Here is a 127463-nt window from a genome sequence, read left to right on the forward strand (position 1 = left end):
CAATTAGCAAATCTGGTGTTAATTTATCAACGACATATCATTGTAAGTACATTTTAAAAAGTTATGGAATGGGCAGGAAGCGGCTAATATTCTGAGGTATTCTGGGAAAAAAACGTGGATATTTTCTGAGATAGAATTAGTAAATTCATCATGATGTTGAGCTTCAGGCGACCTCGTGCATTTTTAAATGATTCTCTCCGTGTTTTGACTGCAGTCTGCATCCAGTTAGACCCTCATCTCATCTTTTCACTCTAGTTTACTCATCTCCGTGGTAACGCTCTACAACAGCTAACATTAACCACAACATGACATAATACTTTTTATTTATTTTTCTTTTTTTTTAATTAGAAATGACTTTCTGAGCCGGGTTATGTTGTCAATCAAGTCAATATAGTTTTTAGAATTCAAATAAAAACTGTGGGTTTAAATGTTCTTCCGTGTTATTATTGTAATTATTATTATTATTACGACAATTTTTGATTATTATTACTAGTATCGCTATATTGTCATTATAATATATTATTACTACTAGTGTTTTTTTATTAATACATTGTCATTATTATTACTACTCTTATTAATATATTGTCATTACTATTTTTTATTACTATATTGTCATTATTTATATATTGTCATTATTATTACTACCATTTTATTATATTATCGTCATTACTATTTTGTATTACTATATTGTCATTATAAATATATTATTTTATATTATATAACATATTTTACATTTATATTATTATTATTATTATTATTATTATTATTATTATTATTATTATTATGTCGTAGCCATTCCAGTGAGCTAGCGTGGCTCGTGGCCATAATTGCTGTGATTAAATACACCTGCAAGGACCTGAAGAGGCTCGCTGTGGGACTCCTGGTTGGTAGTTGTGCCCCATGTGACCAGCCTTGGCGTCGACTTGATTGGTCAAACGGGTTAATAGCGTCGTCAGTACCGTCGGCTGCTTCGGGACGCCGAGACCCGAAGTCGTTTACATTTATTTTTTTGTTTTTTACAAAGTGAAAGTTAATCTTTTATTTTTAAACCAGTTTTTGGTTGTTTTATATCGTAGTTTTAGCGCGCGCGCACGGGCGTTGCTCGTCGCTTCATCAACCGGAAACCAGAACCGTGAGTACCGTTACTTTAATAACACGAACAAAATGCTAGCTCATTGGAATCTAAAAAATGAATATTAATGTATCGATTAATTAATATCGATTAAAAGAAAAAGATGAAGACGAGGCGGTTTGTGATGTATAGCTAGCTTGTCGTTTAGCACGTTAGCTAAAGAGGCGCACGCATCCGAAAGCGGAAACTCGTCATAATCATAAAAACCGCTTTTAAATAAACAATACGAGCAACGCTGGCGAAGTTAACGTGCTAAAGGTTATTAAAAATAACCTCTTTTATATTTTAGACAAACTGTGTACAAACCGCCGGAAGTCATCATCAGTCGGTACCGGAACGGTACAGTACCGGGAGCTGTTTTTATTATTATTATTATTATTATTATTATTGGGGTTATAATTGTACATAATTATTATCACAATAATACAAATAATTTAAAATAATTAATACAATAAATATGTAAAAGTCATCCTGGTGTTGAATGATGGACAGCCAATCACGGTTGGGTTGAGGGTCTGTAATGCTAATAAGTTATAAAGTGAAGTTCATAGTAAAGATGCTAAAATAAAGGCAGTTTAATAATAAAACATCCACGTTATCTTCGCAGGATGCTAAGCTCGGTGTCGGCGTCCGGTTCTCCAGCGGCGGACTCGTGAGTTGTGGGAGTCGCTGCTGTACTTTGGGAGTAGAAGGTGAGAGGGTATGATGAGGTTGTCTTCATGACGTAGAGGCTAAGTCCCGCCCCTTCCTGTGTTCACCACCGGGGGAAAAACGTGTACGGTAGTCAACGTCGAGAATTACACGTACGTTTGTTAAAATAAAATAAAATGCAGCTTGTGAAAGACAAAATGAAGGCAAAATAAATGATTTAATTGTAACGCACGGATAAAAATGATGCCGAAGTTTCGCCATAATAACGACTATTTGTAAAAAGTCTTAAGTCATGGTTTGTTAGGTCTGTCTGTAAGACCACAAGCGAAGGACTCTTAAAAAGCTTGTTTTCTGAATGGAGTTTGGCTCGAACGCCGTAGCGGCATGAATACGGCAGAGACGTCGTCGTTGGTACGGAGGCAGAAAGATGAACCAGACGGGCAAAACAAAACTTTTGGTATTAATGTGGTCAACCAGACACTTTTAATTTCAAATTTTGTTTTTTTTTCCAACAATGATCGTAGAACCTGATCGCTGTCATATGATTTAAGTACACCAAAGAGGCCTGGAGCTCTGCAGAACCCAGACCTGCCCTCTTTCCAATCCTGCTGCTCAGAGACAAATAAAATAAACTAAAAAAAAAAGAAAATAATACAGCGTCACTCTTACCAGATGCCACTCTTGCCCTGTAAGTAAGTGCTTGGTGGAGAGAGAGAGAAGAGAGAGAAAAAGGAAAGGAACAGACAACAATAGTCATCTCAAGATTGCCTGTAAAATTACTTTTTAAATGTAGATAATATTTGTATATAGGTAGATAATGTTTGGTTGATTTTAAGGGGGATAGCAATAAGAACTTAAAAAGGTCAATACAATCAGAAGGTCTTAGCTCACTAGCTAGGTCAACAGAGAACCGGTTAAACATGCACTAAAAAGAAAAGAAAAAAAGATTTCTTAAAAATCAGAACAATCAAGAGTTGAGATTATTTTCCAAATTTATCTGCCACCGAAAACTTCACCAAATCCAAGTCTCTTCGCTCGAGTGATTCTTTTTAAAAAGACAAATGTAGAATTTCATTTTTTTAAATAAAAATAAAAATGGCTAAATTGACATTATTGCACATGAGCAAAAGACAGTAATACTATTAGAGCTCTGTTCATCGACCCGCCCCACCTCCTCCTCCTCCTCCTCCTCCTCCGACCCTCCTGAAGCACTTAGAACATTCAGAAAACCTGGTGAGGCTCGACGACGAGATGTTTCATCAACGGCTACCAAAGAGTGGAGAAAAAACAAACGAATTTGGATAAAAACCTTGATCTGGGTGAGAGGACAGATAAGACAGCCAGCAGAGATGAGGGGAGGACACTTACTTTGTGCTATAATGTACAGTAAATGGCTGCATAAGTGCTTTTTCTTAAGCTTGAAGAACAAAAAGAAAGAAGGTATTTATTGTTGAGGCATCATTAAAAGTTAGCCTGTGCTATCCATTCAGGGGGGGGGGGAGTAATCCCTAACAATGGGACTCCGACGGACGAGTAGGAGAGAAATCTTTTCAGGGCATAAAAAAATAATGACGACGTTGATGTTACCCCCGTTTTCAAGGATCGCTGCTACATTAAAACCGCACGTAAATTATGTGCAACATCAGAAGAAAAAGGCTTTGAAGATGATTCCTCTACGCTCTTCTGTCTGTCGGTTGTTTCTCGTCTTTTTTTGTTTTTTTTATACATCCGCCGCCTCATTATTGGTGTTGATTGGCAGTGTCCAGGTCCAATAACATGGCCGAGTGATTCAGTAAAAAAAAAACAAAAAAAAAAAAAAACAGGGGGAGTCGCTCTGGAGGAGGCCGACAGTCCGCGGCACCGTCGCCGATGGGTTTAGAAGTCCCGCTCAGATCGGCCCGTTGACCGACACTTCCTGCGGCGGCGGCGTTTCCTCTCTGCGGAGGACGGAGGAACACGGTCAGATAAACAGCCTTCAAATGGATTATTTTACTATATGTGGGGTTTTAATCCCGGCTGGTGGTTAGTGCTGAGAAAACCCAGAAAGGAGTGTTCTGGTTCCCTCGTCTCAAAGCCTCCGTGTTTTTACAGGTTAATATCTGAAATGTGGTCTGTGATTAACACGAGCTAAAGACATTAAACACGTTGTTTTTCAGGATGTAAAACACGTCCAAATGTTGAAGCTTTTGCTAAAAAAACATCCTGTTTACTCAGTCATGTGATCGTTGTGTGGTCTTAATCTAGCTTTCTACTCCTGCAGTCACGCTTGAACATTTGAAAGGATTTATCCCAATTATAGCAAAGCATGGATCCATTTCTCCCGAACGAGCAACTAAAGAGTGAAGCGTCCACGTACTTCCTGTCGGTCTGCGTGGTTCCTGCTGAGTCGCCGGGCTGCTGCTCCGACGCTGTAGGAGGATCTGACAGAGAGAGTTTCTCCAGAGACACCGGACTCTCCTCACTGCGGCACAAACACAAAACCGTTTAGTCCGATGATCCACTTCCACAGGAAGTAGTCCCTCTCAGTCATTGGTTTGTATCAGCCGAGACGCTTCCCTGTGTTGTTGTTTATTGGACCTTAATACTAAAGTAAGGAGATGAAAGTATATTTATTGCTTCCTTCGGTCGCTATAACTGTTATTAGGATTATTTCACATTTCAAAGTTTGACTTTGTGAAATCTCAGTTCAAGTTTCTGTCGAAGCTCCGAGGACGAACTTTACTTAGAAAAGGCAAAAGTGAATGAATGCAGTAATTTCAAATCTGTCCGGTCTATGATTACCTCAATGTGGTAGTTATGTTTCAAATATAGACCTTTATACACACACACACACACGCACACACACGCACGCACGCGCACACACACACACGCTGGTATGTGTGCGTGTGTGTGTGTAGCCTGGACTGGTCAATGGGAGGATATTTTTATTTATTTATTTTTTTAAACCACTCAGCATCTGATTCAGCTCAAAGATTTCAAACCTTTTGAGGTCAGCTGTCTTGTTGCCGGGGGCGGCGGCTGTTTCCGAGGCGATGACCGCGGCGGCGGCGGCGCTGGCGGCGTGCTTGTCATCCTCCTCGCTGTCGGACCCCCCGGAGGAGCTGCTGTCTGAGGCCACGATGGGAGCCTTCCTCCCTTCACCCACCGGCCAAGAAGCACCGGAGGACGCGCTCGCATCTGCCGACGCCAACGAAACACATTGAGATGGTTTTTCAGTTGTAAGTCAGTCAGCTGACCTCTGCGGGGAAACACTCACCGGCCTTCTCGTGGTTTTGTTTGGCTTGTCTGTCTGCATCACCGCTGCCCGAGTCCACCGGAGAGCTGCACCTGGGGTCGCTCTCTGTACTGTGGGAGACCAGGAGGAACCGGGTTAGCGAGTCCCGAACAAGCAGCCGTCTCGTTCATGCATTAAAGTCCCTGAAGACCGCCGCAGTGTTTGAGCGTCTCACCCGGAGAAAGGCTGGAACTCAGTGAAGTTGGCCCAGCCACCTCCCTGCGTCTCTGCCCCGCTCTTGGATGAGCTGTCCCAGCCTGCCGGGGTTTGGGAGGCTGCGTTCCCTCCGGACTCCCTGAAGTTTGCCGTCCAGCCTGGACCTGGAAAACAGACCCCATTCACACTGGGACACGAGGCTTTTTATTCTTTTAAAGGCCCGTAGGTTTACCTGACAGGTAACCTACCGATTTCTGACGTGTTCTGCTCGGACTCCTCGTCCTCGTCAGATCCAGATCCGTGGTCCCGCACCCTGCCCCCGTTCTCCATGCTGCCCCTGGAGCTTTCCTCCGAGGTCTGGGAGACCCCAAACCTGGAACGGAGTGACATCAGACAGAAGATGAGGACCGATGAAGACGGGACGGCTCGGACACGAGAGACCGTGAACCAGGTTTACCGTGTTCTGGATTTAGCTTGTGTTGCATAGTTCATCTCCTTCTCCTCCCAGATGTCCTCCTCTTCTTCAGCGTCGTCAAACTGGCGTATCCTCTCTTTACAGCAGGCCTCGAAAGCAGCCGCGTTGGCCTGCAAACACACGTTTACATGAGACTGAGCGTTAGCCGAGCGTTAGCCGAGCGTTAGCCTCGTTACCGTCGGGACGTTTCCAGCAGTAGAAGGAACACTTACACTATTATCATCAGCATCTAGATTGAAGTTTATTTCAGCAATTCTGTCAAATGTGGCGCTGAGGAAAGAGAAGAAGAAGAAGAGATTAGACATCCTGAAGGTCATGGGGACACTACACCAGGTTTACAATCATATTAAAATACGACAGACATCATAGTGTTAGTGAGGATTAAAAACATCTGCACAGGTTGGGATTTTAAAAGGGAAAGTTTGAGACGTTTCCTCCTCACTTGATATTCTCATCGTGCTCGCTGAACTCTTCATCGTTGAAGCCGAACTGATCCACAAAGTTGGCCGTCATCTGTTGGATCTGATAGTCAGAGAAGGCCTGGGAAGGTCAGAGGGCACTTTTTATAAGAGGTGACGTCATTGTGGACAGACGACATAACGTGTCGCTACGACAGGTAACAGCTGTCTGTCTGTCTGTGTGTCTGTCCTACCTGCTGGAGAGACAGGTCGTTGGGGAAGGGGCTCTCCATGTCGTCGTCTTCACTGGACGAGTGCATGTTGTGGGTGCTGACCTGCAGGACGCGGTGCAGAGGGTCAGAGTCCAGCAGTACATTATAGATATGAACATGTGACCCCAGCATTGACATGAACTCGTTGAGCCGTAACATGAAACTGAGCAGGTTTCCAGTCCTACAGGATTCCTCTAACGACATAGTTTTTACCTGCTGGGTACACAGACTGAGTCTGTTTTACTACCAGTTAAAACCACTGAGTTGTTTCTTCCGTTAGCTTTATTGAATGCTGTTGGGAAGCTGGTGAGGGATGCTCTGACCTCGGAGTTAAAAGGAGCCGCTAACAGACAGGAAGCGGTCCTGATTGGTTCTCACCAGCTCCACCGTGTTCCTCCGGTTCGTCTCTCTCAGGGTCTCGTCCACGAAGCTCTCCCAGCGACCTCGGCAGTCTTCTGGCAGCTCTGCAGAGACGGCAGAGAGATTTAACCCTCGCCGACGACCTCTCCGGGTCACAAACTTCGTTCAAGAAATAGGGCCGACTCCCACTTACTGTTACCTTTGATGAGGTCAGTGATCTGGGACTGTACTGGTCCTTTCTCCAGGTTCTGGACCACCATGTTGGCAATTCTGGTCAGGTGTCCCATGTTGCCTCTCCTGGTGCCGCCGTCACCCCTGAGGTTCACATACGACTCATTTAACTGTTTATGTTTAGGTCTAGATGTTACTGATCTTAATAGTGATTCATAGTTCTCTTTATTTTAAAGACTTTTTTACATTATTTAGAATTATTAGTTATTAGTTATGTGCATCCCCCAACATGTCAGGTTATTTAAACAGGGACAAAAAATCTAGATGCATTGCACCAGGTTTTAACAACCTTGCTTTATTCCACCTGTATCCCTGGGCAGGTTGGTGGATCAATACATTAACAACTATTTAATGTAAATAGAATATTAAAAAACCTACAAACATGTTATCCCATTAAAACCTGGACAATTCTAATAATTAGCTGTACCAAATGTCATTTTTTAACATTGAAGGTTTTTAAATCAAGCATGGAAATCAAAATAAATGTAATTTATATTATTTTCTATCTTTATACAAATGTGAATGTGAGCAGAGATTCTTACTGTATTTTATCGTTCTCCTCCCAGGCGTCAAGGATCCTCTGTACCAGCTGACACTTCTGGAAGAGCTGAGGGTTCAACAGAAACGCCAGATGAAGAAGAGGAAGCATTTGAGGAAGAGAGAAACATCCCAGGACATCACTGGCCGCCTCGGCTACCTACATGTGCTACGAGGGCGTTGTGGATTGAGGTCTGTGGGTCGCTGGTCCTGCCCGGCTTCGCCGCCTCCCCCTGTGCCTCGGGGTTGGATGCTGCGGGCGTCCCGTTGTGGTTCTGGAGGCCGGGCCGCTCCTCCGTGGAAGGATGGCTCAGGATAGCCGCCACACACAGCTCCACTTGGAAGTGCAAAAAGTTATTCCAGGAGTATTTGAAGAACAGATCCTGTTGGGAGAGCGATGGAGAGACGGCATGTGAGTACCGAGATGAGTGGAAACACAATGGTGGTCATATCTGGACTGGGCATCACCACATTTACATAATCATGGCACTAAAACATCAGAAAATCACAGATTAGACATTCCTTGTTGGTGATAAACAATAAAATGATCTTTTATAAGATGATAATATGATCTCACTGCATAAATACAGGATTAATAACAATTTAATGGATTTTTGTATCCTGTATTTTTAAAATCAGGCTCTATTTGTGATTATCCCAATAATATAGATTGTCCTATCGCCGTCCGATCCCTAATGTGGACCAGACATCACGTAACCAGGGCAACAGTGCTCCCAAACAAGCCACGCCCACTGCCCTTTGGCCGGGTGGTTCGATTAGTTAATCAGTGCTGCCCCTGCCTCGCCACCAACCTTGTTCATATATGACCTATGACCTCAAACAGTACGAGGGCTCCAACACATCTCTGCCACCATGTGTGCGATGACAGAGGAGGAGCTACAGGAGTTTCAGAGTCCAGCTTTGCCTACCAGTAGTAGGTCCATGGTGGCAAGATTGCAGAGCTCCTGGCAGATACTGGGGGCACTGGTCTGCAGCAGGGCGGCCACCAGCCGGGCCACGTGAAGGCGGGCGTTCCCCAGTGGCTGCTCCAGAACACCAACGGTCGTCAATATTGCACTTTTCTGGAGGGAGAATGAGAAGAAGCCAGAGTCTCAATGCTGTACCTGCATCACATTGGCTATACATTATAATTTAATTTTACCTTGGGGGGGTCCAGAAGAAGCTGCTGGAAGTCCTTTAAATGGGGCTCAATGGCATTTAAAATACTGCTGTTGACAGTGTAAGACCTTTCATAACCCTGAGAATACAGATCCATCAGCCCTTCCAGCCTGGGGACACAAACCCACAAAGACATTCTCACCATGTACTCTCACCAGAATACATTTACAATAAACACCGGAGAGCAACAGGTGGACTCACCCAGACCTCCTGGTCTCCAGTAAGGTAAGTAGCACTTGAGTTCCATTAACAATGGAGGCCTCGCTCCTCTCCCCCTCGAACATGTTCTTGAGGAGCCCCGTCACACTCTCCTGCCTGGAAGACGGCTTCGTTAGCAGATTAACACCCAAACTAACCCGGCTCTCCTCTTTAACACACAGGACCATCTAGCATTCATCCTGTTTGACATGGAGGTGTGGGGATGAATGGCTGAAACGTACACCAAAGGAGCATCGTGAAGGAGATCCTTGTGTACACAATAGAAACCTTTTGGTGAACTCTTCGCTCCAGATTGGGGAAATCTCACCAACGACACGGGAGAGAATCAGTATGTTTACAATCCAGGCTTGTGTGGACACGTCGACCGAGGACGAGGACAAAAGGAACCTTCCCGTTACACACACACACACACACACACACACACACACACACACACACACACACACACACACACACACACACACACACACACACACACACACACACACACACACACACACACACACACACACACACACACACACACACACACACACACACACACACACACACACACACAACACACACACACACACAACACACACACACACACACACTCTAAAAACCACAAGCAACTGGACTCCAAACCAAAAGAAGGCATGGTAAACTTACGACTCTAGCACAGCCAATAGTGGGTCGGCCTCCATGTTCTCCTGCATCTGATTGGCCTGGTCTCGACTAAGGCGGATGATGTCGCAGAGCGTTTGGGATGCATTTGATTGTCTCTGAAGGGTAAAGCATTGAATTAGAAGTTTGCAGATGACTCCTCTTTTAAAGGAGGCGACTGCATGGACAGAACTCCAGACTCACCTCCTCGTCTTTGCCGGTATGGATGAGCTCTGTGAGTCTTTGTACCAACTTCTCCTCATTCAGCCACTTCATGGGGAAACATAAATGTTAGGATACATTAAAGGCTGGCGTTTCCTTACGGGTGAACACAAAGACATATTCAGGGCGCTTACATGGAGGACCTCCTGCCTCAAGGGGGCAGGCTCCACACAGCTGATGAGGCGAAGCAGCAGGTCCATCATGGCAGACGCATCAATGTGTTTCAGCACCAGACCAATGAAGCCTTCCTTTTTCTTCAGAAAGCTGATCACCTGGAACATGAAACAAAGTGCTCTTGTTTTTTAATGCTCGTTTACAAGAATTCGTTGCTCAAGCCGCGATCGTTCTCAGCGTACCTGTTCGGTCTTCCTGGCGATGAGATTGCCGATGGTTTTGCTGAAGAAGCTGGCCAGCAGAGGGTTGAGGGGCGGGTCCTGCTCCAGGAAGTGATAGAGCACCTCCAGGAGAGACTCGTCGGCGCCCAGCTTGTCGTTTATTATGGAAACGTCCGACGTGAGGAGCTCACAGGCGATGTTGGGAAACCTTAAAACGGCAAAAAAACAAAAACAATGTTTAGTTTAAAGGGGATTTCTGATGGATGTGATCATCTGAGCTTTGATGCGTCTCTTTTAGTCTATTTGTCCACGAGAACTCTTTCAAGTTGTCTATAAAACAAGACTTCTAGTAACAGTAGTTCATCATGTTTGCCTGACTACCCACATGCTGTATTTTTCACAGTTCACATGACCTTCCCGTGACCCCTCTCTCTCTGTGAGGACTCACTTAAAGCGACTCCTCTCCTCCAGGTCGGCGGGCGGCTCCGTGGTGATGAGGCTGACCAGCTCCTGCATGCAGTGTTCCTGGGAGAGGAAGAGGAGCAGCCGACGGTTCTGGGCCTTGCACTCCTGCAGGACGTCGTCCTCCTCCATCAGCTCCCTCAGCGTCACGTCCTCCCGGTCCAGCAGCTGGTCGATGTGGGAGGTGGTGTGCAGGTCGAACTTCCAAAACATGGTGGCCGCTGGGACGGGGGACACTGCCCTGGACCGCAGACGGAAAGGGAAGGTGAGGGGGGGTAGAGAGGCCCAGCAGTAGCCAGAACAATATAGGAAATGTGTAGAAAAGGGAAGAGTGGAAGTGTAGGTGGGAGAGGAAGCGGGGGAGAGAAGTGGATGTAAACAAATGAAAGTTCCAGGATTAGAGCACTTGCAGTAAATCCCTTTATATTCAGGGATTTCCTCATTAATTGCCTTCTTTACAGCATTTTCTAATTCCCAATAGACACTGCATTACTGTGTAGGCCATAGATGAAGTTTTCATAGGTTTTTTTAACAGTTTTCTACATTTGCAGACAGAAAGTTTTGATAACTTTCTGATGTCTGATGCTGTGATAATGTGGAGGTGACGTGAATCAAGCTGTGCTCTATAGAATGTATCCCTAAATTAGGAAGTAAATAGACAGCAGTTGCATCATTGTGGTCCACCTAATAAGAAAAAAGGCCAACACAGTCAAATCCACGTACCAGTGGATGAAATGTGGATATCCTTAATCAGACCTCCCCCACGGGCAGGCAGGCATTTGTGTTTGTGCAGACGACAGAGAGTGTGGCGAGGCCTGGCATTTATCAGCATGGGTCTCCTCTTAAAACGCAGGCCTCTTTAGGAGATGAGACGCTGAGAGGCTCACCATAACCTGCAGGAGGAGAGAGGGTTAGATCGACGCCGCGTTAACACACCGTTCAGACACACATACTGTATGTTCCACTCCTCGTTCACGTTTCTGTCAGTTTAATATCTTACAACTAACTGACTTTCCTAACAAACGTCTCTCAAGTCTTGTACTGTAGCGCTATAAGCTATAAGTCGCCACAACAAACACATCAAAGTTCCATAATATCACTCATTTCTTTAGACTAACTCTCTGTATTATTGAAGGATAATCCCCAATATTAACCTGTTAATACAAGTTAATACAACTACACATCCGTTTTAGTGGGTCTTTTGTGTTGTCAATGTGTCAACCTACCCATTCTACCAGAGAGGTCAGGGTCGAGTACAGAAAAATAGAAATGAAATGCTTCCATGTTATCATATGTAATGGTTAAAAGTTCAACATGGTGTCATAAGCTTTGAATATTTCACTTTAAATCAGTTTGGTATCAGTTTCAACAAAATGCAGAAAATGTATTAAACTTTGTGGATATTTAACATCAAAGTTCTAAAGGCTTCTTTTAGGTTCCATCAAAGATCTCCAAGACTGAATAGGAACCTGCATCATTGAAGTATCAACTAAACACAATGAGAATATTCCCTAACCAGCAGACAGCCTGACCCACCACGCCTCGGGGCTCGTATCACACATTACTGCCAGGTGTACACCTGTGTTATCATAAAGTTTACCTTCAATGCACATCAGGCCTTTCAAACGACGTTAAAATAGAGAATGCGTCTAAAACGAGAGCAACTATTTGATGCTTTTGCGACCACGCCGAGTGTGTTTGGTTTGTTTTTCCCCGCGCCGTTACCACGGCAGCTAATCTAGAATACCTAACACGCCAGCGGTGCCAAAAACAATTACATGTGCTGCCTTTGTCGAAGCTCGCGCGTCTCTCTGCGCAACATGCTACCAACTGTTGATCGTGGAAGTAAAACACTGAAGGGGGAAATCCAAGTGCTTCCTCCTTCCCTTCCTCCCCCCCGAGGAAGACCCTTCCCTGCACACATGCAGCAGCAGCAGCGTCCATCTGGCATACATTTACAGAGTACACAAGTGCAATAATAACCCGCTGAACGCTCCCTGTGGACACCGAGCAGGAAAGCAAATGCTTGACTTTACATCCAAAATAGAACCCACCAGAGGCGACCTCAACAAAAACAGTCTACTGGCATGTTTGCAGACGTTGAAAACAGGAACAATGGCACACATGAAGGGCATACGTGTGGATGTTGTGAGACAACAACACGCTGTAATTAGGCAAGTTGGGAAAAAAAGGCAGTAAAATCAAGCAAAAAGGAAATTCCACCTCCACTTTCACACAAACTCTCCTGTACTTCGCTGAATGCAAATTTCAAGATGCAGCTGCTGGGCGACCGAGCGGTTATCACATTGTGCTGGATACCTCGTGACATTCGCTGCCAAGTAGTCAAACAACCTGCAATGGTGCACAAACAACAGTTCTCTCAGCCTAATGCTGCTCACTCAGAGGCACCGAGTTGGAAAACGATGCTGCAAAACTTCATATCACGATCATCTTGACCTGAAATAAGTGCGATTCATGATATTATCCCGATCATCAACAAAATGTGCTTAAAACGCTTAAAAATGCACAAAACTTTGTCAAGAAATAAAGATTGTATTGCATGCTTGTATTACAGACAAGAAGTAAGGTCTCCCCCATAAATGGATGAATACATTTTTTAAATCACTATTTTTCATTTCTCCACCATGACAGCGAATAGACAGCTTTTCAAGCCACTCGTGACAATATTTACGATTATCGCGATTACGGAAATTTACCACGATCGATTATTGTTGTTGTTGTTTATCCTGGTACGTGATCAAATCCTATTATCATCCCATCCCTAGACCCAACAACGTTCTTGGTTTATGATAGAGGAGGACCGATTATCAACGCTGACAATCATAGTTTTTATGGTTATCAGTCATAGTTTTAAAGCCAATTTGACAATAAAGTTATTTTATTTTAAAATGCGCTACTTTGGCTCTGATGCAGCACCCAGTCACTACTCTCTGGTCGTTATTTAATTGTTTTAAACTTCATAAAACTTTAGCGAACTATATATATATATATATGTTTGTTTGTTTATTGTTTGTTTATTTGTTCAACTTCATAATAAAGCTGCTGATAGCACACATTGTGTCTACATTTTGACCTTTTTTTTCGATCCTGCAGACAAATATTAAATTAATATATTACATATTAATTACCGGTCTCACATGGGTCGACCCCTGGTTTATAATCCTCCTTCACAACGGGGCTTCTTCCATTCACCTCATCGATTCCCCCTTTGAGTTTGTCGGATCTCAAACCAAACGAGCCATTAATGAGACTTTAATAACTTGGCATTATTGCGCTAACGTGTGACGGCTAATAATACAGGGAGCCATGTTTAAATGACAGCTCCTTTCCTAATACATTAGAATGTTTGTTAAGACACCGGTGTGTCGCTTTGGCATCAAGTGCACATCAACTGACTCGCGGCAGGAGCTCAGATTTCTGTTTACTTCGCCTTCCAGTGGAGGCACCACGACCGAAAGGATTTACGTCACAGGTGTCCTTATTTATTTCTGTTTTTAAATCGATCCGTAATTAACGTACAACTTAAGCTAATGACGTGTAAACGTCGCTTCGTGATTACTTCGTCAACTCGGCCGTTGGCCTCATCAGCCAACTCATCCGAGCAACTTACCTCACGCTAAGCTCCGGTTCACCGGGTTATACAAGCAAAACACAAGTTACGTTCACGTCAACGGCGCCGCGGCTGCCCGACGCAACTTATCGATTATGCTAACTTTCAAGTTCACGTCAAGTGGCGAAACGTTAGCCGATCCGCCAGGTTTTAGTTCGTTAACGTTAAACGGCGTCAAGTTTTTACTTAACTCAACAAACTCCGGCTCTATACGTCACGTTAGTTCCTCCTTCAAGTCCCATTAGCACGTAAGCTAACAAGCCGCCGACGGTGAACGTGTCAGAGTTAGCCAACTTGAAAATACCTCTCCAACTTAGTGTTCAACTTTCGGTGCGGCGGCGGAGTTGCCCGTTTAGCCAGTTGCACAAACATTCCACGACGGTCTCTCCCGGTCCCAAAACTTACCTTTGATTGGGGGGAGGATAAAAGAAAAACACCCGCTGCTATTCCTTCCGTCCGTGTTGAGATTGTTAGTGGAGTTTTTTTTTTCGTCACCCAGCTACTCCCCCTCCCAGCTAAACTACTAGCTAGCCGTTAGCTCACACACATTAGCCCTGTGAGCGGATAGTGATTTGTTTTGAAGAAGCGGGTCAGTCTGCGACAGCACAGGCTACTGTTAGCTAGCTCAACTTAGCTACCGTTAGTACAAATGTGTGGCCCCTCCGAAGTCTCATCAAATACGCGATCCCCCCCCCCACCCCCCCGACGCCAACGGCTACTTGACACTAACGACAACACCCGTTATTTCGGACAGAGTGTGCGATTCGTACTCACGCACGAAGTAATTCAAACGCGGGGCTAAGTTTAGCATGCAAAGCAGGAAAAACTCAGTCATATTTTTTCGAATCAAAATGGCGACATGGTTACGGGCGCGCGCAGCAGAGCTGTGGAGGGGAGGGGGTGCGCGCGCGCTCAGCTGAGCATGTTGGAGCAGCGAGCGATGCGACGGTGTTTTTATTGATTAAACACACTTTATTCTATCGTAATAATACAACACGAACATATTTACTGTCATTTATTTTGTTTATTTTAAGATAAGGAAAGGAACACGTTGCAATTTAATTAAAGGGAGTTAAGTTAGTATGTTTCCTCTAATCCACAGTAAACCTTATTCATCATTATTGCTGCTATATTTTTGTATATATTGTGCGACTTTTTTACTGTCCTATCGACCTACCATTGTGTCTTGAATAAAGTTTATATTATTATTATTATTATTTATTATTGTTATCATTTCAGCCAATACTCAAAAACTTCAAAGAAACTTAATAAATTCATGGAATATCTGGGAATGTTGTTGCTTGTTTCAATTTTAGTGGGGAATTCAGACTGCCCTAATTGGGATACATGTTTTTCAAAATAAAACAAGTATTCAATTGTGGTGAGATTGAGATATAATATTATTTTCTTTTTTTTAATTATTGCTTTCTATTGTTTCTCCTCTTTCCTTTAATTGTCTTATCTTCAGCTTTCACCTTTTCACTTTACTCCCTATTTCCTGGTTTCCTCTGTGTCCTCTCCTTAAATATTTCCTTGTCTCCTCTGTCCTCTCCTTCACGTATTTCCTTGTTTCCTCTGTCCTCCCCTTCACTTATTTCCTTGTTTCCTCCGTCCTCTCCTTAAATATTTTCTTGTCTCCTCTGTCCTCCCCTTCACTTATTTCCTTGTTTCCTCCGTCCTCTCCTTAAATATTTCCTTGTCTCCTCTGTCCTCTCCTTCACGTATTTCCTTGTGTCCTCTGTCCTCCCCTTCACTTATTTCCTTGTTTCCTCCGTCCTCTCCTTAAATATTTTCTTGTCTCCTCTGTCCTCCCCTTCACTTATTTCCTTGTTTCCTCCGTCCTCTCCTTAAATATTTCCTTGTCTCCTCTGTCCTCTCCTTCACTTATTTCCTTGTGTCGTCTGTCATCTCTTTCACTTATTTTCTTGTCTCCTCTCTCTGTCCTCTCCTTCACTTATTTCCTTGTGTCCTCTGTCACCTCCTTCACTTATTTCCTTGTTTCCTCCGTCCTCTCCTTAAATATTCCCTTGTCTCCTCTGTCCTCTCCTTCACTTATTTCCTTGTGTCCTCTGTCCTCTCCTTCACTTATTTCCTTGTCTCCTCTGTCCTCTCCTTCACTCTCCTCGCGCTTCACTTCACCTCTCGTCCTCGCCTTCTCCGTCCCACAATGCATTGCGTTTACTCGTCGGATCATGGACCAAAGCGGTAAGCGAAAAATACTCGGCGGCGGGGCGGACGTGAAGGCTGAAAACTTCTTTTACGCGGTTTATTTTCCTCCACGCAGTCACAGCGGCGGTCACAGCGGCTCTCCAGCTGACGCCGAGACTCCGTCCCCGCGGGCTGCTGTGCTACGACGCCCGGCGTTGTTGTTCCAGAGCGGGCGTTTGAAAAGCTAGCGCGCTGCGGTGCTAACCGTTAGCTTAAACTGGTGGCTAGCGATGGAGGAGCGCTACACAACACACACTAAAGTTAACGTTAAGTGCCAACGCGGACCAACGCGTTTACGCCCCGCCGTGGTTTTTAAAACGGCAAACACTGCATTTACCACAGTTTAAACGGGCGCAACAGCGAGCTGCGGTTGACTTTGCAGCGCGAGTGCTACATCACCGATGTTAGCACGATGCTAACTAATCTAGCAACGAGCGGACACAAGCTAGCGCTAACTGATCGCGTGTTTTCGGAATATGGGCTGAAACGTGTGACTCGTTACCCTTTAAAACTCTTCATCATGTGGTATTAAAGGCTCAGGCTGTTATAGGTGTAACGTGAACGTCACCACAAAGTTACAAGACATTTTAAGATGTGATAACTCGACCAAAAACAAATCCCATCAGTCACATTCCCAGCAAAACACGGAATTAATCACCTGAAATGTGATTTAAAGACGTCTGGAGAGGCAACGTTATCTCTCCCTAATGTCATGACGTGTTATCTTTTACAAAGTCATACCAGAAAGCAGCACCTCTGTCTAAATGCTGGTGTTTCCCCTTGAGTCCATGTTGTTTTATGTTTGTGGGGTTTTATTTGGGGATGGAGGTAACTCCTGCCCGTGGCTGTCAAACTTTTCATGTGCAATTATACATATGTACTACATTCTATGATACTACTACCTCAACAGCAGATACACAAGTGGACCGTATTGTGTTTTTATACACATACATTGTACTTTTATAGTCATTATTTTATACTTTGATGTATCTGCCCTTTTATTTATGAGCATGTTTCTTTCTTTCCTAACTCTTATGGAGCTGTGTTTGTGTTTTCTCTCCCCCCCCTTTTTCCTCCAGCAGACAATGATCTTCAAGGAAGTGACGGTTCTGGGAGTTTGGGCGGCCCGGATGTTCGCCGGCGAATCCCCATCAAGCTCATCTCCAAGCAGCCCATAAGGAGCAAACCTCAGCCGCGCGCCCAGAGACCCAGCAGCCGGCCAAGTAAAAGTGAGGTTGGAGACGACGGTAGGCACCGTTCTGCTGCAGGACAGGGTGCTCTCACACCTCACCCGTTTAGTTTGGTCAAAACAAACAGTCATTTAGGTGTGAAAGCACTCAGGGATGACTTGTTGGTGTCTTTCAGTCAGTGTTGGTGCTTTGCTTTTACTTTCCTCTTCTGCCGTATGTCACACATGACAGTTCAGGTTTTATTGGCCTCAAGCAGAGCATAGATAAACATGTATATCACTTAATATATAACAATGAGCCTCATTGTGACGGGTGAGACTTTGTTTGTTTGATGCACTCGCAGTTTATGTAATCAGGAACGTTTTATTTGTCCTCTTTTTACTTGCATTCTGTTAACCAGTGGACTCAGGACTAGGATTGGAGTGATTTGTAAATGGAGATGTTTTTTTTATTCATTAAACTGTGAAGAAGTCATGTGGTTTACCTCTACACCACCAGAGGGAACCGATGAATCACCCATTATAACCATGATTGACCACAGACTGCATAAGCTAGTCTCATTTATTGTTATATTAAATGCATTACGCTGATATTGATCGTTACTGACATGAAGGGAATATTCAACACCTTTTTAATGGAAGGCCATTAAAAATGCAACTGATTTAGACTTTAGTTTTTTTTTTTTCCTGCGTTATATTATTAATACTCGTCTCTTGTGTTTCAGATAACTTTGGCTTCAAGCAAGACGAGCGGTTCGACTGTGGGGCGAAATCTGGTGATGTGTTTGCAACTCAGAGGAGATTCCCCCAGGCTCTGTACTGGGACTACAAGGTAAACCTGATCAGACTGGTTGGCCCAGTTTGGGGACACATCCTCAGGGGTTTTAATGGTATCCAAATAACACTAAATTAGTGTGTTTTAATGGTTACCTGTTGTGGTTTTTTTCTACAGTTAAATTTGATTGGAGAACGGGATGAAGTACCGATCCACTTCTGTGATAAATGTGGGCTTCCTATCGTGCTCTATGGACGAATGGTATGTATTGTGTTTACGTGAGCTTTTTCTCTGCAGGAATTCACAGGAAAGTGTCTAACTGTCGTTCTCCGACTCCTCAGATCCCCTGCAAACATGTTTTCTGTTACGACTGTGCTTTGCTTCATGAGAAGAAAGGAGACAAGATGTGCCCCGGGTGAGTTTCACGCACACACATAACATTTAAACGTGTTGTGGTGAATAAAAAAGCAGTTTTGGAGTCGTTCATTTGAACTAAGACGCTCTGAGTGGTGTTGTAACCGACCATAGATGATCTGTAACCGCTTTAATGCTTCCCTGTCACTGATAACTGAACAGGTCTGTGTTGACATCAGGCAGCTGAGCTTTCAGCCACAGCACCACAGTTAACTTAGCTTAACTAAACCTGATGCAGCAGCATTAAGCTTAAAACCTCCGATGTGTTTGATTCCGGCTTTGTGTCACTGACCCTTTGTCCCCCCGTGTTCAGCCTCACCATGTACAACTGTACCGACCCGGTGCAGCGCATCGAGCAGAGCCAGCGCGGTTCCCTCTACATGTGCAGCATCGTGCCGGGATGCAAGCGCACCTACCTGTCCCAGCGGGACCTGCAGGCCCACGTCAACCACCGCCACATGAGGGCGGCCAAGTCCGGCCGCCAGGACTCCGTGCACCTGCCTCCCGCGTCCGAGGTCAGCGACCGTTTCCGCGTGCCTCCGCCTCACCTACCCAAGAACCACGTCCACCTACCCAACCCGCTCCAGCACAGCGGCCACGACCCCTACAGCCAGCCGCCCCCTCCCACAGGCCACGAAGTCCCGCCCCCCACTGCTCTAGGTCCCGAGACATTCCGCATCGCCACGGTAACGACCCGTAAGCACAGCAATCTCATCACCGTGCCCATCCAGGACGACTCTTCCTCCCGGGAGCCGCTCTCTGGTGGGCCGGGCCCCGCCCAGCCCCCCCACCACCACCCCGGGGACTATCCCGGTCAGCCACCTGTGGTGTCCCACTCTCACCACATGATGGCGCCACCGCAGCAGCACTTTGGCCCCCCACCTCCCCCGCCGCCACCCATCAACCACCCCATGCAGCATCCCCCCCAGTCCTCCGGTACCCCACACATGGTGTACAACCAGGCCCCGCCGCCCCCCATGTCCACAGCCCCTCCACCAATCACTCCCCCGCCGGGCCACATCATGGGCCAGATGCCCTATATGAACCACCCGCCCCCTGGACCTCCACCGCAACACAGTGGCCCGCCTGTCAACGCCCCCCCACCTCATCACTACAACCCCAACTCCATGCAGCAGTTCCCCGAAGACCAGGGCACCCTGAGCCCGCCGTTCAGCCAGCCGGGAGGGCTCAGTCCCGGCATGTGGCCCGCCCCCAGGGGGCCCCCTCCTCCACGAATGCAGGGTCCTCCTCCCCAGGGGCAGATGCCTGGTCCACACCACCCAGATCAGGGCCGCTACCGGCCTTATTATCAATAAACTGCCAACCGAGTGAACGGGCGTCGTTCTGCTCCACACCACTTCCTCTAAGTAATGTGATCGTAGACCTCAGGGTTCTAGGACTTTCATCTTGAGAAGACGTTTGCTCCCGAAAGCAAACGTGTCTGTGCTGCACATTTTAGTTAAATGTACCGAACTCGCCGCTCAACATACAATAAACTTGGCAGCAGCGCAGCAACGTCTCCCCCCTTTTCTTTTCTTTTTTTAATAGCGTGTGGTAAATATTTCTGTATATATGTCAGCTGACTTCACGCGTATGTACTGTACATTGAAAAACACCAACTATTGTCTCAATAAATTTTTAACAGCAGACACGTCATCTTTGTGTTGATGTGAGGAACCTTGAAGGATCACCAGCTGTTTTTTTTCGAGCTGCTGACTTTTGTTTATCCTAAAGAAACATCTGATGACACTGAACACATTTGAAACCAAATTCCTTGTTTAATCATGGAAATGTTTTTTGCATTCATGGAAGGAGACTGGATAAAAAAAAATCAACTTCAAAGGACTTTTAAACAGCATTTCAAAATAAAACTCACTCGATATACAAACTATTAGTTTTGTTGATTGTGTGTGTGTGGCAGTATGGAGAGTACAGTACAGTTTATTCTGTTGTTTGTTTTAGAAAGTAGTTCCTGGAGACGGTTGCTCTTCTACAGTTTGGTATCCATTAACTGCAAATAAAAAAGAAAGTGTGAGAGTTATAACAGAAGCAAAGCTCTATAACACACGGTCTGAAGGGGGGACCCGGGGGAACCCAGGACCAAACCAGCAGACCTCAGAACCTGCTGCTGTAAAATGACAGCTTTTCTAAAGGGACTCTGGTGCTCTTTGTCCACAGGGTGGCGCCACATTCACCCAAATGAAAGTTCCTCTTAAATGTCACAATCGAAAGCAATGATTTTTCAATTATGACACAATTGTCAGGTACCTTTAATTGAGTGTTTATTTTTTCTTTATTCCCTGCATTTAAAAACAAATCTGTATATTCTACTCCTTACATTTTCCAAAACCAGTAGAAATGTCCTTCATAAGGATACTTTGAGTACTTCTTCTGTTTTGAACAGGAAGTATCTGGACTACTTGAGTACAGGATGTCTTATCATGACCCAATGACCTTTTCCTCTTATGTTCAAGCTGAACCTGCAGAGCTCCATGATGCATTATCCGACGCTTCGTCATGTTTAGTGCTGTGGCGTGAACAAACGGCGTCCCTTACCACACGGCCTCCACCTCTGTGCTCCTCGTGACCTTGGAGCACGTGCAGCACGGCGTCGTGGAGCGTCGGGAAGAACATGGAGGTCAGAATCTCGTCGTCGAAGAAGCAGCAGCTGTGCAGTTTCTCCAGGATGAAGGCTGTTCGAACGAGAGTATTCAGTGATATAATAGTGAAATATTCTATTTTCAGAAATCCGGATGAAACACTCACCGTCACACGAGACGATGTAAACGGCCACATCGACGCGGAGGAACTCCTTCAGCGCCTGCAGAGAAAACCGTTCCAACGTGAGAAATGATCCCACATCGGTGAGTAGAGGAAGATCCTCTGTTAACATCTATGAAAAAGGGCAGATTTGTCTATTTTTGGCATTTATTATGCCAGAAAATATTTTTCAAATTTAGAGAAATTGAATTGAAGTTTGTGGCATGTTTTTATTTGGTCATGAATTACATCCCAGACGTGAAGCCTGCTTTTATTCAGTGTTTTTTCCACTTTGGGTCTGTTTGTTTTTTGGGAAATTAAAATGCCTCAAATTCACTGGTTCCAGATTTTTTTTAACCATATTTTTGCTGTTTTAAAAAATAATACTCGATTCAACTCCTGTCGCTTTTGGGCTGTCAGTTGGAAAAACAACAAATATATATTTGGAGAACATAATGTGTAGATTAATTTACATTAGTTGCTCTTAATTACCAGCGAGGACACCAACGAGACAAAGCTACAGTTTTAAATCACAATCAAAGGCAGGAGAGTTTAAAAAGCAGTCACGCCGGGCCGGTTGGATGAAAAGCTGGAGGTGACTTCCTGCCATCAAGACGCTGTGACATCATCATCACCACCACCACCTTTCCTGAACTCCGGGTCGTGACTTGGTACCGTTTTGAGTCCCTTCATGGCCGAGATGTCCAGGAAGGAGACGGCAGAGAAGTCCAGGATCAGACTGTGGAGGTCCACTCGGGGGACGACGACGTCGACGGGAAGCTCGCCGCTCCAGTTCACCTGGACAGGAAGGTCCTTGGGGTCGGAGGGCAGATCCTGCACATGCATCATGATATATTGATATAACATGATGTGATATATTTTTTGGGGGAACACTTTGAAGGACTTCTCACCTCTGTGTCGCCACCATCCTTTTTCTGCAGCAGCTTCTGGATTTTCCCGACGGCCTTGTTCCTCTTCCTCAAAACCCTCAGAGGGTTGAACCCGACCTGGAACGAGTCACATGTTGGCGTCGCGTCACGAAAACAGTAAACGTAGGAGACTCATCGTACGTACGGCTTCCACAAGCTTTTCCCTGAAGAACTCCACGTTGGCGAAGAAGATGGGCGACGGGATCCTGAAGATCTTTACTCCCTTTGGTTCCAGCATCTGAGAAAGGAAGCGTCACCGTAATCAAGGAGGTGATGGGGTTGTCATGGAAACGGCCTCGGTGGAGGTCTAGTCGACGTACTCACATCCAGGTAATCTTTGCGGTCTCGGTAGAGGTCGGTCCCCGGGAGGTTAGCCAGCACCGAGCAGCGGGGGCTACCAAGACATCAAGACGGTCAAACAAATAAACATCACTTTATTCTACACGATTAATATTCCCATAAAAAGAAGTAAAAATCTGTAAATGATGAAGAAGGTTATTATCTATCCAGGAGGAACAGCTGGGGTTAATAGTCTCCAACTTGGAAGCACAACACTAAATCACCAGTTTAAAGGGACAAAAAGATTGTAAATGCATAATTACTTTATAATTGTTTTATACATTTGTATATTCTTTCCATCCACTACAGTAAATCCAAGATTTTCCTCATGATTTCAGTTTTGCATGTTTAGAAACTTCAAAGTCTAATGAGCTTTTAGTGGGATCATGAAGACAACCGAACCCAAACTCTCATTACAATTGAGTCCTGAAGACGACGGTGAGCAGCTCCACCCCCAGGCCCACCGCTAAACCCAGATCCAGTCCCAGCAGGGTGGCACCCAGACAAGTTCCTACCCAGACCACCTGCAGACAAACGCATGAGGTCAAACAGCTGAGTGTTAAAGTCATCTTAGTAGCTAACTAGCATTGGTAAATCAGCAGGTAAGCCCCGCCCCCTAAAGCATCCCCTGCTTTCTGGTCTGGTGGACTCTAAATGGACCATAATGTACTAAATGAACATCATGCTGGATTGAAGAAGACTTGAAACTAGAGATTGAGACCATAAACTCATGTTTACAATGTTTACTGAGATAATACATCAAGAGAGAAGTAGGACCATTTTCTCATAGACTTCTATACAACCAGAGAGGAGTCGCCCCCTGGTGGCCAGCAGAGAGAAGTAGGACCATTTTCTCATAGACTTCTATACAACCAGAGAGGAGTCGCCCCCTGGTGGCCAGCAGAGAGAACTAGGACCATTTTCTCATAGACTTCTATACAACCAGAGAGGAGTCGCCCCCTGGTGGTCAGCAGAGATGAGGACAGTTGAAGGCATCCGTTTTTAGCATTGACATTTTTTAACTCTTACACATTCGGGTTTGTCCCGCCTCCACAAGTACGGGATTTCTCTGAACTGCATCAGCATCCCCTTCAGGTTGACGATGACCAAGGCACCGAGGACGGACTGGAACCACGTACAACAAAAACATGTCAAGTTCTCTTCTCTCTCTCCATATAAGGAACATACAACAAAATGCAGTGGAGGCCGTCTCACCCTGGGAAGCGGCTCCAACAGGAAGCCGAGCGCCACAGTGACGATCATCGCCATCATGGCTGAGATCAGACCTGCAACCTGCAACAACACAAAGTTAATGTTTCATTCAGGCAAATAACGTCGTATAAACCAGGTGGTAACATTGCACTGAACGTAGTGAGCCAGTAAACCTGCGTTTTGCCTCCGGAGCTCTCCTGCACCGCCGTCCTGGAGAGCGCCGTGCTCGCCGCAAACGACCTGAAGCTCGCGCCGAAAATGTTGCTGACCCCGAAGGCGATGAGCTCCTGGGAAACAACGACACGAAGGCAATGTTCAACCCCATTTTATATCTTAATGACCAAAAGTTATGTTTTTATATATATACAGCCACCTGGTTCCCGTCGATGGTGTAATCATGTTTGATGGCGTAGACTTTGGCCACAGAGAAGGCGACGGCGAACCCCACGATGGCGACAGGAAACGCCTCCATGGCGCTCTCCCGGAAGACCTCCATGTTGGGCGCCATGGGCGACTCGTACCTGCAGGACGATCGCGTTTTGAATTGTGCTTTTGAGTGCGTTTAGAAGGAGATGTTCGGCTGATTTTCAGCTTCTCAAAATGATCGTTTCTCCAAAAGTAAAGAAGTATTTTTTGAACCACCTGAAGAAAACATTCTGACATCTAATCTTCTCCCGACAGCATGAAACTTACCCACTAACCATTTTTCCGACCACCTCGACGTCGTATCTCGTCTCGAAGTCGAAGCCGTAGGAAACGCCACAAGCTATAACTGTCTGTGTGAGATAAAGAGATTATAGACCAGAGATCTTCAACCTGGGGGGGTCCGGGACCCCTAGGGGGTCTGCAGAGTTACCTTACATCATCATTACAAAGTACTGTTATACATGGCACTACACATTATTATTGGCCAGTTTAATAAGGAACACTATATGATATCTAATAGGGGGTCCCTCCACCGGGTCTCTGTAGGCCTTGGGGGTCCCTCCATTGGGTCTCTATAGGCCTTGGGGGTCCCTCCACCGGGTCTCTATAGGCCTTGGGGGTCCTTGGCCTGAAAAAAACCCTCTGTTCTAGACCTGAACCCATAAGGCCACAAATAAAGGACTGGGTCGTCTTATCTCACAGTTTTCAGGTCGGTAGTTCTCGGGTTCTCATGATCTGATCCCCCTTTTTGTAAGGTTTCCTCACCATGACGACCTCGATGGGGACGGGAACCGGCAGCTTGGCTCTGTATCGGTCGTTCAGCTCCTTGACGATGAAAACCACCACCATGATGACGATGGACATCACCAGGTCGCAGACGTTGGTGGAGGTGATCTGGACGAAGATCTTCTCCAGGGTCTGCACAACATCGGAAATACAATGCAGGTCAGTGGGAATTTAGTTTTTCATCATTTTCCACTCGTAGTTATTTGAACTGGTGTATAAAGCCTAAATAGCTAACTAGCTAGCTTCCAGTTTGCGCTAGCTAGTTTGGTTTAACGCTCAGAAACCACGTGAGTTTGAATCAATTACACTTACAATGTTTGTCAATTTAATTTTGCACATAGAAAAGTAAAAATTTGTCGTATAGCGGTTGAAGTATCAGACTGAAAATATGTTAAAAAAAAAACTAAAAAAAAACCTTAAATACGTAAATCGGTACCAGGATGTTACGCCACTCACACTAACAACAGGTCTGTCTCTCCTGGCTGATAAAAGAGTCTGGATAAAAAACAGATAAAATAACGTTACATTAGTGATGGAACGTAACTTAGCTAGCTAGCTAGCCAGCCAAGCTAACGGCCGTGTACGAACACAATTATTTGTCTTTCGCAGCTGACCACCGTACATATTTTTTATATATTAATTTTCTAGCTGTGAGTAAGACGATTGATGTCACTCTTATGTCTGTGTGGTAAAAATGAATTAACGTCCAATGGCCCGTTAGCTTAGCTTAGCATAAACTCTACGGATTAAACGAAACAATATACAAAATGACAATTCATAAATTTTAGAGGTGCAAAACAAGATGCCCCCCCCCTTTTCCAATATTTGTGCTAAGCTAACAGGCTAACGGCAGTATAATTTCGTACTTTGAGCACAGACTTGAGGGTGACATTGATTGCTAATTGGATTGCTAATTGTTAATTGGTCATGAGATCAGAAGCATATTTCACAACCAGTCAACAAGTCCGACACACGCCAGACTCACATAAATGATGGAGAGCGGACCGCTGAAGCCTGGCACCGTCAGCCCCAACACAAACTTGAGCTGGGAGACCAGGATGTGGATGGCGGCTGCCGTGGTGAAGCCGGACACCAGGGTGTCGGACAGGTAGACCACGATGAAGCCCACCTGCAGGACTCCCATCGCCAGCTGGAAGAGGCGGGATAAAACACACATCAGAAAAACTCCTCCCAGAACATGGGGAACATTTTTGGGGTCTGGGAAGTCTACCTGGAAGATCCCCATGAGGAACGTCATGGAGGAGGCTACCAGGACTCTCTGCTGGTCCTGGGTCAGGCCCTCGAAGCCGGTGATGTTGGCGGGAGGCCCGTTCTCCGGGACCAGACGGGTCACCACAGCTCCCACCATGAGGCTCAGGACTGGGAAGGATCCTGGGAAGGAATGGGGGCGTGGAGAACCGCTATCTTATCTCCTCTTGATAAGATCCGATAAGATCCGATGAGATGCGATATGATACGCTTCTGCTCGATGACAGTAAACCTGTTTATTTTCCCGTACCATGCATGACATACCTACAGATATATGTCTGGAGGTGCCGAGGAAGAAGTAGGTCAGCATGGGGAAGAAAGCCGTGTAGAGTCCGTAGCTCGGAGGCAGCGAGGCCAGCAGGGAGAAGGCCAGACCTGATGAGACCGCAACAGAACCATTCCAGAACCAACAATTCAACAATATAGTTTTAATTCAACAAATATGGGGAAAAGCAGACAAATGATCAAACAAATGACACTATAGTTTGCTCCTTTTTATTTTTTATGCCTCATATTGTATTTTTATATTCTCATAATGAAGATAGAGGCGTAGTGATCCTATCAGTTCCTTCCTGTTGCTGCTGCTCCTCTTTAACACCTTTTGTAGGATCAATAAAGGTTGATCTCATTTTAACCCATGAGAAACCACACATTCATCCTTTAAGGAAAACATATATTTTATTCATAATTAAATTAATTTGAATGTGTGTTTAGATGGGCTTTGAATGAACAGGAATGTAATCAAAATGATTTAATCAATTAATTGAGCAGCTTAATTTGTGTATAAACGATATATATTTTCATAACTTGCTTCTTATAAATAAATGGTCCGAACTGTTTAAATGTAACATGGGGCGTTAAAGTTAAATGGAATTGTTAAAAAGGGTTTAAATTGACCTTTTAGTAACAAAAAAATAGAATTTTTTAAATGAGCCAGTTCTGTTTAACGTCCATGAATGTCTCACTTTCCTGGATATCTAAACTGTCTAAAACGAGCAAAGTTCAAATTTAAAGATTATGTAAATGTTTTTTTAGAAACTAATTCATGACAAGTTTCTAAATCAGTAATCTATAATCATTGGCAATATTCTGTGATATATCCATACAACAATAAAAAGGTGTATTTTAATAGACCAATGGCTACGATTCTCCCCTAAAATGAGCCGAAATGTCACTTTAGCTGCTCTCAAGTCACTGATGTGGATCCTGGAGGACTCACCTTGCATGATGGCCACCAGTCCGGTGCTAATCCCAGAGACCACATCACCCAGCAGCCACTCCCGGACCCGGTAGATCCTCATCCAGCCCACGACGGGCAGAAGAGAGAGCGCCGCATTCTTGGCGCGCTTTGAGTCGCACCTGGAGGTCACACAAAAAAAATATATACAAAAAGCTCAAGATGCCGTTATGAGGTCAAACCAAAGACCCTGATCCGGGAGGAACCTCACGTCAGATACTCCTTGACGTGGTCCAGGGGGGTTTTGTGCAGCCTGTAGACCTTCTGGTGGTCTTGGGCCAGGCCGTCCTCTGAGTACACCGGTCTGGCCACGGCGTACTGCCTCCTCGGCGCCGCCATCCTCACGCCTGCAGCCGTCGGAGCCGGGCCTCAGGTGTCGGAGGAGTCCCAGGGGCCTCGGGTGTCGGAGGAGTCCCAGGGGCCTCGGGGTGGGAGGTTCTGAGACGGATTCCTGGAGGAACCTTTGCACGGTGCTGCAAGCCTGAGCGGCGTCTAATCTGTGATCTGAGATCAATCTCATCGCCGTGTCACCTTTTTTTTGTTTGAGCTCAGTTGAATCATTAACACGCATTTATGGTTCATTGTGTTGATGGGTCATTTCATCTTTCTGTGTCCACTTTGGTTTCATGGAGACGTTTTAGCTCCAAATGTTTCATTTTCTTAGTATTCTTAGTTTGAGCCTAGACTGTGTTAAACAACAATTTAAGAAAAAGTGAATAATCTGCTCCAATCAGACGTCAGAGGTTGGTGAAGCCCCGCCTACTTCGACCAGAGAGGAAAATGTGGGCAAAAAACAACATGATCCAGAGACGACTTCCTGTATTTAAAAATAAAAATAAAATTTGGCACAAAAACGTTCATTGAAACAAAAAAACAACAACCCTGAAATGGTTAAAGGCCCAAAAACACATTTATTGTTGATAAAATCTGAACCAAACACCAGAGGAGGGAAGTAACCAAGTACAAATACTCCATTACTGTAGTTAAGTAGAATTATCAGGTATTTGTACTTTTACTTGAGTTTTTATTTTTCTGACATCTTTTTAAACTTTTCCTCTGTCAATTTTAAAAACAAATATCTGTACTTTCTACTCCTCACATTTTCAAAAAAGGCTCATTACTTTAGTTTAAATACATTTGAGGAGAATACTTTGAGTAAAGAAGTATTTGTACCTCTACTTTTATTCAGGACGTCTGTACTTCTGACTCCTGATGAGTTTCTGACACATAAACTACATTTTCCCAAATTTGAACACGACTGCTGATTTAGTCCTGAGAATATGATGCTATAAAGAAATACTTCATGCAAATACACAGAAATACACAGAAACACTGAATGTCCGAGTGATGAAATGTTTATTTCAATATAAATATAATATATTTTCACATTGCTTCCGTCCCCAACATTATTTGGAGAACGCTGCGCCGATTTTATTCTCATTATCATAAAAACTATACAACATGGAAAATATAGACGCCTAAAATGTTTCTACAAATTCACTATATACAGTATAAAAAAGAAAATAAATGTATTTCTTACAATGAGTTCTGTATGTAAATGTAAAGTTAGATTGTCGGGTGTGTAAAGTTAAAAAACTACAGCGCGATCTGTAAAACTTTTACTCTGGTTTTGTCTTTGGTCTTTTTTTGAGTGTTTTTTCTTCTGGCGATGATCTTGGTTCAGATCTAGAACCTGGTTTCTGGATCTGGATCCTGTGGGTAAAAACAAGGACTTTTAGACAAAAAATATCATAAATATATTGTAAAATTAGTGTCAATATATCGTACAAATATTGTAAATATAACGTAAAATATTGTAAAATATAAAATATTGTAAATATATCCTAAAAATATTGTAAAAATATCGTAAAAATGATGTAAATATATCGTAAAGTGTCACATTTTGACAAAAATGTGGATTAAAGAAATTAACAAAATTAAAATCATGCTGGTAAAAAATAATATGGGCATCTTTATACGTCACCAGAGAACGTGTGTGTGTGTGTGTGTGTGTGTGTGTGTGTGTATATATATATATATATATATGTATGTGTGTGTGTGTGTGTGTGTGTGTGTAAAGCATCACAAATCGTTTTAACACGTTTAATACGTTTTGTTTTGCAACACTCCTCCTTCACCTTTTCACACTAATTCATGGGTTCATATTGAGTTATTAATTAGCATTATATATGTGTATTATAACTAATTAATGACGTACGTTTCTGCCTCGGCCCCTCAAGCTGCCTCCCGGGTGATGAACTGTGACCGTCGTGATGATCTGCAGAACAACACGAGGATTTCAGTTTTCTGTGTTTAACCTCAGCATTAACATTTTCCTCTCTGTGTCTTCTTCACCTTGTCGAAGTCGGACTTGGTCTCGGCCGAGCCGGGGTGTTTCTCCAGGACGTGCAGCATGGCGTCGTGCGGCGTCAGGAAGAACATGGACGGCTGAACCTCGTCGTCGAAGAAGCAGCAGTCGTGAAGTTTCTCCAGGATGTAAGCTGTTAACAAATAAACTATTAGTAACTAAACTATTTTTGTGTTTTTTTTCTATAGAGTTAAAGATAAACGAAGGAACTGGCCGGAAACTCATTGAATTAATGTTTTTAATTATTTTCTACCTGTAGGATGAGCCAGTTTTAATAAAGCCACTTTAAAACTTTCTTATTGACGAGTGCGTTGGATAAGATTTTTCTGCTTGTTTGACGTCTCTGAGCCACCGTACATCACCTCAAACATCATTTACAATGGCATCAAATGAACTTAAACGATGCTAATGATGACATTAGCTTCATGCTAATTAATCAGCCCTGTTTGGGACTAGAGTCATCCATCAAATTGTGAATTTTGGCAATGAATATAATAATAAAACGCATCAGGTTGCTGTGCGATTTTATCAGATGACGGATAGAAAATTAAAAAAATAAGAATTTAAGAAACACTTCACACACACTGGCTGTTAGGGCGTCTCCATTTTGCTAATATAGCAGAAAAACAAAAACATTTTTTAAAGCGACGCAAACAAAATCTTTAAATAGAGTAATTTTACACTTACGATCACAAGCCACAATGTAGACCTCAACTTCAACGCGGATCAGCTCCTTCAGCATCTGCAGAAAACAAAAAGATGATTTAAAACAGTCGGATATATGAAAATAACTTCTCCTGTCGCTGCAGTGGATGAACTCGTCACCGTTTTGAGTCCCTTCAGGGCCGAGATGTCCAGGAAGGAGACGGCGGCGAAGTCCAGGATCAGGCTGTGGAGGTCGACTCGGGGGACCACGATGTCGCCGGGAAGCTCGGCGCTCCAGTCGATCCGGGCGGGAAGGTCGCTGAAGTCGGTCGGCAGGTCCAGGTCCTCCGTGTTGCTCTCGTCCCCAGAATCCTTGATGGGTCCGTACGAGGCCTTCAGGAAGCCTTTCTGTAAACGGTAAAACACACATATTCAGATTTATTGTGTAAAAAGGGTGAAACAAGGTCCTAGTCGGTACTTACATCCTTCCACTGGAGGTCTCCCTTCTTCAGAAGTTTCCGGAGCATCCTCAGCGCCTTGTTTCTCTTCCTCAACACTCTCAGCGGGTTGAACCCAACCTGATGTGAAAGAATCGGACTAAATTAGTAAAAAAAAGAGTTGGGTTTTTCGTAGTCTGTCGCTGCCAGTTGCACTCACAGCTTCCACCAGCTTGGTCCTGAAGAAGTCGATGTTGGCGAAGAAGAGCGGCGACGGTATCCTGAAGATCTTCACTCCCTCCGGCTCGTAGATCTGCAGAGAGTCGTCAGCTTTAAGGCCGACTTACAGCTAAAATCAAGGTAAAGTAAAACCAGATTCTTATCATCTCTCTGGAGCTCCCTTGAAGCTACTATGGAACCACTTTGAAGGACCAGTATGTAGGATTTAGTACATTAGACGTCTAGTGGTGAGTTTTCAGATTGCACCCAACTGGAAAAATATATATTTTTGGCATTGTATGTTTTTTTTTTGGCATTGTAGGACTCAGCACAGATAGGGGCCCACATGTCGGTGGTTTTGGTTGGAGAGGGGAGCAATAGCAATTCTTTCATAGGACCAAAAAATATCTAGACATGGTATCGAGTTTATTTTAATATTTTTTTGGTTCTGGCTCTCTTTTTCCACGACCATGGCCAACGAAAACTTTTTGAATCGTGGTTCCAGAACGACTCCATCGCTGTGGCAACGGTGATGTCACGGCTCCACTTGGCACATGCGTATTACGTATGTTTTTTTTTATCAGCGAGATCGTTTGCCGTGTAAACGTAGTCCAACTCTCTGCCAAGTCATGGATATAAAAATGTTCACTGAGTGTAAAAGAAAAATCACACTCTAATTTACTTTATTTCATTTTTTGTTGTGAGAAAAAAATATTCTAAAATAACTATAATAGTCTAAGGAACGGTTGAGATCGGTGATCGATTGCTTTTGCCTTACGTGTTTTTCCAGTAGTTTTGCACGCGGCACTTTCACTTTGGCCTTGAAGCTAACAACCTGTCATCATTTCTCTATATTTACAGGTAAGAGAGGCGTTTTAATGTGTTTAACTTGGTGAAGATGGTTTTTTATGGTACAATAAACACGCGGATGGTAAAATATCTGTGTCAAAAATAGCTGTTTTTTTAGCGTCTCAAGCAAAACTGTAAATGAGCTAATACTATGTCAACGTTAGCGGTAGCGCACTTAAAAAAGGCCTAAAACTGGTAACAAAGGCAAACTCAACCTCATGTGTTATACAGAGGGACAGGAAGAGAGTCAGTACGTAGTATATGAGCGGGATAAGTGGATAAATTATTCAGTTTATGCTAGTTTAATGAAAACAGGGAGAACGCGCTGTGCGCAAGCGCGACGCCTTCTCTGTCCTACCGTAAATCACCCAGTATATGCGCAACAGCACACGCGCATTAGGCTACAGTAAACAAAGATGCGGTGAAAGATATTGACCATTGGCGGTAATGTGTAAACAAAGGCTCCCTCCTTACAAAACCACATTCAACCACAGATTTTATGGTTACATTTTCAGTGTTGATGTGTTACGGTTTAAGGAATGTAGTGTTAATGTTTAGGTGCATGACTAATATATCCATCCATCCATCCATCCATTTTCCTCCGCTTATCTGGGACCGGGTCGCGGGGGCAGCTGCCTGAGCAGGGACGCCCAGACTTCCCTCTCCCCAGACACTTCCCCCAGCTCCTCCGGGAGGACCCCAAGGCGTTCCCAGGCCAGCCGGGTGACATAGTCACTCCAGCGTGTCCTGGGTCTTCCTCGGGGTCTCCTCCCGGTGGGGCATGCCTGGACTAATATATGTGACTTAAAATGAGTTACAGAAGGCACACACTTACATCAGTATAATCCTTTCTGTCTTTGTAGATGTCAGTTCCCCGGATGTTGGCCTGCACGCTGCAGCGAGGGCTGAACAGAGAGGAAAAACATCAATAAAACACATCATCTGTTCAGGAAACAGTTCAGCCTTTCCATTTATCAAACAGAAACTTACAACTGAGCTCTGAGGACGACACTGAGCAGCTCCACACCGAGGCCTGCAGCCAATCCCAGATCTAGACCCAGCAAGATGGCTGCAAGGCAGGTGCCTATCCACACCACCTGATGGTAGGGAAACATGTTTGACTTCATCTTTGGTCACCAAAATGACCAAAATAAAGCTTCAAACCGTTTTGTGAGAACTCACACAGTCCGGTTTGTCCCTCCTCCACAGGTACGGGACGTCTCTGAACTGCATCAGCATGCCCTTCAGGTTGACGATGACCACAGCTCCCAGCACGGACTGGTGGAGAGTAAAGTCAGAGGTGACGTTTCAGCCTCAGGGAGCTTGACTCTTATAAGTGAGTCTCATCTGAGGTTTACCTTCGGGAGCGGCTCCAGCAGGAATCCAACGGCCAGCGTCACGATCATCACGATGATGGCCGACAGCAAACCGGCTACCTGAAAAAACGACAACAGGTGTGTTGAACCGCAGTCATGACGAAGGTTAGCTTGGTGCTTTGGACTTTTCTGAAGTTCAGGTGTATAAAAAAAACTGGGATCCACAGAAAAGAAACAATAACTTAAAAATTGGTTCCCTTTGCTGCAACGTGTTGCTTTATTGCACCTGATATAAAATACAAGTCTGTTTTATTCCACTATTCAGTTATAAACCACATGAGATAATTGAGTAGTGGAATATCATACTTATCCCCTGTGTGACCACTAGAGGGTGTTGTTGATTAGAAGTTTTATTGGTCCCTCATTGTGACGTTAATGTAAATGTGAATCCTCACGTTTTTACATACATAGATTAGATGAAACTCTTTACAATTAGAAAGGTAAAATCATAATGAAGTTAAAATACCACATTTATTAATAAGAATACTATATTGACAGGTAAAAAGTCCTGCTTTTCAAAATCAAAGTATTAAACCTTTTATAAAATAAAACTTTTCAGAGGCTAGCTGTTTCCCCCTGTTTCCAGTCTTTGTGCTAAGCTAAGCTAATCAACTCCTGGTCCAAGTTAACGTCATGTTAGTTAGATCTGGTCCTCAAACGTGGTTAGAATAAAGGTTCGGCTTGAAGAATAAAGAAACATTGTTTGTATTAAATCACCTGAGTCTTGCCGCCTGTGCTCTCCTGCACGGCGCTCCTGGAAAGCGCCGTACTGGCAGCGAAAGCCTTGAAGGAAGCTCCAAAGATGTTGCTGGCTCCGAAAGCTATCAGCTCCTACGGGGGGAAAAAAACGTCTCATTATTTAAAAACCCGTCACTTCAACTTTGACATCGTGGTCAGGATGTCATACCTGGTTCCCATCGATGGTGTAATCGTGTTTCACAGAGTAGACTTTCGCCACCGAGAAGGCGACGGCGAACCCCACGATGGCCATGGGAAACGCCTCCATCGCCGTCTCCTGGAAGATGTGCAGGTTCGGTGCCATCGGAGCCTCGTACCTGAGAACACGCGAGATGTTTCTGTGGTCGCATTTTTAAGTATCTAGGTCGTCAAGTTCACGGCAAAAAGAAGAAGCGAGGTTTCATTTGGTTGACACGTGTCACTCCAATTGTGATGGGTGTAACCGCACAGATAAATCACTTCTTCTTCTTTTTACGCCCCTTATTATCTTTATATGGCCCATAAACTCCTCTGACAGATAGTGAGAGACCCAGAAAAACACATTTGCAAATGTAAAAATTCTCCTGAAGCAAGTTGCAGCAAAGGAAAGGGAGAGTTTTATTCATGTAGTCCTTAAAGTAACAGAGTAATAGTTAGTTTTGCTATCATTTGTCTTTATTCTTTCATGCTGTAAATCTTATTTATCTAATGTCAAATGTCATTTTTAAAAGCTTAGAGCTTCCTAAACACAATTCTACATCATTAGGCGTGATAGATGACATCACAGCATTGCTAATAACGAAACATGAAAAAACGTTCCTTAGCCGGCTCTCGTGCAAAATGTCTCACCCTTTTGGAATATGGCCGACGACCTCGATGCCGTATTTCGTCTTGAAGTCAAACCCGTAGGAAACTCCACATGCGATGACGGTCTGGAGGAGAAAATGACAGAAGTCGTCAGGCCCGACTCACAGGATTAATTTCAAAATCAACTCCCGGTTTCACAGAACCGACGGGAATGCTTTCTTTCAAGAGTCGTAAATGATCTCATAAATCCAGATGAATGATTATAGACGGCACTCCTGAGCAACAGAATTAGTGTCCTCATTATTCCTGTTTATGTGAGGATGAAGTTGTGCAACGTTGCTCACATCGACTGTTTATAAGAAGTGGACGATAAATGCAACAACAAAGATGAAAACCTTATTTTCTAAACAAACAAGTAATAGACTTCTATACAACCAGAGAGGAGTCGCCCCCTGGTGGCCAGCAGAGAGAAGTAGGACCATTTTCTCATAGACTTCTATACAACCAGAGAGGAGTCGCCCCCTGGTGGCCAGCAGAGAGAAGTAGGACCATTTTCTCATAGACTTCTATACAACCAGAGAGGAGTCGCCCCCTGGTGGCCAGCAGAGAGAAGTAGGACCATTTTCTCATAGACTTCTATACAACCAGAGAGGAGTCGCCCCCTGGTGGCCAGCAGAGAGAAGTAGGACCATTTTCTCATAGACTTCTATACAACCAGAGAGGAGTCGCCCCCTGGTGGCCAGCAGAGAGAAGTAGGACCATTTTCTCACAGACTTCAATACAACCAGAGAGGAGTCGCCCCCTGGTGGCCAGCAGAGAGAAGTAGGACCATTTTCTCATAGACTTCTATACAACCAGAGAGGAGTCGCCCCCTGGTGGCCAGCAGAGAGAAGTAGGACCATTTTCTCATAGACTTCTATACAACCAGAGAGGAGTCGCCCCCTGGTGGCCAGCAGAGAGAAGTAGGACCATTTTCTCATAGACTTCTATACAACCAGAGAGGAGTCGCCCCCTGGTGGCCAGCAGAGAGAAGTAGGACCATTTTCTCATAGACTTCTATACAACCAGAGAGGAGTCGCCCCCTGGTGGCCAGCAGGGAGAAGTAGGACCATTTTCTCATAGACTTCTATACAACCAGAGAGGAGTCGCCCCCTGGTGGCCAGCAGAGAGAAGTAGGACCATTTTCTCATAGACTTCTATACAACCAGAGAGGAGTCGCCCCCTGGTGGCCAGCAGAGAGAACTAGGACCATTTTCTCATAGACTTCTATACAACCAGAGAGGAGTCGCCCCCTGGTGGCCAGCAGAGAGAAGTAGGACCATTTTCTCATAGACTTCTATACAACCAGAGAGGAGTTGCCCCCTGGTGGCCAGCAGGGAGAAGTATAGTTTTAGGCACTTTTCTGTGCGGCTGCTCACCATGATGACCTCTATGGGGATGGGCACCGGCAGCTTGGATTTAAATCTGTCATTCAGCTCCTTGACGATGAACACCACCACCATGATCACCAGGGAGATCACCACGTCACACACGTTAGTGGAGGTGATCTTATTGAAGATGATCTCCAGGGTCTGAAAAAGACAAAAAAAATAAAAAGAATGAACCCACGTACACCCCCCGGACCGTGAGCTGCAGCAAAGAACATCTCTTACATAAATGAGGGAGAGCGGACCGCTGATGCCCGGCACCGTCAGCCCCAACACGAACTTGAGCTGGGAGACCAGGATGTGGACGGCGGCCGCCGTGGTGAAGCCGGACACCAGGGTGTCGGACAGGTACATGACGACGAAGCCCACCTGCATGACGCCCATCGCCAGCTGGAGGAGACGGAGAGGTCAGACACAGATACTAAAGATGACCATTATTTATTATTTTGTAGGATAGATAAAGTTGACGTGTCGGTGTGTCACCTGCATGATGCCGGCGAGGAAGCTCACGGAAGACGCCACCAACACTCTCTGCTCGTCTCTGGTGAGGCCCTCGAACCCCGTGATGTTGAAGGCCGGTCCCTCGTCTGGGACCAGCCTGGTGACCACGGCGCCGATCATCAGACACAAGACCGGGAACGGACCTGCGATGAGAGAGAAGGCAGGTGAGCTGAGAAGTAGCCTCGTGAGAGCAGCCGTCGACCATCCCATGAATGTCCGTACCCACTGAGATGTGTCTGGAGGTTCCCAGGAAGAAGTACGTGACGACGGGGAAGAAGGCGGCGAAGAGTCCGTACCAGGGAGGCAACGAGGCCAGCAGACAGTAGGCCAGACCTGCCGCACCAACACATGCAGGGATTCAACACCATCGCAGTACCACGATCGAAGTATTCCCCCCTACTGGCTGCTTTTCTTGGGAGGCTGAATCTGAATCATTATTTTCATAACTCCCCTCAAATGCATTAAAACTGAAGTACTGAGCCTGTTTTGAAAGAACAGATATTTGTTTTTTTTAAAGTAAAATACAGATACCTGAAGATTCTAGTTCAGTACAGTAATGAAGTATTTGTACCTGTAAAACTGGCATGAGATTAAAATATATCGCCTCAGTAAAAATATAACATAACATTTTTGACAGTAAAAAGAGGATAATTACCAAATATTATAAATCTTAATAAATAATTTATTCTGAAATTATGTTTTCTCCATACATGCTAAATAAACCAGAATTAAATGAGAGCAATAAAAATCCGACCGACACAAAAATATGATATAATGCCTCAAAATAAAAGCCCAGAGCTGCTGATAGATAGCCGTGTTATCATTTAAAACAACTCCACCCGAGGAGAGGTTATCATTTATTATCACAAGTGTTATTGATGATTGTACTACTTATGAAGGCAAACAAACATGTACAACAAGGATTTCCTGAAGCTTCTGACTCACATTTTCACCGTATTTGTTTTCTTGTTGACTTTACTCATCATCCTCAGAGGTGAGATTTTACATTTAAAGTCCTTTTTTTCTATTAAAACCACGAATGATGCAGGAATCCTTCAGGCAAATCAGTAACGAGAACCTAAAGATCGCCTTCCGGAGGAATGCTGGTTCAGCTTCTACCGATACCAGGAGTGAGTGATTGAAGATGCGTCTCCTCCCTTCGCTGAGGTCATGGGAATGAAGCCACTGAGAGCTTTGAACCTTTTCATCTTCATTTCACGGCATCAACAGGCATCTGTACTCGTTCTCAGAGTCCCAGTTAACGTCGGCGACACGCGACGTCTGCAGCCGTCGTTTATTTGTTCATTTGTCGAGTGCAATAACCATAAAGTGCAATTACATAAAAATACTTATGACACAGTGTTCTTGCTGAGATGGAGAATCCATCCAGGTTTTATGTGACTACAGGTTTCCGATATAGTCAGAGGAGGGAAGTATTTAAGTACAAATACTGAGATTTACTTTTCCTCCCTACATGTTAAAACAATACTTTCTAATCCTCACATTTTCATAAACAGGCTTGTTACTTTAGTTTTAATGCATTTGAGGGGAATTATCTTTTTTTATTTCTTATTAATACAATGTGAGATTCAGTTAGTCTTGTAAAAAAAAACAGTAGAAAAGTCCTTCAAAGTGAAACTTTTAAGAGTTTTAAGCATATTTTGATGATTATCGGGATAAAATATTGTGAGTCGCAGTAATATTGGTCGGGATAATCCTGACAGAAAATGTACAAATGTTGAATTTTCAGGTATCTTATCTTACTAACATACTTATAACTACGTTATAATTATCTATTTTTTTAATTATTAATAAATTTCAGACCCGTTTTACTTTTACTTGAGTGAAGAAGTGGTACTACTACGTTTACCAGAGTACTGTTGAACACAAGTATCTGTACTTCTACTTCAGTCCAGAACTCTGGATAGAGTCTCATCTGTGATCTTTTGTCTACCTTGCAGGACGGCCACCAGTCCGGTGCTGACGCCCGACACGATGTCACTGAGCAGCCACTCTTTGATCCGGTAGATCTTCATCCAGCCGATGACCGGCAGCAGCGACAGCGCCGCGTTCTTGGCTCGTTTGGCGTCACATCTGGAAAAAAAAAAAAAAAAAAGGCAGAAAGTCCTCGTTAAGTACAATAAAGTGATGCTTCACCATCTCTGGAGCTCCAGGTATGTTCACTGCATGAAAACAGACTAAAAGAGTGTAAAGTATTCGGTTAAAAGGCGACTACTTCATACTTAAAGTATCACCAAGTACATTGTAAGTGATAAATAGCCTAATTGGCACAGAGGAGACACAAATAAAGGCATGTTAGATGGTATTTGGCGAGTGTGAAGGCAGGGAAAGCAAGAAGTAAGTAAACGTGGGGAGTTCTTTCACTTTCTTCCAACAGAAATAGCAAATGTGTCAAGAAACAAAGGTTTGACTTCAATTTGGACTTTTAAAAACTGAGCCGAAAGTAAAACAAAATGTAGATTATCATACTGTACGAAACGTGGGTTGTGAATTATATATATATATATATATATATATATATATATATATATATATATATATATATATATATATACATAGAGAGAGAGACTGAAGAAACAACCCAGAAACTAAACAACTTAAAGTCAAACGAGTTCCTTACGTGAAGCAGTCCTTGAGGTGGTCCAGCGTGGTCTTGCGGCGCCTGCAGACCTTCTCGTGGTTCTCGGCGAAGGACTCCTCCGAGTACAGCGGCCTGGTCACCGCGTACTGCTTGGCTCCCGGTCGCATCATCTCGCCGTTCTGCCGCCCGGAGCGCCGCTGCTTTCCCCTCTACGTGGCTCTGGGGTCCGTTAATCACATTAAGGTCAGCGGGGAGAGAGAGAGGCTCCTGCGTTGCCTTTGAACACCACTCATCAAATAACATTAACGGCAAACACCAAAGGTCCAGACTCCCAGAGAGCCAGGTCACTGTCCTGGAGGGAAACATACATTTACTTTTGTTCACAGCTTGTCCCGCTCACCTGATGGACTCCTAAACGTGTCTCAAATCCAAACGTGCCACCTGTCTTCTTCTTCTTCCTCCTCCTCCGGCTCCGGGAGACCAACTGGGACCTCAGACGGCTTTGCCATCAATAAATGCCACCTCCGCCGCTTATCACGACTGTAATTATTAACCGCAAATTATGATGAAGTCCCCTGTTTCGCACAGCTTCTGGACGCTTATCCTTGACCATTGTTCTTCGCTGATATCTAACCTGCAACTTTCAGCAGGGGAGACTTTTCCTCCCCTCAATATGGAAGATATTGCACCAATGCGTCAGGATAAGAGGGAGGATGTGGACGTGGACAGGACAGGGCAGGTCATTGTTATGAAGTGGAAATCAAGTAGCTTTTCAGGACGGGAAACGCCGCTAAAAAGGTCGGCTGCGAGCGCTCGCCGTATGGTAAAAATAGTCTGATGGGATTGTTGGAGGAGGAAATAAAAAACAAACTTGCTAAAAGTAAAAAGTTGCGTTGTGAGTTTCTCCAGCGTGTGATAAGACACACTGATACTCTGAATATCAGATGAAAGTCACGTTTGTTTTTCTCTTCCTGCCTTTCCTCCTCGTCACATAAAAATAAACATGTATATGTACAGTATATATATCCATCAGTGTACATACATACAGTACATGTACATGTTTGTCTTACTTATCATACTGTCTTTTTTCACCCTTTTTCGGATTGAACAGGGAGGAGAAGAGAATGTCCTTCAACAGCAACCAACCTGATAAGAGACCAGAAACACTGTGTGTGTGTGTGTGTGTGTGTGTGTGTGTGTGTGTGTGTGTGTGTGTGTGTGTGTGTGTGTGTGTGTGAGTGTGAGTGTGAGTGTGAGTGTGAGTGTGTGTGTGTGTGTGTGTGTGTGTGTGTGAGACCTGACGTTGGTGATTAATTGTGAATGAAAGCGTGTTTTTTGTTTTTTTGTTTCATGTTTTGACTGATTTTTTCTCCGGCTCACACAAATGACAATAGAGCGTTCTGATTGGAGGTGTCGATCAGGTGGTTTCGGCCTTTGTTCCATCAAACCACGGTCACTGATAAATTACCGATATAATGATTGATATCTGATGAATGAACAATGAGCGCCAAGGTCAAACACTTTCCACTTGGTGTGCATTTATTGCCATTGATTAAAAAAAAGACAACCTACCTAAATATCTTTAACATTTAAATAGTTTTATTCATTCTTAAAGTTCTATTATTTTACTTTCTCTTTTTATTAATTTATATTATTTACTCATCACTGTTTTCATCAATGTTTCTTATTGGTGTTATTGGTTAGGATTTCTTTTTGTCTTTTTTATTATTTTTTCCCAGTTATTTTGTAAACAAAGTCTCTACCTCGATGTATTTCAGTGTTATAGGTATTTAAATATCATTTATATTTACAATAAAGGTTGAATTCCAACTACTTGACATTTTTAATGTTAATGTTTTTGTTCTTTGTGTTGTAAAAAAAATAAACATTTCATAACTAGAATATCTATCTATAAATCTGCTGTCCTATACTTTTTCCACAAATATCTGTAATTAAAATAAATGTGACGTTAATTGTTTCCTCCACTTATCAGGCTTCCTGAATGCTAACATTCATTTGTTCATTTGCAGATGGTCAGATGTGATTCTGTTCACGTGAGCCCTCGGAGAGGAGAGAGGTTGTGCTTTCGGAGGCCGAGGAGAGGCTCAAGAAACATCCCTTCAGCAGCACAGTGTCCTGGAGTGTCCTGGATTGTCCTGGATTGTCCTGGACTCTCCTGGACTCTCCTGCTGCTGTGAACAGGATGTGGGTCCTCCGATGGAGGAGGCGTGAAGTCAGGGAAGTAATCTGCTTCAGGTTGTAACACTGATCTGCTCTGATAGTCGTACAGACATACAATATGTGAAAGGGTGAAACCGAGGCATTTGGGAATTGTAGTCCTACAGGGAAATACAGAAAACGAAAGAGACACAAACATGTAACGACTCCAAAGCTTTAATCCATTTTTACACATGAAGAATACATTTTTTCGTATTTGTTTTAATTAAAATCTTTAACATTCTATTGTATTCCAAACAGACGTAGAAACCAGCGTTGTTTTGAGCCGATAAAACTCGGATAAACAAATGCATTCAATACATTTTCTGTGCATTTTCTTGCCTTAATGGACCTTTTTAATAAAACAAAGACTAATGTAAATAATTAATGTTAAAAGCAGATGACATTTAAGGTAACGCTCACATGGAAAATAACTGATCTGATATCTGAGTATTAACAACACTTATCGCTCTGTTGTGTGCTGTTATCTCTCCTGAGAGGAGGCTGGGACGTTCACTCACATTGATTTGTTTTGATTCGATGGAAAACTTAAGAGAGAGAAGTTTAAGGGAACCACAAATGGTACGATATGAAACCCAGATGTGAGTCAGGAAGTCCATCCCAAAAAAGTAATGCTCCCTTCGAGTAAGTCCAATAAAATGTTTGCGTTCGGTTGAACACGATTTCCCGCAAACTGAGACACATGTAAGGTGTTTTTTTACGGCGCAGACTTTAAACCCACCTCGGGCAATAAATAGAGGCCAAGATTGTGTACGGAGATAACGGACGCAATCAAAGATTAATGACTGATAATGAAGATTATAATGAAGTTTGGCTGTAAACTTCCTGTTCCTGTGTGTGTGTGTGTGTGTGTGTGTGTGTGTGTGTGTGTGTGTGTGTGTGTGTGTGTGTGTGTGTGTGTGTGTGTGTGTGTGTGTGTGTGTGTGTGTGTGTGTGTGTGTGTGTGTGTGTGTGTACAGTACAGAACAAACATACAACAGTTAGAAATAGTTTCACACATCAGGGTAAAGTTATGTTAAAGTTAGAAACCCCCAGTGAAGTTTATTTTCAAATTATCATCCAATAATGTAAATACTGAAAAGTCCGGATTACAGAAGAATGTGTATAAAAACTAAAGAGAGACAGGAAGCCTCCTCGTAGATGATGCACCCTTAAAATAATTCGTCACCATAGAAACAGTTGTGTGAACCAAGTTTACTTTCATATTGATCAAAAGTATTAATGTTCAGCATCCGTTCAAAGTGAGACTTCACTGTCTCAGTCGTTAATAACAGGCTGAATTTGGCTGAATCTCCATGTTAAGTTTATTAAAACCAATTGCTTCCTGCCTCCAGCTTCATATTGAATGAACAGATAATGAACAGACAATCGTTGACTTTTCTTCTGCTAATGTCAGAACGACTCTCTCCTGAAGGATGGGAGAGAACTCCCAGACCAACGCTGGAGTGTTTTCTCCCCCTCGGGGTCGTGGTGCCTTCAGGCGTCCGGTGGCTCCGTCAGAGGGAGGAACCCAAGTGTTTATGCCTCCGGCCGCGGCCGCCTGATGAGCCGACCTCAACCCGAGGTGAGTGGTGTCCCGTGTTTATTCCTTTCTTCCTCGACTCACGCTGAAAGGAAACCGACATCGAGTTCGTGCCGTGAAGACTTATTTTAACCTGAGCTTATAAATAGACACAGATGTGTTTCCATGGCAGAATTAAAACGGTGCCGCGTTTATCAACAATATTCAACATACAACCAGATTGTGAAAGGCAGGTTGGTGCGTGAGGATGGTTTGTTTGTTCTCTTTGTCTGCGTGAGCGTGAGGTGTCAACGAGGGCAAAACCAGCAATGTCCTCTCAAGCAACGGGAAGCTCCAGGTTTTATGGGAAATGTGGTTTAAATTTTAACAAAAAAAGATCAATAAAGAGAGAAAGGCACGGGGGGGGAATAAGGGATGTGACCCCAGCTTCTCGTATTCCCGTCACTCATTTTCATCACTCTGGTCGTCATGCCAACGTGTGTCGACGCCGTTGAGTTAATGTTCATGCACCAGGTGTTTCCAGGTGTGTTTCCAGTAACATTATCAACAGAACCTGAAGAGGTCACAGCCTTGACGATGATGTGTGTACTGAAAAGAGCATGCTAACCAGCTAGCCTCGGCCTGTCCTGTCCTGTAGTATCGCTTACTGCCTCTAGAGGCGATAGAGAGTCAACATCCATGTGCGTTTTGATCGTTTGTATATAAGATTAAATCCAAAGTGGCAGAAATGAGAAAATACTCCGAAACATTCAGCAGTTTTAACTACATTTAGATGAATTTGAAACACGATAAAGTGATACATCTCCTATCATCTAGTATTCCTGAAAGCTTGCAGATTGACTGGGCTTCTATTTCCAAACAAAGAAAACAACGCCTCTCCAACACTTTGGTTTTATGATGAGCTTTTGAAAACATGTGATTCAGATCAGGCACATTTTATAGACTTGGGTGCTATCAATCCGAGGCAAGAGTCAATGGTACTAAACCATAAAATCATATCTGTGACACAGACGCCGCCTACCTCGGGATGGCATTTAACCAGCATGTGTACGAAATGTCTGCGATTAGAAAGATAGATGGAATACATCACATTTCAAATAAGCATAAAGCCGCCTAAACATACACATGAAAGCAGTGAGGACTGAAGCCTTAACGTGTCCACACTGATCTGTCCTGTATCTCCCCCTTGAGAACTCATTTATCACCTCCGCAGGGTCTCAACATCAGTGTGTTGTTTTCTACTGAAACAAAACTGGACTGCAACAAAGTTAAGACAGCAAAGTGAGTTTAAATAAAAGAGATTGGACAGGAGATCAACAAAGCCTTACAACTTCACATACATATACATATTTCTGAGTGATGCAATTGAAATAAAACGTCGGTGACCAGTAGGACCTGATTGATAGACCTTTCTGCATACTTTAATTGTGTTTTCGCTGTTATTCAGGTTTCTATTGCGAGCTGTTCGGCGGGTTCCCACCGGATGTTTTTGGAGGATTAAGGAAAGTCAAAAACAGCATTAATTTGAATGAGTTCTGAACATGTGGAGAATAAATCATCATTGCTGCCGTAAAAAATGTATTTATTGCTCCTTGTATCACAAGTGGGCGAACATTGTTGTCATGATGGGATTTCCCAGCGTCTTTTTGGCCTTCAGCCTGATGACCACTTCCTGCTCCCTCCAGATGGAAGGTCCATACGTCCATTTTCTTTCGCTTTATCCGAGGCAGCGAGCTTAAGAGGGCATTCCAGATGTCCATATTCCCAGCTTTCCCACTCTTCCCGGGGAATCCAGAGGTTTTCCAAGGCCAAATCCATCCTGTCTACCCCAGGGGGAGGAGTCCAGGAGTTATCCTGGTCAGATCCACCTCAGCTGGCTCCTTTTTGACGCAAAGGAGCATCGGATCTACTCTGAGTTCTCTCCCGATGTCTGAGATTTCACCATATCGCTATGGTTGAACCCTGCCACCCTACAGAGGAAGCTCATTTCAGCCGCTTGTATCCACAATCTCATTCTTTGCGTCACTACCAGAAAACCTGTGACCATAGCTGAGGGTTTGAAGTTGCATGAACTGGTAAATCAAGACCTTTGTATTCAAGCTCACCTCCCTTTTCTCCAAAACGATCCGGTACAACGATCCGGTACAACAATCCGGTACAACGATCCGGTACAAGAATCCGGTACAACGATCCGGTACAACGCCCGCACTGAACCGCATATTCATCTCCCGCTCCTCCCTCATGAACTCGCCACAGAAGGGAGAACTGCAGATACAATGCAACTATGCTTGTTCCCTGTAAAATCCCTGGCAACCAGGAGAAGCTCCAACGTATTCTGGTCAGCAGGAAACTGTCGGAAAAAGTGCAAGCGAAACTCCAAAAGGCAGCGGCGCAGCGGCGTCCTCCGCCTCGCCAAAGAAACTCTAAATAAATAAATTAAAATGTAATTGAATTAAACAATACTTGAACCATGGAGGTAGCGACTCTTCACTTTCCTGAAGGAGCCAACAGAACCACTTCATCTGCAAAGAGCAAATAAGGCCATTCTCAGGTCCCCAAAACCGGACGCTGTCCTCCCAGCACCTCAAGATCGTGTCCATGAAAATCAAAAACAGGATCGGTGACAAAAGACAAACCCCGGCAGAGGCCGAAGCCGACAGGAAACGTTTTTAACTTGTGCGTGAGTACACGGGCACAACTCTCGCTTTGCTCATACAAGGACCGGATATTGCCACAGTACCCTCCACGGGACTTTCCCAGGGGGGGCACGGATGTAAGCCTTCTCCCAGTCCTGTAGACTGGATGGGGCGAACTCCCATGACCCCTCCACCTAACCTGCAAGGGTAAAGAGCTGGTCCACAGCCAGGACAGAATCCGCATGGCTCCTCCTGGATCTGAGATGGGAGGTGTTATGAATTACTTAAAACTCGTGTCTTAATCACTTACCACCCCATGTTGTTTCTTCAGTTTGCATTAATTCCTCCATGTTTCTGTGGCAGACCTTAAAGCCTCAGTATGGCGCCAGCATTATCCGGGTAAACGCACTTCCTGTTCCTATTCCTTGCTTTGATTTTTTTATTTTTTTTATTATGTTGACCTTATTTCATTGTCATCACCGCTAAGTAATTTAGCAGACACGGACAAACATATGCTGCCAGAAGTAACAATGGTGGGTCTGGTCCTTTGAATTTAACGGCTATAAAATGTACAGATGTGGTGTTAAAGAAGTTTGGTCCCCTTTTATTTTTTTGTTATATAACTTAATTACTGTTATGGAGGCATTAATATGAACTATATTTTAATGTCATAGCTCCTAAAGAGGGATTACTAAATACCCGGTTTCATTTGATTTTATTGAAAGTGATGCATCATACTACTGATCATACAGTTGGTTCTGTATGTCAAATCTAAATTAGAATATTAATTATTTCTTACTACTATTAACAAATCCATATCTCTAAAATGTAATGTAGTGGATGTAGTCATGGTGACGTCATCCGTTGGTTTGTGGACTACGGTTATGAAGCCAAGAGGTTTAGTATTTTGGCCATCACCAGTGAAGGAAGTGACCATATTAGGACTGAGGAGGTGGATCTGACAAACACAAGCGGCAGAGCGGCACCCTTACTGGATCTGGATCCATGTGGATTCTGGTGTCACAGCTAAGTGTTAAAGTCATCTTAGTAGCTAACTAGCATTGGTAGCGTGGTAGTGACCTGTCAATCAGCAGGTAAGCCCCGCCCCCTAAAGCATCCCCTGCTTTCTGGTCTGGTGGACTCTAAATGGACCATAATGTACTAAATGAACATCATGCTGGATTGAAGAAGACTTGAAACTAGAGATTGAGACCATAAACTCATGTTTACAATGTTTACTGAGATAATACATCAAGAGAGAAGTAGGACCATTTTCTCATAGACTTCTATACAACCAGAGAGGAGTCGCCCCCTGGTGGCCAGCAGAGAGAAGTAGGACCATTTTCTCATAGACTTCTATACAACCAGAGAGGAGTCGCCCCCTGGTGGCCAGCAGAGAGAAGTAGGACCATTTTCTCATAGACTTCTACACAACCAGAGAGGAGTCGCCCCCTGGTGGCCAGCAGAGAGAAGTAGGACCATTTTCTCATAGACTTCTACACAACCAGAGAGGAGTCGCCCCCTGGTGGCCAGCAGAGAGAAGTAGGACCATTTTCTCATAGACTTCTATACAACCAGAGAGGAGTCGCCCCCTGGTGGCCATCAGAGAGAAGTAGGACCATTTTCTCATAGACTTCTACACAACCAGAGAGGAGTCGCCCCCTGGTGGCCAGCAGAGAGAAGTAGGACCATTTTCTCATAGACTTCTATACAACCAGAGAGGAGTCGCCCCCTGGTGGCCAGCCGGGAGAATGACAGTGGAAAGTACTATTGGATTCACTTTTCTGAATTGGAGGTTGCGCCCGGATTTATTGCTACCACCAGGAACATTTATTTTATTCTCCAGCATCGTGGTGTTTGTGTTCACAGCAGCCTTGCTCACTTCAGTTTAAGTTACAGTTATTACCGTTTCTTTTTTTTTTTTTTAAAGTACCTTCACTTTTGTTTTTTTAACAACGGAGGCAAAGTTCAACAACTCTGTCGTACTGTCGGTTTATCACCGAGGTCACTGACACCATCCAGCAAACAGATTCACTGCAGTCATTCACTTTTAAACTATCGACCGATGACAGCAGTTACAGTAGCAGTTTTTAATATTTAATTACAGTTCAGAAAGGGTGGAGCAGTGTACAGTGAGACACAATATACTATGTTGAATCTGCTGAGATGGCAAACAGTAAACTAAAAACAAACTATAAGCTATTGAGAGAATTTTCAAATTAAAAGCCGTTTCACATCAAATCAGTTGTTGCTTTATTTACTTTATTTTTTCATGCTTTCCCAATAAATATCACACAAAAAACACACAACCTGACACGATGGAAACATTTTGAACAGTTTAACTGTCAGTTATCTTCATTCTTCACACTCTAAAATCAGTCACTGGGTTTGTTTTTTGACTGTGGCTAAACTACAGTAACTCTTTGACTGTTTGCGCCCTCTAATGGAGTTAAACTGTTACTACAGGAAGACAGATGCATCTCAAGAATGTAAGCAGTACGAATACGACCTTATTTTATTTTTTCAGTTATATGGATGATCGGTTAAAAATAATTAAAAAAATAAGTTGTTTCCAAACAAAATGTAAATAAAGTTGTTCCAGTGTGTTTCAGTATATTTTGATGATTATCGGGATAATATATTGTGAATCGCAGTTATATTGATCGGGACAATCCTGACAGAAAATGTACAAATGTTGAATATTAAGGTATGTTATCTTACTTGTTATAATTATCTATTTATATCATCTAGATTTTTTAATAATTAATACATTTCAGTGCCTGTACTTTTACACTTTTACTTGAGTAAAGAAGTTGAATCAGTACTTCTACCTTTTCCTGGGTACTTTTGAACACAAGTATTTGTACTTCTACTTGAGTACAAGATGTCTGTACTTTTGACACCTCTGCTTATGAATAATTATTAAAGTCTGAAACCATGCACTTATAATGAGATACATGGTGTGACGTTTTCTGACATCATCACTTACCGACTACTTCTTCATCTTTTATATCTTTGACCACTTGAGGAGGAGGAGAGAGGACGCAGGGAGCCCCGTGACCACCAGGCTGCACGCGGGCGTGACGCTGACGTTCAGCTTTCATCACCAAGTTCCCAGAGATCCACGAGAAGCAAGGAGGTCTCACTCTGACATTAATCCTGGGTACGACATGATCAAACTCCAGGCCTAAACCTTAATAGACCCTCAGTTTGATGTTTATTCATCATCGCTAATAATAGCACTTCCACGTCAAAGTATTGTATTATTTATTTATTTTTAATAATTGACAGAATTGGGTGTCACTACGTACGTACGGGAGCATTCACGTTGGGAAAATAAATCTACAGAAATGTATAATTGAACATTCAACCCAAACATGAAAACTCTTAAATTAAAAAAAATAAGGTGTCAATTTAGAATTTTATTATTTGAAGTTTATTATGAATTATATATTTTATTTATTTTATTTTACCTTTATTTATACAGGTATAATAATATTGAGACCCAGGGTCTCATTTACAAGAGAAACTTGTTTTGAACATATAAAATCATAAAATGTAATATTAATAAACATAGAATCCGTTATAAAATGGATTTAACGATACAAAACATTGTACAATACAAGTTAAAGTAGAAGCGAATACATATTTTATAAACAGGAACTGGTTTCCTTCACTCAAGTGTTCTTGAAATAAGTTTATATTGAAATATGTAATTAATATTTATGTATTTTAAACTAAGCGTTGGTAATCTGGCAAGGAAAGCCACGGCGCATGCGTCGGGATCTTGGCAGACCGGAAGGAGAGCAGGAATGTAACGACAGAGTGATCGTCCTCCCTACATAGACCATCTGTGTATTATTACAGGTTACCGCTGTGTGTCTCTCTGTGTGTGTGTGTGTGTGTGTGTGGATTCCCCGGAGGACGTTACTGTTGTTAAACTTCAACCCAAAGGCAGGTCAGTGTATCTGTAACTTAATAACCTATCCATCGTCCGGCAGGTATCTCACACGGGAGCCGGAGTACACAGGTTCGAGTCTTTATGCATCTTTATGTTAGCTTAAATCCTGAACTGAGAGCCAGAAAACAAGAACGACTCGAGGGTCCGTGTAGTTAATACTTCTAACCTCAACACCGCTGCTCATGTATTTATGTTTATCTCACATTTAAAATGTATTTAATGTTTGCTCATCAGTATCGCGGTAGCTAGCTAGCTAACGTAAAGGAAAGGGGGGGGGGGGGGGGGGGGGGGGGTTGTGCGTCATAGACTCGATTCTTAGTCGATATTAATCGATTCGGGTCTATGAGGTCACACCTGGAACAAAACCGACCAAACCCGTTTTCCCATTTTAAAATGAATCCAGCTGCGACTTGTTTAAACTTATCCTAACGGTTATCGTTCCCTACGTCACACGTTGCTAGGATACTATTTTAGCTCTAAACCTACTTTAAAAAAAAGTGGGAAGTAACGGGAGTGCAGATACTTCGTTACTGTACTTGAGTAGTATTTTCATGTGTGTACTTGAGTGTTTAATTTTCTGACAAATGTTTACTTTCCCTCTTTGGAAATTTAAAAACTAATATCTGTACTTTCTACTCCTCACATTTTAAAAACAGGCTCGGTTCTTCAGTTTAAATGCATTCAAGGTGAATTATTCATTAATTACTTTGATTATAAATATGATGCAACATTCAGGTAGCCTTGCAAAAGAAAAAGAAACACAGCCAGTAGAAATGTCCTTCATCGTGATACTTTTTTACTTTCTACTTACAGTACATTTCAGAGCCTGTACTTGTTCACTTTTACTTGAGTAAAGAAGTATTTGTACTTCTACTTGAGTACAGAACATACTTTTGACACTTCTGGCAGGGACATGGGACGATATGATGATTTCATGTCACGACTATCTTGGCCAAAATAATTTCAAATTGTTTGCTGTTAACCATCAAAATGTGCTTTTTAGTGGAAAAACAAATAATCTTAAAGGAGTCATCACCCGGAAATCGCAATTTCTCTTGTTAAAACATGCATATCTGTGTTTGACCTCAGTTGAAACTCGCCTGAAAGGCTGGAGTTTGAAAGTGGCGCCGTTTTTTCGCTTCTGCTCTTTTTCCGAACAGGAATAGCACACAAGGGTGTGCATTCCTAAAGCACGAGATTTTGATTCTGCGCCTTCGGTGACGTCACCGTGGCGGCTACTTGCATAAGCCCACCCCTCTTTCACCACCCAACCCCGCCCCGTCCGCTACCTGAAATCGCCGAAGCGCCGCCATCATGTTTTGGAGTCTGCATGCAGGCAAGCCCCCCCGGCTCTGTCCTTCCTGCGGCGAATCAACGCGCGCCTCATTACATATTATACAATGCACATCCGGACCAGTCAAAACCTCGCGCGTAATCTCGCGTGATAAAATCGCGGTACGAAAAAGGGTCAGAACAAGCTCAATGTTTGATTAAAATTTTTTTTTTTTTTTCTAATAAGTTTTACGAATTGATCCAAAGCGATCCAAGGGGGGCTGGATACGTATAAAACCAGGTGATGACTCCTTTAAATAAGATCATAAGGTCTTCCTGTTTCATTTCTACCATATCTACCATGATATTATCCCGATAATGGAGATTCACTATGATGGATTATTGTTTGTTTTTTTATCTCATGAATTTAGTAGGGATGGGATTGTCTTTCTCTTATATTGAATAAAGGCTTTTCTCACTATGAAGTCACACTTTAGTGAGTTCTTTTCACTCAAGTTAATATACAACATCCTTTTGTTGGTGTTCCAGTTTCCTTTGTCAACACGTGTTGAAACGTGAAGGCGTGTAGTTGCTGGAGGGATGTTAACCACCGGTCAAATCTTACTTGACCAAAGAACAAATATTTGCTAAACATCTGGAATACTAACCTTGTCGTATCTCCTTACCAGCAGAGGAAGGAGACGGATTTACCAGCCAGAGCGATGACGGAGGAGATGTAGCAGCAGACACCAACTACGTCCGGAGAGAGACACACGATAACGCAGGCGGCTTCCTCCGTTATGGAGCGAGAAGAAGCTGCAGCTCGGGAGGCGGCGGACTCGCTGCCGACCTACAGGATCGAACGCCCGGTCTACGATGAAGCCTTCATCCGGTCGCAGCTTCTCAACCGCAAAGAGAACTCCCCCACGCGCCGAGAGAGGCTGGCACGCCACTTCCAGTGAGTCTATACGTCTGGGTTTGTGCTGCCGAGGTTCATCCACACGAGTCTGACTTCATGAGTATTTTATGTAACAGAGAAGAACACTTGGATGTGATAGGCAACGGTTTGATCAATTAGAACAGCAAACATTCAGCAGCCGTTTGATAATCCTCATCTATAAACGGGCTCCTTAAATGTGGCGATTCTTCTTTTTTTCTTTGATTAACGTCACTAAAACTCTGAAGAAATGAACAATATATATATTTATACAGAATAGGGAGCTGCGTACATTTTTTAAAGTAGTTTCCCAAAAATATCACGTAAAATATATTTAAAAAAAAGCTGTTTTTTCACATTTAAATATTAATTTTCATATTTTAATGTTTTTTAGTATTCACATTTAGAACATTCATTGACAGTCCTACATTATATTCTTTGACATTATATATATATATATATATATATATATATATATATATATATATTGTAATTGTTACTTTTGAAGATTTTTTTAACAAGTTGCTGATGCATGATTTATTATTTTAACAATAAAAAACAATTCAGTATATTTTCAACTATGGGACGGAAAACGTAAGATAATAAAGATGCTAACTTTATGGATGTGAAGGTGATTAGGAGAACTTTACTGTGGAGGATTCTGTTGTATCACATTCACAAAATGAGAATTAATAAAACGATGAATCCACTGTTTCTGTAGGTGTTCCTCAAAGAGGGCCAAGGCGGCGGTGATGAGCTTCCTGCCGATTCTCACATGGCTGCCGTCGTATCCGGTCAAGCAGTACCTGTTTTCAGACGTGGTCTCGGGTCTCAGCACCGGCGTCGTGCAGCTCCCTCAAGGTCAGCGTCCCGCAGAGCTCGATCCAAAACGTCAAACAGGAATAAAAGAAGGTGTTGAGGAATCTGTGACGAGCAGCAGTGAAACCAGTTCACCAGGAATGTGAGGGAAAAGCTCGTCGGTAGACTGAACAAACAAAGTCCCGTCCACTCAGCGAGGCGTTATGACAGTTAATTACGCTTTATGTTTAATCGGTGTAATCTGGAAGGACGAGGGGTTAAGGTGTGAACGGCAAACTGCCAGCTCCCCGAGGCGCTGCTTCTGGCTTCACGCTTTCTTTGTTTTCTTATCTCTGTAGCTTCGAGGGCCGTGATGCAACCCCGCGGCTTCTGGGGGACGTTCACTCTTATGTCCTCTTGTTTGCAGGTCTGGCCTACGCGATGCTGGCCGCCGTGCCTCCAGTCTACGGGCTGTACTCCTCATTCTACCCCGTCCTGCTCTACACCTTCTTCGGCACGTCCAGACACATATCTGTAGGTGAGGAATCTCCTCCTGTGTTTGGCGCCAATATAAAGATTCAAGAAATGCCTTGGCTTCAAACTCCATATCCTTCACACTACAGCTCCACGTACAGCTGTTTCAACATGTGGAGGAAAGCTTCCCTCACGTCGGAGGATATATAAAATGCCATACATTAAATGTTTAAAGTAGAGGGCTTCCTGTAATGTTCCTTGGAGTGTCGTGTTCTAAAGGAGTAGCCGGTCGGTGGCCTTTTCACACGGCTGGAGTCTGACCTCAGCTGACTCCGTGGTGAGGAGAAGTGAACATGACCTATCACCCATCCGGCTCGTTGGGACGGACTCCAAGTCGTCTTGAATGTCAGCTCGGAGCGACGGGAACATTACGACTCGACCTGCTTAACCCTTTTCAAGTAAAAAGCTCTGAACCGCAAGAAGAAGAGGTTCTGTAACTTCTGGCAGAGAGCGAGGGGGAATAACTGGGCTGCTGTTCAAGCACTGGGCAGGATGGCCTTTTACACACACACACACACACACACACACACACACACACACACACACACACACACACACACACACACACACACACACGCACACACACACGGAGGGGGGTTCAGCTTCATGAACTATCCAAACATTCTCTACACACTGAACCATGATTTACACTGAGGAGGAGGCAAAGACGATGAGGAACTGTGAGAATCAGCTGTGAAGTATAGCCGAGCCTTTAGGAGGAGGTTTGATGTTCTTGTTGAGGCCACAGTTTACACAGTGAGCAGCAGGATTGTGAGGTTTTTATATCCTAATCTCACCCGCCTGACTGACTCTGTTTCAAAGAGAGGACTCCGAGCCATCTCACACGTCAGCTCTAACCTTTTTAAGTCCATTTGACAAGAGTGTGTGTGTGTGTGTGTGTGTGTGTGTGTGTGTGTGTGTGTGTGTGTGTGTGTGTGTGTGTGTGTGTGTGTGTGTGTGTGTCTGTGTCTGTGTCTGTGTGTGTGTGTGTGTGTGTGTGTCTGTGTCTGTGTCTGTCTGTCTCTCTCTGTGTGTGTGTGTGTGTGTGTGTGTGTGTGTGTGTGTGTGTGTGTGTGTGTGATCTGCAGGTACCTTCGCTGTGATAAGTCTGATGATCGGGGGCGTTGCGGTGAGGGAGGCCCCAGACTCCATGTTTTACGTCCTGCCTGCCAACGGCTCCAACGCGTCGTCGCCCGTCCTGGACGTGGAGGCCCGCGATGCCAGGAGGGTGCAGGTGGCCGTCGTGCTCACGACCCTGGTGGGAATCATCCAGGTCAGCCTCGCTGAACTCTTCTCACAGGTTCACCCGACAGGACGTCTGACTCCCTGTTGATGGATCAACAACACCTCCGTCTCATGTTGCTTGTTCTAATCCCTCTCCATTCTCGTTTCCTTTCCTTCAGGTCGTCTTTGGTCTCCTCAGGTTTGGCTTCGTGGCGATCTACCTCACGGAGCCCCTGGTGCGAGGCTTCACCACGGCCGCGGCGGTGCACGTCGTCGTGTCTCAGCTCAAGTACCTGCTGGGCGTGAAAACGCAGCGCTTCAGTGGACCCCTGTCTGTTATTTATGTCAGTAATAGTTCTGCTTGATTTGGGGGATTTTCCAGGTCTGTTGCTGTTTTCTTGTATCATAAACGGTCCTCTCTCTCTCCCCACAGAGCGTTAAGGCGGTCCTCAGTGACATCACCAGCACCAACATCTCCACGCTCATCCTGGGCCTCGTGTGCATCGTCTTCCTGTACGCGGTCAAGGACCTCAACGAGCGCTTCAAGAAGAAGCTGCCCATCCCCGTCCCCGGAGAGATCATCGTGGTCATCGTGTCCACCGGCGTCTCGTACGGACTCTCCTTATCGGACGAGTACAAGGTGGACGTGGTGGGCAAGATCCCGACCGGGTACGTTACGTACACTTTCACTGTGGTGTTTTCAAGGTTTGGAAAGTGCTTGAAATGTGTGTTGTATGTGATGACATCTATGATAGAACAGAGGAAAGAAGATCTCCATATCTGAGGGACTGAAAACAGCATTTTCTGACATTTCTTTATGAAAAATGACTTTTGATGATGAACAGATGATGAAAATAGTTGGTGATTATATTTCTGTGGATCTGTTAGTGGAATTAGTTTTCCTTTCATTTGTGGTCCTTCTGTAAAAAGCTGTCTCCAAACATCATGTTGGTTGTTTAGAGGACAATAACATCTCATTTAATGTGATGAACAAGTGACATAATAAGTAGACTGAATACTGACCATTGGATTGGTACAAATATGGAGTTTACCACAGCTGGAAGGTGCTGGAAAAGCATGGAAATGCACCTGGAAGTGCTTGAACTTGACTTTGGAAGTACATTTTTGTGGTTTTTAGGATCTTGTTCACCGTGTTACCTCTGGTTCCTCAGGCTCCTCCCTCCCGCCGTCCCAGAGTTCTCCCTGTTACCCGGTTTGGTCACAGACTCCTTTGCCGTCGCAATTGTGGGATTCTCGATGGGCATCTCGCTCGCCAAGATCTTTGCCCTGAAGCACGGCTACAGCGTGGACGGCAACCAGGTGAGTCTGCCGTCCCTGTTGTCACGCCTTAATGAGCCGCCTTTTGATTCGGTTGGATTTATTTGACTGAAACCCTTTGTTGCCTCCAGGAGCTGATCGCCATCGGCCTGTGTAACTTCATCAGCTCGTTCTTCCAAACCTTCGCCATCACTTGCTCCATGTCGAGGAGCCTGGTGCAGGAGAGCACTGGGGGGAAAACCCAGGTAACACACACACACACACACACACACACGCGCACGCACGCACGCACGCACGCACGCACGCACGCACGCACACACACACACACACATACACATACACATACACACGCACATACACACACACACACACACACATACACATACGCATACGCATACGCATACGCACACACACATACACATACACATACGCATACGCATACGCACACACACACACACATACACATACGCATACGCATACGCATACGCACACACACACACACACACACATACACATACGCATACGCATACGCATACGCACACACACACACACATACACATACACATACACACGCACATACACACACACACACACACACACACACATACACATACACATACACACACACACACACACACACACATACACATACGCATACGCATACGCATACGCACACACACATACACATACACATACACACACACACACACACACACACACACACACACACACACACACATACACGGGAGTCATTACACTATCTCACACTGAATTGGTGTCGTAAATAACCATAATTAGAGTGAGACGATGTTGACACAGCCGTGTGTGTGTTCAGATCGCCGGGCTGCTGGCGTCTCTCATGGTGCTGCTGGTGGTGGTTGCCATCGGTTACGTCTTCCAGCCCCTCCCTCAGGTGGGTGAAGCCCGACGACGCAGAGCGTTTCCTTTCCTGCTTGTTTCCCCTGATGAGAGTTAATCCTCATGTTGTATGTGTTCCGTTGGCCCAGACGGCGCTGGCTGCCATCATCATGGTGAACCTGCTGGGGATGTTCAAGCAGTTCAGAGACATCCCCGCTCTGTGGAGGACCAGCAAGATCGAGCTGGTCAGTCCTTCATGTTATATATAAATGTTACTGTGGAGGTCCTCACACACAACGGTGCAGAACGAGCTGGTCAGGGTCTCGTTTTAGTCCGAAAGCGTCTGTAACCTTGAGAGACACGTGAATAAACTGCAGACTGGATGTAACTGATCTGGTCTGAGAGCTGCATGAGGTCCCCGTCGTGGTTTCACCTTGACTTTTATTTCTTGGCTAATGCTTCCGGTCCCGTGTGAGATCTGAGTTTGTGTGTTTTGTCTCATCGGTGGTCCGATCCACCTCACAGGAAACCACGTCGTGCTTCTCATTTCAGTTCCTCATTTGAACAAAGCGGTGATATTATCGGTGTGTGGACTCCCTTCTGCTCTCTGTTGATGATTAAAAGAGGATGTTGTGCTTCACATTGGTATGATTGTGTCTCTCCCAGGCCATCTGGCTGGTGGCCTTCGTCATGTCTGTGCTGCTGGGACTGGATTACGGCCTTCTGGTGGCCCTGGCCTTCGCCATACTGACGGTCATCTACAGAACACAGAGGTGCTCATAAAACACAGCTGTTATTATTACTTCCTGTCACATATGCATGTAAATACACATCTGACCCTTCTCCTCGTCTCCCAGTCCTAGAAACGCCATCCTGGGCCACGTCCCCGGGACGGGGCTGTACTGCGACGTGGACGAGTATGAAGAGGTGAGTCAAGAGAACGCTTCACGTCCAGCTCGTCCGTCGGTTGAGACTCACCGTCTGTGATTTCTGTTACCAGGCGGTGGAATACGAGGGGATCAAGATCTTCCACTCCAACTCCTCCATCTACTTTGCCAACAGTGACCTTTATGTGAACGCTCTCAAGGAAAAGGTAAGAAGCCCGTTCTATTTACGATGGATGGAGGATCGGAAACCGCCTTTTATTCCTGGAATTCAAGTGGTTTTCATTTTTAATGGAGTCTAGAATCGACAAGCGTTACTCAGAGACGTGAAACTGTGTGTGGCTGTGAGGTTGCTTGTTGTGATATAACGTCGTTACAAAGAGAGGTATGTGAGAGGATATATTTGTATATAATTTGTATATTTGTTCACAGACGGGAGTTAACCCCGAGGACCTGCAAGCTGCCCTGAAGGCCCAAAAGAAACGGACAGCGAAGACGAACGGCAAACGCAAACCCTTACTGAGGATCTGTGCCAAAGTGAGTCCTCCTCCCCCTCCTCCTCCTCCTCCTCCTCCTCCTGTTCTTCTCTCCACGGCTGCTTGCTTTGCTTATGTACACAGTCGGCTTTGTTGAGTCAGCATATTTGCATTCATGCGTCTGTTGCGTAGGGGCTTGTGAAATCCTGGTTAAAAAAACAAAAGAAACTCGTACAGTAGCAGGAAGTTATTTCTAACAGAACTCTGTAAAGAGTCCATTTATTCTGATGGTTTACTTACAGCAACATCAGACATACTCATTTTGCCGTTCAGACTTGAAACCAGCGATTGAGACGATAAACTCACGTTTACAATGTTTACTGAGGAATTAAGGAAGTTACGGTAGGAAGGAAGGGTGACTCAGAGTCTCAGCCACTCCTCTACAATCTTACTGTTCAACCCTTTATTAGAAGGAATGCAGGTTTAAGGCTCTCACACACTGGCTTCAGTTTTCAGGTTGCCGCCTGTTTATAAAACCATAAACAACTTCAATCATATAAATATATAAATAAACCGTTCATCTAACCTTCTTGCACATGACAAATATTCTTTTAACTGCTTTTGTCTGCGATAAATACTTCATGAGGAAGACGGTTCTATTCTTTTCGTTATTTAAATATCAAAGTTATTAGAAACAAAAGGTGCTGTTTTTCAGACATTGTGATGCTCCCGCTGCCAGCAGCAGCATCTTCTAGTGACTTCCTGGTCAACCCGGTGGCTCATCTTATTTCCTATATGGCTGATGTTCCCTCCCTGAGTGTCATGAAGTGGATGTTTGTGATTGCAGAATAAAGGTCAGGGCGTGACCCACGAGGTTTTGTCCTGCATCCAGGCGGAGGACGAGCAGAGGAACGGCCAGCTGGGCGACGGACACAGCGAGTCACACTCGTCGGAGGAGGTGGTCTTCCTCGGGCCGCTCAGCGTGGTCCACTCCATCGTGCTGGACTGGACGCCCGCCAGCTTCATCGACTCCGTGGGAGCCAAAGCCGTCAAACAGGTTGGATGCCAGGTTCACACGTTAGAGCGGAGACTACGTGGATGTAGACGTTAGAGGATCTGTGAATAACGTGTTTCTCTGCAGGTTATTAAGGAATACGCAGCTGTGGACGTTCAAGTGGTCATCGCCGGCTGCAGCAGTAAGTCCTCATGAACTCTGTCTTCATTTAAAGGAATAACACCTTTGTCATATATTATATATCCCAAATGTTCCCAAAAGTTTTACATTATCTGTGATATAAAGATACTATAGCAGTCTAGATTTGATATTTAATTGTGAAATGCAGGATTTGAGATACGTCCTATTAAAAGCAGTGTTGGAGTAATGAACTCGAGATGAATCTAAAGAGCGGTCCCGTCTCTGCTTCGACCCACCAGGGATCCTCCTCTCCGAGCTGGACACGCTACAGTTTTTCTGCGGCGGCGGCGTCGCTCCAGAGATGGTGTTCCCCACCGTCCACGACGCCGTGCTGCACTGCCGCCGCTCCAATCCCCGCACGAATCCCCGCTCACCAACCGACGATCTACCGACCTGACAGCAGGGGACCTCCGGGACCATCGGACCTCCACCCAGCTGCAGGTGTGATGAACTTCTGATGCTCCTTGTCACAGTCGGGATGAACTGAACAATCATTCATATTGAATAGTGCTAGCTTGGGCTGGGTATTGTTTAAAATAATAAGTACTGTTAAAGTGATGCAGAGACTTAATTTGATACCCGTCTACAAATGGAAGCATCCAAGTTGCATAAAATACCACCGCATTTATTTTTATCAGACGCCACAGGTGTGAAGTACTGAACTGCCAAATCCACGTCGGACCGGATTGGTCGGAGCTGCTGCCGCCGTAGCCGGCCAATCAGGCATCGCTGCCTCGTCTGTAGCAACGGTTGCTGCTCCGCCTTCTTATGAAGCACTCGATAGTCTGACGACCTTGAATCTCAAAAAGGTTTTTATCCAATCAGAAATTCTCACACGTTGATAAGAGTTGCACTTTTGAAGTATTTTTGTAGTTCTTACTCTGCTGGACGACGTTTGACTGTTTGTGTATTTGAAGCACCGTCATTGTTGACTTGGCAGTATGTTTGTTGTTATAGAGAAGTGCCGTTTTGAGTGCAACATTAATGTAGTATTGTATGTTTTCTTCTGTTAAAAGCTGTACTTGTGCTGTTACTGTAGAACACAGGATGCCTTCAAAGTTACCACGGTTATTTCACGATGTTACAAATCACTGAGAACGAAATCTGGAATAAACTTTATTTTTAAGCGACAAGAAAAAAAAGACACTATTGTTTGAACCCCTCTCACATACAGACACTCTGTTTAGTTGTAGGTCATGTATCTGGGTGTAGCGCTGAACTTGGCGTAGGACTTGATGACCTTGTTAACCGCCTCCAGGAAGTCCTTCTCCGTGGCGATCTTCCTACGAGCTCTGATGGCGAACATGCCGGCCTCCGTGCACACGCTTCGTATCTCGGCACCTGGCGGGAAACACAACGTCGAATCAGACTCTCGGGTTCCAGCCGCTCACGCACAAAAACCCTCCAGATTTAATAGTTTGGGACGCTTCGGAGGACATTTCGTTCCAGAAGTTAGTAAAAAGTTAGGGTGAGGTAAAACATTCCCAGATATCCTGACTCATCACTGAATTACTTATTGTAAGTCGCTTTGGACAAAAGCGTCTGCTAAATGACCTAAATGTAAATGTAAATTACCACCATCAACACAAAGAAACATGAGGCTTCATGTGTTACAGTGCACCCTTGTGGCCACACTAGTACTACACCCGTGGACACACTTCTAACGGTTATCTTGAATAACTAGTCGGGCTGCACTGAATATTTTGACTCTGTACAGCCTCTGTAGCTCGTAGCCAATATTCACTCATGGTCTTACCGGTGCTGTTGGGACAGAGGCGAGCCAGCAGCTCAAAGCGAATGTCTCTCTCCACACTCATAGAGCGAGCATGGATCTTGAAGATGTGAGTGCGACCCTGAAAAGCAAAAAAACCAGCGGGTCCATAAAAGAGAAGAGGTGGGAAGAATCGTGTTGTATCTGCGTGTCTTCATTTAAAACTCACCTCCAGGTCCGGCAGGCTGAACTCGATCTTCCTGTCCAGACGTCCGGGTCTCATCAGGGCCGGGTCCAGGGTGTCCGGTCGGTTGGTGGCCATCAGCACTTTGATGTTGCCTCGGGGGTCGAAGCCGTCCAGCTGGTTGATGAGCTCCAGCATGGTCCTCTGGACCTCGTTGTCTCCGCCGGCACCGTCGTCGAAACGAGCGCCTGGCAGGTTGAAGGACAGAAGTTTAACTCTAGATTCTTTAAGGCTGCTTTTAAAACAATAACATTCAGTATTTTATAATAAGAAATTATACATAGAGAAGGAATATTGCACCAAAACTGTTTAAAATGAATGTTGTCAGATCTAATAATCTCTTCAAATATCCGTCCTGATTCTTAGCCTTTTGAAAAGACAATAATGTAGCGTATAAATGGATTCTGAGTCTTACCTCCAATAGCATCAATTTCATCAAAGAAGATCAGACACGCCTTCTTAGTCCTGGCCATCTCAAACAGTTCACGCACCATCCTGGCTCCCTGCAGACAGGAAGCCCACGTGAGTATTTGTTTTACATTCATCAGGATTCACGATGTTAAACGGCTGCCATCCTCTGCCCGGTGGGTTTCTCCGACTCACCTCTCCCACGTATTTCTGCACCAGCTCGGAGCCGATGACCCTGATGAAGCAGGCGTCCGTCCGGTTAGCGACGGCGCGGGCGCACAGGGTCTTTCCTGTGCCGGGCGGCCCGAACAGCAGCACTCCCTTCGGGGGCTCGATACCCAGATTGACGAATCTCTCGGGCTGGTGAGCAGAGGGCAAAGACAACATTCAGTCAGGGTGGATGGGGAGAGGATGACGTCTGGGTGATTGCTGTGACGGAGAAAAGCTCTGGTCTTTATTTGTGAACACTCACGTGGAGCAGGGGGGTCTCCACCACTTCCCTCAGCTTCTCAATCTGCTCTTTGCACCCACCAACATCGCTGTAGGTCACGTCGGGCTTCTCCTCCACCTACAACACGACAGCAAAGGGCTGTTACTTCAGCTTGGTCAGGAAACTGCAGAAGCCGTGTCATATGTCTGAATCTAAATGCTTAAACTGTTCACGGGTTTCTCTACATCAGTGTTTTGCTCTCACCTGCATCATGGTGACAGTCGGGTCGATCTTAGGAGGCAGAGGGATGTGGATCTGATACTTGTTTCTGTCAACGCTGGGGGAACAGAAGGGACACGATATTCATCAGATCGTCTCACTAGACATTTGATATTCAAGTCTCCAACACTTTGGAGTAACACGTCGTCTTCCTCACCCGACTCTCATGCCCTCCTCGATGTCCGTCGGGGCCACCTGGTCGCTCAGGTCCACCACGAACTTGGCAAACTGTTTGACGTTGATGATGTATTTGGGGTCCTCGGAGTCTGCGTTGATGATCTTTGTGCATCTGTTTGAAACAAATTTCAAACATGAAAACAGACATTTTGTTCCGGACCTCAATACATACTAAAACCACCATAAAGTACTTCAATCCCACTCCTAGGCTTTGTGAGGTTTCCTTCCTTTTTTAAAACAATCAGGCAGGTTTGCGTTACCTTGCGACCTGCAGCGGCTGCTCACTCTGCAGGGTCTGTTTGTCTGCAGCCAGATCCCAGAGTGCTGGAGGGGCCAGACCCGTGTCCGACTCCTTAATGCCTGTCACAATAAAACCCAGCAGCAGTCAGTTCACGGGTCTACTGAGAGAAACCCTTAAGAAACACATCGCTGGTTTTTAAAACCCCCCACCTGTCAGCTCGTTGATCTTTTTGAGCAGCGACTGGATGTCATCCTCCACCTGTTTGATCTGTCTGGAGTAGGTGCTTTGACCCTGGTGATAAAACAGCAGGTTAGAGCTTTAAAATACATAAACTTATTCACAGGTAATGTTAGTTTTCCACTCAGGGTTCCTCCACCTTTTCAAAAGTCAAATTCAAGCATTTCCAGGTGCATTTCCATGCTTTTCCAGCCCCTTCCAGCTGTGGTAAACTCCATATTTGTACCAATCCAATGGTCAGTATTCAGTCTACTATTATGTCACTTGTTCATCACATTAAATGAGATGTTATTGTCCTCTAAACAACCAACATGATGTTTGGAGACAGCTTTTTACAGAAGGACCACAAATGAAAGGAAAACTAATTCCACTAACAGATCCACAGAAATATAATCACCAACTATTTTCATCATCTGTTCATCATCAAAAGGCATTTTTCATAAAGAAATGTCAGAAAATGCTGTTTTCAGTCCCTCAGATATGGAGATCTTCTTTTCTCTGTTCTATCATAGATGTCATCACATACAACACACATTTCAAGACCTTTATTCTAAATCCAAGCACTTTTCAAACCTTGAAAACTCCACAGTAAAATTCAAGTGTTTTCAAGGATTTCCAGCACCGTACCAACCCTGTTTACTGGTGCTTTCACTACTACTCACATATGTTTTCAGCAGAGCGATGTCTCCTTCGTCCAAAGCTGCGAAGATGAAAAACAGCGTTGATCAGTGTGCTTTCTGACGTTGGGCCGCTAGCTGCTAACTGTCTAACCGACTGACGCGTGTCAACTTAAACTTAAATAAAACAGTTTGCAGTAACGTTAACTACAAACGTCAGTAATGTTTAATTTACCAAACAACAGCAACGTTAACGTGACCGGCGGTTTACGTCCATTTATTAAGCAGAGCTAGCGTTTTAGCTACGGAGCTAACGTCGACATTAGTTTCCAGCTAATAGCGTTTAAGAATTAAATTTAAAAGTTCACACTTACACCTGATGGGCGCGTCATCCTTCTCCTCTTCCTTTGTCTTCCTCTGGTCATCTCCCAAGTAATCCGGCATTTTAAATCTGGAGATTTAACTGTTAACTCGTAAAAGAAAAGACTGAGCTGCTTCGAGGCAGCTAACCTACACAATTACACAGCAGCTTTTAGCTTCCGCCGGTTTCCGCCAGTCACCGGATGTACATGGCGGAGTTTTATAGAGGGCGTACCACCAACACAAAAATATTGGAAAGATAAAATGTTTTATTATTATTATGATTTGTTTGTTTGTTTTTTATTTTATTGAATTGTATTTATTCATTTATTTGAGCCACACTCCATACCAGTAGGTGGCGGTAATGCGCCAAAAAGTTGTTTGCCAATTGCCAAAAACACACAAAAATATATAAACGTGTCAAAACTGTTACAGTTCTCCACCGTGACCATTAATTCAACATTGTAAATGTGTTTGAATTAGTAAATAGTTTTTTAACGCTTCGTCGTAAAAAAAAAACTGCGCGGAACTGAAATAGCGCGTAGCCGCTGTGTCGACACGGACTCGTGGCACAAGCTCCGTTTTCGGGCACTTGTGTGTGTGTGTGGAAAGAGGGAGAGAGGCAGGCCCATGTGGTGTTAAAAACGAGCGGCCCACCAACTTGAGCGCTTGGAAGAAAACGAATAAAACGCTTCCGGCGGCTGAATGTTGGCGTAGCTCGTGTGTTTGTTCCCGCTAAGATGTTGCTGGAAGCGCTGGACGGCGACGCGACGGTTGTCTTCACATCCGCTGCCGGTAAGAGGCCGGGCGATGCTAAGCTAGCGCTGCTAACGCTACACATGCAGGCTGTTGCTACACGCGTGAGCACGTAGAGCTAACGTCAGCTGTGTTACTTCAAAGAGGCTCTTTATTGTTAATAGTAAACATTTATCCTGCTGTATTAGTGTATCATGACGTCATCGAGCTGCTGCCCACTCATGGTTGCACGTTGCTGCAGTGGTTTAATTTTATTTATTTATTTATTTGTTCATTTTTAAGAATCCCTTGACATTAGCTGAACACTAAGCTAGCCGGCAGACTTTCACTTATTTGACGTTTTTATTTTTCTACACGTTCGAGTATTTTTATTACCGCACAGTGACGTAATGACGGCACACACCTGTTGTACTATACTGTGACGTGACACCATTTTCCAAATGAGGACCTAACATTTTTTTTTTAAAGGGGAGGATGAAACATTTAACCCCCAAATAAAAACCTCAGTTTGTGAAAACAGGAAAGAAATGCTAATTAAATTAAATTAATTAAATGTTTTCATGTCTGATAGAATTTTTTGGAATATCAGAGAATTAAAAAAAATATTTTCCAGACAGAGAAAATGTGTATATATATATATATAATATATATATATATATATATGTATTATTTTTTGGGGGGGCAATGTCGTGGAATATTTAGTTTGTAGCTTTTTTAACATTGGATTTGTTGCCATTTATCAAAATGTAATATTTCCCCTCTGTATTTTTCTTTACCGGTGTTATTTCACACGAGTAGAGTGGTTGCTATGGTTACTTGTTTTGTGCCAATTCACCACTCGTCAGCAACAAATAACACAATGAATGTGCACCGTTTCAAGCAGTAAATCTCTTTTAGTTTTGTACTTAAAGCTGAACAAAATGAATGGGGTTAAAACACTGTGGTGTTACCGTTCATTAAAGGTGAAGGAAATTCAGCTTTTTGGTCATTTAAAGTCAGGAAATCTGACATTTGACTAAAAACCCTATAAATAAGAATATATTGCAATAGGAAAAATGCCTTTTTGAGGACATTTCTGAACAGTTGCCATTAGTTTGTTCTACAAAATATTTTTTATTTCATGTATATGTAAAATAATAATATAATATATATAATGTCCCACACATATCTCAGTTATTTAAAAGACAACCCCCCCTCCGTTCAGCCTCTGTGCAGATCCAGGTGGAGCCAGTGGGCCGGTGGTTCGAGGCCTACGTGAAGAGGAGGAACAGGAATGCGTCCGTCTCCTTCCAGGAGCTGGAGGAGGAGCAGGAGTCCTCAGAGGAGTCCGAGGATGGGGACTTCCAGCTGGAGGAGTACGCTATGCTCCGGACACTGGACCCCAAAGACTGGAAGGTATCAGATCCAAGTCATCAGGAAGAGAAACGTTTACACTTCATTTATCAGATTACATGATTCTGTGCTTCCAGCTTCTCAAATGTGAGGGATTTCTTTATTTTAGTCTTTGTAATAATCAATTGAATATCTTTAGCTGCTGTTTACATTTCTTGCTGTTTACTGACATTTTATAGAGCAAATTATTCAAATCTGAATTGCTAGTTGCATCCCTGAACAACATTTCTATTTCTGAGAGTTAAATAATAGACTCCTGTTCCTCTTTTCACTTGTTTGTCAGAATCAAGATCACTATTCCGTCCTCGGCGTCCCGCACTTGAGGTACAAAGCCACACAGAAGCAGATCAAAGCTGCCCGTGAGTATATTTATATATATATTATATCTCTTCCCTTCTGCTCGGTGGCTTCATTTCTCCGGGTTTCTCCAGTAACTCATCTCTCCGCTGCTCCCAAACAGACAAAGCCATCGTGCTGAAGCATCATCCCGACAAGAGGAAAGCTGCCGGAGAGCAGATCGTGGAGGGAGACAACGACTACTTCACCTGTATAACTAAAGGTACACCAACGCCGCCCTCTGAGCATCAGCAGCACGAGTGCGTTATTGCCGGAGGGGCCCTGAACTCACCGTCACGTTCCTCCTGTTTGTCTTTGGTTTGAACCTCAGCTATTGAAACCCTGTCGGACCCGGTGAAGAGGAGAGCCTTCGACAGCGTGGATCCCACCTTCGACAACGCCGTGCCTTCCAAGAGCGAAGGCAAGGAGAACTTCTGGGACGTCTTCTCGCCCGTGTTCGAGAGGAATGCCAGGTGGTCCACCAAGAAGCACGTTCCCAAACTGGGAACCATGGAGTCCACCTTCGAAGAAGTCGACAATTTTTACTCTTTTTGGTAAACGGAGCTTTATTTAGCTGATCCACTGGACTTAATTCAGGTTCTGGATTCTTCCAGAACTTAAGAACTGAAGCAAGTCCAGTTGCCTGCATTTCAGCAAAAAAATCTGATTTAATTTGAGTGATAAAGTACTTCCATTTCTGTTAAAGGTACAACTTCGACTCATGGAGGGAATTCTCATACTTGGATGAAGAGGAGAAGGAGAAGGCTGAATGGTACGCCTCTTCACTGAAACACTACAGTTTTTATAACTTTAGTATCCGACTGACGTATTAACACTTCTATTTTTATCTCCTTGCAGTCGAGACGAGAGGAGATGGATTGAAAAGCAGAATCGAGCCTCCAGAGCTCAGAGGAAGAAGGAGGAGATGAACAGACTGAGAACACTAGTTGGTACAGAGCGCACACACACACACACACACACACACACACACACACACACACACACACACACACACACACACACACACACACACACCGTCACCCTGAACGAATCCCACCTGCTGAATACGAAATGAGCCTGACGATGTTGTTGTCTTTGTGCAGATACCGCCTACAGCGGCGACCCTAGAATAAAGAAATTCAAAGAGGAGGAGAAGTCCAGGAAGGAGTCTGAGAAGAAGGCTAAAGTGGAGGCTAAGAAGAGAGAGCAGGAGGAGAAGGAGCGAGTAAGTCAACTATACCATATTTGCCGATTCCAAGAGGTCTGGAACGATACTGTTTCTACTGCTGGGTCTCTGGACCCACATGTGCCTGGTCTCTGGACCCACATGTGTGGGTCTGTGGACCTACATGTGCTGGGTCTCTGGACCCACATGTGCCGGGTCTCTGGACCCACATGTGCCGGCTCTCTGGACCCACATGTGCCTGGTCTCTGGACCCACATGTGCCGGGTCTGTGGACCTACATGTGCCGGGTCTCTGGACCCACATGTTCCGGGTCTCTGGACCCACATGTGCCGGGTCTGTGGACCCACATGTGCCGGGTCTCTGGACCCACATGTGCTGGGTCTGGACAGATTTAATTTGGGTTGTCAGATACATGTTATACATGCAGTTCACTGTTTGGCCACACGGGGGAGCCTGAACGTTGTGATGATGGTAGTTACTGATCACATTGATAAGTCCTGTTTGTTTACCTGATAACAGGAAGTGATCAGCACATGAGAGCTTGTTAATAGAGACCAATAGAATTACTGAGACGTTTGATCAAAGCGTCGGCTTCCTGCGTGTTTGTCCAGGCCCGGCAGGCGGAGCTGGATGCGGCTCGTTTGGCGAAGGAGAAGGAGGACGAGGAGGCCAAGCAGCTGGCCCAGCAGGCCAAGAAGGAGAAGGAGATCCAGAAGAAGGCCATCAAGAAGGAGAGGTCGAAACTCAGGACTACCTGCAAGGTGGATTCCCACAGAGAGATGTCAGATTTGAACGGCGTGCTTCTGAGTCACGATGCTTAATTAATGTCTTCTGGCTCCGCAGAACTGGAATTACTTTGCCGACGATGAATCCGACGGCGTGAAGATGATGGAGGAGGTGGAGAAGCTCTGCGATCGTCTGGAGCTGATGAGGTACCTCTGAACTTTTAATGCCTTCAACTTGTTTTGGACACATTTCTGTGTTCCAAATTTAAAATAATATATATTTATGTTTATAACACGACATTAAATAGTGGAAGTATGTGGCCATCTCCACACTCAATTATGTCTCATGCGTTGGTACCACTTGAAAATTTATCAAAATGATATTTAAACATCCCTCAAGACACAAACACCTCGAGGAACATCACATTTCGGGAGGGGAAAAATTTAATTTTTCAAAAGTCATGTATGATGCCTGCAGTTGTTGACCTAATTATATTAAAGTTATACATTCTTAAAGGAAATGTTGCATTATCTTCATATATAATCATCCAGCTTGGTGGTGGAATGCGTTTTCATGGATCTTGTCTGTTTCCAGCCTGCAGTCCCTGAATGAAATCCTGGCCTCGGGGTCAAAGGAGGACAGCAAGGTCGCCGTGGAGAAGCAGGTAAAAAAATATCCTGTTTATTTTATATATATATATAAAACACCACAAGAGAACAAGCAGAAGTTCACAGACGTGTCGCCCCCCCCCCCCCCTCCAGGTGCAGGAGGTGAACGCCCAGCTGCAGAGGGAGAAGGAGGCCGAGGTCCAGATGAGGCAGGCGGCTCGTAGCGCCGACCAGGCCAGCGGAGGAGGAGGAGGGGGGAAGGGCTGGAACGAGGAGGACCTCCAGCTGCTCATTAAAGCCGTCAACCTGTTTCCTGCTGGGACCAACGCCAGGTAAACACTCGCATGACTGTTGAGGACTCACGACACTCAAAACTTGACAAGCGATACCAGCGTTTTTTAATTACTTTTTAATATTTTTTTAATGAATTTATTCTGACTGGCTTTTTCGGGAATTTTCGACATCCTGGGAAATTTGACCATGACTTTTTATGGCTGTTTTGGACTCACTCCACTCAGACTTTGATTGACACGCGATATACAAGCATATGTTAGGACTTTTAAATCATTTTTACATCATTTTATGAATTTTGTCGATTTTTCACTTTTTTTTCGACATGCTATAGTATGACTTTTTTTTTTCCTGAAAAAATTTGACCATGGCTTTTTATGACCGTTTTGGGCTCACTACACTCAGACTTGGCACGACAAGCGATACCAGCGTTTTTTACGACTTTTTAATATTTTTTTATGAATTTATTATGACTTTTTCGTGAATTTTCGACATACTATAGTATGACTTTTTTTCCCCCCAAATAAATTGACCATGGCTTTCTATGCTTATTTTGGACTCACTACACTCAGACTTGGCACGACAAGCGATACCAGCGGTTTTATATGATCATACATGGTATGCTAAGACGTTTTTCCTTCCATGCTCAATTTGGCCTGTTTTAATTTCCTTCCAGATGGGAAGTTATTGCCAACTATATGAACCTACACTCCACCAGCGGCATGAAGAGGACGGCCAAAGACGTCATCAACAAAGCCAAGAATCTACAACGGCTAGGTGAGCTCAGTTATGGGGAAAAAAAATAAAAATGAAAAATTTAGCATTACTTCTTCAATTCAGTTGTGTATTTATTTACACATGATTCTGTGAGCAGTTTGTCATCAAATTGTACTCAATCTTTATTACCTGTAAAAATAAGCAGATTTAAAAACTGTTAAATACACCTTACATATTATTTTAAATTCTTCGTTAATCCTGTTAATGTTGCTTCCACAGATCCAGGACAGAAAGATGAAATTAACAGAAAGGCATTTGAGAAATTCAAGAAGGAACATTCTGTCGTAGCGCCCACCATCGATAACGCCGTGCCCTCCGAGAGATTTGATGGTAAGTATTTTAGTCGTGCATGTGTTCACAGGGACGTTTCTGAAATAATTTACAGTGAGTAATATTTTTGTCTCTTCCCTCAGGGTCCAGTAGTGATGCTAACGCTGCTTCCTGGACTACTGAGGAACAGAAGCTTCTGGAACAAGCCCTGAAGACGTACCCAGTTAGCACAGCTGAGCGGTGGGAGAAAATTGCTGCTGCTGTTCCAGGACGAAGCAAGAAAGACTGTATGAAGCGGTACAAGGTGAGGATGTCCTCATTTGTGGCTTCCAGCTATGTTAGAGCTATACTGGATCTATTCTAACACATTTCCCTGTTTGTCTCACAGGAACTGGTGGAGATGGTTAAAGCCAAGAAAGCTGCACAGGAACACGTTGCAGGGAAGAGTAAAAAATGACAAGAATCACAAAGAATAGTATCAGTGTTATTTTAACATTATTGTGTTGGTCTTTATTTTATAATAAAAATTAAAGGAGGAAAAAAATAGTACAGTTTGACTGTGTGGGTTCATAATATGCTGTACAGTTTGTCCTTGGAGTCAGCCCTTCATGGTCTCATCCAGAACATTCCACTTCGGATCTGGTTGTAGTCCGGCAGCTGTTCAATTGGCCCTGAAACAGACAAAAAAAACAGTCTTACATGGTTTGTATTTTTGTAACAACCACTTTAAATTAAGATTAAGTCAGCACTGTGTGCTTGTCATCCTAAAAGGGAATACTAAAATGTCTGCTTTCATTGAGAATGTGGAAGTATTAGTCCAATCAAGAAAAACATACCAACAGCTGCAATGGCAGGAGCCTTGTTGAAGATATATTTGGTACACACGTCCTTAATGGTTGTGGCATCGATGGCCTGTTGAGGGGCAAAATAAATATATACAATATGTTAACCTAATTTGTTTGGTAAGGTTCCCATTTGCTATGAATGGTCCTTGATATTCACTGATCTTCAAAGATTTTATTAGAAAGAAATCCATCCACTCGCATCAATTCTGGCCTCCAGCTCATGAAGAGGGATCCTACGACTATAGCACAGCATTTGTCTGCCAATGTCCTCACAGATGGGTGTGGATCCTGTGGAAACAAATAAACAAGTTGTCATTAGGATTGGAATTCTAAAATTAGGACCAAATACATTTTGTGAGAACCAAAGTTACAGAAGATTTAAAAAAAAAAAAAAAAATGGATATACCGTAGTATGTTAAGTCAGTCAAAATAAATTGATAAAAAAATGTAAAAAAGTCATAAAAACCACAGGTAGCACCAAGTCTGAGTGTCGTGAGTCCAAAATGGTCATAAAAAGCCATGGTCAAATTTTTGAGGAAAAAAAAAAAGTCATACTATAGCATGTCGAAAAAAAAGTGAAAAATCGACAAAATTCATAAAATGTTGTAAAAATGATTTAAAAGTCATAACATAGGCTTGTATACCGCATGTCAATCAAAGTTGGAGTGGAGTGAGTCCAAAATAAGCATAAAAAGCCATGGTCAAATGTTTGAGTGGAAATAAAAAGTCATACTAAAGCATGTCGAAAATTCCAAAGAAATCAGTCGAAATATATTCATAAAAAAATTATAATAAAGTCATAGAAATTGCTCATATCGCTTGTCGCGCCAAGTCTGAGTGTAGTGAGTCCAAAACAGTCATAAAAAGCCATGGTAAAATTTTTGAGGAAAAAAAAAAAGTCATACTATAGCATGTTGAAAATTCATGAAAAATGGCAGCCGACAAAATTCATGAAAAATTATTAAAAATTATTAAAAAGTCGTAAAAACCGCTGGTATCGCTTGTCGCACCAAGTCGGAGTGTAGTGAGTCCAAAACAGTCATAAAAAGCCATGGTCAAATCTTTGAGTGGAAATAAAAAGTCATACTAAAGCATGTCGAAAATTCACAAAGAAATCAGTTGAAATATATTCATAAAAAAAATATTAAAAAGTCATAAAAATTGCTCATATCGCTTGTTGCGCCTAGTCTGGGTGACGTGAGTCCAAAACAGTCATAAAAAGCCATGGTCAAATTTTTGAGTGGAAATAAAAAGTCATACTAAAGCATGTCGAAAATTCCAAAGAAATCAGTCGAAATATATTCATAAAAAAATTATAAAAAAGTCATAGAAATTGCTCATATCGCTTGTCGCGCCAAGTCTGAGTGTAGTGAGTCCAAAACGGTCATAAAAAGCCATGGTCAAATTTTTGAGGAAAAAAAAAAAGTCATACTATAGCATGTCGAAAATTCACGAAGAAATCAGTCGAAATATATTCATAAAAAAATATTAAAAAGTCATAAAAATTGCTCATATCGCTTGTTGCGCCTAGTCTGAGTGACGTGAGTCCAAAACAGTCATAAAAAGCCATGGTCAAATTTTTGAGTGGAAATAAAAAGTCATACTAAAGCATGTCGAAAATTCACGAAGAAATCAGTCGAAATATATTCATAAAAAAATTATAAAAAAGTCGTAAAAACCGCTGGTATAGCTTGTCGCACCAAGTCGGAGTGTCGTGAGTCCAAAATGGCCATAAAAAGCCATGGTCAAATTTTTGAGGAAAAAAAAAAAGTCATACTATAGCATGTCGAAAAAAAAAGTGAAAAATCAACAAAATTCATAAAATGTTGTAAAAATGATTTAAAAGTCATAACATATGCTTGTATAGCGCATGTCAATCAAAGTCTGAGTGTAGTGAGTTCAAAATAAGCATAAAAAGCCATGGTCAAATTTTGGGGGGGAAAAAAGTCATACTATAGCATGTCGAAAATTCACAAAAAAAATCAGTCGAAATAAATTCATAAAAAAAACATTAAAAAGTCATAAAAGCAGTCATATGGCACAAAGCCTTTTTTCAGATTTTTTTCTGGCATAGATACCTTTAATTTAGCCGTGGACAGAGAGGAAACATGTGAGGAAGGGGGATGTGACATGCAACAAAGGAAGGGAAAAAAAAAAAATCATACTATAGCATGTTGAAAATTCATGAAAAATGGCAGCCGACAAAATTCATGAAAAATTATTAAAAATTATTAAAAAGTCGTAAAAACCGCTGGTATCGCTTGTCGCACCAAGTCGGAGTGTAGTGAGTCCAAAACAGTCATAAAAAGCCATGGTCAAATTTTTGAGAGAGAAAAAAAGTCGAAAAAAAAAGTGAAAAATCGACAAAATTCATAAAATGTTGTAAAAATGATTTAAAAGTCATAACATATGCTTGTATATCGCGTGTCAATCAAAGTCTGAGTGTAGTAAGTCCAAAATAAGCATAAAAAGCCATGGTCAAATTTTTGAGTGGAAAAATAAAGTCATACTAAAGCATGTCGAAAATTCCAAAGAAATCAGTCGAAATATATTCATAAAAAAATTATAAAAAAGTCATAGAAATTGCTCATATCGCTTGTCGCGCCAAGTCTGAGTGTAGTGAGTCCAAAACGGTCATAAAAAGCCATGGTCAAATTTTTGAGGAAAAAAAAAAAGTCATACTATAGCATGTCGAAAATTCACGAAGAAATCAGTCGAAATATATTCATAAAAAAATATTAAAAAGTCATAAAAATTGCTCATATCGCTTGTCGCGCCAAGTCTGAGTGTAGTGAGTCCAAAACGGTCATAAAAAGCCATGGTCAAATTTTTGAGTGGAAATAAAAAGTCATACTAAAGCATGTCGAAAATTCACAAAGAAATCAGTCGAAATATATTCATAAAAAAAATATTAAAAAGTCATAAAAATTGCTCATATCGCTTGTTGCGCCTAGTCTGAGTGACGTGAGTCCAAAACAGTCATAAAAAGCCATGGTCAAATTTTTGAGAGAAAAAAAAAAGTCATACTATAGCATGTCGAAAAAAAAGTGAAAAATTGACAAAATTCATAAAATGTTGTAAAAATGATTTAAAAGTCATAACATAGGCTTGTATATCGCATGTCAATCAAAGTCTGAGTGTAGTGAGTCCAAAATAAGCATTAAAAACCATGGTCAAAGTAATAGTATAGTACAGTACAGTATAGTTTGGCGGATGAACACGTCTTACCATCGAGGTGCAGCAGCATGTTGGTCTTGAGCAGGTTTTTGGCGCGTGCCACCTCGCTTTCTGTCACGCTCGTGCAAAGAGACATCCTGATGGGGAGCAACGACACTCATGTTTCATATTCAGCAGAGAGGGTGTGTGTGTGTGTGTGTGTGTGTGTGTGTGTGTGTGTGAGAGAGAGAGAGAGAACTCACCACTCCATCTGGGTGAAGTGCATCATGTCGTTGATGGTGCCCGGCTCACACACCATGTAGAGCCCCCACAGACCCGTGTCCGTGTAGCAGGTGTTGAAGGACTGGAAGCTGTGGCACAGGTTTCCCTGGCAGGCCATCTGAGCCAGTTTACTGGACAGGTTCTGGGTTCACGAAGGGACACGAGCCAACAGGGACGGTTTACACCACGGAACCACATTCACACTGCTGTTTTATGTCCGTTTACAAATGCCATCAGATAAAACAGTTTCTCAGTAGACAGTTATCATTTGAACAGAAGAACACCGTCACATCATCGTGGTCAACATGACATCATCAAGGAGTTGGACGGTGTGCAGTCGTACTCACCACCCCTCCGCCAAACGAGCGGTCCCAGTTTCCAATAAGCGTGTTTGCCACCATGAGGGGGATGGTGTCCGGGTGCGACCAGCCGACCGCCTCCACGGCGATGGCGATGTGAGCAAGAGGCATCTTGTCGTCACGGACGCGGATCTGAAGCCACAGCAAAACACATTAACCACCACCACTGTGTAACAGTGGTACCTCCTCACTCACCCATCCATCGTAAATTAATCATAACAATGGTAAGTAACGTGGTACGTCTTACCTCACTTCCTGTGAAGTGACACAGAGGAAGTGCCGGGGCTTCGCCTTTATATCTGCCGGGAAGTTTTCCAAAATGATACTTGGCCAAATCAATGAGCTCATCGTGTGACACGCCTGATGGAACAAACATCACAATATCACATTTTAATGTGTTATTATGACGCAGAATCGACAGGAACAACCAACCGGTTTCCTGTCAAACGGTGTGAAACACAAATGAAGAGCTTGGACCTCCGGCAGCAGCCAGCACGATCCTGGGGCCTTTGTAGTGAGTGGTGATGTATTCCACCAGGTCTCCTCGGTTGATCGTCCTGCAATCAAACATCACGAAAGAGACCGCTTTAGGACTATTTAAACCCACGTTATAGATGTTTGGAAATGTTTTGGACTCACTTGATGTTCTCGGTGGGGCCCAGGATGGTCCGGCCCAGAGCCGTGGACTGGTACGCGGTGGCGTGCAGGTAATCGAAGACCACTTCCTGCAGGTTGGTCTCCACTTCCTGCATCTCTCTGAGGATCACGCCTCGCTCCCTCTCGATCTCCGCCTCACCCAGCGTGCTGTTCTGGATGATGTCGGCCAGGATCTCCACGGCTACGGAGGGGAAGAACGACAGGAAACCAACTTCATCATCAACCTCAGCGTGAGATCTACTACATTACCCAGAAAGCATTTTGGCAACCGCCCAACCGATAAGTCTTTTCTCTTTACCTCGTGGAAGATCTTTAGAGAAAGCTTTGGCGTAATACACGGTTTGCTCCCGGGAGGTGTAGGCGTTCAGGTGGGCCCCCATGTTCTCGATCTCCAGCTCCAGATCCAACTGGGAGCGCTTCCTCGTGCCCTGCCACACACACACACACACACACACAGACACACACACACACACGCACACACACACACACACACACACACACAGACACACACACACACACACACACACAGTGAACAATCGTTTTGCGTTATTGAAAGCAACAGTAGTATTTTTGCATCATGCCATTCCACTGTGTCTATTTTCTTTCTTCTTTCTTAAGCTATAGTAAACTGTCTTTATACCTGTAAACAAAGCAGTCGGTCCAGTTAGCAGAAGTTAAAACCGTTGCTGTGCCATCACCATCTCACCTTAAAGGCCATATGTTCCAGGAAATGTGCGGTGCCATTATTCCTCTGGTTCTCGTAGCGACTGCCGGCGTCGATCCAGAGTCCCACCTGGACAAATCACAGTTCATGTGTGAGGATTTCTTCTGACGGAGCTCAACTCTTTATTATTAGACATTGGGGATGAACTTTACTTTAACTGGTTGATGTTTTATTCAACATAACAAAGAAGCATCGCCATCAAAAAGAACTGAACATATTGTCCTGTACATTACAGTGGGCCAAATACACATTAGAAATGATGCATTTTAATTTTTCACTCTTATATGATGTCTATACTTTTAACAGAGTGTTTAACTTTGAAGAGACAATACAGAACTATATTAATCCCAAAGGAAAGGTGCCAGATGTTCCCAAATATACAACAAAGAATAAAATATATAGGTCAAGTAAAAATAGAACAATACAATATAGTAGTATATACACAATAAAAGCACAAGAACAGTACTTACATATATATTCAGTAGTGATTGTGTGTGTGTATATATATATATATATATGCAGTATATAGTAACTTACTGTGTATTTACATATATATTCAGTAGTGATTGTGTGTGTGTGTATGCAGTATATAGTAACTTATTGTGTATTTACATATATATTCAGTAGTGATTGCGTGTGTGTGTATATATATATATATGCAGTATATAGTAACTTACTGTGTATTTACATATATATTCAGTAGTGATTGTGTGTGTGTATATATATATATATATATGCAGTATATAGTAACTTACTGTGTATTTACATATATATTCAGTAGTGATTGTGTGTGTGTGTATGCAGTATATAGTAACTTATTGTGTATTTACATATATATTCAGTAGTGATTGCGTGTGTGTGTATATATATATATATGCAGTATATAGTAACTTACTGTGTATTTACATATATATTCAGTAGTGATTGTGTGTGTGTATATATATATATATGCAGTATATAGTAACTTACTGTGTATTTACATATATATTCAGTAGTGATTGTGTGTGTGTGTATGCAGTATATAGTAACTTATTGTGTATTTACATATATATTCAGTAGTGATTGCGTGTGTGTGTATATATATATATATGCAGTATATAGTAACTTACTGTGTATTTACATATATATTCAGTAGTGATTTATATATAACCACAATTGTGGTCTCCAGTTTAGTAACTTATTGTGTATTTACATATATATTCAGCAGTGATTGTGTGTGTGTGTGTGTGTATATGCAGTATATAGTAACTTACTGTGTATTTACATATATATTCAGTAGTGATTATGTGTGTGTGTATATATATATATATATATATATATATATATATGCAGTATATAGTAACTTACTGTGTATTTACATATATATTCAGTAGTGATTATGTGTATTTATATACATATATATATGCAGTATAGTAACTTACTGTGTATTTACATATATATTCAGTAGTGATTATGTGTATTTATATACATATATATATATATATGCAATATATAGTAACTTACTGTGTATTTACATATATATTCAGTATATTGTGTGTGTGTGTGTATTTATATACATATATATATGCAGTATATAGTAACTTACTGTGCAGGTGGTCAGCCCAGCGTCCTCAGAAGACACTCGGAGTCCGTTTTCCAAAGTGGTCGTCTTGGTTTCGGGGACGTTGAGATCCACCTGCTGAACCTGCTGAGCCGCCTGAGTGGCCAAGAGTCTGCGTGGTGTACCTGAGAGCTGCAGGTGAGAGACACGGTGACGTCAGCTGTGACACAAGCCCAATATGAAGTGACCTACTGTACGTGGTGGGTTTGTTTCTGTACTAGAAGAGCCCAACTGTTACTTTGGGAAACATCTAGCAAACGTGTTAGCTTGTTAGCAAACACGGAGCCCGAGCGGCGCTTGGGGGGGCGTTTCCCCCCTCCGTCACGCCTAACCATCAACAACCGTCGATGACGTAATACATCGTTAACACAAACGTCTTACCCTGCTCAAAGAACACGCCGTCAATAACTGTCTTTGAAGGAGATATCTCCCGGCAGACGTGAGGCGCTGTAAGGACGCCGCCATATTGTTTATCCTTCGCCGTTACACAAGTGACGTTTTTGGTGACGCAATATTACACAATAAAAGAGGCAGTGGCACACTTCCGGTTGTATGCAGAAAATGCGAAGAATAAAGTTAAAAGTCAGACAAGAAAAGTAAAGTAGGTATTGAAGTGTTTATTTTAAAGTAACCAGACCGTTTACACTGCTGTAATTACAGAACAGGATACATGTGCGTTATTATATCCAGCAGGGGGCAGTAGTGCAAATTCAAACGGTGCCAGCTGCCCGGAAAAGAAAACAACGAAGAAGAAGTGAGAAAGCGGATGTGCGGTGTTTAGCTTAGCGCGAATTTCCTTCAGAGGGTTTCAGGCTGACCAACGTCTTCGTAGCACTTCACAGTGTAAAGAGCCAAGAAAAGCCTAAATAATAACATACACAGAGGAGACAGGCAGCCGAGGTCACTGTGTCGGATATCTGCAGGTATTCTTTTATTTTTTGGCGGGTTAATGCTTTATACGTGTTGTCTTGTTAGCTATTATTGCTAATTCGTAGCCTAAACTTTAGCCGATGCATTAAAAAGAAGCAGTCAACCGCCATTATCTTTGGTGTGGCTTCCAGACGAGACATGGCGGGTGGCGGAGATCTGATGGACGGCGATCTGGAGGACGGGGAGATCTCCGAGTCCAGCTTGGACACCGAGATGGGAGCCGGAGCCCCGGTTCAAGCTCGACCCCAGGATCCCCCAGCCTTTAGCGCCCGGTACTTCCACGACAGAGCCGCCGCCCAGCGCTCCGCCGCCGCCTACCGCAGCTCCATGAGGACGGCGGAGTCCAGCGACAGCGACCAGGACTCCTCCGACGAGGAGGCGTCTCTTTGGCGCCGGAAGCGCCAGAGAGTAACCGACGCTCTACCGCCGCCGACGACGACCACCCGGGCGGCGGAGCCGAGCCGCGCGTCGGTCCCCGGGGGCCGCAAGGTGAACAACATCTGGGGCTCCGTGGTGCAGGAGCAGTGCCAGGATGCGGTCGCTGCGGAGCTGGGCATATTCGGCATGGAAGGTGACGTGAGCATGTCCAGCAGAAACGTGGAGACGTACAACTTCGTCCTGGCCCGCAAGATAATGGACAAGGAGAGGGAGCTGGAGCTGCAGGCTCGGGAGGGCGGCGAGGTCAGCATGCTGGACGCCCAGCTGGAGGAGTACATGAAGGAGCGGGGCTCGGAGGAGAGGGTGGGAGGCGACGCCAAGAGGAAGAGGTCAGCGAAGGAGAGGCTGGGCCCCCGGGCGGAGATGGACACCAAGGGCCGATACGAGATCACGGAGGACGACCCCGAGGACAAGGTGATCGACGAGATGGCACACAGGCTGCAGGAGCCTAAAAAAGACCTGATGGAGCGCGTCGTCAAAGTCATCGGGAAGAAGAAAGCCATAGAACTGCTCGGCGAGACGGCAACGCTGGAGGAAAGCGGTGGCGTGTACACGATGGACGGCAGCAGGCGGCGGACGCCCGGCGGCGTGTACCTCAACCTGCTGAAGAACACGCCCAGCATCAGCAAGACCCAGATCAGGAAGATCTTCTTCGAGGAGCAGCAGAAAGACTGCAAGAGCAAGAAGGCGGCCCAGAAGAGGCGACGGCACATGGTGGCCAAGAAGATGAAGCAGGCGCTCGGCACCCTGGACCTGCAGGAGCACGACGACGTCTCCAGGGAGACGTTCGCCAGTGACACTAACGAGGCCTTGGAGTCCCTGGAGGAGGCTGCTGAGGAGGAGGAGGCTGCTGAGGAGGAGGAGGAGGAGCAGGAGGAGCCAGCTGTGGGCACCGAGGATGCAGCAGCGGTGGTCTACAACGCTGCAGACCTGGAGGTCTTCTGAGCGATGCCTGTTGTATGAACTCTGGGAGGATTAAACAAGGACGTTTAGATTTAAAATGACAACAAAACACTGAAAGCACTGTCTAAATACAGAATCTCACCAGAGTGTCCTTTATTTGTTTGTTTTTTTACTTAAGCAATAAAGGGAGCGCTTCACAGAAATGTTGGTTTTGTTCGGTTCAGCAAGGATTTGTAGGTTTCAGCACATGTAAGACTTCCTGCAAGTTAGTGTGATTTTGTCATACAAATGTTGTTTGCCTTCATATTCTAAATTGTCAAAAGCATATTGGTGTAACACTGAAGCACTCTCTGGTGGTTTTCAAATGTAGTCACTTTTTGTTGTTGTTTTCATTTCCATTATGATGTAAGGTCTTGAGTTATAAATTAATTTCTGTGGAATATAAATAAAAGGTGACTCTTGTAAAATGACTTAATTAGTTTCATCACTTGTTCCAATGCTGCTTTAGGAAAAATAATAGAGGTTCACTTCAAGCATTATGATACAGAATCAGTCCTCGATATCAAACATCTGATTATTACAGATTGTCTGTTTTTTTACTTTGGTACATGAAAAGCAGAAGACTTCGGACAGCTGTTGTAGTGGACACATTTGTCCACTAGATGGCAGAAAAGATTCAATGCAAAAGTAGTTGAATAATATACACTTGAAAAAATACTGTATAACAGAAGAAGCATGTGATGGAAAGTGCTGCATCCAAACTCTGTTATTAAAACCAACTCAAATCAACTTACAAAAAGCTTCACGTGTAGAATTTTAGTGGGACCGGTCGTCAGTGCCACTCATTATAGCGCATTTCCTCTGCGCTCTGGTGGTTTAAAAACGAGGATAAGTGTAACAATTATACGATGGCTTAATGGCTGTATGTATGTGTGTTGATGATATATGCACATAAATAAGGAGAATATTTAGTTATTCCCGCTGTGTTCTACAGTGATCTAATGGAAGGTATTTATACTGTATTACATGCATTTGGGCCGTCTCCTCCTCCTGCGGTGACAGCGCTGATTCAATATTTCAAAATGATTTTGATTTAAGATACAAGTCAGATTTTAAAAGAAGGTGTTAACATGAAAAAAACTATCACTCATTAAAAGCGTCAAAAACATTGCTGGAGTTCATCATGATAACGCAGATCTAACGTATGATATGGAGTGTAATTAAATGTGTGCGAGTCATCAAAAATATATAGTTCTTCTCACGTTTACTGCTGATTCCCTTCCAGTCTCCAGAATGTGCGTACCGGTACGCATGCCTCAGAGTTTGCTTACGGGTACGCACACTTTCCCGTCAAGTTTGGTTTTTATAGATCACAACATTTGCGTTGAAAGTGGCGTACGCACGTTTCCAGCCCCGTTTTGTGCGTACGCAAGCTTTATAAATGAGGCCCCAGAAACGTATTTAGCTCAGAATTTACTTCTCATCTGGCATCTTTGTGACTGTTTATTTTTGCGTTTACCAGACTCAACAGCTAGGTGGCAGCGAAGGTCTGATTATGGTGATGGAATGGTGTGGACTGTAGAGAACAAGGAGTCAAATACGGGATGATGTCATTCTGACAGTTACAGAGGTCTTAAGACAAAAAAACACATATAGCTCATGATAAAAGTTAGAATTAATGTGTTGTTTACGGGTCATTATTGATTATAACTTCCTGAAACTTTCCTGGCATCAAATATGTAATTCACTAATCATTATAAGGAAAATGAAGACAATGATCTGAGTGTTATTTTAGTTAGATGCATCAAATTCTGGATTTATCCTGCAAGGACCAAAAGGCTCAACGGTAAACGTTCTGGTTTTTTAGAAGTTCATTATAATGAAATAGGGCTGCACGGTGGTGTAGTGGGTAGCACTCTCGCCTCACAGCAAGAGGGTCCCGGGTTCGATTCCCGGGTCGGCCCGGGTTCCTTCTGTGTGGAGTTTGCATGTTCTCCCCGTGTGAGCGTGGGTTCTCTCCGGGTTCTCCGGCTTCCTCCCACAGTCCAAAGACATGCAGGATGGGGATAGGTTCATTGATGACTCTAAATTGCCCGTAGGTGTGAATGTGAGCGTGAATGATAGTCTGTCTCTACATGTCGGCCCTGCGATAGACTGGCGTCCTGTCCAGGGTGTACCCTGCCTTCACCCAATGATAGCTGGGATCGGCTCCAGCCCCCCCGCGACCCTAAATACAGGATAAGTGGTAGAAAATGGATGGATGGATGGATTATAATGAAATAAATGGAACATTCATTCTCTTTTTATCACATTTTTACTCTCAACCGACTCCTGAGGAGTAATACTTTGGAACTGAGGCTTCTAAATGTTTGACTTTCTTTTGGTGCCGGGCAGAATTCAAACAGCGGACCAATCAGAGTTTGTTTTTGCCGACAAAAGAAGGAGCTCTGATATTTTGTCACATTTAGTTAGTTGCATGCAGCTTTAATGACCCATGTTCACCAGGAACGTAACTCAGCACACATTATTAACTTCGCCCCCCCACACCAGCACCAAACTCCCCGCTAAAGCAGCTGCATCGAAATCCAAGTCAAAGCACACGGTGGCCCCATGCAGCTTCCAGGGGGGGGGGAGCCTTTAATGGTGGTGGTGGTGGAGGATTTGTCAGACCGAAGCGCCTCGGAAAAGATCATTATCTCTGCTCATGGCTGCCACATGAAAGGCCCGGCGTTCTGGCAGAAACACTATATATATATATATATATATGTATGCTGGCGGTTATGTCTTCTCTGATAAGCCGCCCGTGTGTACATCATGATTCCACGACGCCAATTAGGCGCTCCGATAAGGGTTAGTTTTAAAAACGATAAACATCAGTTTCACGCCGTTGAGTTTACCGTCACTTGATCTGCGTTTACGGCGAGGAAGTTCACACACGTGTGTGTTTGCTTCTGCGGCGGCGAGGGCCACCGACTGACGTTCTGCCTTTTCTCTTATTCGTGTGGAATTGTTTGCCGTCTCTGGTCTCAGGACCTCTGTATCTGTCACCTGGCAACGAACTTGTTGCCTTGGATACAACACGTCGTTTCTTATTTCCATTGGATCAAAACAGGACCGGCGTCGAAAGACTTTGTTTCTTTGGATGGGGAGGGGTGGAGGGGTGGGGGGGGGGGGGGGGGGGGGGGGGGGTGATGTCAGCATCCAGGGAGGTTGTCTACGTGTTGTTGGGTGAGGAGATGAGCATCGTTTTTGACATCTCTTTGAGATCCGTCCACAATCGCGGAGCTGTTTTTTCACGGATGAGCGGCTCGCCCGCCCGCCCGGTTTGTCATGAATCAGGAGATCACAGGAAGCTGTTCAAAGACATTTCCCGTTCCCTCTAACGATCACACACCAAGCAAGAGCAATCTAAGTTTATCCTGGGTGCACTCCCGCTGACCCAGCCGAGCTAATCTTAGAGATGTTGACAGCAGAGAGGCAACCGCCGCAATTAGACAATAGAGCCGGCAGAGATAGAGAGAGGAAGTGATGTTGAACGTGTGTGTTATCGGAGCTGGTGGCCAGAAGAAGTGAAGCTGGGTTAGATAACATGGTTAGAGGACTGTGGAGACCCGGCAGTGACTCATCACTCTCCCCTAAACACAGGTGACCCAGCCGGTGGAGACAGACCAGGTCCACGGAGTGTGGCGGCCCCGGCGATGATGTCACTTGTTCACATTGGATCTCGTTGTAAAAGAGAGATCAGCAAACCGAGACCTGGACCCGTCCCCGTCTTTAAATAAAAGCCTGGAGGATCTCAGGAACTCTGAGAGGCCTGGAGTTTACGGTCGCCCTCTTTGTGTTCACTGGACCACTAACTAGGGATGTGAATGTTTTCATAGATTGATTGAATAACCAAAGTGAGCTTTTCTTTTGTATTTATTAATTATATATTTGTTTAACTTATTTTAAATGATTTATTTATTGATTTATTTTTTACTCTGTTCGATTATTTTATTTTTTAACTTATTTTAACTTATTTTTTTAATTTAGTTTATTTTTTAACTAATTTATTTAACTATTTATTTATTTTTTACTCTGTTAAATTATTATTATTATTATTAATATTATTATTATTATTATTATTATTATTATTATTATTATTATTAATATTATTATTATTATTATTAGTTGATATCAGCTTAAATGTCTGGATTTGTTATTTGTTAAATGGGAAAAATAATAAAGAAATAATTGGAAAAAAAATAATCATCCAAAGTGGCAGAAACAAGAACCAGTACAAAGCCTGGCCCAGCCCGGGGGTCTGATCCCGGGGGTCTGATCCCGGGGGTCTGATCCCGGGGTCGCCGGTCCACTGTGGTTGAATGCTTGTTACTACAGCTGACAGCGAACTGAAGTAAAGCTCTCAGAGTCAACGCCCATCGTTCTACCAGCGGAGTGAAAATGGAAAAAAACATGTTGTTTTCTCGTTTCTGCCACTTTGGATTTTAATCCAATAAGAAAAACTATCAAAACAAACACACCCGTTAAAAAATAAAAGCACGTGTCACTGCGTGAGTCGTCGGCCCTTGTAAATGCAAGACAAATGAAATGCTCCATTCTGCGTGGTAGTGATGCATCAGCCCAAATGAAGAGACAATCCGGTCAAACCAAGCATGAAATTGATCAAAGGCTGACAAGAAATCCACACATTCACTTCAAATTAAGTGCCATCCTTTCAAACCAAGCATGACATCGATCACAGTGGCCAGAAATAATAATGTCATAGTGTTTTCTGACTGCAGCACTTATTCCTCTGGTGGAAATAACGATGGATCCTTCAAAAAATGATCCCAGTAGATCTATTTCTGTTTCAGACATTATCACACAATCAGTGTGACACTGTTGTTTTCAGTCAACGTAGTTCTAGTTACACTAAAATATTAGGACGAAGATGACAAAACGGACATGTTCTGGGGCACCAATCTGAAATACTATAATCTTATACTAATAATGGTAATGTGTAATATATCAGGGTGTATTAGGGCCATAGTTGATAACAATGTTTTTTTAATTAGATTCGATTAAAGTCTTTTTCCTGAGATTTAAGTGGTAAATCTTACGAGAAAAACTTGAATATTCTCTTCAATTAAAAAGTCATACATATGCGATATATATATATATATATATATATATATATATATATATATATATATATATATATATATATATATATATATAAATGCCTGCAGTGGATGACCTCATCAAATGATACTTTGCATTCGGATTTAGCAAAAAAGAAATTTAATATATAATAAAATATAATATAATAAATATCTGATAATATGCACGAATGATGATGTTGCTCGGTGTCTTCCGGTGTCTTCTGCCCCCTAGTGGCTAACAAATATATGAATGCAATATTTATTTTCATACTTGACTCTCGTTAGTTGAGCCGTCTGGTGTATTTTAATTAAAGATAACTAGACCGTCGGTAGTTGTACAGCAGTAAAAGTATAAACATCTCTTAGAGGTACCGTTGTGATAACGAGACTCTGAGAAGCAGCTTGTTGCTAAGGTACGGCTGCAGCCGCTCTTCATCTCTAGTCTCTTTTTTACTTGTTCAGCTGAACATAAAGAACCAAACATCTAAAGATAAGAATCTAACAGGTTTCAGTTGAGCCACTGGTTTCCTTGGCGATGGTGAAGCAGCCAACTTTATGACGCGATTCCACACAAAGCTTTGCTCTCATTATTATTATTTTATTATTATATGACGCGGAGCGGCCTTGATTAGGATTTCATAGAGGAAAAATAAAAGTCTTAAAATAAGACGGAGCGAGTGTGGGTGGGAGGTTTGTGATGCTCCAGAGCAAGGCATTAACGTCTGATTCCTACCTTCTAACTGGAGAGTCTACAGTTCCACAGTCTGGATCCTGGACGTCAGGCTTGCAACCATCTTTGTAATTTCCTGGAACAAAGAAAAGCTTGTCATTAAAAAGACAAAAACAACAGAAAACTGTTTAAAAAAACACATCAGAAGTGATTCAGATCGTCAAGCGAAGCACAAGGGAGTCGTTTTTATTGTTTTTTTTACCAGCAGATCATTTTTTTATTTCTTTTTGTGCAAATAAAAGAAGTAGAAGGAGCAACGGAGGGAAAAATTACATTTCTGTTGTTGTGGTTGCAATTATTTTTGACCGACTTCTTCATGCAAACATGAGTTTGTTTGGTTGTGGCTCTTTTTTGGGGTTCTGTCCGATTCATTAAGGGTCAGTGAACCACTCGTAAGTCTGGCTGCTCTCCTGGGACCACTTTGCCCTCGGGGGACCCTTCCAGGAGCGATGGCCCCCAACAGCGAGTCCACTGCCATCTCTCTTCCTGCTGAATGATTTGACGTGGACCAATCGGCAGCAGCGTCAGCGATGTACTCATTAATCTGCCGGGTGACATCACCGCCACAGTCGTCCCTCCCTGGCTCTCACCTTAATGGGCTTCTATTATGTGGACCAGAGTGTAATCCCCCAGACTCTCAGACTGCGAGGACTGCTTTGGTCCCATCGTGGCCCCGGTAACACGCCCCCCCCCATCAGTGAGAATGTAGGTCGCTGATAATTCTCACTGTGAGACGACATGGAAAAGAAAAAGTTGTGTGTTTCCTCTCCGTCTGGAGTTGACTGACCTGTAAAAGCCTGTCTTTTTTTTTTTATATATATATATATTTGTGTTGCTTCTAATTTTGCCAAATTGAAGCTTCAATCACAAAAGCCGCCGATGAGAATACTGATGTTCTTTCTACGTGATTCAATAGCCGATCTGGTTCCAGACATCTGCTGCCCACTGATTTCTTCTTTTTTTTTCTCAGTGATTCAAGTAGGTCAGTAGTTGTGCTCATTAACGGTTGTTTCCCTGGTTGGAAAAGGAACCGAGCCAATCAGAGCTCAGTAGACACGGTGAGGAATGAGCGGATGATGCAACTCAGTGCAGGTGTTATAAGTCCACTCACGGATTAATCTGAAACAACTCTCAAATCTTCTTCCACTACTTTCCTAGTCTTGCATGAAAATACATCACATGTAGCATAGCTTAGCACAAAGAGTGGAAACGGAGGGGGAAGAGGTCGCCTTTTAGCTCTGTTTCGGTCTCCTCCTCATACATGACTCTACAGCTTCTAAATGCTCCACTATAACTTTATCTGCTATTTGGTGACGTGTGGGGAGCGGACAGTGTTTGGATGAAAACAGCTGCCGGCTCAGGCTGGACATGACATCGATGAGAGCCATGAGAGTCAATCAAAGCGGTAACGCTACTGGCTGTAAAGCCATACAATTGAGCTGAAAGACCCTAAACTGCTGTAGAAACATTGCCAGGGTCCGACATCCATCAGCTGGTTGGTCTTTAAACGCAGAGGATTAGCCGAGTCAACCCGGAGAAATGTCTGACCATCGGTCTGAAACGCAGCAGACGTTCCTGACAAGAAAGCACGAAGAATAACCACCGTTGTATTATTCAAGCCGAGAGTCGAGCACACTGTCCCGACTCTGAATGTCTCTGAATGTCCGGACACGTCCAGAGAACAGATGACATCCTGTCCAGCATGTCGGAGGGCTGTGATTGGTCAGAACTTGGCTGGGCCACTGAGCGATAAGGGATTTATTTTCTCTGATTGAGAGTTCAGCTTGAGACGCGTGTGTGTGTCACGATTCAATGCTAATGAATTTTTCAGGCATCAGAAGAGTCTTCCTCCGTCTTGAATGCCTGCTCGCCGCCAAAAGAGCTGGACATCGATACTCGGCACAGACCAAGGGCAGCATATTGATTGGCTCAGAGTCTGCAGGAGGATTCTCCCATGAGCCTTTTGGTTTCTGGTTGGTTGTGTAGCCAATGCAGATTAGCCTGACGACTAATTTAACTTTGACATTTCGGTTCAAGGCTAGAATCATTTTACACGTTACACCTTTAATCAGCAAATTACGTTTTTGTGCCCTTAGAGTTCAGATTTTGTTCCAACTCTCTTTTTGCCTTTGATTTGATTGAATGCCCATCCATTGATTCCAGCGATGGAGACGAGCGTTCGCCACACATCTGCTGTTCAACACGATCAGGGAATCATTTCTCATACGAATCGCTCCCTAATCTGCGCGACTCCTCCGTTTAACATTAATTGGCTCATTAAATGTCTGCCGGCGGGGCCGACACACCGGTCCCTGAGATTAATAAGCTGCATGTCAGCGATGTGGAGAGAAATCCTCACGGCTTCGGTTTGGCTGCAGTTCGGCCGAACGCCACCAAACCAAAGAAACGTTGAACTCCGCTGTAATTAATCCGGAGTAGAAGCGTTTAAAGCATGAGGTCAGAGAAATATAGTTTTTTTTATTTAACAGTCTGTGCTGAAAATAGCCAGCAGACGAGCACGTCGGTCTAGAAGGAAGCCAGATTAGCTGCTATATTAGTCACCGGCTCTCCTCTACACTCACAAGGGCTGCTGATTGCCTTTGATTTCCTCCCCAGAAAAAAACACTAAAAGCCAGAAACAGTGAGATGCAACACAGGTCAGTCAATAATCTATTTCTCAATAAATGATGACAACAGTAATGTTTCACTCCAACTGATAACGTTTCTGAACCTGTCTGGTAACTCTGATGTCATCGGGGTCGTCTTCCATTGAGATCCACTTTTATCGTCTTGCAGGAACGTTTTCTTTATATTTTGGGGACATTTATGAGGCCAGAAGTGTGAAAAAAACCAACAACACCGTGAGAGAGCTGGCTTCATATTGAACAAATGTGTCACAGAAAGATTTGCAGAACACAATTTTGTACGCTTAAGGTGACTCAATATTACACTTATATAAAGTTAGAGGACTCGTGAGAATCGAAGCAGCAGACGCTGAAATATCCCCGACTTTTACTCCCAAGTAGGAGGTCGAGCTCAATTTTCATTTCCTTTCATTTATGGTGCGTAAACTTACACTAAAAGCCACATAAAAATAGCATAAAAAGGCAATGCAAAGAGGCGAATACATGCTAACATAAACGCCTGCATCTTTTCTAACTTCAGTCCCCGAGATGTTCCTTAAATAAAAAAAGTGCATTTTTAAATCTGTTTTTAAATGCTGACATGATGCAGAAACAGGAGAGTGCCCCTTTAATTTGTATTGTGACAGATAGATAAAGGGCTGATCTGGCATCAGATCTCCAGCTGCAGTGATGATGAACATGCGCTCACAGCTGACAGCTCGGCTCTGCCCGGATGATTGGATGAAGCCATTGTGTTCCTTCTGCACCTCGTTGATAGAACCGTCACGTAATTACCACGGCGCTCGTAACCGATCCGTCCACTCGGATCTCATTTGCATATTTCCATCACGACGACAACAACAACACAAAGCGGTTCACCATCCGATGCACCGCAGAGAATAATGCTGAGTGAAATGCATCCGTTCCAGTTTAGCATGAATCATGTTTTTGGCTCAAATAATCTCTCACTCGAATCAACTCGGTGGTCACATGGGTGCTTTTTTAAATCATAGTTTACGCTCCACATATTTTCAGTTCCATGCACATAACACAGCGTGTATAACAAAATATCCACAATGCATAAATTACCATCAACAACACCCTGAGGGCGAGCAGGGGAAGTTGGGAAGCCGGAAAGTTTCCATTCCAAGAATATAGAGGTTTAAAACTGTGATTTTCTTCTAATAAAACATTCACGTTGTTATTTCAAAGGTCGGTAAAATAGTTTACTTTGTGTTCATATAGTAAACCAGCCGATGTGTGTCTTGCTATTCACAGTAAATACAGCTCAGTGAAACGGTTGGAAGTGTGTAATGTTCACAGCGAATGCAAAGATAATTTTTCACCTCTTGTCTAGGGCTGGCTCAGGTTTGTCCTGGACCGGCTCCTAGTGATGCTGCTACTGGCCGAGACAGCTGTCATCGCCAACCCATGACCCGTCTGAACCCGTCTGAACGGATAGACCCGTCTGAACCCGTCTGGCGTTGACACGCCCACGTCGTGTCGAGCTGCAGGTCTAACGTGACGAGTGGCGCTGCGATTGGACACGCCTCCTCACCCCCGCTTCAGGGATGTAGCTTCCCTTCCTGGTCCCGAAGGAGCAGGAGTGGAAAATCCAAAGTGACTGGAATTATGTAGAGTAACACACTACTGGCTTTTTATAGAAAAGGGGCCGCTGCCGTCGGCATGGTAACGGCCTCCCCATCACCGAGGCCTGCCTCCCATTTCACCGTGCCTTGCATTCGCAGGACAATCAAGGTGGCGACAGAGAGGTGAACGAAGGCGACGCAATCAACACACACGCGCACACGCACACACACACACACACACACACACACACACACACACACACACACACACACACACACACACACACACACACACACCTTCGTCTGGGAAATCCTCATGTTGAAGCAGGCGACCCACATTGTATTTTTTATTTCGCCTGCGTTGCCATGACAATAAGCGTTGTACTTTTTGGCTCCGGGGGGGAAGACACTGGGAACAGGAGGAAGACAGTGACTCGGTTGGTATTTGGGGAGTCGAACACGAACAGGAACGTGACGGCGACGAGAGGGAGAAGCTGAGAAATGTATTTATTTACAGTGATTATTATCTTATTTTATATTCAGAAAATTTCTCAGCTTCTCCTTTTTGGATTCAAACCGAAGAATCGTCAAAAAAAAAGCATTTGCATTAATAATAGGCTCTATTGAAGATGTTCTGATCTCACGTGATATTCTTCTTAAATCCATATTTGTTGGTGTTTAGCCTTTCAAAAACTACATTTTCTCTGTCACGTTGACGAGCTGCTGGTTCGGACGAGAGTCGGCAACGTTACAGCGGCGGTTCCTCTCGGCAACACGAGTCTGGAGACTTTTACGGGGAGAAGAAACTTGTTTTTCTGCTCCCACGCCAACCTGAACCAAGGTCAAAAGGTCACGGCCAGTTTCGTTCACTAATCAGATTACGTGAGAACTTCTTAACAGAAGTGATGGAGCTGAGGAGAGACTCTTCTCAGCTTTGTCGTACGGGACCGCCTTGTTGCTAGGAAACATCTACATAGATTTGTGATCCTGCTCATCTCTTTGTTGCCCAAAATGTGTCTGTCTGCTTCTGTAAAGACCTGTCTCACTGCTGGCTTTTCACCATTAAAGCACGATATCACCTGAAGTGACTGAAAGGTGCATTACACCACCTGATACTGTGTTTAAAAGGTGCATAATCCCCAATTCTAACATGTTTTTTTATTATCATGTTGTTCACAATGTCACATTATCAGGGAATTTGATTTGAATCATTTTTTAAACTTTCTGTCGAACACAGCGTTCATTTCCAATGCATTTGAAGCTTCACACCTTCATTAAAGCCGTCTTCAGTGCTGGCTCGTGGATTTATAAAGACAATATCAAATCTTCACCTTCCCCACAACCGTAAACACTCAAACAGCTCAGATCTGTATTTAAGGTGGAAGCAGCACATTAACCTGCTCTCCCTTCTGACGGGAACGTAAACGCCAGAACAGGAAGTGGAGTAATAGTAGGGAGCGTCTGCTAAATGTCGGGAGGCGAACCGCTGCGATAATAATGATCTGGTGGGCTCGCTGAAGCATGGAGGGGTTTAAAGAGGACCTTCAGATGACTTCCACGGCGTAATGGAGCTAGATTGAGTCATAAAAATAAGTGTGTGTGTGTGTGTGTGTGTGCAGAACGTTACCTGAGAGGGTTAAGAATGCTTTTAACAACTTTAACCGTGTGTTCATGCATTTACAGGCAATACAGGGAAATATTGGTGTTATAGGCGATATAGAAATACGTTGAATAAGACAACAAGTCATCGTGTGACATGAGAAGGAGGTCGCCGAGGCGTAACGCGTTATTTCAGAGGGTGGCGATGAAAACGGCACACTGATGACAGCGTCACTGCAACAAAACCAGCCATTATCCCCATTAAATCCTCCCAGTTCGAAGCCGGGAGAGGAGACGGCCGTGACATCATCAGCGCGGTCGGACCGCCCGCCTCCGCGGAGAGACCCCCGCAGGCTTCTCGCCAGATTGATTGGGCTCATTGGACCCATGATGAGCCATCTACCTGTCATCATTTACATTTTGATGGGTCCTCGCACTGCCATGACTGCAAATGTCGCCCCAAGGTCAAAGCCACCAAAACACCTGAAGGAAGGCGGCGAGCAGCGAGGAAGGGAAGGTGATGGAGGGGGAGGCAGGAGGGAGGGGGGGGCATAAGAGATGCTGAGTCTGATTGGATGAGAGTGAGAACGTTCAGAGACGGAGCGGAGGAGCGAACGAGTGGGAGGCAGCGGCGCCACCGAACAATGGGGCGCCCGCCGCGTGCCGTTTGAGGAGCGTTGTGCCAAAACGACGTCACGCGGTGGGAGAAGGATCCGCCATGTGATCGCCGCCGCCGCTTCTGGTGACTCAGATGAGTCGCAGACACTGATGCTACGTGTGAGGTCGTGATCGATAGTGAGACGAGCTTTCACGAGCCAATATTCATTACAATAATTGTTGCACAATCATCTTGGTAAAGCATAAAGAGAATAAATATAATATATAAGCTAAAGAATATTTACATTTCTGACAGATTTCAATCAATGAACCTTTTTGAAGGCTGATAGTTTTATTTTTTCAAGCGAATAGTTATACATTTAGCCAGGTTCAGTGATTATGGAAGTTGGCCTGTTGTAGCAGTTGCTATGGCAACGATACGCATTAAAACGTTGGCTGCTCTGACCTTTCATTGTATAGAAGTCTATGAGAAAATGGTCCTACTTCTCTCTGCTGGCCACCAGGGGGCGACTCCTCTCTGGTTGTATAGAAGTCTATGAGAAAATGGTCCTACTTCTCTCTGCTGGCCACCAGGGGGCGACTCCTCTCTGGTTGTATAGAAGTCTATGAGAAAATGGTCCTACTTCTCTCTGCTGGCCACCAGGGGGCGACTCCTCTCTGGTTGTATAGAAGTCTATGAGAAAATGGTCCTACTTCTCTCTGCTGGCCACCAGGGGGCGACTCCTCTCTGGTTGTATAGAAGTCTATGAGAAAATGGTCCTACTTCTCTCTGCTGGCCACCAGGGGGCGACTCCTCTCTGGTTGTATAGAAGTCTATGAGAAAATGGTCCTACTTCTCTCTTGATGTATTATCTCAGTAAACATTGTAAACATGAGTTTATGGTCTCAATCTCTAGTTTCAAGTCTTCTTCAATCCAGCATGATGTTCATTTAGTACATTATGGTCCATTTAGAGTCCACCAGACCAGAAAGCAGGGGATGCTTTAGGGGGCGGGGCTTACCTGCTGATTGACAGGTCACTTCAGACAACAGGACATCCCTAATTTCAAATGTCCAGTAAAAATAACAGCAGCTACAGCAAAAGTCACAAAGGCCTTTTTTGTTGTTGCTAAAACACGACTGGACAGAACCGAGACATCAGTGATGATAATGTGCTGAGTCATTGTCTGTCCTGCTGCATCATGGACTCATGTCAAAGTAAAAGCTATGAACCTAAAAAAAAAAAAAAAGTAGTTTCCTCAGTTTGAGTTAACTCATCAGGTTTCTCACACACACACACACACACACACACACACACACACACACACACACAGAGACATACACACACACACACACACACACACACACACACACACACACACACACACACACACACACACACACACACACACACACACACACGTGTTGGTTTACTTTCCTACGACGCTGCTGTTTAATCAGTTATTATTCCCTGCTGCACTCCATCGGAGACCCGCAATTATGTTTGTCGGTGGTTGAATTTTAATACCGAACTCCACTTTCATCTAAAATTTTCTCTTACATAATCCTTTTCATATCCTCTGCTTCTTTGTCCTGAGAGTGTGCCCTGTTGCCATGGTGATCAGCGATGGGGATGGATGCTGTTTGAAGGGCAAATGGAAGGGAGGGGGGGAGACAAAGGCCTCAGCAAACGGCCTGAATTAAGAACACAGCTGACTGTTTCCCTGTAGGGATCGACCCCGCAGCTCTCCTTCTGTCCTCCCCTCACACACACACACACACACACACACACACACACACACTGAGTTGTCCAAACTACACCTTTATGGTCCTAAAATAGAGACACCTACTTGGGTGATGGAGAAACAAAAAAAAGAGGCATCTGAGAGCCAAAGACGGATTGCCTCCGTCTGGAAAAGGAGGTCAGGTAAGATGGGCTCAGTCATCCCTCACCCCCCCCCCCCCCCCTCCTCCCTTATCCTCCCCCCAAAACTTGAAGTCTGAAACTTCTCAAAGGCCAACACAAACTTCACCTCCAGTATAGAAAAAATATATATTTGGTTTTCCAAAGATGCATCCTTATTTCACTCCCGTTCAGCAAAGCCAAGAGGAAAGAATCTCTAATATAAACTATAAGCTTTTTAAGTCAATATCTGTCTGAACTCAACTGAAGAGACGCCCTCTGGTGGCGCGTGATGGTCACTACAACACATCTCATCAAGTACTATTCTAAACACCCTGGTTTACTGTAATACCGCCCAATTATCCCTCGTCCTCTTACTACAAGCAACACCTTTCACATACACATGAATTTTATAAAAATAAACATGAATTCTAATTTCGCTAAATCTCTGGTTACATGTGAAAGAAAGAAACCTTTTCGGCTGTCAATTAGCTAGTGGTATTGCATTAAACCCAAATTAATTCAGCAATACACAAGATTATAAACTCATCTCCAATTATAATAATTAAATTCTTGAAATCAAATCTTGACGCGAGGGTCCGTCTACCAAGACGAGGCCTCTGGATCAGGTGATGATGTAGCTGCACCTTAAGGCCCGTTGTGTTTCCCCAAAAACTAATGAGCAATTAATCAGACGGCGACAAACAAACAAACACTTTGTGTCTGGGCTCTCGAGCAGCAGCTCAAAGTCGTTGCCTGGTTACGCTGTAAAGAAGCTTGAATGTTAAAAACCGATGGATTCTTCTGTAAATTACGTCACAAACACAACCGTCGTCTTCATTAAAGATCCGTGATCATAAATGAAATGAACACGACTTTATGTCTTTAAACTGGGGCCCTTTATGTGTCGGAGCAGCCTCGAGGAGACCATCTGCCTTGTTTACCTGCCTCACACTGACCAGGTGTGTCGCCTCCACTCCATCAGTGTTGACTCATGAAGCCATAAACCCGCTCAGCTCATCGTGCTTCTCCTCACGACCATCATCTCCCTCCACTGATGAAAACTTCAAAACTTCTGTTCAAATCTTTGACTCTCATTCCACATGATCAACGTGAAGCAGGAGGACGAGTGACTTATGGACTAAAGTCCATAAGCAATCTTCCTTTTGAGGTAAACGCCGTCCTCGCCAGCATGAATTACCTTCTGTGTTTGTTTGTCTATAATATACGTCTGCATGGTCGGCCATGTGTGTAATAGGAAGGATGGCGTGAAGGAGAGCCTCACCTCCGCTCCCCATTCTTCAAACAGAAGGAGAAAGATCACAAAGGTGTGTGTGTGTGTGTGTGTGTGTGTACACACCTCCTCAGCCTCCCGCTACACAATCCTCTTCATTAATCTGCGTTGGAGCAAACAATTCATTATTAATAATATGATTTACAGCAGAAATAACTCAAATTATGATTAAATCTCACACACGTGACACAATGCAACTCGATGATCAGGAGAAAAGTCTAAATACTGATGAAAATGCTGTAGATCAGTACCTCATACAAACCCTAGTAAAAATAAAAAAAGAATCCAAACTATCCACTCATCACGTCACCATTCTGAACCTTTTTTTGCTGTTTAAATGTCGAGCACGGTGTTGTTCTAGCTGTGTTAATGAAAGCACATTATCATCTTTATTGTGTCAAAATGGTTAAACTTGAATTGCAACATAAACAAATGTATGCAAAATGCCTTTTAAATCACAAACCTGCACCTATTTAACAATAAATGCACAAAAAATGCCCCAAAAATAGTGAATTTTGTGCCATTTTCCATTCAAACTCTTGTTTACAGGTTCCTACTTTCACTTGGCATATCTGAAAAAACTGTCCAAGGATAAAGCATGAATCAGACGGGACACTAAGGCTCCTGGTTCTGGTTTAGTAGTCCGAATAACACACAAAATACACAATACACAATACACAACATACAACACACAAAATACACAACACAAAATACACAATACACAACACACAGGATGAATTCATGCTGTTTCAAATGAACACTTAAAACAGTGTGAAGAAGATGAACCAACAGGCTGCTTAGTCTCCACTCAGAAGCAGCTGCAGGTGAAGTAAAGTAGCCACACACACACACACACACACACCCCGTTGCCATGGTAATAAGAAGGCCGCCCTGTGTACTGTAAACGTGAAGCCTTGCCAGCAAACATGATGCCAGATGGCTTCCCTCCCGCAGCACCGCTCACCCATATGTCCATCCACAGTAATGACTCCCATCAGGTGAGCAGAAGGGAGGACGGTTCATGCACTCTGACCTCCGCCGACCCCCCCGCATCCAAATCCAGACCCCCTCTGAGACCAGATCTCACCCTGAGACACCGAAATCACGTCAGAACGAAGCGTTTCAACGATGACGTCAAACACAGAAACGTGGGATTCATATTAAAACCACATGAGGTTCTCTTTGAGGTCAAATACGTATACTTATACGCTTTTTGTATACAAATACTTTCTCTCTCAGCAGACAAGGACAGTCATTCGTCCACGCGTCTGATCCCTGTCTCCTCCGTCCGCTCGTCCACCGACTCCGTCAGCAGCCGCTCGGCTTCAAAACCTTTATTCTTTATTTTCCACCGTGAGCTCGTCGTGTGTGTGTGTGTGTGCGTGTGTGCGTGTGTGTGTGTGTGTGTGTGCATGTGTGTGTGTGTGTGTGCGTGTGTGTGCGTGTGAGGACGTCAGGAAGGACTTCCATTCAGCAGCTCGCTCAGCAGATGAAAAGGCAGCACTTTTCTATGGATGAAGTTCTGCTGAAAAGCTCCAAGGACGGATCTTTGTGCTGCGAGAGAAAAAAACCTCAGGACCTTCAAACTAAAAGGTTTAACAACTCAAATTCAACATGTCACGGTCTCCATGGATGCACAGATAAAGACTCCTTTTCTTCTACTGTTTGTATTGAAGGCGTACAATAGCTTCACTTTGACCACAGCATATTTTCATCCAGTGAATCGGTTCGAGGAGAAAGAAACTCAGAAACCTCTCACATTTGTCGTTTTGTGTCGGAACTTTTTATCAAGTGAATAAAAAAAAAATGTGAATTTTGATCTCTGCATGTACTGAAAACTGGAGGGACAAGAGTGGGCAACGAACTTGCATCCACGTGAGTTTAAAGTAGAGTTGATTGATCGTCATCGTAATTAATCAGCCGATATTATCCCGACGCAGCGAGCCAATTTGTGCAAAACATACTGAGGTGCCAAAAGTACAGAAGTAGAAGTACAAATACTGGTGTTCAAAAAGTCTCCGGTAAAAGTATTTGGTAAAGTTTTTGACTCAAGTAAAAGTGAAAAAGTTGAGGAGAAATGTACTTTTACTATAAAGTAGAAGTATATGAAGGACATTGTTTTTCAACTGAGTCTTCATAATAAGAATTATGTAGAATTTTCCTCAAATGAATTAAAACTAAAGTAACAAGTCTGTTTTGAAAATGTGAGTAGAAAGTACAGATGTTTTAAAATGTCAAGTAAAAAAAAAAGCTGTCAGAAAAATTAATACCCATGTAAAAGTACAAAATACCTGAAAATGTGTATTTCTACTTCGTTGCTTTCCTCGTCCAGTAGAGGGCGCCACTACGTACAACAGCCATACAACCTGGTACGAAGAAGTTCACGGCAAAAGAAGTACAACCACGGCCCACGATCCAGCAGGTGACATCACCGTGACAACGCCCACTCATCCCAAACAGTCTACGTAGAAGGGCGTAAGACGACCTTCAGGACTTGGACTTAACTTCAGACCTCATCAGCAACACCTGAGACTTCCTGTCATCATCATCATCATCATCATCAGCATCATGGCGTGCAGAGAGGTTGGTTTCCCTCTGCTTTTTTGAGATGCCACCGTTTTAGCACTGCGATTCACCTCTGAGCCTGTTGCCAAGCAACTCCCGACACTTTGGGGATGCGGCGTGAAAGCAGGAGCAGCGTCTCAGCGTTGTTCTCCAGCTGATCGGCTCCACGTGACGATCAGTCCATAGATATCTGATCATGACTACACCTGGGTGTGTTTTTACCAGGAAACCAGGTCAAATCACCGGCAGCAGATAAACACACTTTAATCCCAGTTTGGGGCAAAAAACCAACAAAGTCAATCAATTAATGCATCAAGTTGTGCTGCTGTGTTTATTGGAGTTTGACTGTGAATGATTGAACTGGTTTTAATCGATCGTTTTCCTCCTTCTTGTTGTACACTTTGATGGAAAGCGCTTTAGAAATAAATGCATTATTAATATTTTTAGTTTCATTTTGTATTTTTTTGTATTATTTTGTTATTTTTTACAGGTGTTGGTGGAGTTGTGAGTAGACTTGTGCTGATTCACATAATAAACTGTTATTTCCAGAAAACAGAATATTTACATAATCAATGATTTAAACAGTAGAGTGGGGAGCTGTATTCATTTACAAAAAACTAATTCATGTACTCATTAGGCTATGAGGTTTTCATTCACACAAAGTATTGAAAAATATATTTTTGAAGCGATACTGAGCTCTCTCTTCTGGTTTTAGGAGAATGAAAATGTAGTTTTTGAAAAGCCAAACACCAACAAATGTGCTGCAGATTTATTTAAGGTTAGAGATCATTTAAGATATTTTGTGTAACATGTTGACACTCTGTTACGTGTTTATTTGTGTAGCTTTAACGGCTGCAGGAAGCTGGAAGCTTCTATTGTTTTGCTGTTTTCCTTCCTGTGTTTCTTGTTCTCGGCATGTGTCAATCTCTTCCTCCTGCTGCAATCAATCCTCACACCTGAGACTGTCTACCAGCAACTTCAGCAGTATATCTACCTCGCCCGCCCGCCTCGCCCGCCTCGCCCAGCATCCCGCCGGTCTGATTCCAGCCTGAAGCTCCGCTCTGCAGCCGGATCCACTCTCACCATCAACTGTCTCTAAGAAAGCTGCTCGGGGACTTTTTCCAAACCTGCTCCTACATTAACAACACTGCCAGTATACAAGCCTTAAAGTTATCTTATCTTTGACCTCAGGATCAGATGTTTATTCGCACCAGGGAGGAGGCGGGGCTTTCCTCCGTCTAGACACCGACGATGTTTCCTGCTTGTTTACTACGGTATGAACCCTAAAAATACTATTTTGTTGTGATTAAATTGCAATAAACGGATAAAAAAGTACACCGAAACGTATACATAATAACAATTTGTAAAAAGTACGACGTCATGGTTTGTTAGGTCTGTGTGTCAAGACGATAAGCAAATCACTTTTAAAATGCTTGTTTTCTGAATGGAGTCTGGTTGGATCGGATGTCACTGCTCACTTTAATCACTTTAGACGCGACTGATCAAGACCAACTATTATTACTATTAACATAAATAGGCTTATTCATAACATTAACATTAGAATATTGTTAGCTCGCAGGAACACCATCAGTCTCTCTCTCAAACACACACACAGCGGGCAAAGCATCGCAGCGTAATCATCTCAGTCCAAAAGTCCAAATTCATGTAAAACAAAGACAGATGTGATCATTTACTCACAGCAGGAAATATTCTGCTTCATTCACATGAGGTGATGTTCAGTCTGTCCACGCAACGCGTTGCCAGATTGGTGGAGCTAACACCTAAATTAGGTTTCACTGAAATACCGAGGCGTGTCTTCTGCTCTGATAATGTTTACGAGGCTGAATGTCTTCGGATCCGTTTCTTTTTGCTGTTGCTGATGTTATTTTTGTGTGTGTGATAATCCAGGCAGCTTTAAAAGGGGGTTTATTAGTTTAAGGTCTCATTTAATCCTCCGGGCCGATGGCATCTGTGTAATAAACACCTGGCAAAGTGGTAGTTGCTGCTTCGGTGGGCGTCTCCAGGATGACTCACGCACAAAACTCACAAAGTCAAAACAATACCAGCTGGTAAACATCGAATAGTCAAATATGTGCAACTTTAGTGAAGATCCACACACAGAAATATAACAACCTGGCAACTCACAGGCTGTCACGACTCCTAATAACGTCCGGAGTGGCTTTCCCTCCGGCCTCGAGCAGACAGAAACACGTGAAAAGGTCGCCGCCCCCGGGGTCGAAGGAGAACGCTGACGGATTGAATTTAGGATTTCTTCTGACGAACGAGGCCCGTGTGACCCGGCGGGGGAACGAGGCAACGCCGGTGTCAAGCACGCGGAACAGGAACGACCACATCCATTACTAAACGCCAACGTTCCTAATAAGTGGAAAGTAAAGGTCAAGGGTCAACTATGGAACATTTATTCAGTTTATAGAGGATTTACATCAGAAATCTCCGAGCAACCAAACCCGGCACACAGAAGGTCTCATGGAGGGACGGATCTCTGGGGGTTTCACACTTCTCTCTTGGGCGTAGATTCAGGCTGAGGATGAGGTTTAGGTCTGAGCTGTGAGGTGTGTAGGGGTGGAGGGGTAAATGAGATGGCTGAGCCCAGACACACCCGGAGTGGGAAAACTCCTTTCTGGCTGCCGGTATCTATCGGCCGGGACTCTGAGAGCTCTGCCTTTACAGAGCCTGACGTTGCTTCCTCCTGTCTGATCGTCACTTGTGATCAAGACACCGGAGGCACTCATTCTCTCTCTCTCACTCACGCACGCACGCGCGGACGCACGCACGCGCGGACGCACGCACGCACGCACGCACGCACGCACGCACGCACGCACGCACGCACGCGACTTCTTCCAGAAAACCACATGATCAGACTGGGAAATTAGCAACAGAAAAGAAGGGAGGGATGAGCCAGTGATGAGTCAACCTGCCTCTAAACTACCAATTTGTCTGATTGCCATGCTTTCATTCACGTTCTCAATGCCCCCCCCCACCCCATTGACGAACGCTCCTCAGCACTCAGACGGCGGTAATCAAATGATGCTAATGAAACAAAAGGAGGCGCCTCATGACCGGCGGCAGCGGCGGCGGCCGATAATCAGCCAATCACTTCACTGCAGACGGAGGCGGGACAGGAAACGGGGGCGAGCCTGGGCAAAGAGTTTGGCTCCATTTATCTCATAGTGAGGCCGTCATTACCGTTTTCACGACATCTTCAATAAAGCAGAAAGGTTAGGACTGCCGTCCGACACTGGTTGTAAACTTTCTATCATGTTGCCAGACATTTGTGAAGGTGAGTCTCACCGTCCCGGCTGGCTGATATCATCCAGAAAGGACAAATGCTAAGAAGCAACAAACATATCGAAGGGGTCCTTTTACTTCTAGCTTCAAGATATTGGAAAGGAAATAGGTCCAATTGAAGATTCTCCCTTTAACTAGTTTTTTTTATTTCTGATTGACGACTAGAACTTGAACTTGAGTTCATCTCCATCCAGAATTAATCTTCAGGTTCCCAGCTTTCAGGTGATGTAACTTCTATGCACATCGAGTCTAAACCTCGTAAAAACAAGGCTGATCCCCGACATCATCGCCTACAGGAACAAACCGAACACAAGTTTCTGATGCCGGCGAAGACACTTTCTTTCTTATTTTAATGACCGTTAGAAAACTTTAATCTAAAATAAGACATAAAGGAATAAGAAAAATAACATTAGTTGCCTTAAGAGCATCGTCATTGGTCGAGGTATTCCCACTGAACGTATGTACGGTATGCATATCATAAAGTGCTGTGTAACTGCATTATGATGTCATCTATGCTCCCAAAGGCCAACCAATGACAAAGCCGACCTGAACCAAGGTTAAATGACGAGACGGAGAAAGCCGAGTGAGTCATCCTCCTGCAGGTACAGAGTCTTCCGTCTGAAGCCCCTCCGGCTCTCCACAGGAAACCCCTGTGACAAATCCAGCAAAGAGGCTTTGAAGCTGAGAAACAAACCGGATTACCATCAGCCTACAACTGTAAGACGTGTCAGACTGCAGGTGTTTAGACCATCATGCCTCTTCACGTACGAGTCAAACGAGTCAAGCCAAATTGCGTTTTAGAGAAGCGTTCAACCAATCAGGACCGAGTTGGATCGGGGTCGGTGGGTTACTCAAACTGGAGGACGAGGAGGGATGGAAGCCGTGCGGGCCGACCAATCAGAGCAGCCGGGAGAATGAAAAAGAACGAATGAGAGAGAGAGAGAAAAAAAAAGATTAATGGCACTTGAAAACGTAAAAGGCACTGAAACAGTATTCAGGTTTAACCTCTTAGCTGAAGTCTGCCGACACACACACACACACACACACACACACACACACACACACACACACACACACACACACACACACACACCAGAAACAATGAGGATAAATGGGAGGATACAGGCACGCTAGCATTTAGCGTATTAGTCTAATTTGCTGTTGTTTGCGTGTGTTATAGCTGGAAAAACGGCCTTATCTGTACCGAGGGGCTCCAGAGGAAATTACATTTCATTCTTAATCAAACATAATATTAAGCTTATTAGCCGAAGCTTCCGGGAAGAACGAGCAGTGGAGCGACACCACACAGCTAAAAGTCCACATAAAGCACCGTCAGGTAAATAAATGTCACATCATAAAGAAACTTTACAGCAACGGACAGTAATTAATGACTATTTTTAAAAGTCAGGTGCAGATATGTGAGAATAAAGACCGTGGCAAAGTGAGTTTGCATTATGATGAAGTTAGTTTAAAAAGGGGACGACCTTTGCTCACCAGCTTCCTGAGGAAAACCTGGTCTGGATTCTGTGGATACTGGTCCTCTATTTAACTCTGGACCTAAATATCAGACTTCAAAGGTCAGCAAACCAGACAACGTTCAGGCCTACGAACTCTAATTTGGTCTCCTCCCCTTTAACTTACAGTTTCAATAGAGAGAAAAGGGCAGAATAGAAAAACTTCATCTGAAGTTAAGGCCTGTTCTTAATTAAAACCAAACTTAAAGAGGCATCTTAATTAACTGCTCATGCAAAAAGAAAGTTTTCCTCCGACTTGAGGCTAATTTGGGTGCCTGAGGTCGGCGACCCCCGTCTGTCTGACTGTTCTCGGAGGTAAAAACCAGAACGGAGGGGTCGAGCTCAACGAATGTCACCGGCTGACTGCTTCACTACACCTGGATTAATAAACTGATAAGCTTAATGAATCCTGCCTATCAGAGTGTGTGAACAAGGGGGGAATGGAGGTAATTACCTGCCTGATCTGTCCGTCGGAGGGCAGGAAGGCCAACCCTCCTAATTCACACCATGACACCAGAAACCAGATGTGTCATTTGTGAAACATAGAATATCCACGGAAGCATTAGTGCTACGGCCATGTTTGCATGACTCTAAACGACACACACACACACACACACACACACACACACACACACACACACACACACACACACACACACACACACACACACACACATTAACATACAGCTTATTTGACCTATGTGAGTGTCACCGGGTCTCCTCCTACATCAATACTGAGCCTTGATAGGGGTCTGCTTTATAAGGTGGCACGCCTAATTAAGTGAATGTGTCACTCAAGACAGAAGCCGAACTCATGACTGAGTGAGTGTGTGTGTGTGTGTGTGTGTGTGTGTGTGTGTGTGGGCGGTCCCTGTACGATCCAACAGTGGATTCATTCTGCTGTAGGAGGCGCGTCCTTGCCTGCCCTTCACTCTCACTGTAATTGAAACACACGGACGCGTTCAGCCGAGCGGCGAACACGGAGGCCTCGGAGGGATTCCGTGTTTGCGTTTCGCCCGCCGGTCTGGGCTGATATTTGAAAAGATGCGAGTGGGTGACCGGACGGATCGACACCTGCAGCTGCATCGTACACTTAATGCATTAAAAGGAGAAATGTACGGCCACATGCTCGGTTTCAGCACCAGCTGCTGCAAATAATAAAGAAGAAACCAACGACGACATTGATTTAAAATAAAGACCAATATTCAGTCACTGGATTCCCTCTTTTTTATTCGTGTTTACCGGCTTCAGAAAACAAGCCGTGGAGCTTCATTAGGGATGCAGAAAGCCTCACGCCCTCTTATGAAACTAAACTGGTTTCTGGTTTCTGGATGAATGGATAAAAATGTGTTGCTCACTTACTTATACTGGATGTAACTTCAGTTCTACGAGGTCAAGAACTGCAGGGTGAAGAGGAGAAGATGGTACCCTGATACTCTTCCCCGAACTGATTTAAAGGGGACATATTATGCAAAACTGACTTTTTCCTTGCTTTAGTTTGTATATTTGCGTATCCGGGGTGTCTCCCGACCCCTTAAACATGAGTTTTGACAACTAAGTCAATATTTAGTAACTGGCAGAGTCAGGAATTTAGTCTCTAAACGAGCCGTTTGGATTTTGACCGTATTGTGACGTCACAATCCGGTCTTTTGCATATTCTTGCATAGTCATTGCATTTTCATGGCATATCCCCGCCCACATTACGCCGGCTACCTGAACAAGGATCCGCCATTTTTTCTTACTCGCTTCACTTGTACTCGACAGCCTAACCGCCACCATGTACAAGCCGAAAGCCAAGCACTGCTGCTCTGTCATCGGATGCACGGGTCCTCATATGGGTCCACGGGGCCGCCTGGTGCCGGGGTCGTCTGGAGCTCGCCATGAGTCCGTCAGGCCCGAGAGTTCGGCCGGGGTTTTGAGCCTATAATCGGGGGGGTTACCGGCAGAGTTCCCGGTTCTCCGGTGCGGACTCTTGTGGCCCTGGGCGGGCCGGTGTTTTAGTGAGGACCACGGGCTTTTCACCATGGTCTGGGGGCATCAGGGCCGAGAGTTCGGCTGGGTTTTTGCGTCTATTAACCTGCGGGAATCCCCGCAACGCGTCCGAGGGTTTACGGGTCTATGGACGGAGCCGAAGTCCGGCTTCGCTGTGCGTAATTGTGTCGTGGCGCGGAGCTGGACCGGCCGGTGCTTAAGTGAGCTGCACGGGCTTTTCACACAGCCTTGGGGGCACAAGTGGCCCGAGTTCGGCCGTGTTCAGCTGTCTGTTTCCCGGCTGGTTTGCGTGCGGCGCGTCTTGGCGTTTCGCGTTCGACGGAGAGTCCGCCTGTGTGGACTCTTGTGGACCTGGGCGGGCCTGTGTGTTAGTGAGGACCGCGGGCTTTTCACCATGGTCTGGGGGCATCAGGGCCGAGAGTTCGGCTGGGTTCTTGTGTCTATTTACCTGCGGGAATCCCCGCGACGCGTCCGAGTGTTTTACGGGTCTACGGACGGAGCAGAAGTCCGGCTTCGCGGTGCGTCATTGTGGCGCGGCGCGGAGCTGGACCGGCCGGTGCTTGGGTGAGGTGCATGGGCTTTTCACACAGCCTTGTGGGCACAAGTGGCCCGAGTTCGGCCGTGTTCAGCTGTCTGTCTCCCGGCTGGTTTGCGTGCGGCGCGTCTTGGCGTTTCGCGTTCGACGGAGAGTCCGCCTGTGTGGACTCTTGTGGACCTGGGCGGGCCTGTGTGTTAGTGAGGACCGCGGGCTTTTCACCATGGTCTGGGGGCATCAGGGCCGAGAGTTCGGCTGGGTTCTTGTGTCTATTTACCTGCGGGAATCCCCGCGACGCGTCCGAGTGTTTTACGGGTCTACGGACGGAGCAGAAGTCCGGCTTCGAGGTGCGTCATTGTGGCGCGGCGCGGAGCTGGACCGGCCGGTGCTTGGGTGAGGTGCATGGGCTTTTCACACAGCCTTGTGGGCACAAGTGGCCCGAGTTCGGCCGTGTTCAGCTGTCTGTCTCCCGGCTGGTTTGCGTGCGGCGCGTCTTGGCGTTTCGCGTTCGACGGAGAGTCCGCCTGTGTGGACTCGCGTGGGGCTGGGCGGGCCGGTGTTTGACCGATGTCCGAGGGCTTTTCAGCAAGCTCTGACGGTGAGAGTCCCGACAGTTCGGCGTGGTTGAGGTCTCTATTTAACGTCTGGATTCCCCGCAACGCGTCCGAGGGTCTACGGGTCTGCGGCGGAGCAGAAGTCCGGCTTCGCGGTGCGTAATTGTGGCTTGGCGCGGACCTGGACCGGCCGGAGCGTGACTGAGCTGCAAGGGCTTTTCGCCCGGGTCTGAGGGCACGGGTCCCGACATTCCGGCCCGGTTCGATTGCCTGTATACGGGCAGGATTCTCGGTGGCGAGTCCGGCAGCCATTTCTCCCCCGAATCAACCGTTGTTATGGTTACAAAATGGCGTCCTCACGTCTTACGCCCGGCAGGAAGAGGTGGGCGGTGCCAAGACCGTTTGGGCGGCGCACGCAGTAGCTCATTAGCATTTAGAGGGAAAGTCACTGAATCCGGCCGCTGAAAGCAGGGCTGTGAAACTGGTATGTTGAGAACCCTGCTGTGCTCAATCCTTGGGTTTTTTCGACCAAAGCATGTTACTATCATTCCATTTAGACATCAAAGACCCATGTCAACAAGCAGAAATGAGCATAATATGTCTCCTTTAAGATATACAGGATACAATAACGTAGTCATACTTTATTTGTGAGGGAGACGTTATCATTTATAATCATCTTATTCAAAATGACATCAGCGTTTTTCACTAGAAAGATGTACATCTTATTTGTGATATTTGTTTCATAACCAAATGTAAAGTTTTAGTGCCATTTTTAAGCATATTTTGATGATTATCGGGATAATATTGTGAATCGCAATCATTTTGATCGGGATAATCATAAAAATGAAATGAAAGACACATCTGTAAAACTGGCTCAAACTGTAAGGAAGGACTTTAAAACCAAGAAAATCCAGATTCAAGGTTCTTAATCGTCTCCACGTTCACCTCTCAACGACCTCGTCAGCTGGCTCAGCACTAATTAGACGTAGCCTGCACGTTGTTGAAATCTCTGTTGCATAGCAACAAGTCATGCACCTTTGAGCTCCAGTTCTGAAGGCTTATGGGTAAAAAAAAGAGTCCATGAATCCATTTTTCATGACCAGGAAACAGAAAGCCGCCCCAGCAGAGTTGCTGTAACATCACATCAGATAAAAGCCTCCGGTTCTCCTCGCCGGCAACAATAGGAGGATAAAAGACGGACAAATTGCCCGGTGATTGCCCCCCCCTCCCCCCCGTCGGCGTGTTTGCTCAGACAGAAGCTGACGGAGAGTAAATGCCAGTTGGGTTAATATGTCAGACTGTCTTTGTCCCTTTTAAACCTCACGTCTTTGTTTGCTCGTGTCTCTCCTCCAACGGATAGCGAGTAAAAGTAAGAAGTTAAAGTCTGGCCTTAAAGCATCAAATCCATCCGTTACACAGATTTATCCCAAACTGCAAGAATTTAAATTTGTCTTTTTTTAACCATCGTTTTCCAATTTCTTGTAAAGCTATACTTGCCCAAGGTGCAGCTGTCAGTGGTCCAGTTGCATTATGGGAAATGCATCGAGTCATGTTTTGTTTTCAAAGGAAGACGGAAAAAATATTGTATTTTGATATAAAAAAATGACGATTTCTTTTCGAGAACTATTGTTAAACAGGTGCTCAGTATTACTCACAATAACAGTCACTTCCTCTGCATTGTGTTTGGCTCTTTGTTCCCCACCGTGCACACACACACACACACACACACTTACAATCACACACACACACACACACACACACACACACACACACACACACACACAACACACACACTTACAATCACACACAAACACACACTTACAATCACACACACACACACACACACACACACACTTACAATCACACACAAACACACACTTACAATCACACACACACACACACACACACACACACAACACACACACACACACACTTACAATCACACACACACACACACACACACACACACACACTTACAATCACACACACACACACGCGCACACACACACACACACACACACACACACACACACACACACACAACACACACACACACACACACAATCACACACACACACACACACACACACACACACACACACACACACACACACACACACACTTACAATCACACACACACACTTACAATCACACACACACACACACACACAGTCTGACTCAGTGCCAACTGGAGAAGGCCCAGAGCATCTGACGGCAAAGTTGCCACTCTAAAAGCGATTATGTTTCATTACAGTGGAAATGGAAGAGCAGGGTTTCCTGGCGCCTGAAGATCAATAACACCTCCCCCTCCCCAACACACACACACACACACACACACACACACACACACACACACACACACACACACACACACACACACACACACACACACACACACACACACACACACACACACTTACAATCACACACTTACAATCACACACACACACTTACAATCACACACACACACACACACACACACACACACACACACACACACACACACACACACACACACATCTGGCTACTTGACAGTCTGTTGATGGAAAAAGCTGAATCTCCTCTGATGGCGAGAGGATGACGTTGTTTATTCTCTGCTTATTATTTGCGTATTTTTCTTTCTTTAATTAGCGTGACTCACGTATCTGTTTAATTAGCGACTCCTGCGTATCCGTTGTGATTCGATGCGAGCGTTGCCTCGTCGGTCCAGAGAGCCACGGTGACTCAGCGTTTGTTTAGTCCCGCCGGTGTGAAACACCGCCAACGTGGGAAGAAACACACAATGACATACATGATACATCTGCTGTTTGGTCCTCCGGGACGGTTTTTTCCTCATTCATGTTTTTTTAATGATTCAACAGCGTGGAGCTCGAAGCGGTTTTTAAAGTTAGAGGATGGTGGACAGAAAAACGGTTCTTTAACGCAGCGTAAAAGGCACCAACGACCATCGAGGGCATACGAACGCAGAGAGAGCTTCTGGCGATAATCCAGCTCATCATTAATAATAAATAATGGATTCAGACCTTTAATTCTAATTAATCGCCTTGAGGTCTTAAAAACTGGATTTCGTGATAAGTGTGTTAAGATGCATTCCCCATAATGCAACTCGGCCACCGACAGTTTGGGTGAGGTATTCTGGTGTGTTGGGCTGGCCTCGAGCCGCCTACGCTGACTCAAGTGACATCACTTGAGGATTTTATTCGATCTAACAGCTTGTTTCATAGAAGCAGCAATAATAAAATGATGTCGTCTAACTTTTTTAAAACTTTCCGTTGTCGTGTATCGGTAAAAGTGCTTCATGGAATTAATCCGGTGACCTCTGACCTCTAAACATTCAGTCTGACCGGTTTGTTCTCAGCCAACACAGATCCAGTCATGCAGAGAAAGTGCGTCTCAGGGTTAAATAAATGACATCAGGCCTGTGGAGTCAGTGAACACGATGCCACATGGCCACGAGCGGTTTCACCAAATTTCATCACTCACTCAGTCGGCCGGATTAACCTTCCTGTGCGGTCCACTACAGGAGCCAGCGGACAGCTTTCACTGCCTGACGAGGCCAAAACCGCAAGAGAAGAAGGAAAAAAGGGCAAATATTCTACCAAAATCCATCCAATCCATTCAGTATTCATGCAAGAGAAAAAAAAGTTGACTTATTTACTATGTGGAGGCAACCAGCCGTGGCGGTGTCTGCCACGCCGCTCGCCGCCGCGCATACAGATGAAGACGGCAGCAGCTCGTCTACGAACCAATCACAGGCCATCGTGGGGTATTTGCCTTCTCACTTATTTCAAGTGTGGCGGATTATAAATGTTTTGCCTTTAATTACATGTCAGCCGAGAGGCGGCGACTGCCGGGGAGATAAGCCCGAGAAGAGACGCTATCAGCCGCTTTCAGGACTCTCGCAGTAATTTGGCGCCTGAACGCACCGCGGCACAAATAAACAACAAGAACCAGGAGGCTCTGGTGGTGTTGAATGTTTGAGTCTAAATCCATTAAAAGGGGGCGTCTGGCTGCATTAGGACCTCACTTAAGCAGCACACAACAGTATTGGAGCACACACACGGTGGCTGTTTAATCCTCACGACTGTGTGAAGCCGAGGATTTCTGGTTTTTAGAAAAGATACGTGTGCGTTTTAACTAATGTGTAATTCCGACAAGGATTAACGATCATCCTGCAAAAATAATCACCAGTCACGATATCATCCCCATCATCAAAATGTGATTAAAACTCTTAAAAAGGTAGTGGAATACTGGTGAAAAAACGGAGTTTAAGATGCCTCCAGATGCCTGTTGACCTTTGACCTTCACTTGATTAAGAGAGATGGATCTCAGCTGCTGGAATATCGCGGTGCTTTAAACTGCTGTGACAAAATCAGGTTTCAAGGATTTTCCTTTTCATTGAAAACTAAAGCGGCTACAAATGTACAAATAAATGTATCATAAAACAATGTGCACATTTGTTGCAATAAACAAATAAATAAATAAATGTACTGTAGTCTATGGCAATATATAGAGCGTAAAATAAAAGACCTGGCTTTGTTGAGACTCGTTTCAGGACCCTGGACAGCTCCACCTCACCACCATCATTTGTTTTAAATATAAAAAATATATAAAAAAAAACCCTGATGCAGTGAAATGCTGATTAAAGCATTGATTATTACCATGGCAACAGGTGAAGCTCTGAAACCTTTTACCTTTAACATAATATTTGTTGCTAATTTCTTTCATAACAAAATTTAAAGTGGTTTTTGGTGTGATTTTAAGAGTTTTAAGCATATTTTGATGATTATCGGGATAATATTGTGAATCGTAAATGACATGTTTATACTTTTACAACTCCAATAATTATATCATAAAACAAACATGTGTAAAACTGTTGACAGGGCGACTCAATCTGTAATCAAGGCCTCGTTTTAAACCATGAAAATCCAAATATTTTATCTCGTCAAACTGCTGGAAACCTCTGATCCGTGGGACAAGCAGGCAAAAAACGAAATGTGACTGTAAATTAGAGTCCGACAGCCACTGTTAACACGGCATCATGGGTAACACGCGTATCCCAGGCCTTCTACTCAATAAGCTGTAAATCTTTTACCGTTCGGTGATCAATGACCTGCTGCTTAGTAGACCAGGAGATCACAGTGAGGTCATTATCGGACTGTTAACACGCCCGTCTTCATGAGCACAAAACCAAACCTGCAGCTACAGAATACTAATAAATTAGATTTTAAACTCGATACAGACGCTTGTATGAGGAGACACAGAAGAAGGCAGCAACCAACGATTATTATCCATTATCAATATCAGTTAATCTGATGATTACTTTCTCGATTCATCAATAAAAAAATGTGAGAAGTTTCTCAGCGTCCACTGTGACGCCTTCAAATGTATCGTTTAGTCGGTTTAAAACACAAATATATTCAGATTAATATCATATATTTTCCTCATAAATGTATTACTTTATAATCTCCCAAATTAATATTTGTTCTTGTAAATTTGGCAGTTAAATCTCAGAGAATATCAGATGATTTATCATGAATTTACCTCATTAATGGTGGAGTTTTCTCTTTGAATATTCCCACCTCCCGGAGCTATGTCATTATTACATGTACAACAACAGGACAGTCTCAAATATATCAGATATCTCAAGTGCCACCTTCTCTCCTGAAATACAACATCAGTGCAGGTTTTTTCTCCCACAACACAAGATGGTCATCAGGCTGTGGCCCATTACAAACCTCAGGGGCCACACCGGGGCCCGCTGTTATTTCAGAGATTGAATTGAAGTTATTAAAGCGGTGGTGTAGAGCAAAAGTCAGACAGGTCACCCAAACAAATCTAAGATATATGGAAGAACAGTGTGTTGTTTTACCAACAAAGCTATAAAAAAAAAGAAATAAATCTGATTTATGGTCACAGAGCACAGCAAACCACAGGCTGACATTCAGGCAACACATTCACATCCCATCACAGGAAACAAGTTTCACAGTGGAGGGATATTAATTCACAGACGGTCGATGTTCACATCAAAAACCAATAATGTAACGTATTTAATACATGACACACACACCAGAAACACCATTTAGCGTATTAGTCTAATTTGCTGTTTGTGTGTGTTATAGCTGGAAAAACTACTGAAACGAGGGGCTCCAGAGGAAATTACATTTCATTTTTAATCAAACATAATATTGGGCTTATTAGCCAAAGCTTCTGGAAGAACGAGCAGTGGAGCTCATCATCAGGCACGATATGAAAATGTCACGTCACGATTTAAAACTCTTAAAGTGGTACTTAAACACACTAGAATAATGTGGGTCACAGATAAGAAGCATCCTATGGAGTGGAAAAACAATCTTATAATCTTAAATAAGATGATCATAAATCATAAAGTCTCCCTGCATGCATAAATATATGTATTTGTTAAATCAAGCTATTATCTTTTACTTCACCATGATAGTGAGCTAAACAGCTTTTTATTCATATTAATATAGACGATTACCCCAATAATTGAATATAAATTAATATATTGTGTTTTTTAATCCTGATCCACACTAAAAGAAATTCAATAAAAATCTCTTTCCCTGTCAAACTCACAATATCTGTCTGCTGTCATAAATATACAAAAGCCTTTTATTAGCATTTATGTTATCTCAGCTACTTAAAGATGACAAATATTTCCCCCAAATATCTGCTGTACCAGACTTTAGACAGGAAGTACCTGAGGGGAAGTACAGACATCCTGTACTCAGGTACAACTACAGATACCCGTCTTTAAAAGTACTCTGAAATGTATTCAAAGTAAAAAAGTATCCCTATGAAGGACATTTCTACCGGCTGTTTTTTTTTTTTTTTTTTTCAGACTAACTGAATCTCGCGTCATATTCATATTAATAATAATAAAAAATAATTCCACTGAAATGCATTAAAACCAAAGTAACCAATTAATAAAATATGATGAGTATAAAGTACAGATGTTTGTAGTAGTACAGATATATTTCCAGGGAGTAAAAGTAAAAAAAAAAAGTCAGAAAAATAAATACTCATGTAAAAGTACAAATACCTGAAATCATCCTTAAGTACAGTAACGAAGTTTTTTTTATACTTCTGGGAGATTTAACAACCAATAACTTAAATGGCAAAAATAACATTGGAAGTGATTGTGTTATACACGTAGACGACAGTTAACAGAATAAAATCCAGTATTATTAATATAGTAACTCCGCATCGAGGCGTTCCAGTAAATACACGCAGCCATGGCGGGACGTTTAAGCAGTTATAAAACAAGGGAATGTATTTGACTCACTTTACTCGACGCCGAAGCCTCTTTTGTTCCTCCGCGAAGACGAAGTGAAGAGTTAAATATCCGCATCCACGTCATAAATATGAAAATATATAAATACTGTATAAATTCCTCTGTACTCGCTGCTCGTTACGCTCGTTTGCTACCATTAGCAACAAGCTAGCTAGCATTTAGCGCTCTCGCGGTTTATGTTAACGGTCAACAAACTGGTTGACTTCATTCTGGTCTAACTGGTTTCGCGTTAATGTAATGGTGTTTTCCATTCAGCGTTTATGTACTTTTTTTTAATAAATTAACGTCGACTGGCTTCGCTTCCGGCTGACAGACAGGACGGGCGCCATGTTTCATTTCGTTTCGCCACAGATTGGTGTGCAGTTCCACTACCAGCCGTTAAGCTATGAGGGGGCGCTGTTTCGCTAAGAATGAATGCTGCTTTCACATGCCAGGCGGAAAATCGTACTTCCCACTTGTGGAGGCGGAGTTTGAAGAATGTCACGTTCAAGTGCTTTGTTGTCGGGACGAATTTTGGGGGAAATGGCGGAGGTAAGAAGTTAAAATGAATTCAAATTAAAGAAACTGATTTTAAAATATTATCAGCAGCTGAAAGCATCGACCATTTGTTTTCTTTTAATTGTCTTTACACTCAGTTGCTTTGGACCGATAATGCTTTTACTCATGTTGGTGTAATTTATTTTGGATGTTGGTATTTAAGGACATTGTTAATCCTTGTTATTCTTTTGAGCAAATTTAAATTTATTCCAACTGGGTTCTTATTTTTTTCCAACTACTTTATATCTCTAAAAACTCTTGTTTTATTTTCTCTCTCTCCAATAATCTTGTCCTTATCATTTTATTATTTTTGTGGATGGACGTTTTGGTACATTTTATTAAATGAAATTGACAAAGAAAATGATCAAGTGTTTCTACCTTAAAATGTATATTTTTAAAATGTATGCCAATGTGTGTGAGTCACGTTGCTTCAATCTATCACAAATCATGGAAGTTGCTGCTCTGTGGCTGACCTTTGACCCCCCCCCCTGCTCTGTTTTCCTGATGGAGATTAAAACTTTGATGTCATTACCCACGCTTGCTGTGAAAAACGGATATGTCTTATATTTGGGAGCTTTTTTCACAACTTTGTGTCGGGTTTCAATCCGACGAGAATAATACCACGAACCATCATTAGCACAGCGGTGCGTCCATCCATCCCTCTTCCTGCGGCTAAATAAAGGACCTAAAAAAAACCTCACAGCCTGGAGGAGTACCACACATCAGGATCCCACGTACTCACGGCGGTGAAGTGGCGGCCGGATGGCTGAAGGGCCGGTTTCCTGTGCAGCTGCGGCGTGGACTCACTTCCTGCTGCAGTACAACATCATCTCATCTCTTTTAACTGTTGTTATTATTGTTATTATGTTGTTGTTGTTGTCACGGTGGCGTTCACAGCCCTCATGTGTCCCCGGCACTTAGCCTCGCCACTCCACGCTGCCCTCGCCGGGCCTCAATAAGGGGCTCCATGTCGGCGCGTTCAGTTATTTGAATTGTTTTCTTTTTTTGAGTACGCAGCGAGAACAAAGCCTGGAAACGGAGCCCCCCACTCCACCGGCTGACTCACGCTGCCCTCGCCAACCACGCCGCCTCATTGTGGGGCGCCGCCATGACAGCTCTAGAGCGCCTCGCTCACATTCATCCAGCGTGTATAAATATACAAAGCTGCGATTTTATTGTCACCGTGTCAGGATACAGTCTATCATTCAGTGTCTCATTAATAAATCAACTCTGTCTGTTTCATATTTATCATTTTTTTCGAGGTTTTTTAAACTTTCTGTTAAGTTTTTGCGACTTTGAAGGTTTTTTTTCTTGCTCTGGATACGTGAGATTTAATAAAGCATCAAACATTTGCTATGAAGAGATACAGTGGAGTAAATGTAGCACTTTTTGTTAGCTGCTAGCTGCCGGCTCAGCCGTCGCCATGTTGAGAGCCATCATCAACAGCAACAGAAGGGTTTTTTTTTGGTGTCACAGATCTGGTATTTTGGATTATTTTCAGCAGCTGGTCCAGACCACCAGGGAGGCGGGGGAGGGGGAGGGGAGCTTCTGTCCTAAAAAAAATAAAAAACCTCACACACTCACTTCCAGATCTGGCTGTTTACATCTCTTTGGCACGTCTGTGGCTGTTTCCATGGCGACGGGAGTAAAGATAGTCGGGATGTGTCAGAGATACAGTGCGCGTGCCAAGTGGTGGTGAATGCTGGACGTGAGTTGAAGAATGAACAGGAAGTGGGAGAGTGGAGGGTCGCCGGCTCGCCATGACCTCAGCCCGGCCGCCACACCAACGCATGTTTACAGCCGCCGCTGCTCAAACACACCTGGATCTTCAGAGTAAACACGCAAACGTCATCAGCGTGTAGTCGGACGTTTGAATCGAACCCTGATCCGAATCTGATCTCGAAAACAAGGAAGGAAAAGTCTCCGTCACTCTGAAGCCTGATGTTCCAGCATCTGGTTGCTAGGGGCAACAACACTACCCACAACTGCACAACAGAACCAGGACTTTAAAAATGTATCAACATTTCTATTAATGGATTGTGTCACCTTTTTTTCTTTTATTAAGCACATCACAGGAAACCGGACACGCAAAGCAGGCGATCTTATAGCTCCGCCTCCATTTCTAATGATATTTTTATGAGTCGTCATCGACGCCATTCTTACGTTTTTTTGCACACACGTGGTTAGCGTTCGGATTCGGGAAAAGATCACGGGTTCAGGTTAGATTCCATTTGTTAGGTCACGTTACGTAAGTTAACATTCACACGGCTTCCCTGGGTGAAAGTCCGTGTGTGTGCAGGCTAGAAATGTCTCATCTAAGGATTTCTGGGAAATTGAGTTTCTGCATGAAAGTTGCATGAAAAAGAAAACACACAGAAACAACCCAACTTACATACTGGCTCATTGGAGATCACTTGTGGATGGTGTTCACTCAGTTGTCATGGAGACGACCTCACGTCCCTGGACTCCGACCTTCATCCACCACCGACGGGGTCGAAAGCTGCAGAATCAGTTTGTAAGTGAACCTCGCCCGGGATTTACCACAATCCGCGGTTCGACCTGCCAACAGCTCGTTAAATTCAACGTTGTTTTTTAACAAAAGAACAAATGTTGGGAAGAAAAAAAACCAGACGAAGCAAAGAAAGAAACAAGTTAAAAGATAAATAGTTTATGTGAATCTCTCACATAGCATTTACCTTTACTCTATACACATGTTTGAACGTGGTATACAATATGTCACCTTTTTTTTCTTTTCTTTACATTTTGACATTTTTTTGTGTTTTTTTTCAGCATGCACTTTAAGATGTCAACAGAAAGGCTCCACAAATATACAGACTTCAAACTAGGATTTTTCCTCACAGTAAAACGTACAAAACTGGTGAGCTGGGGTCAGTTTGAGGACACGATGGAGAAGCACAGCGTCGACTACCGGGACGTTTACAGGTCAGAGCTCAAAAGTAAGACACAAAAATACATGTTCTGGAAAAAATAAACACGTTTTTTTGTTGTTTTTTTCCCTCCGAGTTACAACGTCATCCTAAAAATACAGAAAGAACACCTTTGTCAATGCAAAGAGTAAAGCAGCGCGTGTACTACACAAGGAGGATTGTGGGTAAACAGGGTGACAACAAAGCTTTCATCTTCCCCTCTTTTTGCCTTCTTGTTTAAACGGGCTGCTGAAATCACAGTGTGATCGGCGTGTTTTTGTGTTTCTTTTCTGTGGTTGCTTATTGCAAATCCGATCTGATTGTTTTTGGGTTTCGTGGGTTTGCTACCGTGCAGATGCGGTTGCCGTAGAAACGCCTCGGTGAACTTCTGCTACACTTTTTGCTCCAAAAACCAAAAAAAAAAGAGAGAAAAAAACAGTTTGGAAGAATCAAGTTATGCAGTTTTGTTTGTTTGTTTGTTTGTTTAGCCACCAGGAGTTTTTCTGAGGGATAATTTGGTTTTGTAACGCGGTTAAACAGGGGGGCGGGGCTTCTACGGCGGCGTCTGACATCACAGGGGAACTCCGTCTCATTCGCATTTTTGTGCAAAAATAAATAAACAAATGGCCTTTTCAAATGGCAGATCTCAACCCTGGTGTTTAAGGATACACACATACACACACACACACACACACACACACACACACAGATTAACACACACATTAACACACAGCAGAGCAGTTTAACCTACTGAAAATCACAGAGGGGGAAAGGAAAAGCAGACCGTGATGTCACATTTACTCAACTTAGCACATTTGTCTCTCTATACTGTTTATATACGGTTTGTAGTTTCATATATATGAATACACTCCATTTTTTTAAGAACACAAAGTGCCTCAACTGATACGTCTTAATACACTTATTGCGAGGAGGAGAAAGAGCGGCAACTAGCCGCCTCGTTAGCCCACGACTCGCCATCAAAAGACAGATGTGTGTGTGTGTGTGTGTGTGTGTGTGTGTGTTGTTATGTACAGGAGCGATGTAGGAAGTCTCTTTTTTAGGTCCACTTTGCTTTGCTCTCTCCACAGTTCAGAACAGAATGATGAAGGAGGGAAACCTCCCCGGGGTTTTCCTCTCCCGTGCTCCGAGCCGTTCCATTGGCCGGGGCGGCTGTCAGTCCACAGTTTGTGCTCCGCCTCCTCCTCTTCCTCCTCCTCCTCCTCCTCGTCCCACATTGTCCCCGTGGAGGAAGTGGCTCCAGACGGAGGGGCTCCTCCCGCGGCGGAGAGGTCCTCGTACGGGTGACTTTATCCCACCGTCATTTCAAATAGGAAAAGAATCGTCTAAACAAAAATATAAACACATCTCTAAATATCAGAAATGCATGGTGGGCCTGGTGTTGCTGCATCATGTCAGGAGAGCATGCCATGCACACATATTTGCACACAGAGCGAGAACGCGGTGGAAACTAGAAGTAGAAAAGCTCCATTGTTTCAGCCATTCAATAATTTGGTGAGCAGACGAAGACAAAAATCCCTCTCCCTTAACTGTTTGACTTTTTCCGCCCAGCTATGTGTAAGATGCATCTCGCTGTGTGAGCCAGTTGCTAAGCAACCGTCTGCTACTGGTATAGACGTACTGTAGGGATTGGGTGAGGCACATGGCTGGGTGGTTGTATGTCTGCTGCCCCGCCACCTGTTGGTCGGTGCACGATTTATGAAATAAAAATGAATGAATGGCAAAAAGGCTGCTTTAAGATGAGACTGTTCAGGTCTGGTTGTGGGGGAGGAGGTGGGGGGGGCAGTTGATAGCCCTTAGTGATGGCTGTTATAAAGTGAGACTGTGCAGGAATGGAACAAAGTTTTTTTTTGCAACAAATCTGCTGTCGGGGTGTGAATTTCCAAATCAATCCAAATCAAACAGGTTTAGGACGACGGAGTGAGCCCTGGGTTTGTAAAATGTCAAACCTCTTCAGTTATCTGGGAACAACCAGAGAGACAGCAGCGTTGGTGGGCGAGGAGAACGTTAACGAAGGAACGCCCGGCTGGCTTCTCTGCTTTTAAAGTTGGTGTGTTGTTGGTGAAGCCGACGGCAGAATGAGACACAATTAACGTGAATCTGTTTCCAGCTCTTCTGGCGGTCCGCCTCCTCCCCCTTCGCCACATTGCTTGCAGACGATGGTTACAGGATGATCCATGCAGGTGGAGAGTCGACAAAGTCACATCGTTATGAGGATAAGATGAAGTGACATTCCTCTTATTAGTTCTGGAAGCACGTCTTATGGTATCTAAATATAGCAATATCTAATATCCCTGATTATTAAACGTTATGGCTGCTACTTCTGAAGCCACCAGTCACAGTTCTTTTATTGCGAGTCTCAAAAGTACGACGACATCCAGCTAAAAGGGAAGTCCGGCTGACCGTGGGCTAAGCACACCTATCTTCAGGGAAACAAGGAGGACTGAGTCTGAGCAACAAAGTCATCCACGAGTCACGATATCTAGAGAGTTCAGATATAAGAGGGACGGGGGAGGCGGACGTCTCTCACAGGATGGAGGGGATGGGGGAGCGGGAGCGCCGTAGCGGGCAGGGCGATCCGTAGGGCGAGGTCACCGGAGACAAGCGCAGGGTGTTAGCAGTCATGCCCGCTATGTTGTTTAAACTCCGGGATTTCTCATAGCCTTCAGATGATGGAGGGGGGAGGGGGGTGGAGAGGTGGTGGAGGTGGAGGTGGTGGTGGTGGTGCAGGAACGGGACATGAACACACACAGGCAGGCAGGCAACGATCCGAGTCCGAGCCAGCCGAGTGAACCGAGACAAGACAGGAGACAGGAGGTGAGACAGGCAACAATACTGTACGCTGAGTGACCACCTGACCACGCCAGGCAGACTGGAGCTCCAATATCGGTTCATTCTGAGTGGGTGGAGCCAAAGAACCAACAGGTGTCCAGGCACACGGGACCACCCTGGTCTGACCAGGAAATACACAGCACCCTGCTGGCGTGGAGGGAGGTAATATCCTCATTTAAAGACAGGGAACGAGAAGATACTTTACTCTTCGCTGTCAAACAAACAGGTCTCTGGCCCCACCCACTCACTCAACCAATCAGATTGCTTCCGCCTCCACAGAAGCTCCGCCCCTCTCCGAAAAACTCCAGTCTGCCTCGAGTCAAGTGTGCAAACCTACAAGTCAAATAAGAGAACGTTGAATAATAGTAATCACACATAAGCAGTCGTTTATCTCATGGCATCATCATCATCAGTATTTACTCTCAGAGTGTTTTGAACTCATTTCTAATAATAATAATAATAATAAATGGTGATCTGTTCAGGAACGGAGCGCTGCAGGGACGATGAACCCGGAAGTAAGCGTCGACAAAACCAACGGGATCTTACTATTAGTTTATTATAGAAAATAAATCAATACAATAAGCTCTGTGGCAAACATGCATTTATTATTCTTAAATGATTTGTTCTATTAGTAGAACAAGAACACACAATGAGGCTGTAAAGGCGGACCCCTCGTTGCCATGACGACATTCACAAGAGGGTTTTTATTGACGTAATTTATATAGAAAACATGCAAATCTCTTAAACTTGCTTCGGCCACCGACCTTCAAACATCTCATCAACAACAGTATTAAAAATAACCCACAGACTTCCAGACGAGGGGAACCGGAGGAACAAAGAGGTTTAGGACTTATTTCCGGGTTTTCCTGCAGAACTCTGTTCATTCATATTAAAGCACAAACATAAATAACCAGTGTGTGAAATAGTGGAGGGGAGAAATCTTTAAATACGTAAAAAAATGCCCTTTGAAAGTTGAACATTTCATTATTCAAATTGCAAAACATTTATTCCCGAATATCGTTGTTGTGGTGTTTTCTCTGACGTTGCTGGTAAAACAAACTGATTTCTGAAGAGAAAGCAAAGTTAATGACTCGTGGTTTTTTCTTCTTTTTAAAGGTAAGACAGAATATTGTGGATCTCCATCCTTGAGATCCTGAGACTGAAGTGTGAAACGCCTGCTGCTGGGCACAAAGTGAAGAGTTGTACAGATATACATAAAGTGTGAGAGTGTGTTGTAAGGATTTGTGTAGTTGTGTGTAGTTGTGTGTAGTTGTGTGTAGTTGTGTGTGGAAAGCCGAGCTGAACGCCGTCCTTGGCTTCCATCCATTAAGTTCAGCGTAAACACTGGAGCTCTACTTCCTGTATATTACAGTTATATATATATTTATTTAGACTGTTTGTGTATAAACTGATGATGATGAGGATAAAAAGATCATTTTTAATACTATTATTGTTATATATATTTGATATATATTTTAATACTTAGCGCTAACTTGTAGAAAAGTGCAGCAAACCAGCGAGCAGCTCATTAACGGAGCCGACGAGGAGAAGCTCATGAAAAGTGGCCTCATTACTGCGAACGGCCGAGAGTGACGGCCGCCATTAAAGCAGCCGAGGAGGCGGAACAAAGGGCGGGCCGGTCCAACAGGTGGGGGGGGGGCACAGCGGTTTAATTTGCTAGTTTATCTCTTTTATTTTCTATTTTATCTTATGATTCCGCTGTGGCCGAGGTGTCATAAGTACACATATCCTGTACTCAAGTAGAGGTAGAGATACTTGTATACTCTGGTAAAAGTAGAAGTGATTCAACTTCTTTACTCGAGTAAAAGTGGAAAAGTACAGGCTCTGAAATGTACTCGGAGTATAAAGTATCACTATGAAGGACATTTCTACTCATTAAGAAAAGAAATAGATAATTCCCCTCAAATGCATTAAAACTAAATTAAAGAGCCTGTTTTTAAAATCTGAGGAATAGAATGTAGTTAAAAAGTACAGATACCTTGAAGTTCTACTTAAGTACAATAACAAAGTATTTGTACTGCGTTACTTCCCATCTATCAGCCGCTCAGATTACAGCTTTCCTGCTGTTGAGAACAGCAACGAGACTCTGTGGTGATTCAGCAGACGTGACCTTCACAATGACCTTTAGCTTGGGTCAAAGTGTTTGGAAGGTCAAGCCTCGTCTGAGTCCGACCTTTCCACCAGACTCTGGTCTGATCTATACAATAAATATATACGATGAAATCCTACAGGCCAGGAGAATTGATCTGATATGGATGGAAATTAATTCACTTTTCAGAAGCAACACTTTTTCTTACGTTGCAAAAAGTTTCAGTCGACGGGTTCAAAACCTCTCATTATTCATTTGTGAAGAATGTTCTGGTGTAGCTTCACCTCAGGGGCAGATAAACACGCCGGGCAATTTCTTTGGGAGCTGCAGACGGGCAACGGACCTGGCAACGGACCTGGCAACGGACCTGGCAACAGCCGGAGAAGTGAGCCGCGGAGGTCAGAAACGTATTCAAGTGTTTCCAGGCAACAGGAAAACCATGAATACATTTGGGAGGAGAGCAACGGCGTCAGAATTGCCAAACGAAGCAACGTGTTGCCGCTGAGATCCAGCAGGGTTGCGTTACCTGACTAGACCTGAACAAACGGCCTCCCCCCCCTCCAGGGATGTCGGGGATTCTTTTGAATGATTGGCTTGAAACACTTAAACCTCTGATGTGTTGCTATGGTAACACAAGTCTGAAATATGAACTACTCTGACTGTTTATTCTGGACTAATAAGTTATGACTACGGAGTTACAGATGAATCAGAGCGAGCTGGATTTCAGAATGATTCTGAGAGTAAATATTAGTTTACAAAGTGATGAATCCACCAATATGTAAACAAATATGAATTTAAAGTCACCTGTTTTGCGCATCCCTCCGTCTGCAGGGCAGCTGTAGTCGCTGGCGGCCAGCAGGAAGCAGGTCCCCCCGCTCCGGCGGTCCTGGTCCCGGGTGCTGGACCTCCGCATGGGGACCCGTTCCTCCGGAGACAAGGTCAGGTCGCTGCCCCCGCTGCAGTCCGCCGACAGAACTGGATGCAGGTGAGATATTAAAATAAATCCAATAAATGCAAGGTATAATATTCTGACATAAAGAGCAGAACAGCAGCTTCAGTAATAAAATAAAAAGCAATGAACCTGCCGTGCTGTAAAAGCTTCAGCAGCGTCATATATATATATATATATATATATATCCCTGATTCCCAGCAGAGGTACTGAATTATTACATAATACAGTTATACATTGTTTTAATCACATGCCTCCCTTTAGTCGCTGCGTTTAATCGTGTGAGACTTTTAATGTCAGCGACATTTCTCCGGTATCGGCAACCTTATTATTATTAATAATATTTCCACAACGGATTCAACAATTTAATATTTCTCGTCGAGTCAGACATGCAGGCTTTTAAAATGATAATTCACTAAAAAGGAAAAAGCAGCTTTCAGTGGAGGAGATGGACAGAATTGATGAGAATAATAATCTGTTCCCTCGTGGGACGCCTGCGTATGTCACACTTAGAAGATGGGCATCATGGCCGACGGCCTGATAGATGCCTTTAGCCTCTTTCCAAACTGTTAAAGCACATAAAAGCATCCAAACACTGCTGCGTCCGGACGACGTCCTCCATCATCACAACGAAGGACGCCGAGCAAACAGATTCCTCTCAGCTGGTGAACGCGGATCCGCTTCAATGACATTTGATGGTGTTTTAATAGCGTCTGGATGACAGCGGAGGAATAATCTATATGTTTGACTACTCAGGCAATACTGGTTAGTGGGATTAATTCATTTAGGAGAAGAATTAGAGGCTTGTTAAACGGGGTCTTAATGGCTGCAGACGTAATGTAGCACGAAAGGCTAAAGCTAACGGGTTCATTTAGAAGACAAATACATGAATAAACAGCGTCGGGCAAATCAGGCCCACTTAAAGTATGTCGTAAACATATGATAAGGGAGCAGCATCTCTTTAATGAAATACATATTAAAGTAACTCAACACTGCTACGTATAAAAAATGGTCAGTAATAATCATTCTATAATGTCAATTATTTTCTATTTATAAACAAACTGATTTAATTGGGTTACTATGAAAAGGTTTTTAAATAAAAAGGTATTAATATAAGTCTGATATGATTTAATCCCACAGTAAATCCTGCTATTCCATCTGACACGACAACCTTTCACACCGACACAGAAACCACGACATTGAGGAGGAAAAAAGTCACCTTGAGACGACCTCTGAAGGAAATGGTCGAGTCACGAATTATGCTGTTCTTATTCAATATAATAAGTATAATATAGTATAAGTATGTAGTATAATATAGAGGCGGCCTGCGGGGACGGACTCCTACATCGTCTGAGTCTGAAACACTAAAGGACACCCAAGTCTTATCAGCGTAACCCGTTTCTTACTCTCAAATGGGGTGACTTCTCATCACCGTGGCAACCAGAGGCTCCAGGGAAGGAGCGTGACTTGAAACCTGGTTTCGGTCTCACCTGAGCGGTTGCGTTCGAGTCCCCGGCTCCCCTTGACGTGGCACAGGTCCCCCTGGGTGCTGTTGCAGGTGGTGTTGAGGTCGGCCTTGCAGTAGATGGGCGACCCCCCCTGCACCGCCTGCGGGATGTGCTTCTTCCTCTTCTTGGGCAGCTTCTGCTTGGCCATGGCGAGGGAGTAGTACATCCCAAAGTTATTGACGATGACGGGCACGGGCATGGCTATCGTCAGCACGCCCGCCAAGGCGCACAGCGCGCCCACCACCATGCCCGACCACGTCTTAGGGTACATGTCGCCGTAGCCCAGCGTCGTCATGGTGACCACGGCCCACCAGAAGCCGATGGGGATGTTCTTGAACTCGGTGTGGTGGCTACCGGTGGGGTCGTTGGGCTTGGCGCCGATCCGCTCGGCGTAGTAGATCATGGTGGCGAAGATGAGCACGCCCAGCGCCAGGAAGATGATGAGCAGCAGGAACTCGTTGGTGCTGGCGCGCAGCGTGTGGCCCAGCACCCGCAGGCCCACGAAGTGGCGCGTCAGCTTGAAGATGCGCAGGATGCGGACGAAGCGCACCACCCTGAGGAACCCCAAGACGTCCTTGGCGGCCTTGGAGGAGAGGCCGCTCAGCCCCACCTCCAGGTAGAAGGGCAGGATGGCCACAAAGTCGATGATGTTGAGAACGCTCTTGACGAACTCCAGCTTGACGGGGCAGAAGGTGACGCGCACCAGGAACTCAATGGTGAACCAGAAGACGCAGACGCCCTCCACGTAGGTGAGCGCCGGGTCCGTCTCGATCTCGTACTGGGGGCCCGGGTCCGGCACGCTGCTGTTCCGCATCAGCTCCGTCTTATTGATGATGGTGTTGAACGCCTCGTGGGTCTCCAGGCAGAAGGTGGTGATGGAGACCAGGATGAAGAACAAGGATGCAAAGGCTATAAACTACAGGAGACGGAGGGAGAAGAAAAACACCATCAATCATCTCTTTCATCTCAAATATTCACACTCAGGGTTCCTCCACCTTCTCAAAGTCACATTCAAGCACTTTTCAAGCATTTCAAGGTGCATTTCCATGCTTTTCCAGCCCCTTCCAGCTGTGGTAAACTCCATATTTGTACCAATCCAATGGTCAGTATTCAGTCTACTTATTCTGTCACTTGTTCATCACATTAAATGAGATGTTATTGTCCTCTAAACAACCAACATGATGTTTGGAGACAGCTTTTTACAGAAGGACCACAAATGAAAGGAAAACTAATTCCACTAACAGATCCACAGAAATATAATCACCAACTATTTTCATCATCTGTTCATCATCAAAAGTCATTTTTCATAAAGAAATGTCAGAAAATGCTGTTTTCAGTCCCTCAAATATGGAGATCTTCTTTTCTCTGTTCTATCATAGATGTCATCACATACAACACACATTTCAAGACCTTTAGTCTACATCCAAGCACTTTACAAACCTTGAAAACACCACAGTAATATTCAAGTGTTTTCAAGGATTTCCAGCACCCGTACGTAACCCTACAACAAGATAAATCAGCTCATTTGTTCTTGAGAAAGAGAGCAAAGTCAGACAAGTTTAATTAACTTGCATCAATTTGAACGGACTCCAGAGAGAGGAGCAATCTATTAGCAACAGCAACAAATACCCCCCCCCCCCCCCCCCCCCCCCCTCCTGCTGGGAATGTAACACAAGGATGCAGATGCAGTCAGATTTAATTTAGTATGTTGGCCAGTTGGCAGGAGAGCGAGGAGACAAGTGGTTAAACTAAGAAAGGTGCTCCTTCTCTCTGTTAAAGCATATTAATTGATGCCACATCTCCATGTAGTTGCATTGTACGTAATAACAGGGTGTTGCTATATTATTTAGTTTGTTTATAATTTAGGTAACGATAGCAATGAAACCCTGCAGGACTGAATTTGTTATTTTTTGCATGTAAAGTCTTAAAATGAAGGGATTTCTACCTGCATGCATGTAGTGAAGAATATTTGTTTTCTTGTTTCAGAGTCTTGAAGAAGTAAAATTACACTAAAAGTAGAGAAGAGAATGATAACCTTTTACAGTTTACATCCATGAGACTTCATCCCTTCATCCTGTTAGACATTTGTGTGAATTAACAATAATTAATAGGAATGTTTGAGAATATGTGTTTTAGCTTGTGAGGTCCAAAATCTGACCGGTTCATCCTTGAGTCCTTGTGGATGTTCGTGCCAAATTTAAAGATCAAATCAAAAGAATGGTATGGAAGTGACCTCGACCTTTGACCTCCAGAATATAACGGGTTCATCCTTGGGTCCGGGTGGATGTTGGTCAAAATTGAAAACGAGGATTGTCTTTTTTTAAATTCTAAAGATTTAAATGCCCTTCTTGATCCGGGAGCTCCCGAAAAAAAAAAAAAAAAAAGGGATAAAATTGAGTAGGTTGACATTGTTGAAGATTATTTTGACGAATGTCCACACTCAAGAACGAACTTTCATCCTGAACCGAAGTAATGATGACTGAATGTCTGAGCGGTGGCAGTAGAACGGTTACAAACTGCTTTATAATCGACGACAATCACGAGTCTGACGGCTCCAACCCTCCCCTTTGAGATGGATCGTTGCTACGGACCTCCTGTCATCTTCCACTGATGTTATAGAAGGAAACGTGCTCCATATGAAAGCCATCTTCTATTAATAAACTCAGTGGCTTCAGGTGACAAAGTGATGCTACGGCATATTATATTCGTTAGACTGTTATTATCAAAGAGGGGAAGTAAAGGATGAGGACATTAACATTAAACACACACACACACACACACACACACACACACACACACACACACACACACACACATATATATATATATATATATGTATATATATATATAATGGATAATAATCTGCTTGTACCACTGTATAATTATAGATACATAAT

The 127463-nt window shown here is 44.0% G+C and overlaps 10 protein-coding genes across 15 annotated transcripts in view; 4 read left to right on the plus strand and 6 right to left on the minus strand.

Annotated features, from left to right (window-relative positions):
• Window positions 1–2235: 2235 nt before the first annotated feature.
• Window positions 2236–14943, minus strand: ppp6r2a (protein phosphatase 6, regulatory subunit 2a). The gene is made up of 24 exons (XM_084038346.1): window positions 14585–14943; window positions 11272–11441; window positions 10535–10789; window positions 10108–10294; window positions 9886–10023; window positions 9734–9799; window positions 9536–9648; window positions 8867–8980; window positions 8649–8775; window positions 8416–8568; window positions 7651–7869; window positions 7492–7556; window positions 6918–7033; window positions 6737–6822; window positions 6341–6421; window positions 6131–6228; window positions 5901–5958; window positions 5671–5798; window positions 5462–5586; window positions 5233–5377; window positions 5040–5128; window positions 4765–4960; window positions 4140–4244; window positions 2236–3720 (listed from the first exon to the last, which is right to left on the minus strand). Exons 3-24 carry the CDS (start codon window positions 10759–10761, stop codon window positions 3672–3674), a joined length of 2685 nt encoding a protein of 894 aa, XP_083894472.1. The 5' UTR covers window positions 10762–10789; window positions 11272–11441; window positions 14585–14943; the 3' UTR covers window positions 2236–3671.
• Window positions 14944–16344: 1401 nt separating this feature from the next.
• cbll1 (Cbl proto-oncogene-like 1, E3 ubiquitin protein ligase) lies at window positions 16345–20653 on the plus strand. Of its 2 annotated transcripts, none has more exons than XM_084039271.1 (6): window positions 16345–16384; window positions 17467–17634; window positions 18302–18408; window positions 18529–18612; window positions 18693–18766; window positions 19079–20653. In XM_084039271.1, exons 1-6 carry the CDS (start codon window positions 16372–16374, stop codon window positions 20079–20081), a joined length of 1449 nt encoding a protein of 482 aa, XP_083895397.1. In that variant the 5' UTR covers window positions 16345–16371; the 3' UTR covers window positions 20082–20653. The 2 variants fall into 2 exon arrangements, with proteins under 2 accessions (XP_083895397.1, XP_083895398.1); XM_084039272.1 differs by having other exon boundaries at window positions 17467–17616.
• A 102-nt stretch (window positions 20654–20755) lies between these two features.
• Window positions 20756–28062, minus strand: LOC311032228 (chloride anion exchanger-like; the record flags this gene model as incomplete). Its single annotated transcript, XM_084038864.1, has 19 exons — window positions 20756–20776; window positions 21322–21458; window positions 21532–21586; window positions 22201–22359; window positions 22437–22532; window positions 22600–22692; window positions 22779–22848; window positions 23211–23317; window positions 23823–23918; window positions 24009–24086; window positions 24179–24292; window positions 24379–24526; window positions 24699–24781; window positions 25197–25349; window positions 26203–26367; window positions 26449–26609; window positions 26751–26861; window positions 27706–27845; window positions 27935–28062. The coding sequence occupies 19 exons, from the start codon at window positions 28060–28062 to the stop codon at window positions 20756–20758; spliced, it is 2115 nt and encodes a 704-aa protein (XP_083894990.1).
• Window positions 28063–29014: 952 nt separating this feature from the next.
• pmpcb (peptidase, mitochondrial processing subunit beta) lies at window positions 29015–78656 on the minus strand. 2 transcript variants are annotated; one of them, XR_014599110.1, is made up of 14 exons: window positions 78535–78656; window positions 78139–78285; window positions 76536–76622; window positions 76128–76257; window positions 75812–76010; window positions 75650–75729; window positions 75420–75532; window positions 75161–75304; window positions 74795–74955; window positions 74604–74689; window positions 71575–71663; window positions 71367–71442; window positions 71081–71201; window positions 29015–29024 (listed from the first exon to the last, which is right to left on the minus strand). XR_014599110.1 is itself a non-coding variant. In XM_084038349.1 (13 exons), the coding sequence occupies exons 1-13, from the start codon at window positions 78616–78618 to the stop codon at window positions 71137–71139; spliced, it is 1461 nt and encodes a 486-aa protein (XP_083894475.1). In that variant the 5' UTR covers window positions 78619–78656; the 3' UTR covers window positions 71004–71136. The 2 variants fall into 2 exon arrangements, 1 of the variants encoding a protein (XP_083894475.1); XM_084038349.1 differs by lacking the exon at window positions 29015–29024 and having other exon boundaries at window positions 71004–71201.
• On the minus strand, window positions 29117–40221 carry LOC311031827 (chloride anion exchanger-like). The gene is made up of 21 exons (XM_084038347.1): window positions 40072–40221; window positions 39711–39890; window positions 39024–39163; window positions 37292–37402; window positions 37052–37212; window positions 36794–36958; window positions 36560–36712; window positions 35184–35266; window positions 34525–34672; window positions 34335–34448; window positions 33600–33677; window positions 33424–33519; window positions 33232–33338; window positions 33077–33146; window positions 31394–31486; window positions 31219–31314; window positions 30917–31144; window positions 30779–30833; window positions 30079–30224; window positions 29942–30001; window positions 29117–29436 (listed from the first exon to the last, which is right to left on the minus strand). The coding sequence occupies exons 2-21, from the start codon at window positions 39839–39841 to the stop codon at window positions 29410–29412; spliced, it is 2262 nt and encodes a 753-aa protein (XP_083894473.1). The 5' UTR covers window positions 39842–39890; window positions 40072–40221; the 3' UTR covers window positions 29117–29409.
• On the plus strand, window positions 49917–60446 carry slc26a5 (solute carrier family 26 member 5). 3 transcript variants are annotated; one of them, XM_084039391.1, is made up of 19 exons: window positions 49917–50025; window positions 51990–52258; window positions 52959–53098; window positions 53463–53573; window positions 54658–54842; window positions 54973–55137; window positions 55227–55462; window positions 55966–56113; window positions 56203–56316; window positions 56907–56984; window positions 57079–57174; window positions 57596–57702; window positions 57787–57856; window positions 57930–58022; window positions 58246–58350; window positions 59137–59346; window positions 59431–59485; window positions 59724–59925; window positions 60123–60446. In XM_084039391.1, the coding sequence occupies exons 2-18, from the start codon at window positions 52101–52103 to the stop codon at window positions 59879–59881; spliced, it is 2229 nt and encodes a 742-aa protein (XP_083895517.1). In that variant the 5' UTR covers window positions 49917–50025; window positions 51990–52100; the 3' UTR covers window positions 59882–59925; window positions 60123–60446. The 3 variants fall into 3 exon arrangements, with proteins under 3 accessions (XP_083895517.1, XP_083895518.1, XP_083895519.1); XM_084039392.1 differs by having other exon boundaries at window positions 49946–50025; window positions 51993–52258; XM_084039393.1 differs by having other exon boundaries at window positions 49976–50097.
• psmc2 (proteasome 26S subunit, ATPase 2) lies at window positions 60588–64358 on the minus strand. The gene is made up of 12 exons (XM_084039395.1): window positions 64203–64358; window positions 63874–63911; window positions 63184–63265; window positions 62994–63093; window positions 62714–62845; window positions 62542–62614; window positions 62320–62415; window positions 62043–62207; window positions 61855–61942; window positions 61425–61627; window positions 61241–61337; window positions 60588–60825 (listed from the first exon to the last, which is right to left on the minus strand). The coding sequence occupies exons 1-12, from the start codon at window positions 64270–64272 to the stop codon at window positions 60668–60670; spliced, it is 1302 nt and encodes a 433-aa protein (XP_083895521.1). The 5' UTR covers window positions 64273–64358; the 3' UTR covers window positions 60588–60667.
• Window positions 64766–71076, plus strand: dnajc2 (DnaJ (Hsp40) homolog, subfamily C, member 2). Its single transcript, XM_084038348.1, has 16 exons — window positions 64766–64983; window positions 66149–66339; window positions 66620–66695; window positions 66797–66895; window positions 67004–67226; window positions 67379–67444; window positions 67531–67622; window positions 67776–67897; window positions 68470–68619; window positions 68702–68790; window positions 69179–69248; window positions 69346–69524; window positions 70160–70260; window positions 70480–70590; window positions 70674–70834; window positions 70919–71076. Exons 1-16 carry the CDS (start codon window positions 64929–64931, stop codon window positions 70985–70987), a joined length of 1854 nt encoding a protein of 617 aa, XP_083894474.1. The 5' UTR covers window positions 64766–64928; the 3' UTR covers window positions 70988–71076.
• A 235-nt stretch (window positions 78657–78891) lies between the features above and the next one.
• Window positions 78892–81131, plus strand: phax (phosphorylated adaptor for RNA export). Its single transcript, XM_084038777.1, has 2 exons — window positions 78892–79076; window positions 79215–81131. Exon 2 carries the CDS (start codon window positions 79222–79224, stop codon window positions 80464–80466), a length of 1245 nt encoding a protein of 414 aa, XP_083894903.1. The 5' UTR covers window positions 78892–79076; window positions 79215–79221; the 3' UTR covers window positions 80467–81131.
• A 36456-nt stretch (window positions 81132–117587) lies between these two features.
• Window positions 117588–127463, minus strand: part of kcnc2 (potassium voltage-gated channel, Shaw-related subfamily, member 2) — a 52256-nt gene continuing 42380 nt past the window's right edge. The window contains exons 2-4 of one of the 2 annotated variants that reach the window (XM_084039078.1): window positions 124549–125482; window positions 122914–123084; window positions 117588–118492 (exon numbers count right to left, since the gene is read on the minus strand). In XM_084039078.1, coding sequence (XP_083895204.1) covers window positions 118473–118492; window positions 122914–123084; window positions 124549–125482 — 1125 coding nt within the window. In that variant the 3' untranslated portion in view covers window positions 117588–118472. Of the gene's footprint in view, window positions 118493–119022; window positions 119831–122913; window positions 123085–124548; window positions 125483–127463 lie in introns of those variants that run through there. The other variant, XM_084039077.1, reaches the window with a different exon arrangement.

This window comes from Eutrigla gurnardus (genome assembly GCF_963514095.1).
Source record: "Eutrigla gurnardus genome assembly, chromosome: 21".
NCBI classification, from domain to species: Eukaryota; Metazoa; Chordata; class Actinopteri; order Perciformes; family Triglidae; genus Eutrigla; species Eutrigla gurnardus.

Bases quoted from the DNA above. Each gene is read 5' to 3' on its own strand.
- phax (XM_084038777.1), top strand. From the start codon at position 79,222: ATGGCGGGTGGCGGAGATCTGATGGACGGCGATCTGGAGGACGGGGAG.
- pmpcb (XM_084038349.1), bottom strand. From the start codon at position 78,618: ATGGCGGCGTCCTTACAGCGCCTCACGTCTGCCGGGAGATATCTCCTT. The intron at 76,623-78,138 runs GTAAGTTACTAT...TGATTTGTCCAG, and splicing joins CTGGGCTGACCACCTGCACA to GTGGGACTCTGGATCGACGC. The intron at 75,730-75,811 runs GTGAGTCCAAAA...GTTTGATTGCAG, and splicing joins GGCCCCACCGAGAACATCAA to GACGATCAACCGAGGAGACC.
- psmc2 (XM_084039395.1), bottom strand. From the start codon at position 64,272: ATGCCGGATTACTTGGGAGATGACCAGAGGAAGACAAAGGAAGAGGAG. The intron at 62,615-62,713 runs GTGAGGAAGACG...CTGTTCCCCCAG, and splicing joins GAGGAGGGCATGAGAGTCGG to CGTTGACAGAAACAAGTATC. The intron at 62,416-62,541 runs GTGAGAGCAAAA...GTCGTGTTGTAG, and splicing joins CGACTGTCACCATGATGCAG to GTGGAGGAGAAGCCCGACGT.
- ppp6r2a (XM_084038346.1), bottom strand. From the start codon at position 10,761: ATGTTTTGGAAGTTCGACCTGCACACCACCTCCCACATCGACCAGCTG. The intron at 5,129-5,232 runs GTGAGACGCTCA...GGTCTCCCACAG, and splicing joins GAGTTCCAGCCTTTCTCCGG to TACAGAGAGCGACCCCAGGT. The intron at 3,721-4,139 runs GTACGTGGACGC...CGTCCTCCGCAG, and splicing joins ACCACGCAGACCGACAGGAA to AGAGGAAACGCCGCCGCCGC.
- cbll1 (XM_084039271.1), top strand. The intron at 18,613-18,692 runs GTATGTATTGTG...CCGACTCCTCAG, and splicing joins TCGTGCTCTATGGACGAATG to ATCCCCTGCAAACATGTTTT. The intron at 18,767-19,078 runs GTGAGTTTCACG...CCCCGTGTTCAG, and splicing joins GGAGACAAGATGTGCCCCGG to CCTCACCATGTACAACTGTA.
- dnajc2 (XM_084038348.1), top strand. From the start codon at position 64,929: ATGTTGCTGGAAGCGCTGGACGGCGACGCGACGGTTGTCTTCACATCC. The intron at 66,696-66,796 runs GTGAGTATATTT...GCTCCCAAACAG, and splicing joins GAAGCAGATCAAAGCTGCCC to ACAAAGCCATCGTGCTGAAG. The intron at 67,227-67,378 runs GTAAACGGAGCT...TTTCTGTTAAAG, and splicing joins GACAATTTTTACTCTTTTTG to GTACAACTTCGACTCATGGA.
- slc26a5 (XM_084039391.1), top strand. From the start codon at position 52,101: ATGGAGCGAGAAGAAGCTGCAGCTCGGGAGGCGGCGGACTCGCTGCCG. The intron at 53,099-53,462 runs GTCAGCGTCCCG...TCTTGTTTGCAG, and splicing joins CGTCGTGCAGCTCCCTCAAG to GTCTGGCCTACGCGATGCTG. The intron at 58,351-59,136 runs GTGAGTCCTCCT...TTGTGATTGCAG, and splicing joins TACTGAGGATCTGTGCCAAA to AATAAAGGTCAGGGCGTGAC.
- LOC311031827 (XM_084038347.1), bottom strand. From the start codon at position 39,841: ATGATGCGACCGGGAGCCAAGCAGTACGCGGTGACCAGGCCGCTGTAC. The intron at 37,213-37,291 runs GTACGGACATTC...CTCTCATCGCAG, and splicing joins CTCCAGACACATCTCAGTGG to GTCCGTTCCCGGTCTTGTGT. The intron at 30,225-30,778 runs GTAAGTGTAAAA...ATTTGTTAACAG, and splicing joins CTACATTGTGGCTTGTGATC to CTTACATCCTGGAGAAACTT.